Here is a 144179-nt window from a genome sequence, read left to right on the forward strand (position 1 = left end):
ATGTGATTATGGGCTGATTTAGTTTATGGGTATTGCAAATTGTTAGTTTAAATGTTGTTTAGAAGTGAGTTCAATTAGTAATTGTAGTTTAATTTAAGAATTGTAGCTGCAAATGCAGTTCTACCATTGTGTTTTTGGCTTTCGAGAGAGAGAGGTTTTAAAACTAAGCTTATTGATTGATGGTCAGTGGGTATTGGGTTGACATGGGTTCAGCTCGAGAGAGTGAATCCTAAACCCAATTCCTCACATTCAGTCCGAGAGAGTGAATGGACTAAGGTGTGTACTGGTCTTATTTTTCTTGTTTCTTGATGTTCGAGAGAAATCAACTTGATTCGAGATAAATTGTTTGAGAGAAAATTTATTCCCTCTATGGCTTAGCTTACTCACTAATATCTAGCTATTTCCTAATAGTTGCAATTACTCATTTGTCTATATTAACCTACAATCGGATCACATCCCAAGAACCTGTCTCATTATTGTTACTTCATATTAATTTATGTTGTCTGTAGTTGATAATTCCAAACCAAAACCCCCTTATTTGACATTCGTGTCACCCCCTGATTTCAGTGATGTTTTTATTCGATAATTTTTATTCCTATGACTGATTTGACCATGTTCGTACTTCCTAATTGATTCTCAAACACATATCTCTCCCTGTGGAAATTGACCCCAACTCATTTAGTTGGGTTTATACTGACTAACGATCGTTGACACTTAGAATTGGATGAAGTATCCTTGAAACGTTAAATCATTATGTTACTTATGTGATTTAGATTATCAGAAAGTTTGGTTCAAAATAGTTGTTACTATGTAAACATTACCCTTTTGTTTTACTAATTTAGTATCTCTTAATATTTCAATATTTTCGATGAATAAAAGTTCATATGACTTCTAATAACGCAAGTTGAAATTTGTATTAGTTTAATTTTTATTATTTATTTAATAGCTAAGTTTTATGAGATATATATTTTCATTAATGCAAACATATTTTTTTTTTTAAATAACTCACAACAAATGTGAAAATATGTGAATATATATGAATCATTTAAAATTTATCATTAATAAAATAAATATTATATTCAATAATATGGAATAAACATTTTCATTTTGTACTACACTAAATTAAAATCTAATAACTATAATAAAATAGTATCATTAATCAAAAGTCCCATTTATTACTGTAAGTATAAAATTTATTAGAAATTCATCTATTGCACATTAATCTTTTAGCTGTAACATTATAAAGTCTCTTAGTTATTACTAATAATTGCAAATATTATTCACACTCTTTTACACTCTTTAGTTATAATATTATAAATTCTCATAGTTATTACATTAAATATTGACCAAAAATTTTTCATTTTATTATACCCCCTTAAAAATGTGATAACACGGTGTTGCTATTTTTCCTTGGACGGATCATGCTTGGTTGAATAAATTGAAAATTATTTACAAGTATATGAACTATATCTTTGTTGGGTGTAAGTTAAACAAGTGATTTTATACATATATATATATATATATATATATATATATGATTTCACAGATAGATATATTCTTTAATTTAAATTTTTAGTTTTTTCGGTAAAAAGAAAAAAAAGGAAACTTTTCTCAATTAACTATGGATAGTGAGATAATTATGTTTGATTTATGTACACAGTCAATCAAAAAGTTAAATATGAGAGCCAACAAAAAGAATGTCATTTATTATGTTATAACTTATAAAATAAAAATTAATATACAAAAATAGTTCTAAAAAATAAAATGTAGTTATTCTCCACATGCTCATATGACATCTAAAGAGATTAAGTGGAATACACGTGCAAATCACATCTGGTTAGATGAAAACAAAAATACACAACAAATATCATCTATAAGGTAATATTAGTGAGATACGACTAATTACATGATTGAACCTCATCAAATTGAAATAAATATATACATTATTGTACTTAACTAATAAAAAAATTTATTGACCATCTTCATAGGTTCGTGTGAATAAGACATATATATATGATCCACATTGAACATTCACAAAAAAAATCTGCAATATTATTTTGTGCAAAGCTTATTACTCAATTCTTCGCTTAAATTTTCTGAATTGATAATCACGTGCAACACACGTGTCGAAAAACTAGTATATATATATATATATATATATATGATGATCCACATTGAACATTCACAAAAAAAATATGCAATATTATTTTGTGCAAAGCTTATTATTCAAATCTTCGTTTAAATTTTTTGAATTGATAATCACGTGCAATGCATGTGTCGAAAAACTAGTATATATATATATATATATATATTATCTTTATTTCAATGTAGTGTACATAAATTTTTTAGGATAAAAAGTATGTCAAACAGACAAAAAGATTAATCTATTCGCACAGGCATTCTCCTTTATTGTCTAAGTGATAAGTAGAGATGAGACATTTATAAACTAATTATTGTCAGAAGTGGTGATAATAGAGAGCTGAAAGTTTATAATCAGAATATCGTTTGTTAGTCTGTGTTGAATCATATGTGATAAAAGTAAGTTAGTCGGTTTCTAATGCCAGTTGTGAGTTCTAAAGAATAAAATGATGAGTAGATTTGTGAACTCAAAGTTAGACATGGGTTGTATAAATTGTCATTTGCACAATATTTAATTAACAAAAGACATACGCTACATGGGAAAGAAGTCAGTACTGTGGTACATGTTTCAAACCATGTATGTATATAGAGATCCATATGGCGATACAAATTTAGTCTCTACTTTCTATCATGTGAAGCCCTGAAAATTATAAGTTATTTTCACATTGTACCCTCATGGCAAAATCAGTTTCTTGAGATTAAATTTGGTGTCTGCTATCTTAGTATGTTGCTAAGAGATCATGTTTGATTCGATCTAGCTGAACATTTCTAGAAAAGCATATCACATTGAGATTAAAAGATTCATGAGATGAGGAAGATCATTGGATATTATCACATCAATTATGTTCAATGACGTCCTTTATGTTTGTCTATATAAGACAAGTACATAATTGTCACGACCCAAGCCTAGGGCCTAGACGTGACATGGCGAATGAGGAACCCGAAGGAACCCCAAACAAGCCTCTCAAACTTGTCATCACACTTCATCGGTCGCGGAAGTACATTCAACATTAATTAACGGGAAATAGGGACTAAGGCAAACCATTTCAAAATGACATCATAGAATAAGAGTCAAGCTCGTTTACAAAATACTTGTCCAACGCACACCTCTACATACATAGATAGGACAGGGGCCATGACATATTACCGGCTCCCCTCATAGTTAAAATACAATTGCAAGCTAAAGTCTCAAAACATAGGAGTAAGAAACATAACATAGCCCTCGAATTATTGAGGACTCACCAACAAACTCGGATAAGCGTCGTACTAGCCACGTGAATGGAGAGAAGGATCAAGAGTAGCTCCGGTCCCTACATGGTGACATCATGTAGGCAAAATATGCGTTAGTACTTGGAATGTACTAAGTATGCGGGGTGCAACACAACAATAAACAAGGACACAATCGAAATACAAGAAATAGTTTCATAGGCATTATGAATAACAATATGAGGATGCATGATCAAAGTGAAGTCAAAACATGTTTAAGTAAATCTATACTAATAGTAGATATCATATGTGTATGCATGATCCAACCAATCTATAACCCCAACTTAGGATGGGGGATGCCGTTCACACCCGGACACCCTGGTGGCAAGGTATAAACCCCTCACATGGTTGATGTTGGTCACACCCCAAGCATCCTAGGTGGTGAGATATAAACCTCTCACATGGTTGATGTTGGTCACACCCCAAGCATCCTAGGTGGTGAGATATAAACCTCTCACATGGTTGATGTTGGTCACACCCCAAGCATCCTAGGTGGTGAGATATAAACCTCTCACATGGTTGTCCGGTTCTTTTCCCCCGGACCGGGCATGGTCATGCAACACTTTATATAGGAAATTCTCATTAGGCTCTAATGCAATCTCACGTATGGAATGAACATATACACAAGCTTAGTTTGTCATCAACACATCTTTGGAGTTCCATACATCTCATAACTCAAGCTTTAAAGCATCAATTTATCAATTCTCCATAGTTGGACATTTTGTCAAACACCTTGAAGGCGTGTAATGGAATCAAAGAGCATGGGAAATAGGGTAGTAATTATGCAGCCAAACCAATGAACAACCTACAACAACACCTTTTTAACACCCACAATACCACATGAAAATCTCCACATCCATTCCAAATTTAGGTTCAAGTTCTAGGGTCACAACATGCTCAAAACAATCACTTTTCATGTTTAAAATTCAATGTGTAGGAAATTATTACAAAGAACAAGACTAATATATGAATCTTAACTTAAACCATGAATTAGTGAGTAGAATAGAGTCTAGGCACTATGGGTGGAAGGACCCATGAGTTCAACACCACATACCTTGAGTTCTTATGAAGGTCTTGAGAGTGTCTTCAATGGAAGCTTGCAACTTGGAACAAGAGTCTCTTCAATCTTGAGGAAGGTTTTGGATTAGGGTTCTTGAGAGAACTTGAGAGAAAATGTGTCTAAGTATGGGAGAGGTGTTTTGGAAATGTTTTAGAGACGAAATTTGAACTAATGCTATATAGGAAATAACATATGCCCTTTGGAAGAAAATCGTCCAACACTTAGAAAAAAAAATGGGGCGGGTGAACAGTAAAATTAGCTACTGGAAATTGTCTTTTTCTGCCGGACAGATTTTACGAAAATGGGCATAACTTCTTCGTCCGAACTCCGAATGAGGTGAAACGAAGTGCGTTAGATATCTAACTCAAAGGGCTTTCCATGTATATATTATTGGCCACCAAATAATTTGTGTGCTAGGAGATATGATCCTCCAAAGTATACCCTCGAAAAAGGCTTCACTTGGAAATTTTGGATTTTGATACGGTTGCTCTAAAATTTGGGTTAGACCCATTTCCCACTCAATTTGACCCCCTAAACAAGAATATGAAGTCGGATTTTCGAAAAACGAAATGGATTTTGAGATATATGGAAAATACAATTATAGGTGTTTCCGAAGCACATTTTCGGGCGTTTTTGGGGTCGTTTCAATAATGATGAACTAAAAATTACTATAAGTTGCATTGATCGAGATGTTGTATATTCCTACAAATGTATAGCAACGAAGCTCTTAAGGTATGCACTAGTTACACGGTCTAGTTATAATGTATGAAAGTTACTGAATAGGAATGTGAGTTGACCCACTATATATGAGTGGGAAATGGAGGAAATTGGATCGGGTCAGCCAGGTTGGTCAATCTGGATCCATGTGAAAAGTATATATATATATATATATATATATATATATATATATATATATATATATATATATATATATACACATTTAAATAGTTATGTCACTTTAGAATTAGAATTATAAAAGGGTACTCATAGGAGAAACCAACATATCTTTTCGTTCTCTAAAATTTCAAAAGAACAGACACTTCTTCTCATTTTTCCTTCTCCAATTCTAGTAAAATTCGTGTGAAGATTCTTTGAAGGTTTCTTCTCCAAAAAGTGTTGGAACGAACAACTGTAACATGTACGAGTTTAGACTGTGGCTTTATATAGTGTAGTTCATGTTTATATGTGTATATCTGTGTGTGATTGCACTTTGTGACTAGTGAAACAAATTCAATGATCCTCCAAACTATGTGTTTGATTAGATTGTTCAAAGTATTTTTCATAGTAATTTAGTAGTTTAAGTGTTATCAATTAGTATTCATGTTTTAGTTATTATCGATTTTGTGAGGAATATGAGTTTGTGATAATTTGCAGTGAAAAGAAATAAAGTAACACCTGAAGTTGTCCCAAATTTTCAAAATGACACATTAACTTTGCAGGTGTTCTATTGCCCCATGAAACATTTCAGAGTCGCAATAAATACACACTTTTTACACAATATGCATTCTCACTGCTTGAGCATGAATCTCACCCCAATTAATAATATAATTACATATTTTTTTTCAATCTATTTAGTAAAAAATGGATAAAATCTTGACTCATTCACATTTTAATCATGACCCGCTCCATTTAACCTTAAACCCCTTTTAGATTTTCACTCCATTCTCTCTTTGATGATCAAAACCCTAAAACATTTCAATAGTCACAATAAATTTGTTTTTCGGAGATAATTTCTTCAATTATGGAGTCAAAATGAAGAAGTGAAGACTAACATGTTAATTGTTTCTTGATTTGAATGCAAATTTTGGTTTAAAAAATGTTCTTTTTTATATAGTAGTGATTTTTTGTAAAATCATCTTTATAGTGATTTGTTGTTATTTTCTTCTTGTGTTATCTATAATTCATGTGTATGTAGTATTAGTTTAGGACTGATTTGAGTTTGAATGTTTCTTCCCTGATTTAGTTTTGAAACTTGTTTGCAATTGCACTTTCAAGAATTACTGTAACGACCCGAACCATCGTTATTTAGGAAAAGCAAAAATTCAAGAAATTTTTGGACCACTGTCCCACCATGGCGGGCTAATGCCACTAGGGCGGCGGCGCCACGGTGGGGTAAGTAGGCGCTAGAGCAGGATATGAGAGAGAGAATGTAAATAACGTAAAATCTTATTTCCTCCTTCTTCCTAATATACCTAAATTATTCATAAAACACCCTAGAAAACCCCAAAAAAGCTGCTCTAAGCCTAGGAAGGAAAGAGAAGGAGATTTCTAGCGTAAGGAGGTCAATGGATGGTGAATTTCCAGTCAAGATCACCGTCACGAAGTCCAGAAACAAGAATCAAAGTCAAAACTCCGTGCAGTTGCTTCGCGCCTAGGTAGGCTAGGTTTTATTAATTGAGTAGTTATAAATTTGTGTTCACTGCGTAATATAATGTAAATCAATGGTAAGATATATGCGTAGGCCTTCGTGCACCAAACAAAAGATGATTAAAATCATAGGAAAAAGCCTTAGATGATGAACTACAGCTAACTATGATCGAGTTATTATCTTAGTGATATATATTGATGAATACTTCGTAGGTGATCGTTGTGATTTCATGATTGTGTGATATATGTTTGTTCTTGCTTCATTATAATACGTGTATGTATGAGAATGTTGCATTATTGATCACACTAGTTGTAAATAAGATAGATGAATGATGAATTTCATGAATCATGACTTGATTATATGATTATGAGAATATACTTGTGATTGTGGCTTGTTGAATGGATCGGGTGTTGCATTTCGACATACTAACTTGGATCGGTTGCCACGTTCCGACATAACTATGGGATCGATTACCAAGTTCCGGCATAAATATTGGATCGGGTACCACGTTCCGGTATGCTAACAGTTTGGGTTTGGGTTCCATAAGAGTACCAATGATTTGATCTAGTTGTATATCTTGTAATAGTGAAGTTGCGTTTTATTCGTAAGTGATAGTTGATGTTGTTTCCCCAGAAATTGTAACTGATTATAAAGACCTACTTATGTTTACTCTGCTATGTTGATTTAATCTGATAAGTATCTCGTTGTTGAATAAAACTGGAATGGCCAAGGGTTCAAGAGTGATAATGATGAGGGACAAAGGTTGTATGTACTATGCAAGGGTGAGAAGTAGGGGTAGTGTATGTGATGTAAATAATTAGGTGGATTTCACCTTGGAAAAAGGGGCTCATGGTTAGTAGTTAGCAAGTTTGATACAATGTACCACGTGACGAAGGCGGGGTAATATAAAAGAGGAAGTAATTTATGCAGTGGGTGGTTAGTTGGAATGCTTGTAGTTATATTTGTGGTCTCTTCTATCTGTTAGAATGGCTAGGCTATGATCAAGAAATTAGTGAGTGGGTTGAATGAGGAGGTGGTTAGTAGTAAGAGGTATTAGTGTAATTTCTAAGGTATCCAAGTGAGGGTAAAGGTGGAGAAGCGAGTGGTCTATGGAATATTCTTATTAGTTGATTTCTTATGTTATGCGGTGGGTGTCGGGTTGACCGATGATGCCTACCAGTACGTGTGGTTTTGTCCTGATACTACTCTTGCTATGCCTTTTCGGCATAGTTTGGATGCAGGTTGGTGATGTTTCATTAAGTGAAGACGACGGAATTCTCCATCAGCTTCTATCTTTCCTTCCGCATGGTGGGAGCTGTGTCTTTTATTTATTATGTCCCATTTCTACTCTTAGTAGCTCTTGTACCTGTTTAGACTAGATCCTTAGGGGTGTTAATTACTTTGCAAGTCTTCACCCAAATTTGTTTTAAAAAGTCCTTATTTATAAAACCAGATTAGTATATTTAATTTCGTTTTCGTCAATTTTCCGCACGTTTCCACTATTGGGATATAAGGGTTCTCCTACTAAAGTGTTAGAGTCCCGCACGGCCTGATATGTTGGGTCATGACAAATTGATATCAGAGCCCAGGTTACCGGTCTCCCAGTACAAGAGCAAAATGTGGACTAGACTCCTGCAGATTGGGGTGTTGACGTCCACATCTAATCTACAGGGGTCTAGGAATCATTCTAGAAAGTTGTTCCACTTGTTCTCTCCTTTCGTGCGAAGTGTCACTTGTGGTATGCGTGGAGTACAATTAGTATCTCACGATTCCAATTGGTATCTCAACCAAATGAACCAGACGTCGTGGTCACGACGGAGGGGCCAAAATCAAGGCAAATTGGAACTAAGAAGGTTCCAATTGGTATCTGGCCCTAGGGGTGGTATGAACGCATGTAGAATCAGGAATGGTCCTCCATGGAGCGAACTAACTAATAATTGGACTTGTCTGTGAGTGTTGCTTGGAAATTGTGGATGCATACTCCTCGATATCTGAATTGACTGTGAATGCAAAGTTGTAATTGCTTGAATGTGATGACATGATTAATTGCAATTAATGTGTGCCTAAACTTGTATGTGTAATATGTTGGTTGGAGTGCTTAAATTAGGCAAGTTGTAAATGCTTGAGTATCGTGAACCCTGTTGTGAAAAGAAGGACCGAACCAAGTTCGATGCAGGAGTCTAGATAATTTACGAGGTGAATTGTAAGGAAAAATCTGGACGCGTCTTGCGTTGATGTAAAAATATTTGTGTCATGGCTGGAGGACTTTGGGGAAATTAGAAAGGAAAAGAACCCTAGAAAAAATTGTTGGCAGGGTCCTGTTTCCATTTTGGCCACTCGGGCGGGATTCCTCCTGCCAGAGCGGGACAAGGTGACACAGAATCTCAGCCCTGTCTCTCCTGTTTTTCCTAGTCACAAATTCAGACCCCAAATCGTACCCGAACTAACCCCTGCAGTCCAATCAGTGTTCAGCAATCAAGTATAGATTAAAAAACTTAGCAATTAATAAGTCGCTGCGAAAAGAAGCAAAAAACACAGCATATATATGCTACTAAAAACAAAAGAAAAGACGAAAAGATAAAAGCAAAGTCTTGTTCTAAAATATAAGCCCAAAAAAGGGCGAAGAAACAATCAAGGGACTGGGAAATGTCATCATCAGAGTTTAACTCCTCTAAGGGCACCAGGCTTCTCACGGACTCCTTCATTAAGGTGAAATACTGAAAGTCTCCCTTCTCGACTATGGGAATCTCCTACCCAGGGGCGACACAGGTGAACATGACCTTCACCGCCTTCTAGATCGGACAATCAGACGATCCCTCTCCAGACCCTTCCTTCTCTCATAACGCAGATCTCGACGGAGCATCTTGACCTCCAGGGTAGTGCTGGGTAGAACCGTAGTAGTGTCAGCAAAGGAACGCCCCAATGTCCTCCGAACGGCCGCCAATTCCTCCTCCACCCGCGCACCTGAGAGTGGGTGTTGTGACCTGGTGAGACGAATGTCGTCACCTCCCTCATCATCCAACTCCGCAGCCGCATGACTGCTACTGGCCCTATTGGTCCTCCTCATTTTGCTCCGTGAAGTAGAGCCCTGTCTAACCAAAAGAGGGTGATGATGGGGATCCATAGGAAGTACTTCATCAGTACCTAGAAGAGGCACCCCCTCCTATTTGAACAACACAGTGATAAGTCCCGGTAGGAAAAAAGCCTTCTTGTTACCCTGGTAGAACATCTTCCACTCCGAGATAATTTGCACCCCCACATTCAGCTCTATACCCTGCACCGCGCACGCCACTACCAAAGCTCGAGGAAATGTCACGTCCGTACGATTGCCCGACGGGCGAATCATCCTAGTGACCAAGTGAAGCCACCTCTTAGCATCTGGTGACCAATCAGCAATACTAATCCCCTCAGCAGTAGGTCAATAGACCTGACCCCGGCGCGAAGGCTCAATCAGGGTATCCCTCAGCCAACCCAGATCCATCTCTCTCAGCTTGGCCTCGTACTCTGCATTTGTGACCTCCGACACCTCAAGCGTCTCATTAATGGCAATGGCATTCAGGGGGATGTCGACCCCTTGGATGTGGATGATGGGGTGAGGGTCGTCCCAGTGAACGGTGGGTAGGATAGCATAAAACTCCTGCACCCAGTCAGCTCGTGCGACAGCGGAGCCTCGGTCAGTAGAGCCCACCCAAACTCCATCAAGCGAGCATAGAAAGCAGGCTCTATGTCCTCCAACTTGACTAAGACGAAACCCCCTCTCACGGCAAAACTTGTTGTTCTGGAAATTATGATGCCTCTCCCGACTGGCAGCATTGGGAAACCGGATGAAGGGTAGATTGTCTTCGTTAGCACCAACCATTTAGAGAAGCCTGCAAGAGATGGAAAATATACGTTAGAACACGATAGAAATACACAATTTAAGGTTGGAAAGAGGGTAGAAGGAAAATTCTGAGTTAGGGGGGCCAGGCCACTAGTCCCAGATATCCCGACACAGCGGCCCAAATCTCGCCACAGTAGAATGATGGAGGCCGCCATAATGGGATAAAGGTCGCCAGAGCGGGCTTCATCTGGGACGAACAGCATGCGCAATCATGGTGCCTCTTCATCCCAAAATTCCCGTTTTTGACAGAATTTTAGTAGATCAGAGTATATTAACTACCCTAGAACCTAAATATGAGATTGTAGAAGCAAATAAAACCCTAAACAGTGCCCAAATCCAAGTTTTCTACAAAAGACTCTTTAACTTCCCCCACCCATTTTGGTACCGATTCAAGCGTATTTCTACGAAATCCTTATGCCCAGAACATTGTAGAGACGCTGGGGACGTAAGGGAAGTGCCCATGCTATGTTTTTCTATCAAGCTAGCAACCTATGTTCATTTTCAAATAGCGACCCTCAAAAACCGTTTCTAATCGATTGTTCAACAGCATGCAATAGTTGTTAATCAAGTAATCAAGTAAAGAGAGTAAAGAGCACAAATTTTACCTTAGTTTTGACGTTTGGAGGAGAGAAATCGAGAGTGTTATGGGAATTTTTGGGAGAGAATTTGGAACAATGGGGGAAAATGAGGTTTTTTCCCCTATGTACTATTTCCTGATCTCCCGCTTCAGCGAGAGCTCCTCGCCACAGTGACCCCGCCTCAACGGAAGGGCTGCCCCACTGACTGGTCAGGCTGTGTAAATTAAACATGTTCGTTTCTTTGTGTGTTGCCTTAAATACCTAACCAATCCCCTTTGAGTAAAGCATTTTTTGTGTTCCGATTGAAAGAGTCACCATCTGTCATGGTTTTCGTAATGGACCAAATCGGTAGTTAGAAGTGTTCTGAATATAGAGTGTGTGACGTCCGTGAACTAGTCATTTGGGGACGAACGAGGGGTAAATTTGTATCTATTATAACAAACCGAACCGTCGTATTTAGGAAAAGCAAAAATTCAAAAAAATTCTAGACCACTGTCCCGCCAGGGCAGGCTATTGCCGCTAGGGCAGCGGCGCCACGACGGGGTAAGTTGGCGCTAGAGCGGGATATTCGAGACAAAATGTAAATAACGCAAAATCTTATTTTCTCTTTTTTTAAAAATACCTAAATTAGTCGTAAAACACCCTAGAAATCCCCAAAAAGCTTCTCTAAGCCTGGGAAGGAAGGAGAAGGAGATTTCTAGCGTAAGGAGGTTAATGGATGGCGGATTTCTGGTCAAGATCACCGTCACGAAGTCTAGAAACAAGAATCAAAGTCAAAACTCTGTGCAGTTGCTTAGCACCTAGGTAGGCTAGGTTTGATTAATTGAGTAGTTATAAATTTGTGTTCACTACGTAATATAATGTAAATCAATGGTAAGATATATGCATAGGCCTTCGTGCACCGAACAAAATATGAATAAAATCATAGGAAAAAGCCTTAGATGATGAATTACGGATAAGTATGATCGAGTTATTATCTTAGTGATATATGTTGATGAATTCTTCGTAGGTGATCGTTGTGATTTCATGATTGTGTGATATATGTTTGTTCTTACTTCATTATAATACGTGTATGTCTGTGAATGTTGTATTATTGATCACACTAGTTGTAAATGAGATAGATGAATGATGAATTTCATGAATCATGACTTGATTGTATGATTATGAGAATATACTTGTGATTGTGGCTTGTTGAATGGATCGGGTGTTCCGTTCCGACACACTAACTTGGATCGGTTGCCACGTTCTGACATAACTATGGGATCGATTGCCAAGTTTCGACATAATCATTGGATCGGGTACCACGTTCCGGTATGCTAACAGTTTGGGTTTGGGTTCCATAAGAGGATCAATGATTTGATCTAGCTGTATATCTTGTAATGGTGAAGTTGCGTTTTATTCGTAAGTGATAGTTGATGTTGTTTCCCCAGAAATTGTAACTGATTATAAAGACCTACTTATGTTTGCTCTACTATGTTGATTTAATCCGATAAGTATCTCATTGTTGAATAAAATTGGAATGGCCAAGGGTTCAAGAGTGATAATGATGAGGGACGAGGGTTGTCCGTACGATGCAAGGGTGAGAAGTGGGGGTAGTGTACGTGATGTAAATAATTAGGTGGATTTCACCTTGGAAAAAAGGGGCTCATGGTTAGTAGTTAGCAAGCTTGATATAATGTACTATGTGATGAAGACGGGGTAATATAAAAGCGAAAGTAATGGTATGCAGTGGGTGGTTAGTCGGAATGCTTGTAGTTATATTTATGGTCTCTTCTATGTGTTAGAATGGCTAGGCTATGATCAAGAAACTAGTGAGTGGGTTGAATGAGGAGTAGTTAGTAGTTAGAGGTACTAGTGTAATTTCTGAGGTATCCAAGTGAGGGTAAATGTGGAGAAGCGAGTGGTCTATGGCATATTCTTATTAGTTGATTTCTTATGTTATGCGGTGGGTGTCGGGTTGACCGATGATGCCTACCAGTACGTGTGGTTTTGTCCTGATACTACTCTTGCTATGCCTTTTCGGCATAGTTTGGATGCAGGTTGGTGATGTTTCATTAAGTGAAGACGACGGAATTCTCCATCAGCTTCTATCTTTCCTTCCGCATGGTGGGAGCTGTGTCTTTTATTTATTATGTCCCATTTCTACTCTTAGTAGCTCTTGTACCTGTTTAGACTAGATCCTTAGGGGTGTTAATTACTTTGCAAGTCTTCACCCAAATTTGTTTTAAAAAGTCCTTATTTATAAAACCAGATTAGTATATTTAATTTCGTTTTCGTCAATTTTCCGCACGTTTCCACTATTGGGATATAAGGGTTCTCCTACTAAAGTGTTAGAGTGGATGCCCGCACGGCTCGGTAGGTTGGCTCGTGACATTTATAAATTTGTTGATTTCATAACTTTTAAAGAAAATAAAAGGAAGAAATTGAAGCAAGAAAATAATTTCATTGAGGATGGGGAATTATTATTATTTTTTGTCGATAGAAAGATCTTCAACATCTATCAATGGAGGTTTTGGAGAAGGTGGGTGATGAGTCCACATTTTGGACTCATTTAGGGCTTTATTTTGATAGATTTAGTGTCCTCAAATGCATATTTTGTCTCAATAACTGCTGAAAAGTCTTGAGTTTCAGGTATTTGGAATTTGAGGCAGAGCATGGACACTACTTGGCAAAAAGGAACAAGACGGCTGGAAAGATGAAGAAAAGAAGGTCTGAGGATCGTCTGATGCATTAGGCGAGCCGCCGAATGGCCTTAGTCTCGCCTACTGTTCACATGTGCTGATCCCTGAAGGAAAAGATCAAGTCGGTGGTGAAAAAAAGCAGTCGGCGCGTCGCCGAGCAGTTCTGTGAAGCTGTACTTTATTGCACAATGATTCAAAACGTGAAGATGCTGAAGACAAAAGCTTTTAAAAGGCGATGAACCGAATCAAAGGGCGGATCGCCGAGTATATCGGCGATCCCGACTAACTGCGCCGAATGGTCCTTCGCAACATAAATTTTCGAAAACTAGAAATACCCATTTAAATCTTTAGCTTAGTATCTAGAAATCTAGAAAGCGAATTATTATTGTATTTTTTAGTGGAGACTTAGAATATTTCAGTTTTAGTTCTTAGAGTTTTTGGGAGACATTGTTCTTGAGCTTGAAGGTTTTGAAGGTTTTCGTCTCCAAGAAATTGTAAGTGGGTCTTGAAGAATCTTCATCCTTGACGTGTTTAAAGACATTAATTATCGTACCCACTTGATGGAAACACTTTTTGGTATCGATTTCTATCTCTTTTTCATGTCTAGCTAAAACCCCAATTCTTGGGGTGTGATTTTGTGAATATGGGTTAAATTTCCTTTTGGGTATTGCTCATTGATAGTTTATTTGTTGTTTAAATGTGATTTCGTTTAGTAGTTGTGTTTGAACTTAATGGAATTATAGTTGCAAATACGATTTCATCTTCGTGTTTTTGGCTTGCTCGAGAGAGAGGTTTTAAAACCAAGACTACTAAATCGATAGTCGATGGTTATTGGGTCGTCGTGGGTTCATCTCGAGAGAGTGAATCCTAGGCCTTCTCCCACACATTCAGCTCGAGAGAGTGAATGGGCTAAGGCGAAGGTTGTGCTTAAATGCTGCAACTCGGTGTTCGAGAGAAACCAAGTTGATTCGGGGTAAATTGTTTGAGAGAAAATTTACCCCCACTAAAGTCTAGCTTAGTTACAAATATTCAGCGATTTACTATCAATAGCATTTACCCAATTATTCATTTTATCCCATATTCCTATCACAACCCAAGAATCTCGTCTCCCTATTTCGCATCTTTATATTTTTGTTGTTTTTGTTTATTAGGTGAATACAAAAAACCCCTTTGATAATTGACATTCGTGTCACTTTTAGATTTAGTATGCTTTTATTAGTTAATATTTATAGATATGATTGATTAGAACATAATTTTACTTTTCTATTTGATTCTCGACTACTAACCGCTCCCTGTGGGAACGATCTCAACTCTTGGTTGGGTTATATTACTACTCGCGATCGTTGGCACTTGAACTGGAAGTAGTGTCCTGATACGTGAAGTCAGTGGGTCTTTTAATAAAGAAGAAAATTCAAATTGTCAATGCCACATGGCATTATTACACTGGTTTGGGGGTGTATTTTTACTCCTCCACGCGCCTATCAAATGTGAGAACACAGCTATTGTGAAAATGAGTCAAAAATGTTTATTTATTGTGATTTGAAATAGTTCCATGGGGTAATAGGACGCCTGCAAACTTTAGGTGCCTTTTCGAAAATTCAAGACAACTTCAAGTGTCATTTTATTGAGTGTTAAAAGATGAAGTTAGGATGAATAAGTAATTTGTGTATTCAAGCGGTGTGAATTAAAATGTATTTATTTAAGGGGTGTGAATTCACAGTAGAAAAAAGAGAAAAAAACATAAAATCACCATTGAAGTTGTTTCGAATTTTCAAAAAGACACCTTAATTTTGCGAGTGTCCTATTACCCCATTGAACAACTTCACAATAGTATGTATACCCCATTTTTCACCCAGTACCACTTATACAAAAATATTTGTAAGTCACGTACTAATAGTCACATGACACGTGTTAAAAGTAATTTTTAATTATTTTTATTAGATTTCTTTGCTTTTCTTTTTCTTTTTCCTTTTTTTTTTTCTGTTTCTCTTTCTTCTTCGCCTCAATCTCTGTTCTTAGCTTCTGCCATTCCTTTCATCACGAAGAACAATCACCAAACCCGCTGTGGCGGGACGAAATTTTCCGGCAGCATTATCAATTATTTGTCAAATTACCACCAATTAATTTATTTATGAAAATAAATATCGTCAAATAATCAAAATCTAAATAATTAAAATATCACCAAGTCAAAATCTGACATTTAAATCACCTCCTTCTCCAACTTCTTACTCCCAAATCGAGTTTTTCATAGCTTCACTATTCCCAAATCCCAAACCTGATTTGTAGGAGGAATAAAATCACTAAATAAATTTGTTTTTTTTAAAAAAAATAGAATATGAATGAACACAATGACATTAGTTTTTAAAAAAAAATGAAGCAAGACATAGATGCTCAAGAAATATGGATAAGCTAATGATGGTAGGGAAGATGAGAAAAAAGATTTGAAAATTAAAAACTATTTCTAATATAGCTTTAAAAAGTTTTAATACATGGATTTTATATTTTTTTCAAAATAAGTCAAATTGGGAGTGCCAAATGACAATTTTACGTAGGTCTAAAGTTGTATGAACAGTCCTTCCCGCGCCCGAATTTCGTGACAACATGAGTGGTGTTAAAATTAGTCAAAAGGGTATATTTATTGTGGATTTAGATTGTTTCGTGGGGTAATAGGACACCAACAAAGTTAAGGTGTCTTTTTGAAAATTCGAAACAACTTCAATGGTAACTTTATGTCTTTTCTCAATGTAGTATTTAGGTAGGTAACAATTTATATATATATATTATTTGGATAGCAGTAGTTAAAAAGAGTTGCACTTAAAAAGTCCCAAGAAACAGGAGTTGGAACCTAAATAAGCCACAAAAACATAAAAGTGACCAAAATAAGCCACTACTTTAGTAAGTAACTAAAATAGGCTTAGTGGAAGAAAAAATTCCACTTTATCTAATATTCTAAACGTTTTCCGTTAGTCTCAAAACGTGTATATTTTAATATATAACGGAACTATTTCCTACACTTTATAAAATGGAACTATTTCTTACACGTTATAAAGTGTAATTTTTTCTTACACTTTGTAAAGTGGAACTTTTTCTAACACTTTATAAAGTGGAAGAAAATCTTACACTTTACAAAGTGGAAGAAAAAATTCCACTTTACAAAGAGGATCACGTTTCTGCAGTATTTGTCATACAATTATATTGATTTGACATATAATAAAAAAGTAAAAAATTATTACACTATGTATTTTTATTTTTTTATTCTGGAAAATCCTCCAATCTCTATTTAAGGATCCGTTCAACTATTTGATAGCACCTACAACATCTTTTCTTCTATATTTGTTCATTTCAATCTCAAAAAAAAAAAGTCTTCTAAACCAAAAGTTAGAGTTTCGATTTATTGGGATGGCGAAATTATACATGACGGAAATACCGTTTATTATAATTGTCCTCCCAAACACAATGCTAAATATTCAATTAATGTTTGACGAATCGTTGACCGACTTTTTGAGGGTTCCAGGTGACTACATAGATCAAATCAAGTTAACAATACTTGAAATCTATGTTAGGAAGGAGCCTAAGACTAGTCAACAACGTTCTCCTTTATCGGTCGATGAACATCCCCAATTAGAAAATCGTAATAGCGTTGATGGATTTCCGGTAACTCAATCTATTGATTTTCCTAACATGACTCATTATCAAAATATTCTTATTGGTCGATATGATTTTGATTTGAACGAAACTATCAATGAAAGTGACTGGTAATGCTCAATAATTATATTTCGATTATTATTTGATGATTTTGTCAATTATTTATTAGTTTATATGATTTAATATTGTTGTTGTTATTATTATTATTATTATTATTATTATTTTATTTTATTTATTTTTTTTTATTATATATTTTGTAGCGGTTTACCTCAACAAGATAGGAATATTGCTCCAAGTTATGGACTAGATAATTATTTTGGTCAGTCCTCACACTTTGAAATGACGGAAAATGTTGGGACATCCTCAAATTTTCATGTCTAGCCTACTTTTGATGCAGATGATTATCGGTATGTCCAACACTTGATTTTTTATTTAAGTAAGTTAATTGCATGAGATAAATATTTATACTTTTTTACATATATAGGGAAAATATCACACAAGATGAGCCCATTGATCCCGTGAATATCGATGATCGTGACCTTCCAAATTACGGCACACCTTCAGCTAGTGATAGTGATGATTTGCCTAATGCCGAGGAATCAGGAGATAATGTTTCATTTGAGGCATCATCTAGTGATGATGATTTTTTAATGCCCAGTCAGTCGCCAGGACCAATGTCCATGAGTCCGTTTCGTAATCATGAAATTCCTTATCTTGATCATCTCCCAGATGGTCCAAATATTTTCGGCGATACACATGATGAATATTCATCACAACGTACGTGGTGTGAACCGGAAGATTTCATGAATGGTGCTATTTATATTGAAAAAGGCATGTTATTCAATTCAAAGAAGCAGTTGCAGAGAGCAGTTAAGGTTCTACATTTAAAGATAGCGAGGGAGTACTTTGTTATTAAATCGACAAAGAAATCATGGCGACTTGTTTGCAGGCGTGTAGAACAAGGATGTCGATTTAGGCTAACTTCTTTTAATGATAAACATACTAACATGTGGAAAGTTGGAAGATACATTAAAGAACATACATGTGATATGGGTACGTGCCGCGATGGACATTTCAACTTGGATGTTGAGATGATTGCTAACGTCCTCCGTGTTGATATAGAAAAAACGCCAAGGTACTATTTTATTCTTAGATGATTTTTCTTTAATAAGAAAATATTCATTTTTTATTTGATAATAAATATTATTTTTACTTTTCAGGTTTCCCATCAAAGACTGTCAAACAGCCGTTCTTAAAGCATATGGCATTTCGATAAGCAAAAGAAAAGCCTATCTTGGTCTCAAGCGTGCTTTTGAAAAGTCTATGGTACTTGGGAGGGTTCTTTTGCCGAGTTGCCGAGGTTCATGGAAGCTTTGAAACACTTCAATCCCGGAACAATAGTTGAATGGAAAACAGAGCGGTGTGTCGATGTCATTGAAGATGTATTCAACTATGTGTTCTGGACTTTTAAACCATGCATTGATGGGTTTGTGTTTTTTCATCCTGTTATATCGATCGACGGAACACATGTCTATGGAAAATATGATATCAAGTTGTTGATTGTGATTGCAACGGATGGTAACGGCTCAATATTACCTTTGGCATTTGCAATAGTTGCGAATGAGAGCATGGAGACATGGAGTTTATTTTTGGATCATTTGCATTTGCACGTTGTCAAGGGTCGTAGAGATGTAGCATTGATTTCAGATAGGCATCACGGAATACTCTCATCCGTGTATAATTCTCCCAATTGGCAGGCCCCATTTGGGTTCCATCATTTTTGTTTAAGACATTTGAAGGCCAATTTTCAAAAAAAATTCAAAAATGTTACTTTGAACAACCTTTTATGGGCAGCTGCAAATCACTGTCAGGAGAAAAAAAATTTGAAAAAATGGAGATGATCAAGGAGATTAACCCGAAAGCGTATGTGTGGTTAATGAAGAACGATCTTGACAAATGGACATTGCACAGGGATGGAGGTAGGAGATAGGGAATGCTGACAACAAATAGTTCTGAGTCATTCAATGGTCTTCTTAAGTCAGCCAGGGGTCTGGCAGTTACTGCAATGGTAAGACTCACTTACAATTAGATTGTGAACCGATTTGTTACAAGATCAAAATTTGTCAATCAGTTAGTACAACAAAAGCAACAATGGATACCTAAACCATTTAAGATTTTTGAGGATAATCGAAAAAAGTCACAGCGTCACACACTTATCAACTATCACCAACAAAAGGAAAACATATTTGAGGTGCAGACACATATGCATCATGGCCGTGGTGGTAATAAGCACATTGTAAATGCATCACAAGGAAAATGTCAATGTGGTAAATGGCAATCATACCACATTCCGTGTTCTCATGCAATAAAGGGATTTGACCAAATTGGGTATCAAGCATGGGAGCATATGGCACCAGAATTCAGCATGCGTAGCTACAAAAAAGTCTACTCTGGACAATTCAATCCACTCGGCGGTGAAAAGTATTGGCCTGATAGCCCTTTTCTTATGATAGCAAATAAAAAATATTTATGAAAAGTAGGTGTAAATAAAATCACCCGTATACATAATGAAATGGATGTTCCCGTAAGTACACTCACTCGCAAGTGCTCAACGTGCAAACAATTAGGCCATGATAGGCGCAACTGTCCTTCACGAGCTCGAAACGCCTCATATGGTGGTAGTAGCTAAAGAAAGATGTTTAACTTTGTTAATTTATTCTTCTATCAATTTCTATGCAACTTTTTAATCGTATTTTTTATCATTCTCTAGTCATGTTTATATTTTCAATTTTTTTCATTCACTCTTTTTTAAAAAAAATACATACACAAAATAATAACTATATATAATTAAAATAATAATACTATACACCCTCAAAAAAAGATACATACACAAAAATAATAACTATATATAATTAAAATAATAATACTATACACCCTCAAAAAAAAGATACATACACAAAAATAATAATATTATGCTCCACAACCCTTTCTTGAAATCCGTAGAACATCGCGCGGTCTAAGTCCCGTATGTCCATCCTCATCTTCATTGTCCCTCTTCCTCTTTTTGGCCGGAAGATCCTTTATGTTCACATTCTTTACAATTCTTTTAACAACTTTTTTTCTTCCGGGTGTTTGAGGCATATCATCCACTGGCATAATGAAAGTAACATCTGGAGACGAGAGTGGTGACAAAGTGGTCTGCAAATAGAAAGTTAGATAGTAGAAATTGAAAATTAATTGACAAAAATAAAGAGATCCATCTTTAAAGAGATCCAGCAGTACAACAATAAATCCAAGCACACCAACACTATATATTCGTATGCTCCATTCTTTATTTTGGATCATAGAATCAAAACCAAGACTTCATTATTAAGACAAAAAGCCAAACCAACCTAAGTTTATTTACATTTAGCATAACCTGTTTCCACTAAGGCATGCAGTTTGGAGTGATTGGTTAAAATTTTGAACAGATACAAACATCATGACAACCCAAAGAACTGAGAAATGCAAAATTAAACCCAACTGACAGAAATATTATCTCTAACTGCTCCAAGCATTGATACATTTATCCTAAAGCTGATAATGTCAAAGTATGTCTTTACTACTACGTTTTCTATATAAAATCAAAGCATTAATAACTAATGTAAATATTTTAAAAGAAATAAATAACATAAACCTGTATCACATCGGGATCCTCATTAACTGTCGGAACGATATCCTCTATGATCGTCGTGGGGCTAGAATCCACAGTAGATGAAGGCCCCGTATTATGAATCTAAAAAATAATTAAGAGTTAATTTAATATAAAATCAAAGCATTAATAACTAAAGTAAATATTTTAAAAGAAATAAATAACATAAACCTGTGTCACAATGGGATCCTCATTAACTGTCAGAACGATATCCTCTATGATCGTCGTGGGGCTAGAATCCACGGTAGATAAAGGCCCCGTAGTATGAATCTAAAAAATAATTAAGAGTTAATTTAATATAAAATCAAAGCATTAATAACTAATGTAAATATTTTAAAATAAATAAATAACATAAACCTGTGTCACAATGGGATCCTCATTAACTGTTGGAATGATATCCTCTATGATCGTCATGGGGCTAGAATCCACGGTAGATGAAGGCCCCGTAGTATGAATCTAAAAAATAATTAAGAGTTAATTTAATACAAAATCAAAGCATTAATAACTAATGTAAATATTTTAAAATAAATAAATAACATAAACCTGTGTCACAATGGGATCCTCATTAGCTGATCTATAATCGGGATAAGAACATGATGTGACTCAGTATCCCTATCAATTCCACGCGTCTATCGCCTAGCATATGGAAGTAATACGTCCCCATCATGCGGCGGAGGAGCTAATGGTTGTATAGGCAAGATCCTTTCCCAACACCAAACCTTAATGTGACAAACAAAATAATTAAACTATCATCATTAACAAAAAAAATTAACAATTACATATATCTATTTTTAATAATTTTAGAACTTATTTGTATGTAATTTAAATATTTTAAAAAATTGAATATAGAAAAAATATTCTTGTACAATGTAATGTTAAAAGATTCTTTGTATTTGAATGTATTTTAAAACTTTAGTAAAGTTACCTGAAGGAGAGGAATAAATTCGCAAATGTCAACTGCATTACCGATAGATGCCCGACAAAGTGCACGGTACAAGTAGGCCAACACTGCACTGCCCCAACTATACTTACCTACGTCGTGGATGGGATCTAGGAACGCCAAGTATTGTAAGCTAATAAGGTTTCCCGACGTGTTCGGAAATAAGATGCCCCCCAATATAACAAGCATGTAAAGTCTAGAAATTTTCTCAACTCGCTCCACTGGAGTAGCATCTTCTATCGGATCTACTTGCAACTGATCTCGCAAGTAGCCGGTAATGCTATGTATCCTCACCCGGCTCGCACCATCCATATCAGCAGGTGCTATGGCGCATCCTGTGAGTGTCTCTAATAAAGTACGCCATGTACGAATCCTCCGTGCAGCATCCTGCATGTACACAGCATCACCATCGATGCGCAAACCAAACAAGACCTGAACATCCTGTAATGCAATCGTGACCTCACCAAAAGGTAAGTGGAAGCAATGAGTCTCTGGCCTCCAACGCTCAACCATAGTTGTAACAAGGGCACGGTCATACTGCATCCTACCCACACAAACTACATCATACAGTCCTGACCTACGTAAGATCTCCTCAACACGTCCATGAGGTCGATGCAAACGAAATAAATTCCAAGCATCATTCATGCGCACCGTCCTCATAAGGCTACTAAATGATATCTCACCTTTCCATAACAATTCTGATTTATGCTCATGCTGAGAGAGAAGAAGTGTACGATCAGTCGGTCCAGGATTCACAACACGCTCCATTATATTCTGTAAGAAAAATTCTATTAATTCGTTTAATATAATTATATCTTGACAAATTAAATTGTGAACTATCTTCCGTGTATAGCTAGTTTTTCAGTCTTTTAATGATTAGTTTGCTCTAGGTAGTTCTATTTTTCAGATCACTACCAAAACTAAACAACTGAATCATTACAAATATCACACAATAACTCATCACTCAACAACTTTTATCTATTTCACCACCATGAAAATGACCTATATCTATTGATGAAAGTTCACTTACTAATCAAGGGAGTTTGAAAAAAAATTCAATAGAGTACCTTAACATATCGAATTGGAGACCTTAGTGTTACAGTATTCAACTCATACCGACCAAGTAATGCCCTTTAAGACATTCGAGCTTGGTTCCTGGGATAGGAAGGTGGAGTATTTGGTGGCGCAAATCCCTGTCAAAACAAATAGGAATAGGCAGCTAATTGATGCAAGTCTATTTGTCTATGTAGGGGCTTAGAAAAACCAAATAAATCGATGAAACCTTTCAACATGCCATGTAATCCAAGTGCTATAATAATACTTTGATGAACAACAAGCAATATAGCTCTTAAAGTCCAAACATATATCTGTAGGCTTCTATACAGTACAAAATAGTTCGGATCAAATATGTTAACGAAAAACAAAATAAGATCACTCCTTTACAGAAAATGGCTTCTAATGATTAATCTTAAAACACCATTACCTGCCTATAGGAAAGAACATATCCCTATCTGTCCCTTTTGGCAATGCAAAATCCCATAACACATCAATTACTGGCAAGGGAAAAAATGGATCTGTAGCTAATCTCATTTCTGATTTTGTCCTCATTTTTCCACCAAATAAAGGTTGGTTCAATATGGCCCTATTGATACACAATGGCTCTAATTTTTAATTGAGTAGTTTAAGTGCGGAATTAAAAGCAATGTTACCACCACAACTAACACCATAGAGGTAACACCTTGAGAAATCTCCATATTCCTTTAGCCATTTTTCGCCATTAACGCGATCCAACACTTGGTTGTTGATCCAAAGAATTGTGTCTATCGTGTCGTGGTATTGAGAGGGGAGCCTATTTTCTGGTGCTAGACCATAATCCAATGCGACAACAATGGAGGGGACTTCGCTACATATATGGTTACAACTTTCATGTATTATTGTACCTGCTATGCTGAAGTGAGCCTATCAGAGAAGCTACCGATTCTTACTGTTGAGATTCTTGAGAAGGGTACCCTGGCACTGAAAGAGAGTTTGTTAAGCTTAAACACTATATCTATAACTACTCGTCTCAAGCTTAAGATATTTATTTTCGTGATTGTTTTTACAAAGAATAATTAGAATTTGAATATATTTTGTTTGAATATGATTTAAACCCTCAATTTCTAAAAATTAGAAAAATTACTCAACTTCACTAGCTTAACCATGTGTACATATATTCATTCGACTTGACACATTTTTTGTTGTACCCCGGCACATTTTGCAGATTGCAGAGTACCCTGGCACTGAAAGAGATTGCACAGTACCCTGACACTGAAAGAGAGTACCCTGGCACTTGTCTCAAGCTTACGTTATTTATTTCCGTGATTGTTTTAATGTGTTATCTTAAAGTTGCTTTTGATACTATTGTAGTGAGCTGTGGAAATCTCTCTTCTTTAACACTATCACAGATATACTGAAAACCTCCCTTCTTTCTGCATCTATTATAGGCCATGTTTCTGGGAGGAAGAACATTGGGATTATGTCAGGTATGTCTTTCTCCAAATCTATTTCCTCGTTATACTGAATTTTGAAGTTATTGCCTTAGGTATGTTGCATTGTAGTCCTTCTAGGTAACACTAGGTGACTAGTCCAATAGTAGTAGAATAATTAGGAAGATGAAATTGCATACATTTATAGCATACCCATGTTGATACTCATGCTGATATTCTGCTTTTACAAAATACAAAATGTTGATATTCTGCTTATACATGGAGCTTTACATGTTTGAGTTACTATATTTGGACAAGATGGTAGGTCTTCCTTATTGTTCTTGCATAATTGATTTATTTGACATTGTTGTTCCAGCCAAATTGGACAAGTTGGCAAAAACTTCCTTCATATCTGGGAGTTCATTTGGATCCTCATTCTAGCATTTTACTGCGAAGTCTATGATGTTATTAGCAAGCTCGTTATTTATCTTGCTGAATTGATTTATCCACTATTGATCTTGTTTTCTCCTTGGAGCTGCTTCATAATCCAGTGGTGGATTGTCATTTTCTTCTTTATTTCTTCAAATTTTAGTCACCTAGTCTTAGTGAGTAAGATATGTAATTGTCATATCAATTTTTTTCCATCTAACCATATGCCGCTATATGTGTACAGTGGTATACTTATTAAAATGGTGAGATCTTTCAAGGAAGGAATGACACACTGATCCAAAAAGCTGCAACATTTTGCATCAGGGAAAAAAACAGTGGCTTAATTGCCTTATTTTCTCCATTGTTGAACATATTTTTTCTATTTTGATAATTCATAGTTTCTTTTACCTCTACGAGATAAGAAAGTGAATGGATTAAGATTGTTTTTTCTTATTTTAAGTGAATGACATTGTTTTGAGTTTGGTAATTCTTCTTTATTACGTTCGAACTTATTTTTCTTGTAAATTTTATTTTTGGTGTTATAAAAGAGGGTTAAATATGTGAATTTAGGTGAATTTATGATCAGTTTTAAGGCGTTACAATAATTGAGTGACAATTATTATTTTTGCCGGCAATAGAAAAAGCCACAAATATGCTTGTTTCTAAGGTGGCTTTAATGGCAATAGTAAAGGCCGCTAAATAAATGCCTCTAAAAGTAATTACTTTTAGCGGCAATAATAAGGGTCTTTACCGGCACTCGACATAAATGCCACTAAAGGCTTTAGCGACATTGGATCCAATGGCATTTAATCAAATATCGGTAAATTTATTTGTGGCATTAAATATTGCCGCTAAAAGGAAAATCAATTGCCGCTAAAGGTCTCTTTTGGTGTAGTGACATAGACAATTTTTATTTCCATCTCATATTTTTTTATATTTCTTTTTTGAATGTGATTTTGATTTTGAAGCTTCCTCCACTTTTGACGTTTCCTACTACTAATGTGGCATTTGGAGGTATGGTCTTAACTAAGTCTTTATGATGAATGCACAACTGACCAAGTTTTTACTTTATATTTTTGTATTGGTGTGAATGCTCTTGTATAAAATACTTATATTCCATCTTCCCTCTTTTTCATTCCACAACTCTTGATATCTAAAGTTTCTATTATAATTCAATTTTAAATATACTATAAAATCACATTCTAACTCCATGAGGTAAGTGTAATATCTACGTACATTCTACCCTCCCTAGACCTCAATTGTCATTCCATTACTCTTGTTGTTTTTGTATAAAATCACATTCTAAGAAATTCATTCATCAGTTGAATATATAAAACATATCCCTTTGTTCTCATTAGCTGAATATCTAAAGCTTATCCTTGTATAATGTGTTAAATTTTTCCTAATTCAAGGTTCTTGTCCAATCTTAATTCTCATATGTCTTTCTATGCAGGACTGCTTTGAACCTCATGTTGCCAAATTAGGACAAAATCTTAAACCTGTTATGGTTTATGGGTGAGTATTCCCTTGCTTAAGTCATTGTGTATTTGCTTTAAGTATTCTCAATTGTATACCAATCTCGAATTTATTAGTTCCGCTTAATCACCTTGTTTTTAGGTATTTACCATTCTAGTTTATGCTTAGCATAAGAAAATCTTATTACATGATTGCATAATGATCCAAAAGTTGGCAATATTGGTTTGTAATTACTTAACTATATTCTCCACTTAGCAAAATTACTCTTTTTATTGTCTATAAGCTTTTTCTCTCCCCGTCCCCCTAGTTCTTTTTCCATAACTTGATCTATTTTGGTCTGGTTAACATATATTTGTACCTGAAGTACATCAGCAAAAGTTCCTATAGCAGATTTTTATTTTAGGGGACTAGAAACGTAAATGTCTAATACTTTTGGTAGTATAATTTGTAGCAAATGGGTAATGAAGCTAAGTTCCAACTTATATCTAATCTATTATACTTTTGAAATTTTGAACAAATTACAACATCATTTTAAAGTAATGAAAGTATGAGATGAAAAAAAATACCTAATTTATATAATTTGTAGGGTCGGAATGTTATGTTGTACTCCAATCTTTCAAGATTTTGATTTTTTAGTGTAGGGCCGCTTCAGTTGTCGGATTGGACCATCAACTATTAATCTTCAAAGTGTAAGTTTGGAAGCCATGAAAGTGAAAGGGGAGAAGAAGAAAGTGAAAGGGGAGAAGAAGAAAGTGAAAAAGTAAAGTAACTTTTTATAAAGTGTAAGAAAAAGTTCCACTTTACAAAGTGTAAAAAAAAGTTTCACTTTACAAAGTGTAAGAAAAACTTACACTTTATAAAGTGTAAGAAATAGTTCCATTTTATAAAGTGTAGAAAATAGTTCCGTTTTATATTAAAAATATACACGTTATGAGACTAACGGAAAACGTTTAGAATATTAGATAAAGTGGAATTTTTTCTTCCACAAACTTATTTTAGTTACTTACTAAAGTAATGACTTATTTTGGTCACTTTTATATTTTTGTGGTTTATTTAGGTTCCCAACCCCAAGAAAGAAGAGTGGTGATGGTTTATTGTACATGAATAGTGGTTTTCATGTCATCCACACACATACACATACACAGCCCATCCTTAAAATAAATAAATAAATAAATAAAAGGTTGTCGGAAAACATTTTAGTATTTGGTGATTGACCAAATCTCATCTCATGCGGAACCCTCCTCCTCCCTCCTCCATCTCCACCTTCGTTTTCTATCTCTGCTTCTCTTCTGGGTAAGCCCTAATTTCCTTTTTTCTAATTTTAATTATCTACTTACTGCTTAATAATCTCATAATTATTGTTCTATTAATTCCTTTTCTCAGTCACACACATTTCACGATCCCGCTCTCTATCTAATCTAATCATTTCTTTCTTTCTGCTATTATTATTAATCAAAAAAATGAGGGCCTTAATCCTCAAGAATTAATTACTCTGGCTTGTATTTTAATAAATCAATCTCCCACAACTTGCAACTTTGCCAATTATTATCTCTAACAACTTGATTATGTTTCCATAACTACTATATTTTGCCCTTTTCTATTGCGCCTAGGATATCTTCTTTTTATAAACAAAAAAGTTCAAACAGAGTTGAAAAACATTTGTTGAAGAGTTCCAGCCTCAACCTTCAACTTCCCAAAACACTCACATTATGCATTACATCATGCGATGCACTCCGCCCTTTTCAATTCACATGCTTGTTGGTTGTTTTTCTTTAGTTTGTGTCTCAACTTAATCATACATATATCTCTTCTACATTTTGAGCTGTGATGGGATGGCAAGTCAATGTCATTTTAGCTTCGTAAAGAATAGGGGTGCCAATCATTGTTGTTGAACCATGTACATGCTGTTTTCATTTCTCAATCACCACAAATGTCTAACTCATTCCTCTTCCCACTTGCTTTTTCCTTTTGTGTATGTTTCAGTTGCTGAATATTCATCTGTTTCTTTAATTCCTATTTGTATGCAGATGGATGCAAACTCACATTCTGTTTCACCAGAATTGTCTCTGCTTGGCCACATGACTAACAATTTGGCTATTGCCCAAACTGGATTCTCTCCTTCATGTGCTTTATGTCATAGATTGTTCATATCAGATAATGATGCTGCTGACTTTGAAGCTATAAATATATGTGGTGATTGTAAATTCTTACTCCTGGAGGATCTTGGGACACCCATGCGAGATTATCAAAGGTTGTACACCAGTTCCCGGACCACTCCAAGTGAGTCTAGGAGGTGGAGGAGGGTTCATTCCGACGCCGAAGGTGATGGTGTTGATTCTCTCTTTGGGGAGACTGAATCAAATGTCACCATCAGTGGATATAGGAACTTTAATAGTGAAATTGACTCCATCTCTTATGGAGGGAACTCTGATGCTTCTGTTGATGGTAATAGTTACCTTGATAATGATCATTCTTCTCACTCAGATGAAGGGAGTGACTTTGAGACTGATACTGATACTGATATTGACCCCATGCATGCTGGTATCTATAATTGGAACTCTGATAATGAATGGGAGGAGGTTGATACTGATGCACTACACTCTGTGGGTGCTAGAGCTCAACTACCAAGGTCATTACACCTAAATCCTGGAAATTGGCAAGGACAATTTCTTTCTTCTGAATATCTGGGTACAGTTCATTTCAGAATTCCCGAGGGCAGTCAAAGACTTGTTACTGACCACTCACATGAGTTAGAACAATTCCAACAGACTGATGCTACTGACTATCTTGATGCTACAACTTTTGAGGAGCATCTCGCTGAAACAGATGGTTTAAGAAGAGGAGCACCACCTACAGCTGTCTCTGTTTTAAATGATCTGCCGTGTTTGGTTGTTAAAGAAGACCACGAACAGCTGGACAGTTTGTCTTGTGCAATCTGCAAGGATTCTCTTTTTGTTGGCACAGTTGTAAACCGACTTCCTTGTTCTCACTTGTATCACCCCTCCTGTATTTTTCCTTGGCTAGCGTCAAGAAACTCGTGCCCTCTCTGCCGCTATGAACTTCCAACTGATGACCTGGATTATGAGCACAGAAAGCAAAGGGCCAGTAATTTGGTGATACATCGAAACCCACAGCATGAAATAAATGAAGATGGATCTCCAGATAGCAGTGACAGTGAAAATGATGAATTTGGTTACAGTAGAACAGAATCAGGAGAAGTGATCCATAATGAGGCTGTCAATCAACAATCTAGTAGTGAGGGTGCACGAGGAAGATGGTTTCTTGCAGCTGCTGCTCCTGTTGTTGGAGTCCTTCTGATGTTCTGGTTAGGAAACCCGTTGATGGAGAGGAGCCTTAGTCTCCCTATATTCTGTTCACAAGGGAGACGTACTAATCAGCCTTTGCCCTCTCAGCAGGTTAATAACAATGGCAGGAGATGGTGGTCTCTGTTTTAACTTTTTAAATGTCTGTTTTATGATGTTTCAGATTGGTAAAGATTTAAAAAATCAGTAAAGAACCAATTTGAGGCATCATTTAGGTTGTATGTTGTGAACACACCTCTGTTTGTATTTAGATTTTGGCAAACTGTCTCATCTTTATTAATGGCGATGGTGAAGCTTACTCCGCTCTTGGATAAATCAGTTGACATGCTAATGTGTATGTACTAGTTTATTTACTTCTGAAAGTCCCCGCCCATAATTTCCACATCCAGTGGTAGTGGTTCTACTAACTGTGAGCTATTATACTGGTTAAAAATGCTACAGATCTTCCCAGTTGCAACTCAAATATAAACACATTAAACCATAGGCTTGCTCTATATGTAGATCGCCACTAATATAGATTGACAAGGCTCAGGTTTAAGTTAGGCTTTGGCAAAAGGTATGGTATAATTTGGTCACTTCCACCTTATTTCTCGCTTCTCAGGATGTTTACTCATTTCAAATACCCATTTTTCTTTTCACCAAAGGCATGTGCACACTTTGAGCTAATACCAACAATTTTGTTGTTTTCCTTCTTTAATTTCTTTCATCCATGAACTCATTTCAGAACATCTAATTTTGAAGCTTATGATGCTCTATGCGTTTAGCTCTCCTCTTTGTTTTATTGGTGCAGAAGCCCCCAAACTTAGGCTTTTGCCTACACACGACTCGTTCACTTTTTCTCCCCCAAACTTAGGTTTTTTAGCCTACATCACAAATCATTAACAACTAGGGAGACATGAGGGTGCCGAAAACATAGGATTGTAAACGGTCAAGGTATATATCATGGTGGCCAAAAAATTCGGTTCAGGCTCAATGGGGATGACTAAGATTACATCAATGGAGGGAAAAATTTGGGGTAGAGATGCTAATCAAAAAGGGTACGGATTCATCTTTCAAGCCAACTCATATCTAGAATTTCGCCTTGAAATACAGTTTGGAGCAAGTTCTAGACAACAAGCATATACAAGAATGAATCAAAGCTTTACCGCATAAGGCATCACAACCAAAACAAATTATCAAGCTAGTCTCAAAATCAATTAAACCAAATGACTTTTGACAAACTATAGCGCGAAGAGTTTTACTTCTGATTATAAATCATAAAGCCAAACTACAAATGTATAGACCATGACTAGAGCTTGCTTCCAATTCACCTTTTCCCATTTTCAAAATTTTTTTAACCTTCTTTTGTCAACTGACATAAATAGCGTCTTAGGCGCACAAAAAAATAGTAGCCTCTGAGCGCTATCACGCACCTGGCGCGTGGCTTGCACACAACAAGATAGTGTCTAATAAAATGAGCATAACTTCGTGTATAAATATTGGATTGACAAATGGTTCGATACATTGAAAGCTAGACTCAAATACCTTCAATTTGATAGGTTATGGATAACCTAAATTTTCATATCATGGGATATATGGTGTCACGACCTGATTTCTCGAGTCATGATGGCACCTACTATGCCCTACCAGTAGGAAAGCCAACCCGTAACCCAGAACATCAAGAAATGAGCAAAAGGGCAGAAACTAGCGAAACAATAATCTAAACAAGGACAACAAGGCGGAAGCAAATCAAAATAAATATTTACAAAAATACCTCCCAGAACCTGGAAGTCACTAGTACAGAGCTATCTAATAAAGAGTACAAGTCTCAAAAGTGGACCACAACAAAGCGTGTCTCACAGGCAAAAAGACTAGTTAAAACAAAAAAAGAAGACAAGACAAACCCAAAACGCCAAGTGCTCGCCCTTGTCTCTGAATCACAACTGCAAAAGAAGGCTGGAACTAATCACCGCTGGTAACTGGTATTGGACCTGCATCACGAAGTAGATGCAGAGTGTAGCATGAGTACCAAAACAATAGGTACTCAGTAGGCATCACAGGCCGACTGAACAAAAAGGGTAAAAACAATAAGAAAGGATAGAATCTAGACACAGAAAGGTCAAAACGGATATGAAAAGAAAGCATACGAGCATACCAGAAATAAACTAAGTACAACTAAACTAAACCGAACTGGACCCCCATAAGCCCAAAAGGTACACTCGTGCGCAAGTTTAAATAAACCTGAACAGACCCCCATAAGCCCAACAGGAACACAAAATAACTAAGTCTAATGAGAAAGAAGAAAACCGGGCTCCCAGCCCAAAGTAACCAAGATAATCCATCAGACTCCACCAAGCCAGCAGTGCACTCCCAGCCCAGCTAGAAAGAGTGACCCTAGGGGGCACCCAACCAAACAGTCCACTCTCAGCCCAGCTAGAAAGAGGGACCCGTGAGTGAGGTACATATCGCGAGTCGTCCTACTATGCAGTCAGCTTTCAACCCAACTAGAAAGAGCGACTCGGGGACACCCAGCCAACAGCACACTCCTAGCCCAGCTAGAAAGAGAGGTCCGGGGGCGATCGCCGATATCACCGAGTCAACCCAGCCAGCGATACACTCCCAGCCCAGCTAGAAAGAACGACCCCGGGGGTGATGGTATCTCTAATATGATCCAATCCAACAACAGCCACCATGGAACGTCGTCCACTCTAAGAAATCAGAGAAAAGGCTCCAAGTCTATACTATCTCAATCCCTCACCTTTAGTGATGCACCAAACCTTCGAGAACACGTTGGGACTAGAGGGAAAAGATACAAAAGTGCAGCAAGCAGCGATAACGCCTAATTTAAGGCTCAAACTATCAGACTCAAGTCTGCTACTCCAGTCTACAAGAAGCTAAGTCATTCGAACGACGTCGATAGAAAGTCAAGGCTATCCAACCCACACGGGTCATAAGTCTAAGACAATGCTAGCCTAACCTAGACTAAGGACATCATGCTTACGGTTAAGGATAAACAAGGCATACAACGCATAGCATACAAGCATACAATAACATTTAGCACATAAGCATGCAACTCTACTAAACCGGTTAACATGATACTACACCCGAAATATGGCCAATCGATCCTAACATAAGGTATCTAATCAAAGTAAAGTAGGAAACTGGTACCCACCCCAATTCACTCCAATCGACATGTTTTTACACAATTAAGCTCAATCTAAAAGAAAGGAAGTTGTAGCCTACCTTAAGGCCGACTGCGCACGCTACAAATCAATTTGCCAGAGTTTTTCCGTCCCGAACGACCCTTGAACACTGCCACTCTATCGAATATAGGGTCACAACGTTAGTACGGTCGTTTAGACACCAAAATCACAACAAACGGAGACGGTTCAAATTTGGAGTAAAAACGTGAATCGTGGGACCCGCACCGAACTATTCGGATTTGACTTTGTCAAGAGACCCAAAATAGTACCCCGAACTTGTGTTCCAAAATGGAACACAATTCCTGGCTCAAAACGCAGTAAAACCCAACATGAAATGAAAAATCAAATTTTAATCAACTTAAAAGAAAACATACAGCGGTCTAAACTTGAATGTTACGAGAATCGAAAGGTGCCCAGCACTTCTTGAACACTCTACGACAAAGCCACGACAATTCCCAACATGTGGGACTTCGAATCACCCAAAACCGAGTTAAAATCAGTGAGATATGACCAAAATAAGGATGCCAAAAATAAAAGCTCGAAAAAGGGCCTAACAGTCAGGTTTATAACCAAATTTACCTCGAACGACGCGCACCCAACAACTTCCAAACACTCTACAGTTAAGCAACCGAAAATACGAAGCTCCCGAATTTCGAATCGCCTAATTTGGTTGAGAGATGAGAGAGTTATGAGTGTTTTAAGTTTGGAAAGGGTTGCTTATATTTTTTGCATTTATAGCAGATTTTTCTGCAATTTCTTTCCAAAACTTAAAACTCCGACGGGGTGCTCCGAACTCGTTTGGAACCCCATGCACACAAACGAGATATACAATCGTACCAAATTTGATATTCCGGACTCAATGGCGCAATCAAAATTTCCATAAGAGGTCATCTTGACAAAAAGTGGATCTCACACTCAAATGTTATTTTAAGTAAAAAACCACACAAGGGCTCGAAAAAATATCAGAAACCTCGGGACACAAAAGAGGGGTCAATCTAGACCAAACTCGACATTCCTGAACTAACCATGCTGACGGAATTCTCATCCGAGTGTATTTACTCAGAATGTTGACTAAAGTCAAACTTAGGCTTAAACTTAAAGTTGAAACGCCTAATCGCACCGACTCATACTGAAAACCTCGGGAGTCATGCTGACCATGATACTAGCCTAAAATGACCCTTCCGGAGCTAATGGAATCGTCAAAATTGGATTCTGATGTCATCTTCTTGAACTTTTGATCGAAAACGATCGTTCAAGGTTCATAAGCTCCAAAAACACTAAAACTCGCACAAAAGTCACACAAACGACCAGGTGACCGAACTGTCAATCCCAGCAAGTCATAAATGACTTGGGGTCGCTATAGGAACACTCTAAATGACACACCAAAGGCAAAACATAGAAATGACCAGGAGGGTCATTACAATATCCACTACTAAAAAGGCCTTTTTTCCCCCGAAAGTAAGGGTCAAGAAGTACTGAAGGCTCAAACAAGCCGGGAAACTGCTCTCGCATCTCCTGCTTGGTCTCCCAGGTAGCCTCCTCGACTAGACGATGTCTCCAATGGACCTTAACAACAGGAATGGCTCTCGAGCACAACTTCTTCACATCACTAGCTAGAATGGCAATTAGCTCCTCTACAAATGTCAAACGGTCATCCAACTCGACTGCATCATACTGGAGCACATGGGACTCATCATGAACATACTGGCACAACATCGAGATATGGAAAATCAGGTGGATGGCTGAAAATGCTGGAGGTAGGGCCAACTCATAAGCAACCTCCACAACTGTCCGGAGTATCTCAAAAGGCCCAATGTACCTGGGGCTAAGCTTGCCCCGCCTCCCAAACCTCATCACGCCCTTTATGGGTGACACACAGAGGAATACCCAATCACCAACAGAGAGTCTCAAAGGTCGGCTCCTCCAATCTGCATAACTTTGGTGCCTACTCTGAGTTGAAATCACATAAAACAATCAAATGGATAACTTGGATGATATTGAATCAAATGACTATAGGAAATCAGAGTCAAAATGGGATTGTTTGCAACTGACAACATGTATTGTGTTTACAATGAAGTAATGATTGCTTATTTGCTTATACTGGTCCACTTGAGTATGCGAATGGTGCATCAATTCCAATGGAGGAATCAACGTTCACTTAACGACTTAGAACTGATGAGGTCCTCACAACTTGGAGGGAGATCAAGGAATTGACAATAGCATGAATAACCCCGGGGTGCATAAATCCCATTTCACTCTTAATTTCTACATTTGATATACGATTTCTTCACATTTTGACACGTTACTATTTCTTGAGTAGACTGATATGAGTAATATGAAAGATTTGATCGTAGGAGCTATCCCAACCACATCATCTCATCAAACACAATATGTCCATATCCGATCAAATTACTGCTATATGAAATGTAACCTAGGGGGAGTACTCCATAAGTCAAAATCCTTTCACAATTTTATCTATTTGATTGTTTTAAGTGATTTCAATTCTTCACAATGAGGAATTAAAGAGAAAGAGGTGGAATAATGAAGATGGCAAATTATGTTTTAGATTTATATTTTAAAAAAAATAAAAATTGAATTTCCAAGTTAGCAAAAATAAATTTGTTTTATGTGATTTTTAAAGTGACATGGTAGCTGTTTGTTTTGAGGGGTAAAGATGAGCCAATACACCAAAGGTCACTTTTGACCCCAAAACCAAACGGAGGGTATATCTGATCCATTTCCAATAATTGAATTAAAATATCCCTGGTGTCCACCTTTTGGCTCAAGTACCCTCGATGTTAATCATTTGGCTCATATTTGTCTTATTTTTAATAGCTCCCTTAAAGTAAAATTATTAAATGTTTATTTATTAACTTACTTAATGTGCTTGGTCAAAATTTAAACCTTCTCAAATAAATAATAAAAATCATATTTTTTTTTTTATATAAAACCACACATGATTCATATTTTGACTCAATACACTTGAAAATAATATTGATTTTTTTAATTTCATGATATCTTCCTATTGACCTATTTTAAATCAACCCCAATTTATTATAACGTAACCCAAGTCATAAATGGGGATCCAACTAAAACCCATACTCACACCAATTGATTGTCCATCTAAAAAATATTATTATTTTTATTAATATAATATTTTTAAATCAATTATCCAAATGTCTTGGTCATTCTCTCTTTTATTCTTTTTTTTAATCTCTTATTGTTAATTAGGATATTCGAGACTCAAATTTAAAATGAACTTACATGTTTATATTCTTTTAATTTATATTATTGTTATGGCGGGATGAGGGCAAAGATAAGAGAAACAAATATTTTTATTCTTTTATTTTGAATTTTGGATACACAAAAAAAAATGCAATATTGGTACATATTTAATTAATTAAGTAATCTTTTATTGAACTAATTATTTCTATATGAATGCATCGTTATTTTCTCTCTCTTGTGTTCATAAATTGAAAAAATAATAATTTAAAATGGTGGACAAGATCCAAATAGAAAAAAAATAGAAGAGATAGGAAGTGATGGGGGAGGGGAGGAGTATAGAGAGTAGATGCCTAACTTTTTTTTTTATTTTTAATTTACTATGAAATTCAAAATTAAGTCAATCATGTGAATATATATATTAAATAATTTCAAATTATTTTAATGAAAAAGAGCCTAAAATGCTTTTAAATTAGGGAAAAAGGACAAATATACCCCCGAACTATCGTAAATGGTATGCAAATACCTTTTGTCATACTTTTAGAACATTGATGTCCTTGCCGTCAAAAAACTAGAGCATATATGTCCTTCGCTCTAATAATATTGGAGGCCCAATATTGCCCTCCATTCAGCTAATGAGTATACAATGCGAGGGTATTTTTGAGCCAAAAAAATAATATTGGAGGCCCAAAAGTGGATGAAGGATAGTTTTGTGTCGATACAAATAGTTGAGTGACATTTTTGGTATATAATATCCTTTTATTTAAGGAAGAAAAAAAATATAAAAATAAGGATGGATTAGGTTTTCTGGTGTAGCCGACACTGAAATTGGTTAAAATAGGACGATAAAACCATCCATCAGAATTGAGAATTGAGAAGTGAGAATTGAATTTGTGGAATGGCGTCAAAGTTGGGTTTAGCGGGTGGAATACCGGAGCGTAGAGTTCGACCCATCTGGGATGCCATTGATTCTCGGCAGTTCAAGAATGCTCTGAAGCACTGCACCACTCTTCTTTCCAAATACCCCAATTCTCCATATGCTCTGGCACTTAAAGCTTTGGTTTTGGAAAGGATGGGTAAATCTGAAGAAGCATTTTCGGTTTCCTTAAATGCCAAAGACCTTTTGTACACTAATGACTCTCTCTTGATTGATGATCTTACTCTCAGCACTCTACAGATTGTCTTCCAACGACTTGATCACTGTCAGTACTCTATTTTTTCTCCCTTTCCACTCAAATCCTCACTCATTAATATTTTTAAAATTTTCTTTTCTATCTTCACAGTGGATATGGCCACAAGTTGCTACGAGTATGCTTACGCCAAATTTCCAAATAACTTGGATCTAATGATGGGTCTCTTCAACTGCTATGTGCGTCAATATTCCTTTGTCAAGCAACAACAGGTTGGCACCACAATTATCAACTACAATTTTTTACATTTTGTAACTCAACCTCACATTTCATTTCCTTAATCCTTTGTAGATAGCTATTAAAATGTACAAGATTGCTGCTGAAGAAAGGTTCCTACTTTGGGCAGTGTGCAGCATTCAATTGCAGGTTCTCTCTTCACTTCTTTTTCATTACTTTTGCTCCACCACCACAAACATAATTCAGGTCTTGCTTCTATTTGTTTTCTAGTCTTCCTTTTTAAGTTTACTTTAGGTCAAAAACTAATTCTAATCCTATGCTGAAGCAAGTCTATCAAGAAATCAACTAATACCTAATTAGGTATGGTCTTCATAGTCATTCTGCTCTATGCAGGTGTTTTTTTTTTACGTTGGTGGTCAGTCTACCGCATAGTTCTTCCTTTTATTGAGTATTGTGATCAGCTATGCTTTGCAAAGCTCACAAACGCAAAGTTGAATGATTTGTGAAAATGTGGAAAAATCATCATTTTCACTCATTCAAGTTGGATTGCCTCGCAATGTTACGTATCGGGATCAAGTTTTCTAGCAGATGAATTTCACTGCTGATTTTAAGAAGAATGAAATAAGTATTTAAGATGCTTAACAAGTTTGACTTTATCAATTTTTGAGAATATTGATTCTTCTATCCCAATAATGTTATTCCAAAATTGACGCTTGTCGTCAACACTCCTCATCCCTGAATCTTTATCCTAAAGGTAGAACCAAATGTTTGGTCGGAAGCTCAACATCCATCATCTCGTGCTAGACAACATATATTTTGTACTTCTCAGTTTAGCATTAGTTCCCAAATATTTTTCCTCGAACCAAATCAAGATACTAAACAACACTCTTTACCTATTGTTATTGAGATTCACGAAGAGTCACATTATCATTCACAAATAAGAGGTGCGGAGTTGAAATTTCTTCATCAGTCTAACTCGTTATGTCAAACCCCCTCAATAATCAACCTTGGATAGAAATCTCCAACAATTATCTTAGAGCTTTCGTAATGAGCATAAAAAGCATTTAGATGATGAATTTCATTGCAACATTGAGACGATGGATGTAATTGCCTAAGTTTGTTACTACTACCCAAAATCTAAAACCTAAGTCGCACTTTACGGACAATTGTTTTTCAATTTACGACCTCATTAGCAATAAAGTGGTCGCATGTGGAGTATAATTAATTGTCAAGAATGGGATATAGAAGAACTATTGACGCTAATACATACGTTGGAGAAAATTTATTTGAATGCACAAATAGAGGACATGGTGAATGGGGATGCAATGTAAAAGGTATTCATTCGCAAGGTTTGAGATATAGACGAAGTAATGATGGATAGTACGACGTAAAGCTTGCCTCACACAAGATAGTCTTATTAAACGGGGCTAACTAAATTTCCTCCAAAAGTGATGTGTTGCCTCCTTTGAGCCAAGTGTCTATTGGAGACAACCTTGCTACTTCTGAGGTAAGAATAGGTCTGCATACGCTCTTGCCTCCGCAAACCCCACTTTACAGGATTATACAATGCACGTTGTTGCAGTGATATGTTTCCTCATGCAGTATAATCTCATGAAATGAGCCTTGCATGGAGAAATCGATGCTTTATAGTCTAGTTTGGAGGATGTAATCATCTTTCCTTGCATTGTCCTATGGAAGAGATGTCTAGAACATGTCTCATAGTCTTTATGGAATTCACCCTATCATGCCATTCATTGCGAAGACTGCCTGATCAACTAGTGTTGTTGGAACGTGGAGAAGCATAACAAGAAAATATGACATACCATACTTGATGCAACCACCTAATTTTGTTTCTCAGGGGAGTTTAGTAGCCTTGTATGTGGATTACGTAAGGTCACGCTATGGTTTGAAACAATCTTCTCAAGTTTGGTTTGAAAGTTCAACACTATAATTCAGGAATTTATCACTCTGTGTTTTAACGACATTATGCATCAAATTCAGTATTTTATGAGAAGACTAAGCACATTGAGATTGATTGTCAATTTTGTGAAGTCAAGTGATCAACTTGCAAATATCTCACCAAACCCCTCATCGGTCCTTGCAGTAATTACATTTGTAACAAGCCAGGTATATATGAATTCTATGCACCAGCTTGAGAAGGAGTGTTAAGAATAGAAATAGGAACAAGAATAATATATACAACCCTACTTAGAATAGGAATAGAAATTGAAAATAGTATATAGAATCTTACTTAGAAAAAGATTGTATTGTAGTGTCCTAGTTGGAAAAGGAGTCTAATTTAGTTTCTATAAATAGGGTCTTAATGTAATATTGTAGATACCTAAGTCAATAATATTTTTCTCCTATATTTCTCACCATGTCTATAAAAGAAAGGTATGTTGCAGGAAAAATAACATGTACAACAGATGTCCTTAAATCTCATACGTGAGGGGGAGAACATCGTGAGTATTCATGGCAAACATTCTATGATAACAATCAGTTTTATACCCCTTTTTGAATATTGGTAGTATAAATATCTCGCAATGTAAACTATGGTGATTGAGAGAGTTGAGAAATGGCTAGAGGGATGGCAAAAGAGCTATATGTCGGAAGGGGGTAAGAAAGTTTTGATCAAAAGCACTCTTTCTAACATTCATACCATATTTTATGTCACTTCTGCAGGCCCCCAACAAAGTGACTGAAAGATTGTAAAGACTTCAACGTAACTTCCTATGAGACTCAACGAGAGGCATTAGGAAGTTCCACTTTGTGAATTGGAGAGTTGTCACATCTCCAAATGAATGGGGTTCTCATTAAAGATCTCAAGGTGTTCAATAAAGCCCTGTTGGGGAAGTGGATCTATAGATTTGGGATGAAGGATAATGCTTTTTGGAGGGGCCTGGTAGCGGAAAAATATGGAACAGTAGATGCTGGACGAAGGACTAGAAACATTGTAACTCTTTTTGGGTGTGGTTTGTGGGGGAGTATCATGAATGGGTTGGAAATTTTTGTAGACATATCTCTTTTAAGGTTGGGGACATAAGCATATGATTAGTTGTTGGGCACATAAGTGGTGCAGAGAGATCGAGTTGAAGGACGCCTTCCCTAACTTATATCGCTGTTCATGCTAGAGGGATGAAAGTCAAACAAATTTGTAGGTCTCATGGGGTGCTATTCACTAGGAACCTTCAAGATTGGAAGATTGGAGAATTTCATAACTTGATAGATCTTTTGTACGGACTAGAGACACCAAACAACTTATCAGATATATAGAGGTAGTGGGAGAGTAGTGATTATTCGCTATTAATATTTTTTAAGTGTTTGCTAGGGAGAAAGGAAGGTACTTTTCCCACGACCCCATTTGGATCCATAGAGCATCGAGGAAGGTTTGTTTCTTTGCATGGTTGGCGGTAAGGGGTGTGATCTAAATAATAGAGAACCTGGGAAAGAGAAAGAATCACCTATGTCAATTGGCATTTCATAAGTAAAAGTGTAGGCGGATGTGTAGATCATCTTCTTTTGCATTGTAAGGTGGCTAGTCGGTTATAAAGGATGGCCCTCAATTTGTTTAGGAGGCATTGGGTCATGCCAGGTACAGTGAAGAGGCTTTGCAAGGTTGGATTCATTAAAGAGGGAAGAGATGCCCGAGGGCTTGGTGCGTTGCACCCTTCATAATCACGTGGGCCTTTTGGAAAGAGAGAAATAGGAGGGCCTTTGAAGGAATGGAATGTAAAATTGCAGTGTAGTATTTTGTCCTTAGTTGCTTTGTGGTGTACTTACAAGGTCCCAATTTAAATAGAGGATTGAATTTCTTTTGGTGAGAACCATATTTTGGTGTAGGTTCTCTTCTTTTTTGTATTTGACTTGTATACGGGGTTTCCCCAAATGTTAATAGAATTATTTACTGCATAAAAAAACAGATCATCAGAACTATATGGACATATTTGGAGTATTCACATAAATCATGTAAATACTATAGAGCATCTATGTATAACTATGCCTAATAAAGTACATAAAGAATAGGCCTATAATGTATATACAAGGTAATTAAGAGAACATAAAAGGTAAAAGTTTACCTAACATATGCTTGTGTTTGGATTACAAGCAAAAAATATTGGCTCAATGAGAAAACAACAATCAATTGGCAAGACTCGCAGGTGAACAAAAGAGAATTTGATTAGTTGAGAAACAGTTCATAAATAGGTCAAGAAATAAAATTTCATTTCCCAAAAGTAGAAAATTAGAATCGCATTCAGAAAAATATGGCACCGTTCAATTCCGTCAATTTAAAAAGGCATCTAAGGTTGACACACAAGTGGATCGTGAGGCCAAAGACCCTTCACTGAAAGTGTGAATCATCTTGGCAATATGATTTTTAAACTCAGAAAAATTGCTTTCAAGGGACACCTTCCATGAAAAACCCAAATAATGTCCTACACAAAATAGTTCTTCAAATTCAAATCTATTTTTAGGTAGTTTAAGTAAGGAAATCAAAGGACTGTAAATTTTTTGTTGATCTCAAAGTCCTAATATTAGTAAAATAATGAAATGACTATATTTTTCTTTTGGTAAAGTAATTAAATGATATTAGAAAGTGTTGAGAATATAAATAAATAATAAAAGTGTGCTCTCTCTAACAACTTAAGCTTTTTTATGAGATGGTCACACACTTCAACATGATATCAGAGCTGGCAGAGGTATTGAGATCGAATCTCCCCGCCACCCAAAATTAAAAAGAATTTCCACGTGTTTGGCCCATGAAAAAAAATCAGGTCCGCATGTGAGGGGCGTGTTGAGAATATAAATAAATAATAAAAGTGTGCTCTCTAACAGCTTAAGCTTTTAGATGAGATTGTCACATACTTCAACAGAAAGCATCAAGAAGATTCAAAGTTTTTTTTTTTTTTTTTGACGACGGAGAAATCTGTTTGTGACCCGCCCTTTGGACCAATTACAGCCTTCTAAACTCGGTGGATAATGGGCCCGCCCCTCTTCTCTTCTCCACTTAAATACTGGGCTTCGCTTTGTGTGGTGTGGGGCATGAACCCGTGACCTAAGATGCAAAGTTACAAAAACACAGTGTGCAAGAAATCTGCCCCAAACAGAAATATATGGAGCTAGCTTGGCAAAAACCTGTGAAACAGTCAAAAGGGAACCCTACTACTCTACTGTACTAGAGATAGGGAACTAACAAAATCCAAAAAGATATCCACACTGTTTACACTGTGGCAAAAAAGGGCCAGCCAAATAAACTAACTAGACATGGGGCTTTAAGAGTGCAGAAAGAGGTTGATATTCCATTAAAACATCTGCTGTTTCTCTCCTTCCATAGGCTCCAAAATATGGCTGCTGGGATCATTCTCCAGATCTTTCTGATGGATTTGTCAACTCTCCACAATATCCAGCTGGCATAAGCCTATATTTCCACCGTAAAATACTATTTTTAAATGGGTAAATAAAGTGAACACATTTTGCTAAAGGGTTTTGTGCTTTAAATACAATATAGATATAGATTAACTTGGCTTAATTCCTTGAACCAAATGACCTGATGGTGCTCTCAAGTAATATTATTCGAGGGGGAGCAGAGATGGTGCTTTTATTAAGAAAAAAACAGCTCCGATTGGGAAGATATCTGTCTTGTATGCATGCATGGGTACTTCATCATATGTGCTGCATTCCTATTTAATCAAAATATCATAGATGCGGTATTCCATGTCAGAGCTATTGTTGTCTGAGTTTGAGGCCCCTTCTGAAGTTATGCAGGAGAAAAAAATAAGCAACTTTTTGTTAACTCTAGCAGTGTTTGTGAAATATTTTTCATGATTGGAGGATGACTATGTCAAAGTCAGGTCACACACCTTTAGAGTAAAAATCACTCATTCCAATCATGTGCTTTCACAGGTCTTTCTCCCTTTTCGATCCCTACACCCTTGCTCATATCTTGCTCTCATCCTTCCTCTATTGCTTTTTGGCTATGGACTTGTCATGTTGATTGCCACACATGGCTCTCTGTCATGGTAGGTACTCTTGGTAGTGCCTTTTTCTGATTTTGCTGGTTGGTCTTCAGTAAAAGTAGTAGAACTGTAGTGCATCCATGCTCACCATAAATACTTTTGAAGTATATGTGGCAGTTCCTGATCCCCTAAATCTTCCTATTCTAGTGTATAAATCCTGAAACATGTAATGATTTATCTTATTGCAACTTTCTGATGTTCAACTAAACCTTATGAATGATAATTTCTCATATTCCTTCCATCTTGTTATAGGTTCTCTGCAGCAATGGAGGAGAGAAGCTATTACTCTTAGCAGAAGGCCTGCTGAAGAAGCACATTGCTTCTCATAGTTTACATGAACCAGAAGGTGCTTTTTGTTTGTTCTCCCATAACTCATGAGTAATCAGGCTTGGTGCTCTCTTATGCTTGAACCTTGTTCTATCTACTGAAACATTTCATGCTTTTATACAGCTCTTATTGTGTATGTTTCCTTATTAGAGCAACAATCTAAATATGGAGATGCCTTGGAACTTCTTACCGGAAAATTTGGGTCTCTTATAATGACCGAAGTTGATAGACTACGTTTACAGGTACTGCCTGCCTTTTTCTGCTCTTTCATTTGTTGGTCATTGATTAAGTTAACTAGTCGTAACAATGACTAGTAAATTTGAAAGAGGAAGGACGAGTTCCTTTACATTTGAGGATATTCCTTTGCCCTCGGGGTTAGATAGAGTTGTAAGAGCGCAACAACTGCTGTGTAGGTTAGGGTTAGGGCATGTCATGGGTTCGAATTCTGCCACAGACAAAAGCCTGGTGAGGCCAATTGTCTACCGAGTTTCGAACCATGCGCCACTGACTCTTGAGGATTTCTTGGGTTATAAAAAAGTTGGAACTAGGTTCTCGTGTTGAATGGGTGCAACCTTGGGTTCAGGAGTGTGCAGTTCTCTCGCTAATTGTGCCTTTCTACAAATGTCAAAGCATCTATTATCAGGGATTATTTCAGATAACAATCCCATCATTTTATAATAAAGTCAATATATTAAAGAAGTATGAAAAAAGTCCAAAATAAACCTAGAGTCGCAATTTTTTTTTAACATGGTAACTTTGAACCTAGATTGTAAATATCAAACATACTTTGGAAGAAGTTTGGGGAAGTTGTAGTCATAAAACTTGGTTGACCCTCTATTGTATAAAATGAGATAGAGAGTTCTGGTTGAAACAGAAGTCCCAACTGCATATTTAGGATTCATGATTGCTACTTGGATCATTGATGGTTGAATGCTGAACAACGAGGACAAATTTGTGTAAGGTTTTTGTGAATAGCATCCTTACTTATGGAAATAAAATAAAGTATGAATAGCATTTTTCATCGATATGTTAATCCTCAATGTAGATAACTTTTGCTTTTGGTGTCAGACTCTAGGTGAGAGGTGTCTTGAAAGCATAGCAATTTGTTTTTCTGTAAATGGATATTCATTTCATTTCAGTGGCATATTAGTCCTAGGGTACTCTCCTTTATTTTCTGGGGAACATTGTTTTCGTTCCTTAAATGTGCATTCTTTGACTTCAAGTTGACAGGGGAGGCTTCTTGCTAGAGGAGGTGATTATGCTGCTGCAGCCAGCATATTCCAGAAAGTTTTAGAACTAAGGTATGTGATTTGAAAATGCTGATTGATTCATGTTCATTGTTTGTTCGTGTGTTTACTTGTAGTCATTTGAATTTTGTATATGCTGCTCTCGTAGGTGTTCCACATTGAAGTTTCTTGAATGATTTGTGGCATTGATTTCTGATATTCTGAGAGATATTAAAGAAGATAATTTGACTTGGTAAATTTTCTTAAAGACATTATTTGAACATAGATGCCTTTTACCGAAACTAGGATGAACCTAGTTGCTGTGGCTTGGGAGGGATTACGTGCCTTAAAGTCAGTGTGGACCCAGTTTTCTCCAGTCTTTGTGGACATGATTACCTTACATTTGGGTTTGTTCAACCATAGTAAACTGTTTGGTGGATTCTACAAGGGTTAGCTGGCCCAGAGTTTACTGTCATAAAAAGGAAAAAAGAAGTGTGTATAACACTGTTTGCAATGCCATGTTCAAATCAGCAACCAAACTACAAAGCTTAAGACGATTTTAACGCACACACATATGTAAATCTGACAATTAGATTTAATTAATTAGACTGCTTGATCTTCTAAACCTCTTTTCCCCATATTAAATCCTTTTCCTCCGATGACCACTACAACCCAAGAAACGTCAAAGTCCCCAAATTTCAATCTTGAAAAAGCATACATTAAGTGTAAAAAAATAAATTCCACTCTAATAATACATATAAAAAAATTGATTCTTTTAATCACTTTCCCCAAAATTCTCATTACTACCATCATAAACAGAGTGGTTTCCAAGAATAAGGAATGAGGGAGATTTTGTATTTCACAGAATAAGAAAAAGGGAATGATCGAAGAGGGCAGGGGAAGAATAATTTTCACAAGGGAATGGCACTGTTCACCGAGACCTGAACCACCAATCCTCCACTAGATTCCATCCTCTTCAGCCGTCAAAACCATGCGAAACCACCATATCATTCCAAATCGAAAAAACAGAGCTCTAGATCTTCTCTGTTTTCTCCCTTTAAAACCACCATACTTTACTGCTAAATCGTTGTGCCATAGTCGGAAAACACCACCTCCATCTCTTCCATCCAAATACCACCGACGAACCATGCCGATCCAGCCAAACAACAAACAAATCAATGCATTTCTGTTGTTACACCGTCAGTCTCTAAATAGAAGCAAAACAATTGAATCGAGAAGAGTTGCTCGAGGCTTTTGATTGCCATCTCCGGTCTAGGATCCTGCTCTTTTGAAGCCCCTAATCTCTCCAATGGAAGAGACTCCTCTTGGCGGAGGAAATTTGCTGTTGAAATGAATAAAAGATTTAGAAATTAGGAAAGAGAAAAAAGATTCAAAAATTAAGAAAGAGAAAGTGGGCTTTAATGAAAAAACAAGAAGAAAAAAAATTAATGCTAAAAAGTATATGAAGCGCGTGTAATACACAAGAGGGATACTCATTTGGTTGTCTATGCCACATCAACACGGGGGGGGGGGGGGGGGTATTATTCCATTTTAAAATAGCTTAGGAGGTAATAGGACCTGCAAAGAAAAAAAAATAAAAAATAGGACCTGCAAAGAAAAAGTGTGTCCGTGGATTTCCGATCATGGTTTGGGGGGCGGGGAGCACTTATGCCTTTTCCCTAATTATAAAGCAAGCGCTATTATGAAAGATATACTCTCTCCGTCCCATTTTATATGTCACTTTTTTACTTTGCACTTGCATTAAGAAATGATGTAACTTTACCCTTCTATTCTTTTTTAATGTTTTCTTAAGTCAATTTTATTAATAAATGACAAGATTAATTAACTATTCTATCAAGGGTATAATAGGCAAAATACGGTAATTTGTGCATAAATTTTATAAAATGACAAGTATTATGGTCCAGCTATTTATAGAAAGGGATGACATATAAAATGAGACGGAGGGAGTAGTTGTTATCCCCTTAACATTTATTTTGTGATGAGGAACTTATAAAACTATTAAATATGCAAGGGTACTTATAAAACTTTGAGAGGCAGCACATCTCAGCCTTATACATAAGATTGCTTTGCCTATTGCAAGAACTGGAGTAACTCAAGTACAGAAAGGCCAATAGTTCCTCCACCACCAAATTTCTGCTTCATTGATATGATTTTGATTCATTTAAGCTGGAGGAGGATGTGTTGTCTTTCGTTAAGTCTTGTTGTGTAAAAGATGGTATTCTGCAGTTGCGATTCCAGTCTACCAGCACCACACCCCCAAAAGTATTGTTAACATTTTGAACCTCACAGAAAAAATGAGGACTGCTATATGCAATATGAACTCATCCATGTTGTATTGGTAGTAACTTGGGATAGCATTTCTTTCTTCAATTACCCATTAAAAGTATTTTTTATACCTGAACATCTTAGTTTAGTACCAAATGATGCTTTGCTATTGTTTTCCCCTTCGCCAGACACCAAAACCTGGTTTAGTGCAGGTTATTTCCCTTAGATATAAACCAGACTGACTTCTTCAGTGTTGGTGCAACATATTAGATTCTCACTAGCATTCGTTGGTGTGTTCTTTTGTAACACATGGTACATGCTTAGTCTCTTAAGAACCGAGGTCAGTTTGAAAGCTTTAGCATTGCATGCGAACTTACTTTCAAAATGAATGGAGGTGCTAACCAAATGATATTACTTCTTTTCTGTTCAAGTATCAAGTAATTTTGTCCTTGTTTACCACTGTTTTATCACAAAAGTATGTGTAACACTAAACTCTTTGGCAGCCCCGATGATTGGGAGTGTTTCCTCCACTATCTTGGCTGTTTACTGGAGGATGACAGTAGCTTGTGTAAGGGGGAAAACAATGACTCTACTTATCCTCTAAAGCTGATGGACTCCCAAGTTTCTCACTTGACAGATGAAGCAGTAATTGCTAATATCTCTAAGTAATTTATTATCTCCAAGTTTTATGATAGTTTCTGACTCATGTAAGTTGTTGAATGCAGTTCGGTTCTCGCCTATCAAATGCGTCATCTCTTGTACGGAAATTGTTAACAGAAGCTAGTAATGATACTGTAAGATGTCCTTACTTGGCGAATATTGAAATCGAAAGAAGAAAGCTTCTACATGGAAAAGGTGATGCGGATAAGTTGGTGGAGGCTTTGGTACAATATTTTTTCAGGTAGCTTCTATCATTCTTCTAGTATTCCTTCTTTTCCTTTCCTAATTTGAACTTTAAACTCAAGATAGGGTAATATAATTTTTTTTGAAGACTGTTATGCACAGCTGCTTCATTACCTTAGGATATTTTGGTGAGTAGTATTAGAATTCATTATACCATGGATGTCGGCTTAGACTAATCTGAGTTGTGAATTGTAGAGTTGAAGTTGGATTGCTGCTCTGTCATTGAAGTTCTTCTTGAAATTATTTAACTGTTGAGATGAATGATAACTTTGTGCAGAGTCTCTTTTGGTCATACTTATTCCATATTGCTGATTTGTTTGAAATCAGGGATGTATTCTGCTTTATTGTAGGATGGTGTGTAGTTAGCGTCTATTAACTTAATATTATCCTTGAGTTTTTCCTCCTTGATCACAGGTATGGGCATTTGGCTTGTTTTGCTTCTGATGTTGAAATATTTGTACACATTCTGGATCTTGATAAGAAGATACAGCTTCTGGATAAGCTGAAGGAATGCTGTGAGTCTATTCCAACTAATCCCAGAAAGACTCTTGGACAGCATATTACTGTCTTCAAAATTCAAAATATTGTTGGCAGCATGGTCACTCTTTCCATTAATGGTATATCTTCTTCTTAATGATGCATTACATGCATATCGGTGTAAGATGCAGACAAGTTTACATATAAGGATGCTCAAATACACATAATTTGAAGCATACATTGATATCCGTGCATATAGGGAAACAGTTTGACCCTGACACCCTAGTGCATTTCTCTGTTGAATCAACTGAAGGAACACACTTAATAGTTTGTTCTAGTTTTGTGTGTAGATATGTTTTGAAGTAGATTCATTTTGAAATAATTGTTTCATGCAAGACTTGAATTTAAACTTTAGGGGCCTTAGTGAATAAGAATTGAAACATGAAATATAGTCTGTTGATGTCGATACGGATTGGATTGCATGCAGACTGTGAGTATCTGTTTATTCTGGGCAGTGTGCAACAAATAAAAATGGGAAAGTAGATATGACGGAGGAATTTAATAGTCGAGGGATCAATGATAGGGTCGTTTCTTTTTGCAGTCGCAAGGGCTATGCTTTTGGTGATTATAGTAGTTTAAGGTGAAATGGATATTAAGTAAAGGGGAATAGAAGGATAGTGAAGGTTATTGGTGGAGGTCTTACTAGATTGCATGCTTGCTCTGGCTTACTCCACCTCATTATTAATGGTCTCACAGGCAGGATAGTGTGTGGAGTGGTGGTTGGGGTTCACATGTACTACCTTGTATGGAAAGGTAGGGAGTCCTTGGACCTCATCTTTTGTATATGTTTATTAGAAGAGGTTGCAGGTTCACTTCAAAGTGATCTTTTCTTACGCTGTCATATTAGGCATGTGCCTTCTCTCCACTTATGTTACTTACACAGTCCTTCAACGACTTACCATGATGTTTAAAAGGACAGTTGATTTTTTTTTTGTGTCAAGTGATAAAAGGACGTGAGAGCTTTTTGATCTTTACCAAATTAATATAATAGAAATTGTCTATACAGAGAAGAATTACAATGTTCGATAAATGCTATAATAGAAATTCTCTATACAGAGAAGAAATACAATGTTCGATAAATTAAGTTTTGAGAAAAGTGGACTCAGTTTGGTGTTTCCATAATAGTGAACAGATCTTCCTTTATAGTTTCCCAGAATGCCTGAAAGAAGGCCATGGTGTAACCATCAGGCCCAGGTCTTTATCACAAGCACACAGTCTTATCCCTTCTAGCACCTCATCCTCACTGAATTCTCTAGATAACCAGCTCTGCTCCTCCATTGTTATTCTCTGTACATTAAGAATATTTAGTGAGGGTCTCCAGTTTTCTACCTCCTTATACAAATGGTGGTAAAAATCCACAATAGAGTTCTTGATTTCCACTGGCTCAGAAGATAACTCTCCATTAATCATTAATGACTCAATGGTGTTGATTCTCTTGTGAGCTGTTGCCATTCTGTGGAAATACTTCGTATTTTTATCGCTATTCTTGTTCCACTGAATTCTGGACCTCTGTCTCCAAAAATTTCTTCATTTTTTGCCACCTCCTCGTATTCCATGGCCAAGTGTACCTTTAGTATCTGTTCATCATCAGTAAGAGATCTAGACTCTTGAGTAACTTCCATGTCCCCTATCTGACGCAAAGTTTGCTCCTTCCTTGCCTTCCAGTTCCCCCTATTCTCTCTGCTCCATTCCTTCAGTTTTGTTTTAAGCAGCCTCAACTTAGTAGCTAGTTTGTAGTCCGGTCTTCCTGACACTTCAAAGGAGCTCCACCATTCATGAACTTTACTTTTGAAACCCTCTACATTAAGCTACCACTTTTCAAACTTGAAATAAGATCTCTTGAAGGCCTTATTCCCACATGTTAAGACAATGTGATTATGGTCAGACCCCAAGCTAGGCAGAGTACATTGCCTAATTTGAAGGAACATTTCATCCCATGGGAACGAGTATAGAAATCTGTCAATCCTGGAGGCATTCCTATGGTTTGCCCCTCCTCTCCAAGTGTTTGATCCCCCAAATAAAGGGGGGTCAATCAGCTCCAATTCGTTGATACAGCTGGACAGATCTGTCATGGCTTTAGAAAGCCTGACACAATTGGTTTTCTCGGAGGGAAACCTAGTAGTATTGAAATCCCTACTTACTACTGAGGGCCCTTCACACTGACTCCTTATAGCTCCTAATTCTTCCCACAACTCCATCCTTTCATTTCTATCACAAGATGCATAGACTGCTGTGAGAACCAAGTTAATTCTTGATTAACTCCACATAATTTACAAGTAATTGATTGGTTCCCATATTCCACCATCTCCCCTTTCCATGATCTTTTGTCCCACATAACTAAAATTCCATCCTTGCTGCCAATCGCTTCCAGCCATATTCCCCCCATCCACCTATTCCCCCTAATTGTTGTACATGATCCCCCACTGCCCCATTTAGCTTTGTCTCCATCAAAACTATAATATCTACCCCCTCTTGTTGTATTCTGCTTTTCACCAAATTTCTTTTACTCTCCATGTTTAAACTCCTAACATTCCATGATAGAATTTTTAAATTCATTGTAACTGGGTGGCATAAATTCTCCCACCGCTTCTAGATTCACTCCTAGGTTCTCCATCCTTGAACTTCACATCAAAGATCAAATTTTTGAGCTCTTTAGGGATTATCTGTTTGTCCTTATGTTCTGTAGCACTCGAGGCTAAGGAGCCTTCCTTTTCCCTTCTTTGGTCAATTTTTAACAGAAGGGTCAAAGCTTCCCCAGATAAACCATCAAAAGACATTCCAAACATTTGGCTGAGTCGGAGGATATTGTCTTGTACCCATTGGTTTGTTTTCCCCTCTGCCTCTTTGCTGCATTCAGAGGCATCACAATTGAGAGGTGTCGGATCACTAAGAGGAATTAATTGTTGAGAATTCCCCTGTACCTCCCCTTCCTTAGTTTTATCACTTGTCTCCCTTATTTTCGACAGAATCGACTTTGAATGACGCTTCTCTATATCGTCCAGCTGCAGAGACTCCGTCTGGATAGCTCTTCTTGACACTTCACTCCACATACTCTGTTCTATGCATGTTGACAGAGTATTTTGGGCTTCTGTATTAACTGGCCAAATGTTAATATCTTTAAAAAAAGGCTCAACAACCTTTGTTGGGCTTTTATTTAAATGGGTCGGCTGGCCCAAATAATTTGATTGGGGTTTCACTTGACCTGTAGCAGTGGGGCCCCCGTATGCATGTCCCATCACATCCACAAGATCATTTCCCTCTCTCCTTGGCCCAATTCTCTGTGAAGTCAACATCTGCTTTATGGCATCAACAACTTTATCCACATGGCTACTGGACCCCACAACATTCCTTAAATGCATATCATTATCCACAGGATCCTTTCTGTCTCTCCTTTTCCTTAATCCCTGGGAAGTCAACATTTGCTTTATGGAGTTAGTAGCTTTATCCCTTTCCTTTTCTAGCCTAGGACTGACTTCTTGGCTGTCAAGCTCAACCACCTCAGATCTGCGAAATCTTGCCGGAGCTTCAACCCAAACTGGAAGGGAGAAAATCAAACCACCATCTTGAATTTCAACTTCCCTGGGAATATTTTCAATGGGGCCTTTCACTTTGATTCGAGCCCATCACAGATGGTTTTTTTATCGTGGTTTCTTCTTCAGTTGCAAGCCATCCCCCACATTTATCTCCTATCTCTTTCATAATATTCTCAGACCATAGTTGAAGAGGTAGACCAAGTACTCGAATCCAAAACCATTGAAAAGTGGTGTGGGCTGGATAAGCCCCAGACGTCGGAGACCACCAGTCAAGCACAAGTTGTTTGCCCTGTCTCTTCCAGTTACCAAGAAGAATGTGTTGTGCATCTTTCCTCGACTGGAATTCGAATAGGAATTGAATGCCATTCATGTCGAAAACCTGGATATTGTAAACTCCTTTCCAAGTTTGTTGGATCCTCCTTCTCACATCATTTCTTGTTGGCATCTCGTTGCAATCTGGAAAGCTTCCTATTAGACATCTCTGTAAAAGATCCTTTCCATCATGGTGTAAAGAAGCTGTCACAGTGCCTTGTACCTTGGAGATAGTTGGTTCCTGCACCATCCATCTGTTCTTATAGAGAGCATCCTTGTAGCTACCTTCTCTCCTCTTTGAAGGATGATTTATCTCCCCTATTGCTGGAGTACCAGCTTACATTAAAGACCTCCTATTAATGAAGCTTTCAATCCGGCTGACAAGTCCCAACCACCCCTCATTGTCCTTGTTTTCTGGAATAATAATAACAGACCTCATTTGGCCATTAACCGTAATGATCGACAAAAAACGACCAAACTTGTTGAACTTCAAGGAGCAAAAGATATTAGTTGAAACATCTCTGCCTCTCCATGTCTTAAACATTTTACCCCTGACTTCTGATGCTTCTCGCAACCTTCTGCTAGCCAACCCAGAGCCCCTTTGCTAAAAGTCATCCTCCTGATGTAGTACCTAGAGCTTTCCACCCATTCAAACCATGTATCAGAAAACATTATAGTCTCTGTAATGTCAAAAGATTTCCCACCTAGTCTAAAGTAAATACAATTTTCCATGATGAAAAAAAGGCTTTCAAAGAAAAAAGAAAGATAGGGAAGATTCCGGTGGTTGAAGACTGCCGGAAAAGGGATCAAAGACCCTGAAGGGGTCTTTAAAAGGAAGTCTCGATAAAATTGCCTGGGAGCATATTTTTCACCTTTTTGTCCAATGAGTTCTTATAATGTTAGATTGTATACATGAGCGAACATGGAAATGTGGGCTCACAGAGGAAGAAACTGTCAGAAAAATGGGAGAACTTGATGCAATTCTCTAAGACAGAATTTTAACAGAAGAGTTGACAGTTAGGAGGGCAACATTTACCATGGAATATGAGGAATTGATTAAAAAAATGAAGAAATATATATCTTTTTTAAACAGGTAACTTTGTATATCTAAATCTATATCTGTATCTATACTACCTTAAAAGCATGAACTTCCTAACTTGAATGTTAAAGTACTATAATACCCACCCTTCGGGGTGGCTCAGTGGTTTGGGCTTGGGACTTCCATGTTGGAGGTCTCAAGTTTGAAACCCCTTGCCAGCGAAAGCAAGGGGTTTGCCTTCTGGGTCGAGCTCGTCGCACCGGGCTTGCCTAGTGCGGGTTACCTCTCCTATGTGGTTTGCGAGCTATTGCATAGGAGTGGAGGTTTTACCCTGTGCGCACCCAAAGGGTAGCGGCTGCGGGTTTCCCTGGTCATAAAAAAATTTAAAAATTACTATAATACCCCACCTTAAAACACTCAATTTAGTATATATTCTATATTTAATATTATATTTATTTACGCTATATTATATTAAAAGCAGGTACCTTTTCACATTGATGTGTAGTGACTTTTTCGAAGAGTTGTGACTTTTTCGATGAGTTATGACATTTTTGGAAAGCTGTAATTTTTCTGGAAGGGTTGTGACTTATCTGAAAAAGACACAATAGACACCTTTTCATACTATCCTTTGTTGTCTTTAAATAGATGGGGTTTCTCACACTTTTAAACTACAAATTTTTCAAGTTTTCTATTCTTATTCTTAAATAAGGAAGATTGTGAGAGGTTTTCAATTATGCAATTACAATATTTTTTGTGGTTAAATTAGATAGATCAACAAAAATTGATGCAATAAGGAGAATGAAATAACTCAACTTTAAACGAGAAGAGTATCTTGATAATTAATATGTACTCATTTTCATAGCCATAAACTATACTTTTGCAACAACTTTTACTTAACAAGAAGTTCAATAATTTTCTGTTGCACAAACTACAACTTGGTGTTCAGAATCTGAAAAGTCTCAAACTGTTGGAGAAAAAATATTTGATCAAAAATTTGTTTGAAGAGTCCAAACTACATTAAATGAGTACTTTTTCGTTTCCCATTTATTTATTGTACTTTTGTTTTTATTCAATTTAACATAGAATGTTCTTTTTTCTTGGGGGTGGGGCGCATCTTTAAGACCATAAAGTTAAAAGACATTTTTATATATTCTACATATGATCCTTAAATTGAAAGTTCTCTTTATTTTTTAAACATATCAAATTAAAATTAGACCAATCTATATCTATCTGTTATTTAATCTATATATACTACCTTAAAAGAATGAACCACTTAACTTAAATGTTGAATTACTATAATACCCCAAACTTAAAACACCAAAAATGTAGTATATCTTCTATATTTTATATTGTATTATATTTATTTACGTGTATAATATTATATTATAATTAAAGGCGGACACCTTTTCACATTGAAGGGTTGTGACATTTTCGAATAGTTATTACTTTTCCGATGAGTTGCGACCTTTTTGATGGGTTGTGACTTTTCTATAGGGTTGCGATCAGAAGAGTTGTGACTTTTTCGAAGGGTTGCGACTTTTCCGAAAAGTTGTATGACTTTTCCGATGAGTTGTGACCTTTCTGAAGGCTTGTGACTTTTCTATAGGGTTGTGACTTCTTTTTTATAAGGCACAATGAAGAATTTTTCATACACTACCCTTTGTTGACTATAAAAAGAGGGGCTTCCTCAAATTTTTAAACTACATTTAAAAAAAAATATTCATTATTCTTCTTCTTCTTCTTAAAACGTCCTATTTAGTATATTTCTATATTTTTATGATAAGAAACAATATGCACATACTAATACTATACATTTTTAACTATAAATGGAGGGGTTTCCTCACATTTTTAAACTACACCTTTTTTGTGTTTTCTATTTTTCTCTTCTTAAAACCTCAAGTTTGATTTACAGACTTTGACAATCTCAAAGTTCAGTGAAATTAGAACACTCCCTAATATGAATGTAAAATTAATCTAATACCCCAACTAAAAACATCCAATTTAGTATATCTTCTATATTTTTTATCAAATTTATATTATATTATATTATATTATATTATATTATATTATATTAAAAGTAAGAACACCAACAATACAATAATAACAAAGTAACGCACAATGGGAAAGGGAGGAGAAAGTATATTTAAGAGGTTTAACTAAGAGATTTTAAGAGTGACTAATATTTTATTTAATAATATTCACATTATTTTTAAAAATAGAGTGATACATGATTTGATATTCACGTGCAACGCATGTGTGTCAAAACTAGCAACTACAAATGTACATAGGAAGTACTGAACCATATTTACAATAAGATCATCAAATCCAGCTATCTGATCCTAAATTGAGTCTAGTACATCAATTCGGGAGATAGTGTCATTGAAGTATAATTGATTACACCAAAAACACAGTAGCAACAAGCAATTAAGGTTGACTTTTTGCATACTGGTTTCTATACTATTAAAACATCTGAAATTCCTCTCCTTCCATATTGCCCACCAAATGCTAGCAGGGGCAATTCTCCATTTCTCTCTGCTCTTAGACTGCATTACAGCTTCTTCCCAACTCTGAATGGCTTCAGCGATCTTTCTGGGCATGACCCATGACAGGCCCTTGAGATTTTTCAACAAAATGGCAAATGCACATAAGAGATACAACATTATTGACCAGCTGCTAATATAGGGTGAACTAAGGAACCTACCAGAATTGAAGGAGACAGTTGATTATTACCCAAAGTAATACTCAAGAAGTGTACTATGGAGACTTGCCATTTTACAGATTTTGAAAGAAGTCTCAATGCTACTTTCATAGTCCTTATCACCAGGAAGAAGGGTGACAAGGAACTAAGGGAGTTCAGTCCCATTAATTTGACAGGTAGCATGTACAATTTTTTTTCCCAAGTGCTGACAGAGAGGTTGAAAGGAGTAATGGCAAAGCTGGTAGATTCTCAGCAGATGACCTTTATTAAAGGAAGGAAAATCATGGATTCTGTCCTCGTTGCAAATGAAGCAGCGGACTCAAGACTGAAGCAGAAGAAACCTGGTATACTTTGCAAGCTACACACCAAGAAAGCATGACCTTGTAAACTGAGATATCTATTGTGTCTATTGGAGAAGATGGGATTTGGCCAGAAATGGATTCATTGGATCAAATGGTGTATCTCATCAGTTTCAGTCCTCAATTAATGATTCGCCTGCAGGATTTTTCAGAGTACAAAGGGTGTAGACTTTGAGAAGAGAGATTTCATTTAATTCTCAAGTGTATCTATGCGGCCAATTACAGAGGTATTCTTACACAAAACAGAAGCCTAACTATGAAATATTCAATTAAGGAAACAAATAAAATTTCTATACTTCGGGATACTAAATCAGATAAGAATCTGCCTAATTAGGATTAGAGATCTGATCATATCAGAATCATATAAAAAAGAGATCAGAATCAGGTCTGAATTTGATTAAATCTGAACACAATCAGATTTATCAACCAAGGGGCATCAAGGAGGCCCTTTGTCACCCTTTCTGTTTTTGTTAGCTATGGAGGTACTTAACAACATGATTAAAATTACAAACTTGAATGAATGGTTAAAAGGTTTTGATGTTGCTAGAACTGATAGGGAAAGTTTGGAGGTGACTCATCTACAATATGTAAATGATACTGAAGAAGTTTGTGATGCTGAAGAAGAACAAATTAGATTGCAGGGGATGATTCTGGTATTGCTTGAAGGGATATTTGTTTTACACATAAACGGGAGAAAGTTTTTTGTACCTCATCAATGATGTCACAAATATGGAGCTTTTGGTTGCAATCTTAGGTGGTGCAGTTGTTTCCCTACCAACTATCTACCTAGGAATGCCTTTTGGAGCTAAGTCCAAATCTGCAGATATTTGGAATAATATGATTGAGAAGTTTGAGAAGAATCTTCCAAAACGGAAGACTGAATATCTATCATTGGGTGGTACTTGGTAGATTGACTCTCACAAATTTAGTTCTTGATGCTCTTCCAACATACATGATTTCTTTGTTTCCTATTCTAATTAGGATCATCAATAGGTTGGATATCATAAGTAGTGTTAGAATTAGAATAGGAATAGAAATAGCATATAGAATCCTACTTTTTTTTGATAATAGTAACTAGCATATAGAATCCTACTTGGATAAGGATTGTAATGTAGTGTCTATAAATAAGGTTTAGTGTGATAATGTAGATCCACAATTCAATAATATTTTTCTCTCATATTTCTCACATTGAATCAGAGCATTGGTGAGAAATATTTGATTAAGAAAATTAGGTCAAAACGCTCATTGTGCGTCAAATCTCGGTGACTTTCTAGGGCTGTTATGCGTCAACCCCGTATTCGTTAGTGTTGTGTGAAAACCAACACCACCACATGTCGCTGCCCTCTCGCGACCATAACCCACTGAATTCCAACCGCAGAAAACCTTCCACGTTCCCCTCGCACCGTTGGAAGTTGCCTTCTCCGGTGAGATCTACACCACGTGCCGGGTGTGCTAGCCTTTTTTAGGCCACTTGTTTGAAGTATCGCGGTACATCATTCCAGTGAACTCTACAATCATTGTGCACATTTCGATGACTACTCACACCTATCTCTGTTTTCGTTGGTGTTGTGCAAAATCCAACACCACTACAAGGTCCAACCATCTCTGAAGACCAAAGCGTAACTAGCATTGCCATTCGTAGATCCCTCACGATCCCTCATGCACGGCTAGATCTAGGGTTCCAACGATTGCTTCAGCTCCATGGGCTAGTGCATGCAACTTTCTCTTTCAATATCAACTAGTCTCTTGATTTTGAGATGTTTCATATATTTTATACTAGATTTCGAGAACTTTCAGTTGATTTGAGTTTTTTTCAGTAGTGTTTTCTTTTTGTTCCAAATGCACTTTTGCCAAAGGGTATTCTCATTTTGGCTGGATTATAGTGATACTTTCTCTTCCATGGTTAAAGTAACATTTGTTCGTCTTTTTCTATCTATGGCTTGCCATACGCCATTGGCCTCCTCATCAGTTTGACATTAAGAATGCTTCACCATGGTAATCTTAAGGAAAAAGTCTATGTGAAACAACCACCTAGTTTTGTTGCTCATGGGAGTCTATTAGCCTTGTATGTCATTGCGCAGGTCATTCTATAGTTTGAAACAGTCTTGTCGAGCTTGGTTTGAAAAGTTCAATATAGTAATTTAGGAGTTTAGGACTCGTATTAGAGTTGATCACTCTGAGTTTTGTCGACATTCTACAACAATTCTGTGTATTTATTTGGTGGTTTATGTTGACGATATCGTTATCACCGACAATGATCAGGATAGTATTACTAATCTGAAGCAACATCTCTTTCAGCTTTTTCAGATTAAAGAACATGGCAAATTGAAGTATTTCTAGTATTGAGGTTGCTAGTCCAGATCAAGTATGTTATTTCACAATGCAAGTATGCCTTCGACATTCTTGAGGAGACAAAAATGGTGGGATGTAGGCCCATTGACACTCCTATGGATTTGAATGCTAAACTCTTTCCAGGATAGGGGGAGCCATTCATTGATCCTAGAAGGTATTAGTTGAAAATTTCAATTATCTTACGGTGACTAGACCTACCATTTCTTTTCCTCTGAGTGTTGTAAGTCACTTTATGACTACCTCCAATGATAGTCATTGGGATGCAGGTAATGGACTACTCTTCGAGAATCGAGGCCATGAACTTATCATTGGATATGCAGACGTTGAGTAGGCAAGATCACCCTCCAATAGATGTTCTACATTCAGATATTGTGTCTTAGTATGAGGCAATTTGGTATCCTAGAAGAGTAAGAAACATAGTGGAGTTGCTCGATCTAGTGTAGAAGTTGAAAATCGAGCAATGGCTGTAGCAACTTGTGAGCGAGTTTGGATTAAATTGTTGTTGAGAGAACTAAAATTTGGAGAAATCGATTAGATGGAACTTGTCCGTGATAACCAAGCAACCCTTCATATCACATCAAATTTAATATTTCATGAGAGGACTAAGCACATTGTAATTGATTGTCACTTTGTCAGAGAAAAGATACCCTCGGGAGATATTGTTACAAAATTTGTGAAGTCGAGTGATCAACTTGCAGATATCTTCACCAAGTTCCTCGTTGGTCCTCGTATTAGTTACATCTATAACAAACTTGTAGACTTATATGCACCAGCTTAAGCGGGAGTGTTAGAATTAGAACAAGAACATGAATAGTATATAGAATCCTACTCTGATAAAGATTATAATATACTCCCTCTGTCCCAATTTATTTGACACTTTTCGTTTTTCGAGAGAAACAATTTAAGTTTGATCGGGAATTTGCGCATGAAATCTTCAATTTTTTTGAAATGAAATTTATATATTTGTAAACTACGTAAAAAGTACTATAAATCACAATAATTGATAATTCAAAATGTTTAAAAGATCTATGAACAATTTATGGTCAATGATAGACTTGTTTGAATCTCGAAATCCAAAAAGTGCCACATAAAATGGACGGAGGGAGTAGTGTCTATAAATAGGGCTCATTGTAATGAAGTAGATACACATTTCAATATTATTTTTCTCTTATATTTATCACAAGTAGGAACTTTTTGTGGCAACTGGCAAGGGGATAGAGAATGGAAAGGATACCATTTGGTTAAATGGAAGGCACTGACAGTTGAAAAGAGATATGGGGGATTATGAATTAAAATCTTGAAGTTGAGTAGGGCACACAAAATGAAATGGTTATGGAAGCTCACTAATGACAACCAGTTATTGTGGGGGGAAATCTGATAAGAATCGGGTTACCAGAATAAACAAGAAAATAATGCGGAAGTGAAATTATAAAGATTAAAGACATAAATTGAAAGATATGTGAAATTCAAGAATAAAATTCCCAATTTCAAGATAAAGTGCTAAGAACCCTAATTGATCTTAGTATTCAAAATTAGCGGATTAAGACTAATTATGATACTAATAGAGTCAATTCAAGAATTTAGATAAAAAAGTGATCTAGACCCCTATTAGGAAGAAATTAGAGACAACAATTAGTATAAGACTAATCACCTTCTTTAATTTACGAATAGAAACCAAAGATATCAAATTAAGAATTAATCTTATCTCTTAAAGAATCGTTCTTATAAAATAGTCACCACACACAAAGGTGTAAAGAAGAGAAACCTCTCAAATAATATTAATCATGTCTCTCTAAAATAATAAAAATCAACCCCTATATATAGGGAAAACCTATCCCAAATAGAATATGATTTAAATCCTACTTTTATGGAAACTTTAAACTAGGAAACTTTTAAACTAGGAAACTTTAAACTAGGAAAACAAAAAAACTTTAAACTAGGAAACTTTTTAAACTAGGAAAACTCTAAACTAGGAAACTTTTAAACTAGGAAATTTTGACTTTAAGCATTCAACTTTTTGGGCTCTTTTATTGGGCTTCGTGTGGCCCAATCTTCTTTCTTTTGGACTTGAATTTGGACGCTTCTTTCATGATAAACATATTCTTGATTTTTCATTGAAGCCCGTCAACTTCAATACAAGTAGGCTGACATGGATGCTATCAAAATCAGTAAGCAAAATATGAGGAGGAAGACATTTCTAAAGAGGTTACTACACTCTATGGGGTGAGCTTGTGGATATCCATCAGAAACTTGTGGAGTGAATTCAAAACCAATACCAAGATCGAAGTATTAAATGGGGAAAAACTCTTTTCTGGAAGGATGATTGGCAAGCTTGCAAACTAGAAATGCTCTTTCCAAATATATACAACCTTGCTATACATCAACCAAAGGCTATTGTAGACTTGTGGACAACTCAAGGTTGGAGCCTTATGTTTGGAAATTGGAAGGCAGTTAAATGACTGTGAAATACTACGAGTGGCTCAACTTTTTTTAGCACAATTGAACAATTCTGTGGGCTTTAGATAGGAGAAGATCCTTGATGGCGGCTGAGCAGTAACAACTGTTCCTTCAAGGTTAGTGGAACTTACATAATGATGAACCATTCCAATCAACAACTCAACTATTGGCCTTGGAAGCTCAATTGGAAAAGTAAAATACCACACAAAGTAGCTTGTTTTGTGTGGCTTTTGGCTGAGGAAGCAGTCCTTACACAGGGATCACTTTATGCTCCACTTGTTTCTTTTGTGGGGAAAAGATTGAGACAATTAATCATCTATTTCTACATTGCTTTTTGAGATAACATGGCAATTTTGGAGCATATTTGTAAACCTTGAAGGAAGATATGCCATTAAGGTTACCACAACCAACAACCAAACAGTTGGCCATGGAAGAACATTTGGAAAACCAAAATATCATATAAAGTGGCATGCTTTGTGTGGCTTTTGGCAAAGGAGGCAGTGCTTACCCAAGAGAACCTAATGAAAAGAGGGATAATTTTAAGCCCCATGTGCTTCTTGTGTGGGGAGCAGGCAGAAACTGTGAATCATCTAATCCTACATTGTAGAATCACAGGACAACTATGGAGATTGTTTTTGAACCTCAGAGGAATAGCATGGAGCATGCCTGGGAAAATTACAGAGGTAACAAGCTGGGTTGTTGGCCAAGAATAGAGGCAGGTGGAGGATAGTCCCAGCAAGCATTTGGTGGACAATATGGAAGGAGAGGAATTCTAGGTGTTTTGAGAGCATAGAGAACAATATGCAACAGATTAAGCTTAGTTGCATCTTGCTACTGTGTTTTTGGTGTAATCAGTTACTTTTAAATGATCCTGTCTCTATCATTGATGTTTTAGACTCATTATAGACATAGGATCATAGAATCATAGAATCATAGAATCATAGATGTAGGTAGTACTTTGTAAATATGGGGCTGCTACAACTCTTGTAAGATTTGGATTCTAACATATATAGAAAAAGTTACCACTTTTAAAAAAAAAGATATGCCATTAAGGTTTCAGAGGCACTCAAAAGCTGGGAAGGAAGCAGGTCTGCAAGCAAAAGACAGAAGCAGACGAGAATTGTTCCTACTTGCATCTGGGGGACAATCTGTAGGGAGAGAAACTCTAAATGTTTTGAAAATGTGGAGAATAGTATGGAGAAGATCAAGCTGAATTGTCTCTTGATCCTATGCTTTGTGTAATCAGATGTACTCAAATGAAACTGTTTCTATTATTGATGTTTTAGATTCAATTTAGTCATAGACACTAGAATTTGGGAGCTCTTTTGTATATATGGTTTCAATACAAGTACAACCCAGGTATTGCTTTGATATATATATATAATACTGTTTCCAATTTCAAAAAAAAAGAAGTTCAAAATTGTGCTAGCCTATAGTGTAGATTGTATACATGTACTTCACGAGTTACTTTAATGACATTTTAGTAGGGAATCTGGTTACATTTTTCCTTAATGAAATTAATGACCACGTTATAGAAAACTCTATAGAGTTGCAAACATTATTTTTTGTAACTTGTTGTTGAGTGAGACCTATTTATCTTGAATATCTATTGTTTTGTGGCCAATCATTATGTGTCGCTTATAATGCAAGAAGCTTTAACATCTCAGGTCATTTAATCATTTCATGAACTTTTGTCCTTTTTAAGGAGGATGACATCTATTGCAAAGCCTATGTTTGGTGCATAAGTTGCATATTGCTTTGTTCAAGCATGATTGTTCTCCTAAAGTATTGCCATTTTCTTTTCCAGAGCTGGAGACAAGAGCTGTTAAAATGACACAAATGTACTGTGAAAATCTCCCTCTATCAAAAGAATTGGATGCTCAAGAGAGTATGTATGGTGAAGATCTTTTGTCTATGGCATGTAACTTGTTGGTACAGGTTTGTATTTTTCCATATGGTATTACAGTGCTCTATTCATTATGTATTATTACAATCACAAATATGTGCGACTCGAAAGCCATCAGGGACCCTTTTTGACTTCTGCAAGTGTTTGACAAATATAAAAATAACTTAAAAAAATTCAAAAATGACTTAAAATAAGTTAGGAAGTGTTTGACAAGGTTAAAAAAACTAAAAATAAGTTTAAAATGACTTAAAATAAGTTAAAAATCAAAAGTAGGCCTCCCCTACTTATTTTTTGATCTAAAAGCCATTTAAGTTTGACTTTTTATTTTTGACTTAAAAGCTACTTTTCTTAAGCCAATCCAAACGGGCTCTAAGTGTCTTAATTTGTTGAATGGCTGGTGTTATTTGTCCCCTATAAACTCCCCTGACAACTTTTTTGATTTTGTTAGCTCCTTATCTTTAGTATAGGACTCACTGTAATGGAGCCAACACACCCACTTTTGATCGCACTCTTTTGTGTACTATTTGCATCTTCTTGATGCCTTTAATGTAATCTATTACTTCATCAAAAAAAATATGTGACTTGAAAGCTGCAGCTTCAAACTGCACCATATTATGTCTAATAGTTTCTATTTTACAAGATGTTCCTTTAAATGGATTTCTAGTAATTAAAGACCAAATCTTGTTATCTGACATGTTTTCTTGGTTGGTAGCTCTGAACATGTTGAAGTGTGTGACTATTTCATCTAAAAGATTAAGCTGTTAGCGAGAGAAAACTTTTTATTTTACTCGATTATGTCTTAAACATGTTTCTAGTGTGCAGGCTTTGATTCTTTTTGATGAGCTAAGCACATGGAAATTCTATTCAATAATGATCTCAATATCATATAAAAGTTTAAACAGTATCTTTTCTTCTAATTTCTTTCTTGTCATTACATCCACACTCCTTACTAGTGTAATTGGCACACTTTTGTCATATATCTAAATCTATGCCACACAAGCATGTCTAATGGTTGATTTTCTATGTGTCTATGCATGCTTTTTTTGCCAAATAGAGGTGTTAAGTCGAGGAAAGTTCTTACAAGGGCTGGTTTTGCAAAACCGCACAAGTTACTTTGATTTAAGTATAGTTTGTATTGATTTTTTTTTTATTTTTTTATGTTTTTGCAATTTTGTTTTTACATTTTAATTAAGTAAAATCAAAAGCTTACTTAAGTTTTTATAATAAATATTTAATATAAGTTATCTATTTAAATTATACGAACTGTAAAGTGAATATGTAGATGTTTTTTTTTCTTTATTTGACACTCAATCACTTTTGAAAAGATGGGCTAAACAAAACCGTATCTCTAGTACTGACCAAAGCACTTTTCAATTGGATTGTCCCAAAACAAACTACAGTTCTCCACATGAGTTTCTCTGTTAGTCCTTTTTGGCAGAAGTGCTTTCAAAATAAGCATATTTGGGAGATTGCCTTTACTGTCTTTGAGTATGTTTAGTGGTTGCTTTTAGCTTTGTTTATCTTTTTACTATAAGGTGATATGTTTTTTCATAATTTCCAATTGTCGAGTCAATATCTTACTTTCTATTGACATAACAAGGAGAAGTCTTGTTATTTTTTCTTTGTGTAACTGTCTAACTGATTAATCTTCTTACCCTGGCTGTAGCTCTTTTGGCGTACTAGGCACATCGGGTATCTGGTGGAATCAGTTATGATCTTGGAATTTGGCTTGACAGTAAGAAGGTTAGAAGGTTTAAATTCTTATATGGCTTCTAATTAGCACATTCCTAATTCACTAACCCATTGATCAGATTTATACCTTTCATGAATGTGCAAAAGAGCAAAACCATGTTAACTGATGGATGGCTTACACAAAATGTCCATAATATGGTAGACTTGACTGATGGATCCCGTTCTTGTTTTTCATTCTAATTTTGAGGGTCATGTCTTGCACAACATGCACTTGTTGCCTCTCCAAGACAGTTGTGAGAAATATTGGGGAAGAATATTATTGAATTGTGTATCTACATTATTACATAGAGATCCTATTTATCTAAAATACAATCTTTGACCAATTAGGAAACTATATATTATTCCTATTCCTATTACTATTCCTTTTCTAAAACTCCCCCTCAAGCTGGTGCATACAAGCCATATGTACCTAGCTTGTTACAAATGTAATTAATATGAGGAAAGATGAGGTGCTTGGTGAGATATCTGCAAGTTGATCACTTGACTTCACAAAAGTGATAGTCAATCTCAATGTGCTTAGTCTTCTCACACAATACTGATTTGATGCAAAATGTCAATAAAGTACAAAGTGATTAATTCCTAAATTACAGTGTGAACTTCCCAAACCAAGCTTCAAAAGACTGTTTCGGACCATAGAGTGACTTGCACAATCAACATACAAGGCTACTAAACTTCCCTTGAGCAACAAAATTTGGTGGTTGCTCCATATAGACTTATTCACCATGCACAGTCGCCAATAAGTGCTCAAAATCAGGTATGAATATATGGATCATCTTGGAAATCAATGGATTAACCGATATTAAACAAGAAAGTCACTTTAGTTACTTGTTCCTAAAAAAACAAAAAAGTCACTAAAAAATGAACCGAAACATGCTCATACGTCAGAGTATTAGATTTGATGACCGAAAGTGTTCACACTCCGAGAAATAAAAGTATATCGGTTGGGTCGGAAACTCGAAATGATGGCATGACCATATTGAGAAAGAGAAATTATATGGGTAGGGTCAAAATGATGGCACGACTGTACTGCAAAATAAAAATTATCTGGGTAGAGCCGGATTGACGACACAACCCTATTGAAAAAGAGAAATTATATGGGCAGAGTCGGATTGATGACAGGCCCCTACAGAAGATGAGAAATTATATGGGTAGGGTCGGAATGATGACACGACCCTACACAAATAATAAAGTAGTCATCGACAAAAATGATGTTACACAAATCAGATATAAAAAAGTAGTCACCGGAAAGATGTCATGGTGCTATACAAATCAGATATGAGAAAGTAGTCACCAGAATGAGGGCACGGTGCTACACAAATTGTATATGAGAAAGTAGTCACCGGAATGATGGCACGGTGCTACACAAAGTAAATATGAAAAAGTTGCACCGGAAAGATGACATGGTTCTACACAACTTAAATATGAAAAAATAGTCACCGAAATGATGACACTTTGCTACAATATTAGATATGAGAAAATAGTTACTTGAAAGATATACGGTGACCCAACTTTTGCGAACATAATTGTTGGCCAGACGGGTGGTATATATGGGTAGTAACCACCTGCCGGCAACAAAAGCTCTTTGATTCTCTACCAAGATCGTAGATGGTAAGAGTGCTAAGAAATTGATTTTAGTATTCAAAACTAGTGGATTAAAACTAAGATTAAAACTATGACTTCAGTTATAGTAGAAAATAATACTAAAGCAATGGTTGAGAAGCTAGTGTTAGGGAGAAAACTTTAGTTGCTCGAACTCTTCACTTTTGGTGCCGCACCCGTGTCGACACGACATGGGTGTGGGATCTGTGTCCGATTTGGTTGATTTTGGGTCCTTTGACCAAAATCAATGGAGAAAGTCTAGACAACTATAATGATTTCTATAATCAATACAAAAGCTAAGGTGAAATTGAAGAAAATGAAATACCTTTTATATAGAAATTTCTATGTCACTCATTTTCCTTTAATGTCCTTCCAAGATTCTCAAGATCTCCACATAATATCTCATAATTTAGGTTTTATACCTCTAATTTTAGATATGTTATTAATTATATATAAGCGAATTCCCACACCTGTTTCCATACATGGATCCATATCCCCAAATCTTTAAAATTAGATCTTGATGGAACCAACCTCTAGATCCACATCCGTATCGGGCACCCACACCCCAGTCTGAGCAACTTAGGAGAAAGCCATAGTGTCAAAATTAGCACATAAAATCATGACCCCCTCGACCTGATTATGTTTGGGTGGGTTAATAAACCACTTATTTTATTAATTGGGCTCATTTTTGACCTGTTTAGTTCAACCCATGGTTGATATGCAACCCAAATTAATTCATGAGCTATGTAGCTCAGACTCTTCAAAAAGGTCAAGGGGTGCGTGTCGGATTTGCCAAAAGTAGTTTATTTTTGCAGAATCCGATACGGGTGCGGCATCAAAAGTGAAGAGTTCACACAACTTAGCCGAAATGTTTAGCTCTTTTCTATTTTTGGTGTAAACATGAATATCCTCATGAAGATGAGGATATCCCTAGTATCTTACAGTCCTTAATGTTAGTTTTCTGAACGTTAAATTCGAACCCTGAGCATCTCTCATTTCTTTGACGGTGGCCACTTTCTGTAGACTCAAGCTGAATAGGTCAGGGAAACTAGCTTTAAGTGAAGCTTGTCCCACCCAAACTTCCTCACAAAATAGAGTTTTTCCACCATTTCCTATCTTAATTGTGCACTTGTTTATAAGTTTTGGCCATAGATTCCTGATTGTCCTCCACACTCCAGTGCCATATGGTTGTGTTGCTATGTTGCTGATCCACCTTGTCTCCATTCCATAGCTAGCCTTGATGGTATCTTTCCACAGCGACTGCTCTTGTGATGCAAATCTCCACAGCCATTTCATTAGCAGGCTGTGGTTTTGTATTTTCAGATTCCTTGTTCCTAGTCCCCCTTCTTTCTTGCTGACTAAAACTTCATTCCACTTAACCAAGTGAAACTTGTGCTTATTTGGATCGCAGTTTCCTTGCCAAAGAAAATTTCTTCTAATGGCATCTAATTTGTCTCTTACACTTGCTGGCATAGGGTACACCGACATCATGTAGGTAGGCAAAGCATCAAGAACACTGTTGATGAGAGTAGCTCTGCCACCCAGTATGACTTTTCCAATTGGCAAGCTTCTTCTCGCATTTCTCCAGTACATTGTTCCATATGCCTTTTGATTTGCTCTTATCTCCTAGAGGCATTCTCAAATATATTGTGGGCAGCTCCCCTATCTTTCCTCCCAGAATATTTGCCAGACTGTCAATTCTAGGTACCTCATTGACTGGATAGATGTAACTTTTGCCCAATTAATGTGTAGACCTGAAGTTGCTTCAAACAATATCAATATTATTCTTAAAAACTTCAGTTGACTGATGTTTGCATCACAAAATATTAGCGTGTCATCTGCATATTGGAGATGTGAGATGGCTAGACTCTGTCTATCCTCCATGTTTGCATTGAATCCCCTTATCCAGCTGTTTGTCTGGGCTGTTCTTAGCATATCATTGAGACACTCCATTGCCAAGATAAAGAGAAAAGGAGATAATGGATCCCCTTGTCTCAAGCCTCTCTTAGATGAGAAAAAACTTGTGGGAGAGCCATTAATCAAAACTGAAAATTTCACTGTAGTGGTGCAAAATTTGATCCATCCATCTTTCCCCAAAACCCATGTTTTCCAAAGTCTTCCATAGGAAACCCCAATTTAAGTGGTCATAGGCTTTCTCTATATCCAGCTTACAAAGAATGCTTGGGGCGTTGCTAATTTGCCTCACATCTACACATTCGTTGGCAATAACAATAGCATCCATGATCTGCCTTGCCCTTAATAAATGCCATCTGATGTGTATCTACCAGTTTTGAAACAACTTTTTTCAGCCTCTCAGTCAACACTTTTGAGATGATCTTATATATGCTACCTATTAAGCTAATAGGTCTAAAGTCTTTTAGTTCTTTGGCCCCCAATTTTTTTGGGGATCAAGGCTATGAAGGTGGCATTGAAGCTTCTTTCAAAAATGTTCTGATTATGAAAGTTTTGAACTGCTGCCACTACTTCTTTGCTTACTATTTCCCAGCAATTGGTGAAGAATGCCATGGTGAATCCATCCGGCCCAGGTGCCTTGTCCCTCGCACATGCCATCACACATTCTTTGATCTCAGCCTCACTAAATTGACATTCTAGCATTAAGTTATCTTCTTCACTGATAACAACACCTGATCTATGGTTGAATTGACGTCTCCATATCTCTGATTCTGTATACAACTTCTGATAAAATTTGACAATCTCCTCCCTGATCACTGATGAGTCCCCTGTACACTCACCATCCACCAGAAGTTTGTCTATATTATTCTATCTTTTGTGACAGTTTGCAGTTCTGTGAAAAAACTGTGTTTTTGTCACCTTCTTTCAACCATATAGCTCTGGACCTTTGTCTCCATGCGACCTCCTCCTTTTTTGCATTTTCCTCAAACTCCACAATGAGAGTTGTTCTTAGATAGATCTTGTGAGAAATATTGGAGAAGAATATTGTTGAATTGTTGTTTTAATTATTACATAGAAAACCCTATTTATAGACACTATAATACAATTCCTTACCAAATAGGAGACTTAAACTATTCCTATTCTATGTAGGATTGTGTATACCTATTCTATTCTAACACTCCTCCTCAAGCTGGTGCATACAAATTATATGTACCTAGCTTGTTACAAATGTAATTAATACGAGGACCGGTGAGGGACTTGGTGAAGATATCTGCAAGTTGATCATTTGACTTCACAAATTTGGTAACAATATCTCCTGAGAGTATCTTTTCTTTGACAAAGTGACAATCAATCTCAATGTGCTTAGTCCTCTCATGAAACACTAGATTTGATGCGATATGAAGGGCTGCTTGATTATCACACACAAGTTCCATATGACCGGTTTCTCCAAACTTCAGTTCTCCAAGCAACTGTTTGATCCAAACTAGCTCACTAGTTGCTACAACCATTGCTCGATATTCTGCTTCTGCACTAGATTGAGCAGCCACACTTTGTTTCTTACTCTTCCATGAAACCAAATTACCTCCTACTAAAACACAATATCCGGATGTAGAACGTCTATCAAAGGGTGATCCTGCCCAATCAGCGTCCGTATATCCGGTGATATGCTCATGGCCTTGATCCTTGAAGAGTAGTCCTTTACCAGGAGCTGACTTTATATATCACAAAATACGAACAACTGCATCCCAATGACTATCACAAGGAGAAGTCATAAACTGACTTACGACACTCACAGGAAAAGAGATGTCCGGTCTAGTCACCGTGAGATAATTCAACTTTCCAACCAACCGTCTATACCTCTTAGGATTACTGAGTTGCTCCCCCTGTCCTGGAAGGAGTTTAACATTTGGATCCATAAGAGTGTCGATAGGTTTACATCCCATCATTCTTGTCTCCTCAAGAATGTCTATAGCATACTTGCGTTGAGAAATAACAATACCTGATCTAGACTGAGCAATCTCAATACCTAGAAAATACTTCAGTCTGCCGAGGTCTTTAGTTTGGAAATGCTGAAAGAGATATTGCTTTAAATTGGTGATACCAACTTGATCATTGCCGGTGATAACGATATCATCAACATAAACAACCAAATAAATACACAGATTTGGTGCTGAATGTCGATAGAACACATAGTGATCAGCTCCACTACGAGTCATGCCAAACTCCTGAATTACTGTACTGGACTTTCCAAACCAAGCTTGAGGAGACTGTTTCAGACCATAGAGTGACCGATGCAATCGACATACGAGGCTTCTAGTCTAGACTCCCCCTGAGCAACTAAATCAGGTGGTTACTCCATATACACTTCTTCCTCAAGATCACCATACATAAAAACATTTTTAATGTCCAACTGATGAAGGGGCCAATGACGAACGACAACCATAGATAGAAAAAGACGGACTGATGCTATTTTGGCCACATGAGCGAAAGTATACCCTTTGGCAACAAGGCAAGCCTTAAGCCGATCGACTTGACCATCTGGACCAATTTTGACCGCATAAAGCCAACGACAACCAACAATAGACTTACCTGTAGGAAGGGAGACAAGCTCCCAAGTACCACTCGAATGTAAAGCAGTCATCTCATCAATCATAGCCTGCCTCCATCCAGAATGAGAAAGTGCTTCTCCTGTAGTCTTAGGGATGGAAATAGAGGACAAAGATGATACAAAGGCATAATGGGGTGAAGATAAACGATGATAACTCAAGAAAGTATAATGGGGATTAGTATTTCGAGTAGATCGTATACCTTTTTGAAGTGGAATCAATTGGCTAGCAGAAGGCAAGGCCGCAGTGGGAGCAGGGTCCGGCGCATGACATGAATCATTTGAGACTATTGTTGGACGTGGACGCCGATGATAAGTTAGGAGTGGTGGCACTCCAACTGGAGATGGAGAAGTAACCGTAGGTCCCTCAAAAGTCGGTACAGGCAAGACTTGAGGTATGGGTAAGACCTCAGAGACATCAAGATGATCAGAAGATGTGTAGTAAGGTTGAGATTCAAAGAATGTTACATCGGCAGACATAAGATATCGGCGGAGATCATGTGAATAGCAACGATACCCTTTTTGAACTCGAGAGTAACCAAGAAAGGCACATTTAAGAGCACGAGGGGCTAATTTATCTTTTCTTGGGGCTAAGTTATGAACAAAGCATGTGCTCCCAAATACACAAGGAGGGATAGAATAGCGATGTGACTGAGGATACAGTATGGAATGTGGAACCTGCTTCTGAATAGAAGATGAGGGCATTTTATTAATTAAATAACAAGATGAAAGGACTGCATCACCCCAAAAATGCAGCGGAACATGAGATTCAACGAGGAGAGTGCGAACAGTCTCAATGAGATGCCTATTCTTTCTTTCTGCTACACCATTTTGTTGAGGAGTGTATAGACAAAATGTTTGGTGAATAATTCCTTGGTGAGACATAAACTCTTGAAACTGTGATGATAAGTATTCTAAGGTATTCTAAGGCATTATCACTACGAAAAGTACGAATAGAAACACCAAACTGATTTTGTATTTCAGCAAAGAAACTTTTGAATATTAAAAATAACTCAGAACGATCTTTCATTAAGAAAACCCAAGTATATCTCGAATAATCATCAATGAAGCTAACAAAATAATGAAATCCTAAGGTGGAACTGACTCTACTAGGACCCCAAATATCAGAATGAACTAATGAAAAAATAGACTCTGGACGACCCTCAGTACCACGTGAAAATGTGGCACGAGTGTGTTTCCCAAGTTGACACGACTCACAATCTAATTTGGATAAACTAAGCACTATCTGTTGCAGTTTGGATAGACTCGGATGTCCCAAACGTTTGTGAATGAGGTCCGAAGGATCTGTAACGGAGCATGTTGTGAAGGAATTTGAAGAGGTAAGATAGTAAAGGCCTTGTGATTCATGTCCTATGCCAATCGTCTGTCTCGTACTGCGGTCCTGCATGAGAAAAAAATCATCAAAAAGGTTATGCTACAATGTAGGGCACGTGTCAAACGACTAACAGATACCAGTTTAAAAGGAGAACCAGGGACATAAAGAACAGAGTGACAGAAGACAAAAGTGTGGCTTTTCCAACCCCTTTTGGTTTTGTTTGTATCCCATTGGCCAAAGTAATAGCAGGAAGAGATTGTGAATAAACAATATCTGACAGAAGTGATTAGTTACCAGAAATATGATCAGAAGCGCCCGAGTCCATAACCCATGATCCATGAGTATTAGACTGTGAAACACAAGCAAAAGAATTACCCGCAACATCATGTTGAACAACCGAAGCTACTTGTGGAGACGTTTGCTTACTTGCTCGATATTGAAAAAACTCATCATATTCTGATTGAGCAATATGAGCATTATGGGATGGTCGATCAGGCAAAGCAACAAATGCTTCTTGTGGAGATGTCTGCTTACTTGCACGATTACGAAGGAACTCATTATATTCCTTTATAACAACAAGATCATAACTGGATAGTGGACCGTGCAAATTATGACATATGTCACGAGTGTGTCCAGACTTATGACAATAACTACACTTGGATCGAGGTTTTCCAAAACGACCCCCTCCTCGTCGATTCTCCATAGATGGATATGCTCGTTTTTCTATGGTTTGAGATGCGAGAGCAGATGAGTCAATGGTCGGTGATGAAACTACTTTGTGGCTGGGAGGCGCGGCAAGACGAAGTAGACGAGAGAATAATTCATCAACTGTAGGAATTGTAGGACTAGCTAAAATCTGATCACGCACTGAATCATGGTCAGTAGGAAGTCCAACAAGTGTAAGAACTAGAAACAATGTCTGTCTGTGCTCTTGTTGTTTTTGCATGTCCGTGGTAACTGGCATCAATGTTTCAAATTCCTCCATGACTGCCTGTACTTGTCCCAAGTAGGTGGACATATCTGAATCTTGTTTCTTTAAGTTGGTCATACGAGATATCACATCATAGAATCGGGATATGTCATTAGTGTATAAAGCATGAGCGTTTTGCCAAACTGAATAACATGTTTGGAATGGATGGAACAAGGGCATCAACTTGGAATCAATAAATCGCCATAGGAGACTACATAATTGTGCATCAACCTTCACCCATTGTGCTTTGGCTTTTGCATCTTCCACCCAAGCAATGTTCGTGAAGTGATCTTGGACACCTTGACCCTTGCACCACAACTCAACTGAGGAATCCCAAGCTAAATAGTTTGAGCTTCCTATTAACGGTTCTGAAGTGATCATAGGGCTTGAACTTCCAATTCCGATATTCTTGGAGCCAAAAGTATCAATCCCGAAAGACATGTTGTGATATTAGAATATGTAGCCAAAAAATAATAATAAGAATAATAAAAAAAACTGTAATGAGTAGCCAAAAATTTGGAATTTTTTCTTCTTCGGAATCTGGAAAAGAAATAGGATGTTGCCGGAAAAGTAGATCTGATCGCCAAATATTGGTCGGAATCAGGAAAAAATTATATGGGCAGCCTCGGAATGAAGAGGCGACCCAGATAGAAAATTTTTTTTGTCGAAAAACTGGCTGGAACAGGGCTCACGCGCTGGCGCGTGGATCTGAAAACTCGCTGGAGAAATTTTTTCGACGGCACGTGACGGCGCGTGTGGCACTTGTTTCCGGCGGGTATGACTGGGGTTTTCTCGCCGGGAAGTTCCGCACCTAGTGGTGGTGTTAGTTTTTGAAAAACAGTGATGGAAAAAATTAATTACCGGACATTACCAAGTTTCAAAAAAAGAAAAATTAATTACCGGACAGCCACTAGGTTACCGGAAAAATTGCACATTGTGATTTTTTTTTTCCACAATTGCTCTGATACCATGTGAGAAATATTGGAGAAGAATATTATTGAATTGTTGTTTTAATTATTACATAGAGAACCCTATTTATAGACACTATAATACAATTCCTTACCAAATAGGAGACTATAAACTATTCCTATTCTATGTAGGATTGTGTATACTGTTGAAGTTTGCTTTTAGTTACTGCAGTAACTTTTAGCAAAATAAGTTATTTGGTTTGAATAAATTTGAATTTTGAATTTTAGTTAGTTTGTTTATGTTGTTGAGATATTTTAGGTTGTTTAAATTTTAAATTATGCAGATTATATGTTTTATGTTAGCTATTTAAAGCCCCTCAATGCTTAATAAAATTATTGAAAGCTATTGAAAGTCATTTCAACCATTGAGAGACATTTTTAATCTTTTTGTGCTGCCCCACTTTTAAAAAAACACCAACATATACCTATTCTAGTCTAACAATCTCATCATCAGATAACTGTCTCTGGTCTTGTATTACCTCAAGCTCTGTCAACTGACTTAGGATACTCTGTTTTTGTAGTCCCAGGTTGCCTTGGCTAGTCCTACTCCACTCTTTTAGCTTACCTTTCAAATATTTTAGTTTGTCAGCTAAAATATAATCTGGTCTGCCTCTGCAATGGTGAGATTCCCACCATAACTTTACTTTCTCCTTGAAATTTTCTGTCTGCAGCCACCAGTTCTCAAATTTGAAGAAAGAATTTGATCTCTCCCAAATTCCACATTCAAGAATTAGGGGACTGATCTGATGTTACTCTATGTAGGACTGATTGCTTGATGTTCCTAAAAGAGTTTTCCCATGCCTCAGAAATCAAAAATCTGTCTAGTCTGGCTGCAACATCATGGCCTTCCCCTTTCTTCCAAGTATACTTGTTCCCTGCTAATTGTAAGTCCACTAGCTCCATATCCTCGATGAACTCTGAAAAATCCATCATGGCTTTATTATATCTTGAACAGTTCTTCTTTTCTGAAGGAAATCTAACGGTGTTAAAATCTCCCACCACCACCCAAGGACCTGTGAAAAGTCCTCTTACAGCCCCTAGTTCCCACCAGACCTCCTCTCTTTCTAATGTACTGTTTGGAGCGTAAACTCCTATCATATGCCAACTGAAGTCCCGAGTTTTGCCCACAAATTTACAAGTTATACAGTATGTACCTGTCTCGCATATTTCCCCATCCCACAGTCTGCTATTCCACATTAGAATTATGCCCCCTCTTGTGCCATTAGCTTCTAGTTGCACATACTTCACCCATCTGTTCGACCATAAATCTTTAATGATCTCCCTTATATCCCCTTGAAATTTCGTCTCCTGAAAGAAGAAACATCAGCTTTCCAATTGTGTAACAAACTTTTAATCAGGAGTCTCTTCCTGGCATCATTGAGACCTCTCACGTTCTAAGATATGATGTTAACCTTCATTAAATTGGACAATGGTATGTCCCCCCCTGCTTCTCGTGCCGTGGCTGAAAAAATTGTTTCCAGATTCCAACCTCTTAAGTTTTTTTGATCCATTACTTTTGGGAGTCAACGAAATCAGAGCCTTCACTACTTCGATGGGGTTTTGCCTCTTCCCATCTATCTTCATGAACAATTCCTCAGCTAACTCCTCAGAGCCGTTAAAATGTACCCCAAATTCTTCAGCCAATTTGAGAACATTCTGTCGAACCCAAAAGGAGACATTTGAGTGATTATCTGGATCCATGCTGTCAGTTAAATCTGTTGAATTCAGTGGGATAGCTTCTTCTATATTTAGTGCCCCAATTTCTTTCCTTCCTCTATCTACCTGTTTGATTAAATCTCCTCTGTCGTCAATATGTATTATTGACATGGCATCTTTGTCAATTGGGCCCTCAAATTGAAGTTCCTCCTCACCACCTTCTTCGCTTGTGTCGAGGTTGATTGAGGAAAGGACCTGCTTTTCTCCACTGTTTTGTTGAGGAAAAGTATTGATGATAATCTGATTTGCTTCAGAAGGGTCTCCTAGGCTTTTAATTACAAAAGCCTTTCCAAACCTATTTACCCATTGGGCCATCGGGTCCTAACTCAAAATTTTCAAAACCTTTCTTTTGACCTTGCCTTCATTTAAGTTGAGATCATGTGAAGTCCCATGTGCTCCTGTCCCCACTACTTCTTCACGTGTGGATTCTCAAGTTTTGGACAGCTGTGTAATTCAAATTTCCTTGGGACTCAGAGGATCCCACATGCCCTGTCACCTCTGTGTAGACCAAACCTCCCCCTCTTCTTTTGTTGTAGGGTTTCTCTATAAACCGTTGTACAAATATTAGGTTTTCTCTTGGACCTTCAGTTAAAACTCTCGCCGGAGCTTCGATCCAAACTTGGATCCTGAAAATCTTTCCGTCATGTTTCAGCTCCACCACCTTCGGTACTGATATCTCATCTCCTTTTACCTTCAGTCTTGCCCATTTAAGATGATTTCGAAGCTCAGTTTCCTCCTCTGTCTTTCCTCCTCTATCTGAATCCATCCACCGCAAAGATCGCCTATTTCTTGGAGAATCTTTTGGGACCAGAACTGTAATGGTAATCCTACCAACCTGATCCACACTTGCTTCAGATTCTCTGTTATCGCATTTGACGTCGACGACCACCAGTTGAGTTGGAATTTGTGATTCTTCCAAAACCAGGTTCCTTTCACGATATGGTCGGCATCCTTCTTTGTGGGTAGTTCAAAAAGAAACTGATTCCGACCCATCTCATAGATGGTGACACCATGAAGATGCTTCCAAATACAAATTCTGCTTTCACCAAAAGAAGAAGAATAAACTAAGACAATTTATCCTAAACTTCGGGATGGCATTGCTAGTATTTTCAAAACGTTTTGATTTCCTCTTTTTCCAGACTATCCATTAAATGCTAGTAGGAATTATCTGCCACCCGTCCTCTTCAGTGTTTCTCCTCTCCACATTGTTCCAAATGCTCAAAAGCTCTAGTGTAAAGCTAGGCTTGACCCATTTGAACTCCAATATACTAAAGAAAATGTTCCACATATTTGTAGTTGTCTTGCAGTGTAGGGAAAAATGCTCATTATTTTACCTTCTTGACTACATAATAAACATCTTGAACAAATTTGAAGTCCTCTGCTTTGTAACTTATCTTGAGTTAGACATGCTTTCCTTACTATTAGAGTGGGTAAAAGTCCCACGTTGGTTGGAAAATGGACGGATGGTCTGCTTATATGGATTTGGACAATCCTCCTCTCATGAGCTAGCTTTATGGGGTTGAGTTAGGCCCATGTGCCATACCTTTTCATGGTTTTAGAGCCAGGTTCATCCCCGTTTGGGATCCCGGTCCACGTCCCAATTAGGCATGGGCGTGAAGGGGCATGTAAGAGTGGGTATCAGTCCCACATTAGTTGGGGAATGGACTGGTGGTTTGCTTATATGGACTTTGACAATTCTCTTCTCATGAGCTAAATTTTGGGGTTAGTTAGGCCCATGTGCCATACCTTTACACTTACCACCAACCAACAAAACATGATATCTTTACCGGAACTTTAGCTTTGCAAATGATCTTCCAAGGCCAATACAGGTATCTTTCAGGATTCAAATTAAAGCATGTAGGCAATTCAAATACCACTAGAAGTATGCAAAAATTGAAGCATTAAGGCAAGACTCTCAATTTTCTAGTCCTTGAGAGCTCTTCTGAAATTCAAATCCCAACTTTGTTGACTCCATAACTTTTTCTATCTTAGCATGCTTTTGAAGGCTTAATATATATAGAATAGGGAAGGTAGACTTCAAGTTGTTAACACCATTCCATTGATCCTCCTAGATCCCACTACATTCTCTACTTTTCCCCAAAAATCCTTCCACTGATTTCTTATTGAACTCCGGACGCTAGTGCCATATGCACTTGTAACTTCATTTGTGATCCATTATCACGACCCTAAGTCGGGCCATGACGGCGTCCACTACAACCCACCGAGTGGACAAGCCTCAACCCAAGTAACAAGATGCGGAAGACAAAATTTATATAATACATAAATAATAAAAAGCGGAAGAAAAGGATAATGTATATAGAAAGAAGGGCCATGTCATATATCTGTAGTACGATTCAAAATCTACAAAATAGGCCCAAAAGTGACCAAAAGACAAACTAACACAAGATACCAATCCCCGGGACCTGGTGTCACCTATACAAGAGCTACTACAAACAGAAAGTCATATATATGTATGTATATCTATCTATCTATATATATATATATATATATATATATATATATAGAGAGAGAGAGAGAGAGAGAGAGAACTGCCTAACCTAAAATACAACATGAAAGTTAGTACAAAAGGACAACAACTAGTCTGTGAACCTAGGAGCTCACCATAATCCAAATTTGTGACAGCCACATGAGATCCAAATGCTCACTGAAGGTGGCTAGAACTGGGAGCTGCATCAGGAAAAAAAAGAGGCAAAAGTGCAGTATGAGTACCAAAACACGGGGTACCCAGTAGGTGTCATAGGCCGAACGAGCTCAGAAAGATCAAATAAAAGAAGCACGATGCTACTAGCAAGAAAAGGGAAAACTAAAGCATAGCAAGAATATACTAGAGAGAGGGCAAATGATATCAATAATCAGCTACAAGCTACACACAAACCAGACAATCAACACACTCAAAGGCAAACTCATGCAATGATACAATGAAAACTCCAAGTAAGGGAAATATCTTCAGCCTGGAAGAAACATTGAGCTGCCAGGAATGGTAGCTCAAACTTAACCGTAAGACAATAACCCGGATAAATGTATCCACGATCCGCCAGAAACCCGGATATCTGTATCAACGTGTCGCCCGGGATGGTACTTTGAGCTTATCAACAATGTGAATCTAAGTAGTAGACTTTAGGTCGAGCCTAAGCCAATGGGCCGCTCAGAATGATACATCGAGCTCATCAGTGTAAAAAGCAGTCGAAAGGTGCGAAAAATCAAGTAAAAGGGGCCTTTTTACCACTTTTTATTCAAAACAAGTCTCAAGGACTTCCAACTCATTACGGTTAACTTCCTTTTTACAAACCAAGTCATTTTTGCCATCAATCAACCATGTAGAAACTCCTCAGAAGCATTATCACAACCAAATCATGTCATACACATAGAATTGGAAGAATAGCCGTCACACCACAATAATACTAACCTGGAACTCCTGCCAATCCAAGCTCAGGGCCTCAGGTCCAACAGTTTAATAAACAACCAAAGTCACAACTCAAGGATCCATACCATCAATCAAACCAGCCAAACCAATCAAACACCACACAATCATAAGTTTCACGCCACCTAGAAGCAGAGTCTAAGTATACTACTCATACAAGGACATAGTTGCGCGGACTCTTCACTTTTGATGCTGCACCTGTGTCGGATTCTCCAAAAATACACTACCTTTTGGGAATTTGATACGCACCCGTTGACATTTTTGAAGAGTCCGAGCAACATAGTACAAGGATCACCTAAACTATGGCCTCTCCGACTAAAGCTTAAGCTAACCAATCCAACCTACGGCCATAACTATCCAAGGATCAATAAAGCTCAACACAACATAAGGGTTCAACCTAAATCATGCAAGTACTACCCAAATATAATCAATCTAACTAAGCCATGTCTAAGAAAAGGAAGCCATAACCTACCTCGAGGTTGAAAATCGCACAAGAACTACAACTCTTGTGCTTTTCCCTTATGAAGAGCCTTGGATTGCTGCCAAGCTATCAAGAACACAAAGAGTAAGTTATTACGGGTCCAATGGTACGCATATCTCTAACCCAAAATTCTGATTGGTGGGTAAAAATTTGACCCTCGAATTGAAGAAACAAAATTACTACAATGAAACTGTCCCACTATCCTCCTTGTAATAAGGATTACATGCCCGAAAGATGGGTGAAAACGAGACTCAATTCGGACCTCAAATGGCCAAATAACCTCATTTTAAAGTTTAGAAAGTAGGGAATTTGAGGTCGGAAACGAGTTCGAATTACAAATTAAAGATGTAAAAGCATAGAGGAGAGGAAGATGAATAAAACTACTTTTGAATGGTTGATAATGGTCAAGAAATGCTCCAAAACCTCCAAGGCTGAGCTCCTACTCAAGAGGGTTCTTTTTGGGAATAAGGGAGGAAGAATGGGATTTTAGTCCCAGCGATCTTCGCAAAAGCGGCCAAATGTTCGCAAAAGCAGACATCGCTTAAGCGGCCAAATGTTCGCAAAAGTGGAGCCCGCCTAAGAGGCGCCCTTCGCTTAAGCGGCCACTTGTGGCTTAAGCGGCCAATTGGTCACTTAAGCAGCCTTCACAAAATCCAAGGGCTGGTTGCTTAAGCGACCCTCTCCCCTCAAGTGGTCATCGCTTAAACGATCAAGAGTTTGCTCAAGCTGTCACACCAGACACCAAATCTTTCAAAACAATAGGCCAAGTGTCCAAAACTTTGAATAAGCCCTCGAAATTCATTCGGAGTCCAAACGACGCAAACCAAAAGTGCAAACCACTTGGAAACAACATTTCAGACTCAACGGAATCGACGAAATAGCCATCCGAGGCCGTTTCATCAAAATGTTGACCGAAGTCAACACTTTTACAAAGAAACACAACAAAATGCCAAGAAGTTAAAACTCACTCTGACACCCTCGGGATCCAAACCACAGGTCATTCTAGACCAAATTTAGCATTTCGGAGCTAACCATGTTGATGAAATTCGATTTCGAGCACGTTTACCAAGAAAGCTGTCCCAAGACCAACTTTTGGCTAAACTCAAAAGCTAAAATGCCTAATTGCACTAACTCTAAACGGAAGCCCGAACCAATCATCACTCTAGACCAAAATGAGACTTCCGGAGCTGATGGAACTGACTTAATTCCAATCCGACGTTATAATCTCTGGATGTTGACTGGAGTCAATTCTTTCAAGCATTAAGCTTCCAAAACTCAAAACTTGCATCAAACTCAACCGAACACCTCGGGGAGCACCCAACCCCACATCACACAAAAGCTAAAAGAAAGCTACGAGAAGGGGCAAAACAGGAAAAGCACATATAAAACACAGAAAGGACCCCGAGGGTCATCACATCCACTGATTTACCTATCAATACTTCTGAATGATGAAATTTCTGCACAGTGCCACATCTTTCATATTGAACCTCCATAACCATTTTTGCAAAGGACGTTTGTTGTGTAGCCTCAGATTCTTAATGTCCATACCACCTTGCCTCTTATTAAGAGTGATACATCCCATCTCACCAGGTTGCTGGTTCTGTTCTCTTTGTTGCCTTGCCAAGAAACTCCCTCCTCAACTTGTCGAGCTTTTTTTCTACCCCTCTAGTGATTGGGAAAACAGACATCATATAAGTGGGGGGAGCATCCAACACTGAATTAATAGGTAGGTATCAATCTTCCACCTATGGATAAATATTAGATTTTCCACCTTGCCAATTTATTATCATCTCTCTCGATAACCTCATTTCATCTCTACTGACTTATTTTTTTTCCCCAAAGCCATCCCCAGATATTTTGTTGGAAATATCCCCACCTGACATCCTAGGTTGCTTGCAAGAAGTTGCAAATTTGATACTTGGTTGACTGGAAATAAGAAGCTTTAACTCCAGTTCACATGTAAGCCAGAAATAGCTTAAAAAATAACAAGGATTGCTCTAAGATGGCTTATCTGATCCACTTCAGCTTCACTAATAACAAGGGAGTCATCTGCATATAATTAATGATTTCAGAACCATCACCAGTATTTAACTGAGTTCCAAAGCCTCGGACCGATCCATTATCCTTAGCTGTCCAAATCATCTGATTGAGACCCTCCATTGCTAACAAAAATAGGAAGGGGGCATTTGAAGATAACCAATTGAAAAAATGAAAGTTTGTGCAGATTAAGAGAGGATGGCAGCCGAGAATGAGGCCATACTATTCTTTGTTGTTGTTGCACAAGTTTAAACTACTGCAGGAAGCCTGAAGCTTTAATTTACCATTCTTTTACTGTAAAATTTGTAATGAGTTTTTACTATTACTTCTCTACATATATAGAGTTACAGCTATTGAATTCATATGCTATAAAAACTTCAGTTCCTTATCATATAATTATAGAACTATGCTGATTTGAATTTTGATAACCCTTCATGATACTTGTATCTTTTAAGTGCTTGTCTTCTCTTTAATTTTTTTTTTCATGATGTATGATATCTATGGTGCATGGTTGACAGACATGTTTCGCAGTACAAGATTTTGCTGTTGCATTTGTACTCTCACTGGAATTCTCTTCCGTTGGCGTATGAATGGTAAGAATTAGTTTCCTTTTTGTCCCCAGAAATCAGCTCATTACATGTTTGTGTTTCATTTTGTTTCTGTCTTTTTAGAAATCAGTTCTCTGGGATTTCATTGTTTACACTTCTCTCTGTCTTATATGGTAATAGTTCTCTTCCTATGTAGGTATAAATCACTGGACGTGAAGAACATATTGTTGGAAACTGTATCACACCACATTTTGCCACAGATGTTAGCATCACCATTGTGGCCTGATTCAACAGATATTTTGAGGGATTATTTAAGATTCATGGATGATCACTTTAGGGAATCTGCTGATCTTACATTTCTTGCATATCGTCATCGAAGTTATTCTAAAGTAAGAGACCTACGAATATCATTCCTTTGGCGTTTACAGTTCTAAATTTACCATCCCAGTTCAAGCTGTGTTAGGGTGGGTTCTTTTTGTTCAAATAGAATAGATCTCAGCTTTAAGAGTACGCATTTTTTTCTAATGTGGAAACTAAATACTTAAAAAATTATCCAACATTAGTTGTAAACAATAAATTATCAAACATTCTGAAGGCAAATTGATGTTGTAATCCAAGTTCCAAAAATGCACTGAAGTTTCTAGCATGCAATCTAAGCCATACCTGTTCTTAAACCTTCATCTTGGCAGATTCTTGTTTGTACACTGTGCTGTTGAATGATAACTTTATATCAATTGTCTCTTAATAGGTAGAGGAACAGATGCCAGGCTTCTGCTGCATGATGCAGGAATACCCGTCATGATAAAATCTAATTATTTCCTAGAGACTTAGAAATTTGTCCCTTTTTTCTTGTCACCTTTTGGCTTTAGATTGCTCTCTCTTTTTTCCATCCCAAATCTTCCCTCCGTGTCTCTCTCTCTTTATACAAAGTTCTGATGAGATTGATGAGAGCACAACTTGGCTAGTTGTATGCTATTGGTGAGAGTACGACTTGGCCTGTTATGAATGCATGTCAAAATACCAGATATAAATATATTTTGGCATTCATGCTGTTGCTGAAAGTCAATAAGCGACTATGCTGTTGGCGAGAGTGCAACATGGCCAGGTTAAGTTATACCACACGATAGATATCAGATATTTTCCGTCTTGCATTCTACTAATTGCTGACCTGTTCGTAGTTTAGTTCTTAATAATTGTGGAACTGTTTTTCATGAGGTTTAAATGAATAGATTTATACTTGTAATCTAGTTGCTATCATTTTGGAGGGTATAACATGTGTGCTGTGTTGCATCACTTTTAGAGCCTGTTTGACATTGCTGCTAAAAACTGCTTATTTTTAGAAGCACTTTTTTTAAAATAGCTTTTCAGAAAAGTGCTTTTGAAAAAAGCAATTTGTGGTTGGCTAATTCATTTGAAAAGTATTTTTGATAAGCAAATTGTTTGACTAATCTTTTTAAAAAAGTGTTTTTGAGAGTCAAATTATGAAAAAGGGCAAGTATCAATGTACTTTTAATATTAAGATTATTTTATAGAGAGAAATATTTTAAATTTCTATTACAAAAATTTTAATTTCATTTTTTATTTGAATTAAATAAAATGTAGATATTCAAATTTCTAATTAATATTATACATAGATAGATATATAAATAAATTAAATATTAATATAATATTCACGTGGTGATTTAAATATAATTAAAAATATCAAGCAAAATAATTTTAAAAACCATTCCACAAATTAAATCACTAATACGAAAAATGATATCACAAATTAAATCACTACATGCTAAAAATGATATCACAAATTAAATCACTACATACTAAAAATGATATTGTTTTTTTTAAAAATATTTCTACTTAATTTTTTTTCTATTCCTGCAAAAATATTGTTATTACCTTTATTTCTAATTCTGTAAAATAATACGTAAAATAATAAATAAAGTAAAAATAAAATAAAATTATTATATAAAAATAAAAAATAAAAAATAAAATTCTTGAATGAAACTTAACCTAACTTATGAGATATGCTAATTAATTAATAAGAGATGTATTGGTAAATATGTATATATGAAAGACATATTTTAGTCTGAAAAAACTCTTCTGCTTTTTTTAAGAAGCAAAAATTTTTAACTTCTTCCTAACAGCAGAAAAACTGCTTCTGCTTCCATTTAAAAGTAGTTTTAAGGATTTGCCAAAAGCTTGATTTTTCAAAAAATGTGCTTTTTTTCTTTAAAAAAAAGCACTTTTGGCCTCCCAACAACAATGCCAAACAGGCTCTTAGTCTCACTAAGACTCCTCTTGTTCTTTGCTTTCTGTTGCTCTCAACTTTAGAAGAAGGAAACCAGCATCTTATATTAGTGTAGGAATCCTGCGTTAATATAGGAAGTAGCCTTTTAGCCGAAGGTCAGCCTGCTGAAGGTAGATAGCTAGTCAGTAAACTTTTGAAGTACCTATTTCCTAAAATGGTACATGAATTCTCTTACTTTATTTGTATAGTCTGTAATCTTCTTTCAAAGTAAGTAAAGTAAAATAAGGTTAAGTTGTTTTTAAGAGTTTTGAGCGAATTTTGCGCATTGCTTTTTTTCCACTGTTGTAAACCTTTCCTCTTGTTATAGTGAGTGAGGAAAGAGGCTAACAGGAAGAAATTTTAACTGTTTCTGGACAACTTAGTTCTTGCGATGTGAGTCTTGAGTGGGTATTTATTGGAGCAATTATTTATTTTCTGGTGTAGAAACCTACACTGCTTATCATAATGATTCTCTCTTAGTATCATTTCAAATTCTAATGGTTCCCTTTGTGAACGAAACGATAAATTAGTAATCATACAATGAGCTAGCCCAATGGTAACAAAATCTTCATCTGCGAACTTTTCTAGGTTATTGAGTTTGTTCAGTTCAAGGAGCGATTGCAACAATCTAACCAGTATTTGATGGCAAAGATTGAAATACCCATTCTGCAGTTAAAACAGAAAGCAAATAATATTGAAGAAGGGGAGGTAACCGTTGTCCTTGTCACTTTAAATTTTTCTTCTAAACGATTCTTTGTTTGCATGTTTGTGTCTGCAATTGCTTTGAAATACATTTTAGCCCTAGGGTTGTTGGATTGGACACCTATTTCGCCTAACTTTCACATGCCCTGTTGATTGAATAAAGTGAAACTATAGATAGATCTGTCAAACTTGAAACAATTGGTTAAAAGGAGGAATGTGCATACACTCTTCTCTTTCCCCTTGACTCTTTTCTTTGTTATCTTTTAAATTTAGCTTCAGTTGATTATAGATAACACAATTTAGTAATTAATGCTTATGGTTCTTTACTTTTTATTTTCTGTAAAAAGAGATTATGGTCAAGTTCAATGCTATTGGTTTTAAGATACTTGCTATCAGATGTGGTATTATGAAATATTCAAATAATTGAAAGGTAGGAAGGTATACACAACTGTGCTTCCGTAACTGAAAACTTGCGAGGGTGGGGGTATTTAAATTGTATTCTACTGTAATTTGTCAGTGACAAATTTTCATTTTGGGATTGCTTAGGGCATTCTTGAAAGCTTGAAACAAGGAGTTCAGTTTCTTGAACTCACAGATGAAATTGGAACCAAATCATTGACCTTCAATGAAGAATTGCAGCTGCGGCCCTGGTGGACGCCAACTTATGACAAAAATTATCTCTTAGGTTAGTATATGATGCACCTGTTTATATAATTTGGGACAATTCTATGTTTCTAGTGTGGATAAATTTTTATCAGCCTTGCTGTAGTACATTTTCTTTCCAATGTTTTACTACATATGTAATGTCTTTAAAATAACTGCTTGTCTTTGTGTGCAGAGCCATTTGAAGGAGTAGCTTATTGCACCGGACAAACCTTGGTATGAATTTTTGTCTTTGATATTGTATACACTAGTTTGATGTTTATTCAAGGGGATGTACAAGAGTTCATGGTAGAGTTCATTTCAAGATTAAATTTTTTAAAAGTTGCGTCAAGATTTTTTCTTTGTTAACTGTGGTGTCAGGGCCAACTTGCACACACCTCACTAATTACAGGGGAAACTTGCCACCCCAACTAGCAATAGGTACCAGGTAACTCCAACTACCAGGGTTAGGAAAGATGGGAAGAAACCATCATTAGTATTTCTGTCTCAGCTGCTGCGATTTGAACCTGAAACCCTAATAGTTCTCAACCAACTTGATTAACCACTAGGCCACACCTTCGGGTACAATTTTGTGTCAAGATTAATTATAGGGATAATTTTAGAGACCTCCCTCGAGGTTCAACTTTCTAACACTAATTTCTCTTGCGATTTATGATATTACGCTTGCGTTCCCTCTTTTTATGGCAACAATTTTGTGAACTTATTTATCATTAATATATAAAAAGTATGACTATTTGCTTTTCTAGTATATTCTTTTGTTAAATTGATTTTGTAAATATGTGCCCAATTGCACGCAGGCAAGGGGAACCACTTACTAGAATCGAAGTGCATTCTACCGTCAGGAAAGTCAAAGTTGATTTGTTAATACACAAAGTAACTAATCCATATTTCTTCTTTATATAAAAAAGAACTGACACAATTTTCTGGAAGTTCTCGAATGTTGAGTATATTCAATTATTTTAAATGTTTTGTCCACCCTCTTCCATCTATCCCCCTTTGCAAAAATTTCATTTGCAATTTGTATGCATACTCAATATCACAATCCCTTGAAATAGTGCAAAGACTGTGTGAATTGAATAGTCATTCTAATCATTGATCAGATCTACTCAAGGAATAGACGGACAGCAAAAAGCGACAAGGGTTTGCCTCGCCTCGCGGTTAGGCGCTCGCCTTTTTGAATTGAGGCGCTAATTAATACCAAAAACATAAAATATTTAATTGCATTTATAAATATCCAAAATGTCAACAGTAATGACAAATTAACAAATATTTCAATTCAAAGTCTAGAACTTGAATGACTCAATAATTCATAAGACAATTGACAAACAATATTAGAACTCTAAAAGTCTATTCTTCTTCAAAATTATCAAAATCTTGATGTTCAACATCCATTTCATTATGATTATATTGCTCCTCATCTTCCTCCTCAAATTCTTCATCAGTTAGTGTTCGAGTCCTACTTGAACTTGTAGATGTAGTTTATACTCCTTTGACCTTGTCAAGTGCCGTTGAACTTGAAGAAATTCCCCTTAGACCATAGATATTCTTGTTAGCTACAATTGCCGTAGCAACAATACCCCAAGTAAGATCACCTTCCTCATATACTAGTTTATCTTCTTGATCTTCGAGGCATCCAACTAACCATTCATTTGACTCATCAATATTCTCCAAGGCAATTGCATCAATGGTATCATGAGCATCATAGCGACGTTTCAATATTCTATTGTACTTATTGACTAACGTACACTAAATCATTGAGACGCGATAGTGCCACCCTATTTCTCTTTTTGGAATTAATCTGCTGTTGTAGATATTAACCAATAGATACTAATAATAATATAATATGGAAATTAGAATATAAAATATTCTTCTTACGTGTTCAAACACTCTAATTTCGCTCACATCCGAATGAGCTACAAATTAGACTTAATACTTTCATGGCAAACTTTTGCAAGGTTGGAGTTTGGCTACTAAATAGCGAAACCATTCAACCATAAAAAAATATATTTAAAGGTTAATAAGTATAAATAAGTCAAATCACTTGAGTAATGCTATAGTATAACGAACTAAATTAACTCACTTACTCGGTGACCTTAAGTCTTTGGCTCTTTGAGCCTGATCACAACCAAACATTCCATCTGCATTTTTGTACCTAGGAAGCTCAACGACTAGTAAATTTTGTGTTGTTATTTTGGGGTTCATCTTCTCAACACATGCACAACAACCCGTCCACACATCAAAATGTTTAGTGCCATCTTCTTGAGCTTTATAAAACAATCCCGGGATCAAAATATGGCCTGCAACATGCATAGGCCGATGAAGTTGGTCAGTCCACCTTGCATCAATAATTTCAAACACTTTCTTATATTATTTCTTAACTCCACAAAAAGCCCGCTCAATAGTTTCCTTGGCTCTATCCATTGCTTCATAGATATAGGCCATTGGTGGTTTATTTCCCCATCTACCAAACAAAACAATACTATCAAAGGACCACAAACTTAAGTGCCCGAACAACATCATTCCAAAAGTGGGAAGAAATAAGAAGGTTGGCAACTTCTTTCCCCAAAGTTTCCTTTACAAATCTACTTGAAGTCCATTCGTTTGAGAGGACTAGAATTCTCAAGTTTTTCTTTTGTTTGTACATAGCTTTCAAAGTCAAGTAGCTTGTTGCAAATCTTGTCTTGGCTGGTTTCACCAAATTTCTTTCATTGGTTAATTTTCTCATCAAGTTCAACCACAATGACCTTTGACTATTGTAAAAATGGATCTTGATGGCCTTCTTAAAAAGTGTTAAAGTAATATTATAGTAATTAGTAGCTAATAAGTATTGTTAGAATATGAATAGGTTTATACGATCCTATTAGAATAGGAATAGGTTTATACAATCCTATAAGAATAGGAATAGGTTTATACAATCCTATTAGAATAGGAGTAGGAATAGAAATAGAAATAGGAATACTAAATAGTATCCTACTTGGTAAAGGATTGTATTCTAGGGTCTATAAATAGGGTCTCAATGTAATAATGTAGACACAACAACAATTCAATATATTCTTTTCCTATATTTCTCACAAGTATTTTTAACTATAAAGAAAGTTAGAGGATAGGAGAGTGATATTACCTGAAGCATATGGGTTAATCTTGAATATGTCACCAAACGTCAAATTGATGCAATGAGCAACACATGGAGTCCAATAAATGTGTCGATACGCTCCTATCATCTTGCTTCCTGCTTTAATATTCTCACTAGCGTTATTAGTGACAACTTGTACAACATTTTCCAATCATATTCTTTCAATAGTGTTCTCGAACAAGTTTGTACATTTTGGTAGAATCTGTATATTTATTGTTAGCATCAACAAAACCAAGAAATACACTAACGATTGAAGAATTCACCAAAATATTGATGATCATTTAACCTTTTTGTGCCATCCATTTGTCTATCATAATGGAACAACCAAACTTTCTCCATTGCACTTTATGCTCATCAATAGTTTTGTCCACTTTCTTCACATCTTTTTTTAGGTGAGTAACTCTAATTTCATGGAAGGAAGGAGGCTTCATTCCGGGGCCATGTTGCCTACTGTCTCAATGAATTTATCAAATGATTTGTAATTAACACAATTAAAAAGGAGCCCCGCATCGTACATCCGTTATGCAAAAGCACTTACCACGCGCTCCCATAGAATTTTGTAGGTTTCATCAAATCCTACTCCCTTTTGTTGTGATTTTCCTGAAAAATAGAGATTGGGAGGACATTTCGTCACGTTCCGCTCCGTGGATGATGCACTTACACTAGAAGACATCTTTTGAGTTTTTGAGGGAGGCATCATTTCACCATATTTATCCATACTATCATCATCATCAATATTAACCACATGTTCTTCTTGCTACCTCATCTGATATTTCGGATAACTCGCAATTTTAGTTTCCACATATGCCCTTATTTCTTCTATAACTTCTGTCCGACAACCATTGTTTTACATTTCTGTTTCCACCCATCAAAAGTTGTTTGTGTTGAGTAACACCACCATTATAAGTAACTTTACAGAACATACATATAAGTGATTTTTTTGTTGGTCCTTGCATACCATAATTCCATCCAATGTCCTTTTATTTGCTAGCATCATACGTCATTGAAATCACTATTTATGGACAAAGAAATACTATATTGTTTAGTATAAAACTAAATTGAGTAGGGAAGACACAAATATAGAAGGATTAGATTTTTTTAAAAAAATATAGGCAGATTGCAATAGTCAATAGCTCCAGAAATTAAAAACCAGAGCATAAAAAACAGAGACTCTGCACACTGCACACAGCTGTGCTGACTGCATATTAAAGATGAAGAAGAGAAGAGGAGAAGAAGAAGAAGAGAAGAAGAAAAAGAAAAAAAGGGTGCTGAAAACGTACTTGCTGAGGTCACACAAAGCAGAGGAGAAAGAAGAACTGAAGAAGAAAGAAGAAGAGAGAAGAAGAAGTACCTGCTGGAGAAGAGAGTCGGGAAGCTGAAGAAGAGGGTTCCGAAGCTTGCAGACTGCGAACGAAAGAAAAAAGGGAGTAGAGTTGTGGGTTTGTCAAAACTCCAAATAAACTCTAGTATTGCTTCTTAATTATCAGGCCTTTTTTTTTATTTATAAAAAAGGTGAGGCCTTTAGTGCCTCGCCTCGCCTCGCCTCTTGGAAGTCGCCAATGCCTCGCCTTTTCAGTGTCGCCTCACCTTGCCAGTAATAGGCGCATGGGTTGCGCTTCGCGTCGCCTCACTATTCGCCAAAGGCGATCGCCTTTGAGGACACTGAGTGCTATATGGACTAATCTGCAAGGGTAAATATTTCAAAATGGTTAAGGCGAAAGTAGGGCAACTCTTCCATAGACGAGTCTGACGAAGCAGTCTATCATTCTTCTTGTGTTTGTTGAAGTCGTAGAATTATATGTGATTAGGGTTTCTGAAGTTGCATCTTTAAAACAGTGTTTACAAAATAAATAAAATAAAATGGTATATTGAAAGGGAAAATTAGTTAGATCATATTTTTTCATTAAGGGAAAAAGGACAAATATACCCCCGAACTATTACAAATGGTATGTTAATACCCTCCGTTCTACTTTAAGGTTGTATATATCCTTACCGTTATACTTTTGGATTGTGTATACCCTTAAAACTAACGGCGGACACGTGGCTTCATCTCAACCATTTACTCAATTTTAATTATTTATTTACCTAAAATTAAAAGATCCACCCGACCCACAACCAAATAACCAAATTTTCATCTATAATAAACCCAATGCATCCTCTGTAAAGTTTCAAACAACAACAATGAATCAACCCCTTTCAATAACACAAATAGATTGTAAGAATATTTTTAACCTTGTGCAAAATTAAAATCAAAAGCTTTCCAACAACAATCACAAAAATATGGTGCACTTGGTTCAATTCATCAAAATATATTTCAAGAATATTTTTGAACCCTTTTAACCATAACAAATCAATTTGAGCTCAAATTTTTTGATTCAATTGCAAACCCAATTTAAAGCTTGAAGTTTTATCCATCAATGGTGATAGTATATTTAACCCGTTTCAACAACAACTAATCAATTTAAGTTCAAATTTTCTTATTTGATTGCAAACCCACTTTTCTTGAAGTTTTGTCCATCAATGATGATAGTATTTCCAATCCCTTTCAACAACAACAAATCAATTTAAATTCAAATTTTTTGATTCTATTGAAGACCCACTTTTAAACTTGAAGTTTTGTCTATCAATGGTGATAGTATTTCCAACCCCATTCAACAACAAATCGATTTGAACAACAAATTAAAATTGATCTCTTGTTTTTCAACGAAAGCACATGCTACTGTGTCTTTGTTTTAATGAGATTTGAAAAAGAGTTGCAAATGAAGATGTATTGAAGAACAATTTTGTCTTTTGTTTGATTTAAAAGGTTTTGGGTTATGTTTTAATGGAGGAGGGTTCTTTGCTTTTTATTTTAATTTTAAATGCCATGGTGTTGTAATTTGGATCATGGGTGGGTAAATTAAGAAAGATGGGTGGGTTTTTGGGTAAATAAATAAATAAAATCGGGTAAATTGTTGAGATGAAGCCATGTGTCCGTCAGTTAGTTTTAAGGGTATACACAACCTAAAAGATTGACGGTAAGGATATAGACAATCTCAAAGTATAACGAAGGGTATATACGTACCATTTATGATAGTTCGGGGGTATATTTGTCCTTTTTCCCTTTCATTAATGATAAGTTAAAATAATTGTTACAAAAAGGATCAGGGGGAGCTGGGAGGTAAGCATAATATTGTAAACCACATAGGAGGTTAATGTTAGAAGTTAAATCTTAGGTGAGGTTTCTGAAAATTTCCCTTAATGATGTTGTAACTTAATAATGAACTTGTATGCAAAGTCTTCCTTATGCATCCCTTGTTCTATTCTCATTGATTCTATTGTCACTGTTCTTGCCACCAGGGTTCTTCTGCTCTTGGAAATCAACATTTCCTTGATCTATTTCTTTTTCTAATGGTTTGGTTCTCTTCCCCAACGAATATTGGAGAATATCATCTTGATACAAGGCTTTACAAAAAACCCATCTTTCTCACCTTTCAATTACTAATGTAAAAATGCCTCTATATATTTTGTACTAGAAATATAACATTACATTTATATCTTACTTCTCTTGGATCTTCATATAGAGAAATGATAAGTCAGTATGTTATTGTCCCTCACAAACATCACATTTGTCTTGGGTAAGAAAATGAACCTTGGGCCTAACTCAACCCCATAAGCCAGTTCATGTGGTGAGGATTACCCAAAATTATATAAGGAGAAAAGAAACTATCCCCTTGACTAATTTGGGATATTCTTAACACCATAGCTGGACAGTTGGAGTGCAGACAACATAAATTAGAGGCCTAACATTTGGGAAACCAAGAATATGAATGAGCCTAGTTCTAACGCCATGTTAAGAATAAGTCTTGGACCTTACTCAACCCCAAAAGTTAGCATAAGGTGTGGATTGCTCAAGAATACAAGGGAAGACTAACTCAATTCTTTCAACCAATGTAGGGTACTCCAACGTTTGGTGGTACTGGTGTCAGTGTGAGAGGAACAATTTGAACTTATTGGGTACCTGGTGCCTCCAATCAATACTTGTATCGAATCGCTCCACCTACCAAGCTTAAGGAGTTGAAGAAATTTCTTAAATGCTTTTTTGTCTTTGTTGAGATTTGAGCCCTGGTCTCCATGATTTTCATCCCATGTTTCAATTTGATGAATGCCATGTGATTTTAAGTGCTGAAAAGGTAAATGGAAATGAATGGGGAGATAATGTAGAACAATAATAACTTCAGTTTCTTATATATAAGTTCCTCCAAGGTAATGCATGTGTTTGTGTTATATTTTTTAATGAAAACTCTTTTCCTTAAGTTAATACTGCACATTATTTTAATATATGATAAGCAGGGGTTGTACTAGAGTTAACATATCCAACATTACATGTCAGTAGGAGTTGGTTTCTATAATGAGGAATAATGCTTAAAGGAAGAGCTTTGAGAAAGCAAAATGAAAATCTTGATTCTGATGCTTCACATTTTCCTTCCAACAATGTTTGTTGTGTCTACAAAAAAAGTAGTCGGTTCAAACATGTGAAGAGTAGGTGTGTGGTGCGCAGATGCCCCAGTAAGGAGGTGTGAGAAATTGGCTATAGCAGGTTTTAGTAGAGGTAGAGGTAGGCCGGAGAAAAATTGGGGAGATGTGATTAGACATGACATCTTCAGCTTGCTGTGGACATGACAGTAGATAGGAATGTATGGAGGTCAAGGATTAGGGATGGTTGCAGGTAATAGAGTGTGGTCATATTTTTATGTGGAGGGGGTCAGTCTCCTTTTATCCTTATTTAGTATTATATTTGTTAGTAGTCAGATCGTATCATATTCTTCTTTTTCACTACGTACTGCTTCATTTGCTTTGTATCTTGCTATTTTATTGTCGATATTTTTCTTTCAATGTAGTTTTGATTACACTTCTTTTAAGCCAAGGGTCTAGAGGAAACACCCTCTCTACCTACAAAGGTAGGGGTAAGGTCTGCATATATCCCACCCCACCCAGACCCCACTTGTGGGATTATATTGCATACGTTTTTGTATACATAAAAGTAGTTCATGATGTTTCAAATCCTAAGAAAGAAAAACACTCGGTAATTTCGTGCCATTTACAAGTTTTGGTGGACAATTACTTGGTACCCTTACTGGTAGGAGGTAGCAGGTACCCAATGGAATAATTGAGATGCCTTGAAGTTTGGCATGGACACCACCATTCCTAAAAAAGGAAAAAGAGAGTTTCATGAACTTGCTATACTTTTCCATGTGAGCATAAGCTACTTAAGATGGCCAAATTAGATAGCTAAATAGTATGGCACTGAAACAACATTGGACTGTTACCTGATACAACTTGAAATTCTAGATATTTTTACTGCTTAAATCGAGATTTTATGACGCCAGTGAATTAAACCAACACAGTCAGCTTTCTTACTTCCCATGGTGTCTGGAGTTGAGTTGGCTGGTTGAAGGTTATACATTACATCATACATGTTATTTTATGTGTATAACTGAACTTTTCTTTGTCAGCTACGGTTCGGAATGGCATAACAATAGTTCAATCACTGAAGTAGTCTTGTTATTTGAGCCAGATTCCTGTTGACATCAGGACCTGAGACTATGCCCCTGTTCAATTTTCTTATTTTTTATAGTTTTGATGATTCTTTCTTTTATGTATGAAATTCATGCAGAACCTCTTCCTAATGTTAAGCTTGTGGGAAAAAAATTCATCACTTTGTAATTGCTTTTACGCTTAATTGCAGGATGATCAAATCAAACAGTCTCAAGCTAAAGTGGTTAAAACAATTGAGAAGAGATCCCTTTTACCAAGACTTGTCTTTCTCTCAATTCAATGTGCATCATCATCTGTCAAGGGAAATGTTGAAGCAAACGGTTCTGTCTTTGATCCTAAGCTATCATCGGAGCTGAGATTGTTACTCGAGCGGTATGCCAATATCTTGGGATTTTCCTTCCAGGATGCTGTAGGGATGGCTTTTGATATTTCGAGTGGCCTTAAGGATGCAGAGGTAAATTCTTTTGTGTTCATACTCTGTGTGAGGAACTGAGGATGTTTCCAAAGCTATTATATTTTTGTTTGTTAAAGTACTTTTTGTTCTCTGTTTCTTGCTTCAATTATGATAATACAAGCATACTTATGGAGCCCTTATTATCATGACTTTTGTTGTTATTTGTTATCTCTTCACATCATTGTAATGGTTGGGATAGTCTTCAAAGAGAATTGGAATTCCTAACTGTACAGGTTCAACATAGAAATGGGCCTTTCACTGAAGAAATAGACGAGGTGCATTACTGCATTCCTCAAATTGAAATTTCAGAACTTACATCTACTGAGATTTCAAAGAGGCTTGGGCTTCGAATAAACTTTGTATTTGTTTGGTGTTCAACATTAACTTTTAGTAATAATATGGTCGTTTCCGAACGCATAAAAGCTAGAGGTTTAGTTCCATACAACGTTTTGAACATTTTTGTTTTTTCAGTTTTTTTCCTACATTCTGAGGTAGATAATAGAAAGATTATTTGCATTATGCTTGATGGGGGATGGAGTAACCCAGAAATTTCCAACTGTTTTGAAGTATCTCTAGGGTGCATGTTCTTGGGAGCATGAGAGTAGAAACTGAGGAGACTATAATACTTCTTAAAGCTGGCACATACATCAGTCATCACTATAAATGGACTTAAAGGCTATAATAATCAAGTATGAAAACACAGCCTAGATATATAGCATATTGAAACTGATTTCAATGGAGGCAAATATGCAATGGGGCCTGACCATATCACAGGTGATCACACTTATGAGAGGGGAGAAACTTTCTGTTGAAGTAAAGTTGGTTGATTTAGGTTTGTATGTCGTTTATAATTCAAAGCTCCATAAAATGCATGAAAAGTTGCATATTGTTCCAGTTGGACAGTTGAATTACAAGAGAAGAGAAAAGAATTGCTTATATCAGTTGTAAAAGAATCATCATGTTTCGTTTGAAGGATTAGCATTGATTCTTTGATGCAGCTCAAAACTATCTTAGGCATGAAGAATGATATTTCTAGGTCATTTCGTTCCAAACTTTCATTATTTGCTGTCTGGTGTCAACTGTTAAACTGTAAGTTTTTGTGATAGACTAAATTTTTGTATGTTTGATCACCTTCCGTACAGGCATGGAGCTGCAATCTGATTGATTGGATGAACTTTGTTGTATTTTTAAATGCTTGGAATCTTTATTCTCATGAAGTAGATAGAGATTCAAATAAGCATGGTAGTACATGGCTTCTTGTGAATTTGATTCTGAAGAAGTATATCCTGGATAAAGTGAGATCAATGGGAGCACTAGAGTCATCACCCGGATGTGATCTTCCTCATCTGGTGCTATTGGTAACTGAACCTTTAGCTTGGCATATTATGGTGATTCAGTGTTGTGCCAGGTCATTATTGCCTTCAGGAAAGAGAAAAAAGAAAGGTGGACCTTCGGAGCAGTGTAACATTGAGTTGTGTCAAGAAGTACAGGATTCAATCCGTTGTGTATGTGAGACTATAGAGCTGGTTAGAGACTGGCTAAATCAACAAATGAGCAAGTCAGACAATGACAAATCGGAAAGTATACTTTCATCACTCAAAATAGATGGAGAGTTAGGACCCGGGAAGGTCTACCGAGTTATTGAAACTTTAACCTCGTCTTCAACAATTGATAGAGGTCTTGGTGATGTGATCACTCGAGCATTGCAGTCTTGGAGTCCTGCTGATATTTCTAGAAAAATCATTACTAGTCAGCGAACTGCTTTATCTAATTTCCTTAGAATTTGTGATTCAAAAATCAAATCAGTGAAGGAACTGAAAGCTCAATTATAGCTGGCTGGGGAAATATTGGATTTTTCTGTGGAGGGGAGTTCCAAGTGATTTTCTTGTTTTTAATTTCTAGGTATTGTTTTTTCCTAGTAGACTCATCCAACGTTGCTCCAAATTTTCGTTTCAGCTTTCAATTATGTACAATAAACATGAAATTCATTTTCCGAGTATCTTATTTGTTTTGCAGATATGTAATGTTTGTTTTTTGTAAAAAAGATTTGATTGGCTGCCTGTTGATTTTGGTGCAAAAATATAAAAGAGGATGGACGGATGGATGGATGATTGATTCAAGTCACTGTACAAAGAGAGAGTACTCATATAATTTCCTCCCATTGTTGTTAGTCGTTAAACTACCCAATGACCTCGGTGGGAGGTATCAAACATTTCAAATCTTTTTTTCAAGATTTAAATATTTTTCAAATTAACTTATTTTTCTTAAATTTAAGAAAAATCACTTCCCTCAATGGAAAATTCTTCTTCAACATCACATCTCAGCTTTCCACTCCAACTCAAGAAAATCACCCCTATTTTGACTTGCTTGACCATACAGGTACAAAATTAGGAAAATTGTTCATTAATAGGGATTCGGTGCTACCAATAACCATCTAATAAGTTGAGATTGAGAGGAGATAGTTAACTTCAAACTTTGATAGATAAACGAATTAATTTGGCTCTCAAGTGCTTCAAAAGGACTTGGGGTGATATTCTCTTAGTTGGGTTGAATGGCTTTAGGAGACTAACAGATTCATTTGTTTTGTGCACTGAACACACTTGAATGAGTGGTTAGTATAACATTTATTGGTGTTTTATAATCTGACATTTGTAACCCTAGTTGGTCTTCTCTATTGTTATAAACCATGTAGTTAGTTAATCTTAATTACAAACTCCCAATTCTCTCACAATAGTTACTTTCTTGAATCTCAATAGAAAATTATAAGAAGATTCTTGTACTCTCTCAATGAGATTAGGCCTCAATGGGTTACTGTATTTTGCATTGACTTCTTTAACCTCGTGAAACAGGAGTAGTTTGGGCGATGATGTACCGCAGATTTACAATACTTTTGATGCTTTAAACTTGGATTTTTGCGTGCGTCTTTATCATTTATTAGTAGATGTAATGGTCTTTTGCTTGGATTTTGTTGGAAAATATAGTTTGGAGAAGTTGGGACTGAAAAGTTGCAGCAACAGTTATTTTTGGTGTTTTGAAGACTCGACCTACAAGCCGTAGGAATGAGTCGTGGTTTGAAGTGTTGATATCTGGAGCTAAGTGTAAAACGACGGAAGCTAATGATGAGCCATAGTAACTTCTACGAGCCATACAATTAAGTAGTGGAAAAGTTTAGAGAAGTTGAGCTCCAATACCTTAATGACGGTTAGCCAGGACAGGTCGTAAAAAGATCTACGGGTAGTAGATCATACCCATAGAAATTGCTCTTAGGTGAAGGACTAGCTGGTGATTGATAGAAGGTACCAACGAACGCAGGAATTCCTACGAGTCGCAAGTACAAACCGTAGAAACAACTGGCAAACCTAAATTTTCCTAGATTTTCTTTTGTTACTTTATTTAGGATTTGATGTTTATAAATATTAGTTGTAATTTTCATTTTTCAGGTTATTAGACAATTTGATACTTTTACTTTTGGCTTTGAGAATTAACTTGCAAACATTTTGAGCATTTAATTCTTGAAGTGTTGGTTTATTATATTGCTTTTTAATCATCAATTCAAGATTTCAGATTTCATCTACCCTAATTGTAAGTTCATGATTTATTCTATTAGTCATATTACAAATTGTTATCACCCAAGAAGGAGTAACTAAATCCACAACTAGGGTTGTGGGAACTATGAGTAATTAACAAAGTTGACCTAATAATTAAGTAATCCTTGAATAGTGTTTATGCATGTATTGTTGATCTCTTCGTTTTGAATGCTTTTTAACGGTGCGCAACGTTAGAACTCGCCTTATTCCTACTTGTCCGACCAAGGAAGTAATGAATGGGAGAAGAAATTGAACAACGAATATCCAGCGTTGATTATCCTCTATCTAATAGCTTAACATAAAGATGCCAGGGCTAATTTGGGGACAAGGGAAAGGGTTAGTAGAACATATACTCGTAAACCGACCAAGTTGTATGGTGAAATTCCCTACTTGGACTCACTTAGGAGATACCTAACTTACCGACTTTGCATGTCAAACACTAAGAAATGGTTACTATTATAAGATTTATAGCGTTAAGAACTTGTAGGGAACACATGTACCCTAGTTTCTTCTTATATTGATCTTACAAATCTGCAAATCTTGTTTACTTGGTTACTTTTTGCTAAAATTAATCAATAATTATTTTGTGTTACAAAATCCCCTTTTTATGGAAATAATCTGACTAAAAGTACAATCAATAGTAAATTGGCCTAAGTCTAGAACGTATTCCTCATGGGATCGACCCTAACCTCTATTAGGTTCTTTATTTGACAACAACCGCTTATACTTCTTTAAGGAGGTGTAATTTGGGCGTATCAAATTTTGGCACCGCTGCCAGAGAATAAGGCTTTTATATTAGACTAATTTTGTGATTGCACTTCAGTCAATTATTTCATGATTTACATTTTATTTTTGTTTTGTTTTCTATAGGTCTTATTCTCAGTGTATGCCAAGTACACGGTGTCAAGGTCCCATGACCCCTTACGATCTTGAATTAAGAAGAACTCTTAGAAGAATGACTAGACCATGTCATAATATGAGACTAGATGATGATCCAAATGGAGAGGGTCATGATAAGGTGCTTGGAGTTCAATGTCTGGGAGTAGTGGAAGTGCCTAGAAACATTCCAAATAGCCCTTCCTTTGATAATCCTGAGAGAGTGCAAAATCGACAAGCACCCGATATGCGTCATAACTACTTGGTTAACCATAATATTACAGGATCAATGGGTAGCATTGTTGTACCCCCATTTCCACTCGGTCTTACGTTCATTGTCACCAACAGTTTGATGCAAATGCTTACGTCTAGAGGGTTGTTTGCTAGGCTACTATTTGAGGACCCATATGCTCATCTAAGTAAAGTCAGCAATGTTTGTATGAGTAGTGTGGGAAGATCAGATCTAGAAATGGATGCAATTGGGTTAAGGGTGTTTCCACTATCATTGACAAGTGATGCTTCCATATGGTTGTCTGAGCTACCGTATAACTCAATCACCACTTAGAACGAGCTACACCAAGTGTTCTTGGATAAATATTTTCCGGTGTCAAAGAAGATGAAGCTTAAAGAAAGAATCCATAACTTGTGGCTTCACTTGGAGAATCAATTAGTGATGCATGAGACACATTCAAAGGCTATATGAACCAAATCATCGAACTAATGATGAATTGCTCAAGGAGTTCTTTTATAGAGGATTAAATGACAATGGTATAGCTGTGTTGTAAACTATTTATGGAGGATCGTACGAAGCTAACACATTTATGCAAATAACAAAGAAGCTGGAGAAGATTGCCAGAAACAATCGGCTACCACAAAGAGCACTTTTTCTATACATGCCACACAAAATCAATCCAATGATGATATTCGTGAAGAGATGTCGTAGTTGAGAACAAAGGTTATCTTAGTACTGAAACATGTGAGTGGGAATGCGGAGAAAGTTATTGTAGTACATTATCAAAAAGGAGTTCCACCGCCTGATAAGTATATATACGAAGAAGATGCAAATTTTGTGAATGATCAGACGGGGGTTTCCGGACCAATGCCCAAGCATACAATCAGGATATTTGGTGCCAAAGTCGAGGAAATAAAGGCCGAAACTACAATAATTAAAATCGTGAAAGGAACTACAATTGTGATGGGAACTATAATCGTGATAAAAACTACAACAAGAATGGGTATAATAACAAAAATGATAAGAGTGGCCCTTATTTTCAACCAGGGATTCGAGATGGAGGGTCAAGTTTTAATCGTATTGAGGATATGATGGCTAAGATGACTAAAAGGTTTGACTTAACTGATGACAATGTGAAAGCGATGTGTACTGACTTATCGAGCATTGAGAGAAAGGTAGATTCACATGCAGTATCAATTAGATAGATTGAGCAACAACTGAGCCAATTATCTAATCATGTGCAATCCGCGTCAACAAGGAACACTTCCCAGTAGTACCATCCATCATCCAAAGAATGATGGACATTGCATGGTAGTTACTACTAGGGGTGGAAAACAGACTATTGACCCTCATATACCGACTAGTGTGGAAAGGGAAAATGAACTCGAGGAGGATGAAGTTGAAGTAGTGAAACAACCAAAGGATCAAAATGAGAAGAAAGCTGAAGTTACTCAAAAGATCATTCAAATGCCAAGACCTCTGCCTCCCTTCTAACAAAGATTAGTCAAGAAAACTGAAGAATGAAAGTATCCCAAGTTTATATCCATATTGAACCAATTATCGATAAATGTTCCTTTAATTGAAGCACTAGAACAGATGCCCGAATATGCTATGTTCATGAAAGATCTTGTGACCAAAAAGAGGGCTGTCAGTTTTGAAGGTGATGATAAGTTGCAGCATTGTAGTGCCATTGTTACTAGATTGTTAGTGCAAAAGAAGGAGGCTCCCAGAGCTTTTACTATCCCATGCACTATTGGCATGACACACTTTGTTAAGGCCCTCCTCCAATATCGGTAGAGGGAGTAAGAAGTTTTTTTGGGCATGTCGGGTTTATAGGTGCTTCATCAAAGATTTCTCCAAAGTTGCTATTCCATTATCTAGGTTGCTTGAAAAGGAAAGTAATTTCAAATTTGATGTTGCGTGTTTAAAGGATTTTGTGAGCTTGAAAGAGAAACTTGTTTCATCCCTTATTACACAACCCTTTAAAACAATCTCCCATTTGAAATGATGTGCGATTCTAGAGGATTGGCACTTGGCGCTGTTCTTCGTCAGCGGAAGAACAAGTTCTTTCACCCCATATATTATGCTAGCAAAACCTTGTATAACGTTCAAAAGAATTACACTGTCACAAAACAAGAGTTGCTGGCCGTCGTATATGGGTTCGAAAAACTTAGAGCATATTTATTGGGTACCAAAGCAGTTGTGCATACAAATCATGATGCTCTATGATACTTGAGGGAAAACAAATAAGATAAACCTATACTTATCTGGTGGGTGCTTCTTCTTCAAGAGTTTAATTTTGAAGTAAGGGGTAGAAAGGGTTGTGAAAACCAAGTAGCTAACCACCTATTAAGGCTTGAAACAGGTGCTATAGCGGCTGAGGGAAGAGACATCGATGATTGTTTCCCTGATGAATTGGTAGTGATGATTTCTCAAACCTCAATACCCTGGTATGCTAATTATGCAAACTTCATTCCATGTGGTTTGTTACATGAAGGCTTGAGTAGTCATCAAAAGAGGAAATTCTTATTTGATGTGAAGAGGTATATATTGGATGAACCTTTCCATTTGGTAGAATGTGCTGATTATGTAATTTGGCGTTGTGTGCTTAAAGTGGAGGTGCAAGAGATACTTGAAGCTTTCCATGCTTCGCCAGTAAGAGGACATCATGAGGCATACACACAACTTCTAAAGTTTTGCTATGTGGTTACTTTTGGGCCAAAATGTTCAAAGACGTCCATGCCTTTTGTAAGTGTTGTGTACAATGTCAAATGAATGGGCGCCTTTCAAGGCAATATGAGTTACCTTTGTCACATATTCTCGAGATTGAGGTGTTTGATATTTGGGGAATTTATTTCATGGTGCATTTCCCTGTTATTTTGGGAACAAGTACATTCTCGTGGCAGTAGATTATGTATCCAAATTGGTGGAAGCAATATCATTGCCAAAAAATGAAGGGACAAATATCACAAGGTTCCTCAAGAGGAATATTTTCACAAGGTTTGGAACCCCAAGGGCCAGTATAAGTGATGATGGCTCTCATATTTGCAATCGCCAATCTGAAACACTTCTAAGTATGTGGTAAAACTCAAAGTCACAACACAGTACCATCCATAATCAATTCGGAAAGTTGAGGTGTTCAATCGGGAAAGATCATCTTAGCCAAAAAAAGTGAATGTCCATCACTCTGATTGGTCTAGTAAGCTTGAAGACACACTTTGGGGTTATCAAATTGCCTTCAAATCCCCCATTGGAATGTCTCCATACAAATTGGTATTTGGGAAGGCTTGTCAACTTCTGGTTGAATTAGAGCACGAAGTTTTATGGGCATTGAAGAGGAATTGGGAAGTGGCAGCCAAAATCATGTGAGTCAACTACTTGAATTGGATGATTTTGGATTACAATCATATGAGAGCTCTGCACTCTATAAAGAGAAAAAGTAAAACGGTGGAATGATGCAAAGATCCTACATCGGGAGTTTAGAGTGGGTGAACTAGTCCTACTTCTTAATTCACAATTGAAACTCTTCCCAGGTAAGCTGAAGTCCAAGTGGACAAGTCCGTACACAGTCATTAAGGTGTATGGGATCGGAGCAATCAAAATTGAAGATGTGAAGGGTGTTAAATTCAAAATTAATGGCCAAAGGTTGAAGGTATACTTTGGGGAAGGTCGTGATGTTAGAGTTGATGAAGTGTTGTACTTGTATGATGCTTAGAACTATATTCACGTTGTGCCATGACGTTAAATCATGTAATTCTTGGGAGGCAACCCAAGTATTAGTAGCTTTCAATAATGTGGGTGTCACTTGTGCAGGATGGATGAAAGGTAGGCAATTGAGTGGCCCATCGGGCGTTCTGCCAAAGTCACTAAGTGGAGCTCCAGCGAGTTGTCCCTTTGGGAAGGTCAACATCATGAGTGTACTATCAAATTCAGTGACCTAAACCCTTAAATTGGCGACCCTCTGATGATGTTAGGCGAACCTGATTCAGTTTGCCCAATGAACTGCACAAATTAGAGGATGTACGGTCAACTTCAGCGATAAACATGGAAATTCAGTGATGTTCCTTTCTACTTTAGGTGATCAATTTGTAGCTTACCAATTTGAAAACAAATTTATAATATGCTGCATTCATGGTCGGGGATCTGTCGAAGGGTGGCGATCCACCGACCTGGTCGGCGACCTCAAACTTCATGCGTTCAGGAAGTCCATCAATAGAAACTCATTCATTTTGTTATTTTTTCATTGAGAACAATACACTTTTCTTTTGGTGGGGGTGAGAGGCACTTTGGGTGCCCAACCTATGCTAAATAGTGTTAGTTGCACTTTTCTCTTGCTATCCTTTACTTTGTGAGGTTTTCATTGATAATAAATCTAGAATTGATTATGTTCAATATCGATGTATTGAATAGTATATATGATGAGCATTGTGTTTAGTGTTCAAATTTCAAGAAGATATCGGTGTGGCTGCACTTTTGAATGATCTTTCTGAATCTTGTGTTGACTTGATCTGTTTTTGTTGTGAGCCTTGCAATGAACATCACACATAAGATTTTGATCTTGTCAGGTTGTGCTAAATAATTGTATTTGAAGTTCTATGTGTGTGAGGTTTAACCTGGAAGCATGCTTGTGGAATCCTAAATTTTGCCTTGTTAGTCCAATTGTCTAACTTTGGTAAGTATAAAGAATGATCTTAGGCACAAAATTTTGAGAGGGAACCAAAATTTTCATATCATTTTTGTAACTACCTTGTGGGAGTGTGTAACCATTTGAGCGTATTTTTTTTTGATAACCATATTGAAACCTCTTAAACGAAGTCATCCCCACCTTCTCACCCAAAATCCTTTACGAAGCATTGATTTTTCTGAATAGCCAACTTAGGCCAAAATCCTAAGTTGAGGGTGTGGAAAGGAAGGAGAAAGAAAAGCCAAGTGGAAGAATAAGGAACCCCTCAACTTTGAAGTGTGCAAAAATAAGGAACCCCTCGTTATATATATAAATATGTATATATATAAATAAAGACTGTGATGATGCAACTTTTGAAAAATTTTAATAAAAAAGAGAGTTTGGGAAATAAAAAGGGGTTTCCAATAAAATGATTAACAAGTCAAAGTTTTGAGTTTTCAAATGAAAAAGAATGAAAAGAGCTTGAGATGAGGTAAAGATTATGTCATCGATGCTTTGAAAAGGTGAAGCCACTGAGCCAAATTTACCATACCTTAACCCTCCCCATTATAAACCTAAAATACCCTTGAGATCTTGCATGGACTAGGATATGTGATGATTGGAAAATTTGGGCAAATCTATGGGATTAAACTTGCATGTATTTCTCTTTTGGTAGAGTGAGAATTGCGTTGATTCCATACTTATTTAATGATTTGATTTGTGAGAGCTTGGAATTGTTCTTTATTTGAACGAACAAATGCATTTGTTGAAACATGGTTTTGCATTAGAAAATATGATATAGTGAGCTTGATTTGGTTTGATACTGGCTAGTCATCATTTGAAGTTTTTTGATCATGATTGAGTATTGCAGGTTATTGAGAGTATTCTTGTAATAGTACTTGCATGTTAGCTCTCATTGAGACTGTTGTAGAAACCATTGTTGAACTAGTTGTATTCTTGATTTACTTGAGGACAAACTAAATTTTAAGTTGGGGTATTGATGAATGGTAGATTTACACTCACTTAAGGCCAATCAAGTTCAACAATTAGTGTCCATAATGCCTAATTATGCCCTATTATAATGATATGTTGATGATTTGCAGCTATGAAGGATAAGGGACAAGGCAAGGATGAGTGTTTAAAAGAATGACCAAAAAAATGAAAAAACTGTAAACTCTACATTGTTGATCGCCTAATCGAAAGGGCGAATCATCCAAACAGGTTCATTTTGCCAAAATGGGCAAGTGTTTATGGTCCAACTGTTAAGATTAATGGGCAAAGAATAGGTGCATCAACGATCCACTAAACTCAAAGGCAAACATGTTGTCCATCACCGAATGTGACAGTACTTGGAAGAAAAAATGAAGGCTTAAAAGGCAAACAAAAAGGATATTCGGCGATCCGCCCAATGTGAAAGGCGTTTTCCATCGAGTCCATTGACTGAGGTTCAAACACTTGAAGCCGAGATAGAGTAAAGGGCGAGCTGAATGACAAGAAAGGAAATCCGCCTAGTCAGTGCGATGAGCCCGACTAACGTTGCCGAACGGGACGCAGAAGAGTCTTCTTAGAAAGTTCAAATTGTTGGGAAGAGAGAGGAAGTAGATCTATCTATCTTTTAAAGTTTTACATTTTAGAACTTTTGAGAGAGAAACTCTTGGGTAATTCTCTTCAATTTGGGTTTTGAACATTACTCTTGTAATTGACAATTAGACAGTGAAATCAAAGTGGGTGTTGATATAATTACTTAATTTCAGCACACCCATGGCTGCTATCATAAGAGGTATAATTTCTGCACTTTTTTTAATGGGTGGATAAAGTAATGGGTTGGTATGTAAATCACATAAATGAGATCGAAATGAGATTTTATGAACTAAAGCTATGAGATCGGAAGAAGATTAGCATTATTGAAGATGACCCAACTTATCCTTTGTTGTTAAGCTTTACCGAGCAATGCAATTTTACCCCTAATTAGCATTAATACATACCCCTACACCCCTAGATTTGATTAATATTATTTAAAGTCTGTTTTATTAAGTTTGTAGCTCATACTTGATATTGAAATTATATGATAAATGTTGGTGGAATGATCAACCCAATTTGCTCATTGCTACATTATAACAACTTAATTCATTTCTTAGATTCTTAGCCTCACACTAATCCTTGTGGAATTTGACCCCAACTCTTAGTTGGGTATTTTATATTGACGACAATCACTTACTCTTTTGATTTGTTCTAAAGAGTAGTTTAAGCGTTATCAATACCTTTTTTATTTCATCCCACTTTCTTTTTTCATTTAAATTTTCGAATTTTGGCTCATCACATTTTTTTTTATAAGGAGAGGTTCCTTCTTTGTGTAACACACTTCAAAGTGGAGTCTCACTTTCCTGTCTTTACCTTCCACTTGGTTTTCTTTTCTTCTTCCTTTCTACACCCACAACTTAGGCTTTTGGCCTAACTTGTCTATTCAAACAAATCAATGCTTCTAAAAGGATTTATGGGTGAGAAGTTAGGGACAATATGACTTAAGAAATTTCAACAAGGTTGTCAACCAATAGTTTGGGCTGAAATGGTGACAAAATGGTTACACACCCTCACAAGGTAGTCACAAAAGGTATGAACCTTTGGGTTTTATCGTTTGGCGATCAACAATGTATTGTTTGAAGTTCTTTTTGTATTTTTGGTCATTCATTCAAACATCAATCCTTTCCTTTTCCATTTGCATTCATAGCTCCAAATCATCAACATATCATGAGAGTAGATAAAAATTAGGCATTGAGGACACTAACAATCGAGCTAAATAGACCTCAAATGAGTACAAATCGACCACTCATCAACACTCCCAACTTAAACTTTTGATTGTGCTCAAGTAAATCAAGAATCCATCCTTTAAAGCCGAACGACGACTGACCAGGACATACCGTAGGTCACTCGACGGTCCATCGGTCAGGCCCGTCGATTAGCCCTAATAGTTTTAAGGCACGGGCTGTTTGGTCTTTTCCCCTGTGCGTTGGACACCTAAACTACGTCGTTTGACCCTTAAACTATGTCGTTTTGGTCAGTTTTAGCTTAGTAACTTAATCAGAACTTACGCTAACCAATCCATTCTCCATGAATCGATCAAACCAACCAAAAGAAGAGAGAAAGCATCAGGCAAACCCTCTCTAAGAATACAACAAGTTTCCTTCAGTTCTAGCCCTGAAATCAAAAGATTTCTCCATGAAATTTTTCACCAGGTATGTGGGATTTCACTAGTGGGTTCCTTTCACCCATTAGGTCACTAGAATTTAGTTAGATTCTTGATTCCTTTCATATTGTTAGACCTAGGGTTTCTTGAACTTTAGAGAATTGTTGTGATTTTGTTAGAATATTCTTAATTAGATTTTCATGTTGTTGTAACACTGTTGGTTAGTTCCTTGCATGAAATTCAGAACCCTAGTGGTGTAGATTCGTTTAGTTCATGAATTACACTTGCTAGGTCATTTTATACAGATATACATGCATCAGTTTCAAAATGTTTCATTAGTAGTATTTAATGTTGCATTTTCAGTAAGCATGTCAGAATCTTGAGCTATCCAGTTTATTTCAGTTGTGTTTTATTTTACACATTCTAGTTGGGAGTAGGCTTAATACCAAGTTGGACTATGTTCAAATACCCTTATATTTAGTGATCATGCTAGTCATGCCTTTATACCCCTGGCAAGGTATATTGGGTCCTCTCGATGGGGTGTATACTTTAGACTCCACGTGTACCTCACGTGGTTTTATGTCAGTTATTAGTAACTCCCACAGTCAGATTGTAGTGCATTGACCAGGTTACTAGTTACATTTCAGTATTCACTTTCACCATGTTATGTACTTGGTCATTACATTCAGTATAGTTCATTTTCAGTATCTCTTAGCATTTTTATCATGTTCATCTTATATCATTTCTCAATATTTTTTGTTCAGTTATGTATATTGTTTAGTTTTATCCTATCCTACATGCTCAGTACCTTTCAAGTACTGATGTATACTCTATGCTACATGTTCTCGTGATGTAGGTTCAGGTCCTCAGCATTTAGATCGTGTGTAGATCGGTTCCCGATCTGTATTCAACAGTATCAGTGGTGAGTCCTCATTCTTCCAGGATAATAGACTTGTTTTCTTTTATTTTCAGTTTTAGTTTCGCTAGAGTAAGCTGGGGGCATATCCCGGCATCTCTAGTCAGTTAGAGGCTTATTTGAGACATAGTTAGATTCACTTTTAGATTCAAGTTTGATCTTTCAGTTGTTAATTGAACTTTTAATACAATTTATATATTCAGACTTAGATTGGGTATTCCCCATCATTTTAGATTATCTCATGTTTTAAGCTTCTGCACAATATTTCTCATTTCAGTTTATCTTAGTATGCTATGATATGCGAGCTTAGGGTTAGCTTGGTTCACTCGTGATCCTAGGTCCCGTGTTTACGCCAAGTGGTAGCCTAAGGGTGTGACAAACTTGGTATCAGAGCACTAGGTTTAAGAATCCTAGGTTATCTGAAAAGCCGTACTAAGTAGAGTCATTTTCATGAGTGTGAAGCACGCCACACTTATGAGGGGGAGGCTTCGAAGTGTTTTAGGAAAAACATCACTTTCTTGTTATTTTTATCGTGCGTGGGTATGATCTCATTTCTCTCTAGATGTTATGGTTTTTCAGATCATGCGTCTGCGTAGAGCTTACACAAGGAATTCTAGTGCCTACAATGCTGACGCAGTTCCTCCAGTCCCACCCCATGAGGTTTTGAATGTAGAATTTTGGAATGTTATTCAACTTTTGGCCCAGAGTGTAGCTAACCAAAGTAATCAGCAGGTTTGAGTTCCTGCAAATGATAGTGGTGGATCAGTGGCAGCTAGGGTCTGTAATTTTGTTAGGATGAATTCACCTGAGTTTCTAGGGTCGCAAGTTGGTGAAGACCCCTAGAACTTCATAGATGAGGTCAATAAGATCTTTGGAGTGATGTAAGTGACTGGAAATGATAGGGTAGAGTTAGTGTCCTACCAGCTTAAGGATGTGGCTCACATATGGTTCACATAGTGGAAGGAAAACATCGGTGAGAATGTAGCTCCTCTAACTTAGGAGTGTTTCATTGGAGCTTTTTTGGACATGTTCATTCCAAGAGAGTTGAGAGAGTCTAAGGCTTAGGAGTTCATGAATTTGAGACAAGGTTCTATGACAGTCCAATAGTACGGACTTAAGTTCACCCATCTATCCAGGTTTGCTCCACATATGGTTGCGGATCCCAGGACGCAGATGAGTAAGTTCCTATTTGGAGTATCTGACTTGGTGAAGAAAATGTGATGTTGTTAGAGGATATGAATATCTCTAGGCTCATGACTCATGCTCAGCAGGTCGAGGGAGATAAGCTTAGGGAACAGGCTAAGGACAACAAAAAGGCTAGGATAGGGAACTATGAGTACTTTGAGTAGAAATCGAGTGGTGTAAATCGCTCACAGTTTCAGCAGAAATCTTCAGCCCGAGCACCTTCATTAGCTAGTGCTTTATCCCCTAGGTTTCAACAGGATCAGAAAGGTAGAGCATCAAGCTCTAAGTCTCGGAGGAGTGTTTCAGGTACCAGAACCTACCCAACTTATCCAAAGTATGGTAAGAACCATCGGGGCGAGTGACTTGAAGCAAGGACGAATGTTTTGGGTGTGGTCAATTTGGTCACACGTTGAGAGATTGCCCTTCTTCTAAACAGGGACAAGGAGGTAACAATAGTAGGGCTTAGTCTATAGCTTCAAAAGCACCAGCTGTTCTCCAGACTCTGTACGGTTTTTTGTCAGGTAAAAGTGGCGGTCAGCGCCAGAACATGTGGTATCTCTCCATGCTCGCCAGGACCAGAAAGATTTTTTTGATGTGGTCACTTATACGTTACGAGTCTTTTACTTAGATGTTTATGCTTTGTTAGATCCAGGGGCTACTATTTCGTTTGTAACTCTTTATACAACAGTAAACTTCGGAGTCAGCCAGAAACTCTTTCAGAACCCTTCACAGTCTCTACCTCAGTTTGTGACCCAGTTATAGCTAGATGGGTATAAGGAAACTGCCCTGTCACATTTTCTTTGAAAGTCACCTCAGTAGATTTTGTAGAGTTAGAAATTGTAGACTTTGATATCATTCTAGGCATGGATTGGTTACATTCCTCTTATGTCTCAGTCGATTGTAGAACTAGAATCGTTCGTTTTTTATTTCCAGATGAGCCAATCATAGAATGGAAGGGTAGTAGCTCAGTGCATATGGGTCGATTCATTTCCTACCTTAAGGCCAAAAAGATGATCTCTAAGGGGTATCTCTATCATCTAGTTCGGGTTAAGGATACAAGCTTTGAAACAATAACTCTTGAGCCAATCCCAGTAGTAAATGATTTTCCTAAAGTGTTACAAGAAGATCTTCCCAGAGTTCCTCGTGAAAGGGAAATCGACTTAGGAATTGATCTCCTCCTAGATACCTAGACTATTTTTATTCCTCCTTATAGAATGGCTCCAGTTGAGCTTAAGGAATTGGAAGAGCAATTGAAAGACCTTAAAGATAAGGGCTTCATCAGACCTAGTATTTCCCCATAAGGTGAACCAGTGTTTTTCGTGAAAAAGAAAGATGGTTCCCTCAGAATGTGCATTGACTATCAGCAGTTTAAAAAAGTCACCATCAAGAATAAGTACCTTATCCCCAGGATTGATGACTTGTTCTACCAACTTCAGGGTGCTAGTCATTTTTCGAAGATAGACATCAGATCCAGTTATCATCAGCTCAGAGTCAGAGATAGTGACATCCCAAAAATAGCCTTCAGAACTCGGTATGGTCATTATGAATTGGTAGTTATGTCATTTGGACTAACCAATGCTCCTGCAACTTTCATGGATTTGATGAATAGGGTGTTCAAATAGTATTTGGACTTTTTCGTTATCGTCTTTATTGATGATATCCTTATTTACTCTAGGAATAAGGAATAACATGCGACTCATTTGAGGGTTGTCTTGGAAACTCTCAAAGATCGGCAGTTATTTGCTAAGTTTAGCAAATGTGAATTTTTGTTGCAATATGTTGCTTTCCTTGGTCATATATTGTCTAGCGAAGGGATCTGAGTGGATACTCAAAAAATAGAGGCAGTGAAGAAATGGACCATACCTACCTCTCCTATAATATCAGAAGTTTCTTGGGTTTGGCTGGTTATTACAGAAGGTTCGTGGAGGGATTTTCATCCATAGCTTCTCCATTGACTATGTTTACTCAGAAAAAGGTTAAGTTTCAGTGGTCAGAAAAAGGTTTAAAGTTTCTCAGAACTTAAAACTAGGTTGACTACAACTCTTGTTTTGACTTCACCAGAGGGTTCACACATTTATGTGATCTATTCTGATAAATCCAGAGTCTGCCTAGGTTGTGTGTTGATGCAGTCAGGTAAGGTTATAGCTTATGCTTCTAGACAGCTTAACGTGTATGAGAAGAACTATCTGACTCATAACCTCGAGCTTGCAGCTGTGGTATTTTCCCTAAAGATTTGGAGATTACTTGTATGGTGTTCACGTAGATGTGTTCACAGACCATAAGAGCCTTTAGTATGTGTTCACCTAGAAAAAGTTGAATCTTCCACAGAGGAGATGGCTTGAGTTCCTCAAGGACTATGATATAAATGTGTTTTACCATCCTTGTTAGGCCAATATAGTAGTTGATGCTCTTAGCAAACTATTTATGGGTAGTATAGTGCATGTTGAGGAAGAAAGGAAGGAATTAGCAAAAGATGTTCACCGACTTGCTCGCCTAGGAGTTTGCCTTATGAACTTATCAGATGATGGTGTCACAATTCAGAATGGGTTAGAATCTCCATTGGTAGCAGAGGTTAAGGAGAAACAAGATTGTCATCCTACACTTCTTCAATTGAAGGATGCAGTTGATCAGCAGAAAGTTGAGGTTTTCTCCCAAGGGGGAGATGGTGTGCTTCGCTACCAGGGTCGTTTATGTGTTCCTAAGGTGGGTGAGTTGAGACAGTAGATCCTTACAGAAAAACATAACTCCAGGTATTCTATTCATCAAGGTGCCACTTAGATGTATCGTGATTTTCAGGAAGTCTTTTAGTGGAATGGCATGAAAAGAGATATAGCAAATTTTGTGGCTAAGTGCCCTAATTGCAAACAGGTTAAGGTAGAACATTAGAAACCAGGAGGTATGAATCAAGAGATCAACATTCCTACATGGAAGGGGGAAGTGATAAACATGGACTTCTTTACAAGTTTACCTCGTACTCGTACACAGCATGACTCCATTTGGGTAATAGTAGACAAAATTACTATGTCCGCTCACTTTTTGGCAGTTAAGACTAAAGATTCAGCGGAGGACTACACCAAGCTTTACATTAATGATACAGTTAGGTTGCATGGGGTTCCTTTGTCTATCATCTCAGATAGGGGCCCTCGATTTACCTCTCATTTCTGGAAGTCATTTCAGAAAGGTATTGGTAGTCAGGTAAATCTTAGCACAACATTTCATCCACAGACGGATGATCAGGCAGAGCGTACCATTCAGACCCTAGATGACATGTTGAGAGCTTGCATGGTCAACTTCAAGGGTAGTTGGGATCATCACCAACCTCTCATAGAGTTTGCCTACAATAATAGCTACCATTCCAGTATTCAGATGGCCCCTTATGGGGAATTATATGGGCGTAGGTACAGATCTCCAGTTTGTTGGTTTGAAGTAGGTGAAGCAGCCTTGATAGGGACACATTCGGTTCATAATGCTAAGGATAAAGTTCATCTCATCATAGATAGACTTAAGACAACCCAGAGTCGCCAAAAGTCCTATGCAGAAGTAAAGAGAAGGGACTTCAAATTCAAGATCGATGATTGGGTTTTGTTGAAAGTCACCTATGACGAGGGTGATGAGATTTTGCAAGAAAGGGAAGATCAGCCCTAGATATGCAGGACCTTACATAATCTTGAAAAGGGTTGGTAATGTGTCTTATAAGTTAGAGTTGCCAGCCGAACTAGCAGCAGCCCATCCAGTTTTTCATATTTCCTTGTAGAAGAAGTGTGTGGGTGATCCAGAATCTATAGTACCATTTGAAAGTGTGGTTGTAAAGGATAGGCTCACTTATGAAGAGGTGCCAGTTGAAATTATTGATCGTTAGGTTCGAAGGTTGAGAAACAAAGAAGTCGCTTCAGTTAAGGTTTTTATAGAGGAGTTAGTCTGTAGAGGGAGCTACTTGGGAAGCAGAACCAGCCATGAAGGCCAAGTATCCTCATCTCTTTCCTTCTGATTTCATTTAAGCTTGAGGTAATAGTTATTCTCCGGTCTTCAGCTACTCTTGCGGAAATTCAATCTCGGTATCATGTTCCTTCAGTTATACTTGCATTTTCAGCGTATTGCATTTTCTTGAAACTTAGTTCAGTCATATTTCAGTTTCCAGTACTTAGGGGAGGATTTTCAACTCTTTCCCTCCGTATTAATCTAGTTTAGTCTTCATTCGAGAACGAATGTTCCTAAGGAGCAGATAATGTAATGCCCCGTATGCTAGAAAGACCAAAAATGCAGAATTTCAGAAGTTGCAGGTGCCACCAACGGGGCCACCTACGAACCTTAGGTTGACCCACGGACCGTAGGTGGGGTCCGTGGTTGGCCACCTGCAGCTCCCTCTCAAGAAACCCAAAATATTCAGCTAAGGGTCGACCCACGGCTGGACCTATAGATCGTAGGTCAGACCACAGGCCGTGGTTCAGGTCCGTGGATCGACACCCCTAGAACCCATCCTCTGAAGCCGAACAACGGCTGACTAGGATGGACCATAGGTCAGTCGACGGTTCGTTGGTCAAGCCCGTCGATTGGCCCCAACAGTTTTAAGATAAGGGTTGTTTGGTCTTTTCCCCTATGCGTTGGACACCTAAACTATGTCGTTTAACCCCTAAATTACGTTGTTTTGGTCAGTTTTAGATTAGTAACTTGGTCAAAACTTACCCTAATGAATCCATTCTCCAAGAATCGATCAAATAATGCAAAAGAAGAGAGAAAGCATTGACCAAACCCTCTCCAAGAACGCAACAACTTTCCTTTAGTTCCAGCCCCGAAATCGAAAGATTTCTCTATGGAATTTGTCACTAGGTATGTGAGATTTCACTAGTTGGTTCATTTCACCCATTAGGTCCCTAGAATTAAGTCAGGTTCTTGATTCCCTTCATCTTGTTAGACCTAGGGTTTCTTTAACATTAGAGAATTGTTGTGATTTAGTTGTTAGAATATTCCTAATCAGATTTTCATGTTGGTGTAACATTGTTGCTTATTTCCTTGAAATTCAGAACCCTAGTGGTGTAGATTCATTAGGTTCACGAATTACACTTTCTAAGTCAGTTTATAAAGATATACATGCATCAGTTTTAAAATGTTTCATTAATAGTACTTATTGTTGCATTTTCGGTTAGCATGTTAGAATCTTGGGTTACCCAGTTTATTTCACTTGTGTTTTATTGTACACTTTCTAGTTTGGAGTAGGCTTAATACCGAGTTGGACTAGGGTCAATCACCCTCATAGTCCCTGAACTACGTGCCCTAGTAGGTTAAGTCCCCTCAGTGGGTATCATATTTAGTGATCAGCCCAGTCATGCATGTGTACCTCGGGCAAGGTATATTGGGTCCTCTCGATGGGGTGTATACATCAGAATCCACATTTAGCTCACGTGGTTTTATGTCGGTTATTAGTAGCTCCCACAGTCAGATTCTAGTGCATTGACCAGGTTATCAGTTACATTTCAGTATTCAGTTTCAACATGCTATGTACTTGGTCATTGCATTCAGTTTAGTTCATTTTCAGTATAACTCAACATGTTTATCATGTTCATCTTATATCATTGCTCAGTATGTGTTGTTCAGTTATGTATATTGTTCAGCTTTATCCTATCATGCATGCTCAATACCTTTTAAGTATTGATGCATACTCTGCGCTATATCTTCTCGTGATGTAGGTTCAGGTCCTCAGCATTCAGATCGCGTGTAGATCAATTTTCAGTCCGTATTCAGCAATATCAGTGGTCAGTCCTCATTCTTCGAGGACGATAGACATGTTTACTTTTATTTTTAGTCTTTCAGTTTCAATTTTGTTAGAGTTAGCTGGGGGAATGTCCCAATATCTCTAGTCAGTTAAAGGCTTATTTCAGACATAGTTAGATTCAGTTTTAGATTTGAGTTAGATCTTTCAGTTGTTAATTGAACTCTTAGTATAGTTTATATATTCAAACTTAGACTGAGTATTCCCCATCATTTCAGTTTATTTCATGTTTTAACCTTCCACACATTATTTCTCATTTCAGTTTATCTTAGTATGCTATGATATTCCAGCTTAGGGTTAGCTTGGGGTCACTCGTGATCCTAAGTCATGTGTTTACGCCAAGAAGGTAGCCTCAGGGCGTGACATGCCCAAACCGAAAACATTTTGTTGAGGAGAAAACTGAAATTTTAAAGTTAAAAGTTATCTCCAATTATAGAAATGTGACCTTCTTTTGGGGATAGACTAAAAATATATATATTACTCCCCTTGTTTTATTTTATATGACTCGCTTTTTTTTGTAGTCCGTTCAAAAATGAATGACATGTTTCTCTATTTAGTAATAATTTAACTTTATCATGTTGAATTCATCCTTAATGAAATTATTTATAGTCATACTAATATCTATGACTTTGTTTTAAACTACAATTTTCAAAAGTCTTTCTTTCATAAACTCTATACCAAGTCAAAGCACTCCACATAATCAAAACATCAATTTTGAAATAAAAAATATTATTATACAATTCTAGTATTTAACTTTATTTGTTAAATCCCAGGGTGAAGCAAAGAGTACTTGTCTTGTCTAAATCAACCTATTATCCCCAAAAAAGCATAAAAATAGAATATCGTAGACCATAGTAATGATAGTTGACACAAATACTTCGGAAAAAAACTACCTAAAAGTTATGATAATTAAAACATTAAAATATTTAAAATATATCTGATAAAATTACAAAAAATATCATATAACTCGAAACATTGAAAGTAAAAACTTCTCTGAATCAAAGAAGTAAACTTTTTTATATATATAAAAAAATTCCACCGAAAATTTGATATTTGCATTTAAAATTTAATTGAATATGAATTTGAGTCGAGATATAAAGGTAGAGAAATAAATCCTCCTTTTACTGAAAAACAAAGTAAAGATTGTGTTTCGTTAATATTGACAATTGTCTTTAATTTTTTCTATTTATTTTAGCGAAAGTGTAAATCATGTGACAAAGCTAATTTTTTGTATTGATATCTCGTTCGTTTTAATTTATGTGTTTTAATTTAATTCAAGATAAAAATTTACAAAGTACTTTCTTTTTATTTTATGATTTAAAATTAATGTTATAATTATAATGTATCATAATATATTTTTTAACATTATGATTTTAAATATGCCACATAAAATGTTGGAATTCAAAAAGTATAACCAAATTAAGAAAAAAGTCTTATTTTTTGGGGAAAAAAAGACAAATAAATAATGTCTCTGTTCGAAATTATCTCAATTTATTTATCATTTTAGAAGTTCAAGACAATTTTTTTCTCTCATTATACCTTAGTACTTCTAAATATTCTTGAGCACTACAAAAACCTCAATTATGTATAGATGACGTATTTTTAGGTAAGAAATTTTTTGTAAATTTTATTTTTTTATTTTTATTTTTATTTTTTTTTATTTTGTGGGTAATGATACTCTAATATTGAATTTTGAACTAATACTAATAGTTTATTATTAAGGTGTAAAGTTTTCTCCATGTAGAATGTTATGTGACAAGATTTTTTTTAAGTAAAAGAGAGAGTGAATACACACTACTGAAGTGTGTCTTTTTAAATTAATGAAATTCACGCTCTTAATAGTTTAGGTATAAAAACACGATACAATTTAGGTTATTTTTAATATTTTACTCTAAAAAGAACATGACAGATAATTTGAAGCTCGAAAAGTATATTGAAAAGAGGAGAGTACATAGCATTCACACAAAGATGTTGATGACATTTTCAGTTGCTTACTTTACTAATTATAGTGCACTTTTACCAGTATAACAGAAAGACAACCAACTACTTAATCCCATACCAAAATCTTCATATAAACACATTCATTATCAAACACTACCATTTAATTAATTTTTCCCCCCAATTTTTATATTTGTGTTTTAAATTTTCACCATGTTTACTAAAACAATTACCAAAATCTATGTATTTCTTGTATTTCTGCATTTATTAATAGTACAATTGAGGAGCTGTAATATTTTTTAAGGAAGTTGGATTTTTGATGAATCCTATCCAATTTATAATTCTTTACAGTGTCCATTTATAGACCAAAGGCCTTAATTGCATAAAAAATGGAAGAAAGATATTTTTTATCTCAAATTGTGACCTCCCCAGGTAACATAAATGAGTTATTTTTTTTCATATAAAATTTCATGTTTATAGAGTCGAAGCTAGAATTTTGAGTTGACGGGTCTTATTTCTAAGTCAAAGTAACTCACTGGATTCTTGGTAAATTATACTTATCTTAATTTAAGTAGGTGTTGTTCATGTTTAATTGTGAAAATAGAATGGAAAAAAGTAGTTTTTTTTTGTTTCAAAGTGAAAGATAATAGTTGAATATTTGAGTTATGTTTGACCAAAAACATAAAGGGAGCTAGAGTTGTTTTTTAATTTTCGTGAGTAATTTGGAGTGAAAACATCTTTTTTTTTTGTAATATTTGAAAATTCATAATAAAAATAATAGTAAAACCAAGAATTTTTAGATTATGACACATAAATAGAATTTTAGTAGTAATTACCTTGCAAATTATGAAGATCTTAATTATGAAACATAAATAGAATAAATATTTAATAAAGAAAAAATATATATTAAGACATAAATAAGAATAAAATAATCAAAATTCCTTTTTAATTAATATTATCATAAGAAACATGTAAATAAAAAACACGATAAGTATTTTGAGACGGAAAGAGCCAGGAAAAGGGAAGTATTACCCAACTGTTAATCTACATATTTCCACCTAATATTTTATTCATGATTTTAGAATGGATTACTGTTGAGTTTGCTTTTTGTTATTGCAGTCATTTAAAAAAAAAAATAAGTTACCTAGTTTTAGGATGAATTTGAGTTTTAAATATTTGTTAGGTTGTTTAATTGTTGAGATATTTTAGATTGTTTTAAATTTCAAATTATGCAGATTATATTTTTATGTTGCTATTTAAGGCTCCGCAGTGCTTAATAAAATTATTGAAAGCCATTCAATCTATTGAGAGACATTTTCAATCATTTTGTGTTGCCCCATCCTTTTTAAAAACCACCAACAGTGGTATCAAGAGCTTCATTGATCTTAAGGGATCTGTGAAATCTTCCAAAGACCTACCATACATTTGTAACCCGTAAGGGCTACCCATTTTAACCCATCAGGGCTACCTTTTCAACATGTGCTTTTTTCAATGCATAAGCTTTTCTAAACTATTTTTAATCAAAATAATGGCAAGCAACAGTCTCTCTTTCAATGCCCCAGAAAATTTCATTGGTGAAAATTATCAGATTTGGTCAGTGAAAATGATGTCATATCTTGAAACCTATGATCAGTGGAAAGTTGTAATGAAAGATATACCCTTACAACCTCTCCCTGCAAATCCTACCCTTGCTCAAATTAAGTCTCATTCGGATGAAAAAATCAAAAATTCAAAGCCAAAACTATAATTCAAAATTTAGTTGCGAATTTTATTTTTTCTAAAATCATTGCTTGGGAGACGACAAAAGAAGCTTGGGGGAAAAAAGAATATTAAGGAAGTGACCGAGTAAGGCAAATGCAAATTTTGAATTTGAAAAGAAATTTTGAATCGCTTAGGATGCAATAGGACGAAACTATTGTTAAGTATTCTGACAAGATTTTTTTTATTGTTAATAAAATCAAGTTGTTGGCCAGGATTTCAAAGATGACACAATAGTAGAAAAAATATTTGTGACAATTCCAGAGAGATTTGAATCTAAAATTTCATCATTAAAGCTACTAAAATATTCAAGATAGTAAAAGAAAATGGTTCAATAAAAAATAATACTATTTCTTACATGTTTCCCAGTTGACCTCTAAAAAATAGAATTTTAAGTCACTATCCTGTTAAATTAATACTACTTGATCAAAAAATAAATTTATTTTTATGAATTTAATATTTAGAATAAAATTTAACTAGAAAAAAAAAGATATTAGGAAATTATCAGAAGGGGTCTATGCGGGACTGGTTGAAAATGGAAAAAAGTTGTTATGCGGGATGGGGTTGGGCGGGTTGAAAATGAAAAAAGTTATTATGCGGGGCGGATTAAAAAAATTGTGGGTTAAGCTCAACTCACCCCGCCCCCGCCCCACTCATTGCTATCAGAAATCCTCTTTATTCTTTTACTTCCGCATCGTCTTTCATTCTTCTTCTTCTTCTTCCTCTTCCTCTTCCTCTTCGTCTTTATTTTCCTCTTCCTATTCCTCTTTGTCTTCCTCTTCCTCTTCGTCTTCCTCTTCCTCTTTTTCCTCTTCTTCGTCTTTTTCCTCTTCTTCCTCTTCCTCTTCCTCTTCCTCTTCCTATTCTTCTTCTTTGAAAAACAGTTGTTAAGCTAGATGGGTGGGGCGAGTTAAAAATTAAAAAAGTTGTTATGCGGGGCGGATTAAAAAATTTGCGGGTTCATCTCAACCCACCCCGCCCCGCCCATTGCTATCCCTACTCCTCCTCATTCTTTTTCTTCCGCATCGTCTTTAATTCTTCATTGTTCTTCTTCTTCTTCCACATCTTCTTTTTCCGCTTCTTCTTCTTCCACTTCTTCTTCCTCCTCCTCTTCTTCTTATTCTTCCCTCTTCTTCTTCTTCCTCTTCCTCTTCCTCTTCCTCTTCCTCTTCCTCTTCCTCTTCCTCTTCCTCTTCTTCTTCTTCTTCTTCTTCTTCTTCTTCTTCTTCTTCTTCTTCTTTTATTTAAAATTTGATGTATCGCAAAGGTGAATCATTTCAAGTAAATTATATATCGAAAGACTCAAAATATCGAGAGAATTTCATATCTAAATTTTGATACTATTTAAAGGTTATTTCGAGCTGATCGATATTGAATAATCAATGTATATTTCATGTATATTCAATGCATACTTCATGTATAGTTAAGCTATATTTAGTTTTTTGAGTATATCGTCATCTATAGATACGCTATATTAAATAGCCAATACTCATTATATACTTTATATGACTTTTAACAAACTATATTACATATATAGTCAAGGCATACTTTCAATTATTTTTTAATTATATGACTATATTTATTGTATACTAATTACTAATTTATTATATATAATTGAAATTATTCCTAAAATATATTTAAAAGACCAAAATAAAACATTACTAGTAAATTAAGTACCATTTTAGTCATTTTCTCAAAAAGACCCACATAAACACAACGAAATTAACTCATATCCTACTCATACTCTTCAGTTACTTAGTGCCAAAAATATTTTAAGAAGCAAAAGCCGCCATTAGAGTATTAAGCTCACAATCGTTTCCTTCTTTGTTAAGCTACTTTGCTTTATCAATATCATTGTAGATTCCTACTTGTTGCTGAATTTGATGGATTCTTGTAAAATAATTTACTCACCGACATTACTTGTTTATCTGTTGAACGTTGCTGTGTTTTTGAAAAAATTTATAAAACTAAACACATTTGAGATGTGGATGAAGTTTTGATGTTTTTTTCTGGTGAATTGGTCAACGGGAGGACCTTTTTTTAGTTTTCATTCTGTTTGGAGTTAACAAATGGGGATGTAAGACAATATTTTTATTTTTTTATGTTTGTTTTTGTATCCTCAATTCTATTTTGATGAAACTAGGGTTAGGGAGTTTGGCCATGAAAATTGAGAGAAATTGAAAAAAAAGAGTACTTTTTTCACTCCAAATCACTCGCAAAATCTCAAAATAAAACTCCAATTTTTTTGGTTGTTATTTCTTCCCTTTCCTTTTTCTTGAGGAGATGCGTATTAGAATGCCAAAATTTGATACATATGATATGTTGCCTGTGACTAGTTGTCATAATGGATAAGGGTGATGTAGAGATGATGGAAGCTAAATAGAATGTCCTTGCTAGTTATGTCCTTGTATCAATGAGCTTCTCTTAGAAAAATCTTGAGGAAGTCATGAGACTCTAGAGGGGCTTGATAGAAGCCCATGAGTGAGTTAAGTGTTGTGTTTAAAAGGAATGCGCTCATGTACATATGAATCGTGTGTTCAAGCTAAAAATGAGTTGTACTCTTTTCCTGAAGACTTGTTTCAACTAAGATCTTTATGAGGAAGTATGATTCGAGCTTGGGTAGTATTTTCACCCTAAAAGATAGTATAAATTACGAGATCATGAACAATAGTAGTGAAAGTGCCCAGAGTTAGAGGAAAGTATGCAGACGTATAAAGATCTATGTATGGGAGATAGTGATGAGGCATATTATGTTATTATAGTCAGGCACCCAGTAAGTTATTGATGAGGAGTTTCCCTTATGGGTAGACTAAGAAATGATGAGTTGTGAAGATCTCACGATAGGAGGTAGAGGAAAAGTTGCTAGTCATGATGAGATAGAGTATATTTTAACAAAAATAGAGTTGATGTCGATGTGTTATCGTGTTAGAGGAGACAAAATGCATGTGTTGAATAAGAGAACAGAGTATTCAAGAAGTGGTAGATCTAATCTTGGATTATGATTTGTTTGAGAGGGCCATGATTTTCAGGAGGTTATAGACATGATTGAGTAATGAGGTATAATAGGTGGGCAAATAGTACTTAAGATGTAAAAAGGGGATGTAGACTAGTTAGAGATGGTTGAATAGGTCCATAGATTTGCTTTCAAGTGTCAGCTTTAGACCTAAGAGGGAGTGATGGTGTGATAATTCCATCTAAGGTTATAAATGGGGATGAAAAGGAGGATGAGGTTTTACATCAAGTATTTGAGAGTAATATAGTAACGAGTTCCAAAGAGTATGGGAGATATCTTTTTAGAGGTCCTTTTAGTAATGGAGTGAGGTTAGAAAGAGGATGTTGATGTTATTATCGTGATAGTGATGGTGTGATAATTCCATCTAAGGTTATAAATGGGGAGGAAAATGAGGATGAGGTTTTACTATGAGAAATAGTTAAATGAGAGCCCTTAGTTGGTTCCGAAGGAGTTGGTTAGTAGGAGTACATGGAGTTGTCAGAGTACTAAGCTTGAATGTGGTGTTATTAAACATTAGGTAGTTCTTGATATGAGCCCAATGCGGTGGTAAAGAGTAATAGTCTTTGGATGAGATTCCCTATGGAGAGGTATAGAACCCGAACTTAAGGATTTGGGTTAAGCTTGAATATAGTAAGATCATACCATTATACTGAGACCTTAGTAAGAGTAACCCCATTGCATACCTAGTCCAACCGTCATTCGAGGATGAATGATCCCAAGGGGGAGATAATGAAACACCCCACAAATTTTTTGAGCTAAGACTCGAACCATCCTTCATTATGAGTAGGATTTTACTGAGGAATTTAAAATTTCTTAAGTGTTAAAGGTAACTAGATGAAGGACCTTGACATCCAACAAGAACTAAAGAGAGTTCATTCAAGGCATTCCTAAGTTCTTCTAAGATTTGTGTTAACTTCAAACGACCATAACTCTCAGTAGAGGATGAGTTATGTGGCCCATAAGACATCAAATGAAAGGTCTTTGAATTATCTTTCCAACACCACCGAGTTTGCTAAGTTTCTACTTCGGATGAGTGAGATATGCCCTTTTGAAGTCAGGCTGTCCAAATAAGGAAAGTTACTAGAAAATATGAGGGCTATTTTGCTCTTTTCCTTACCCAATAATATTTAATGCATTTTTAGTAAACTTCTAGGGGTCTAATCTGATTAGGTTCAGTTTTATAATCCTAATATACGCCTAGGGTTTTAGTTGAGTTCAAGAAAAGAAATTAGAGAAAAGAGGAGAAAAGAGAAAGGATCATGATGTTCGTCGAGATTCTTGAGAGTTGTTGTGGATTTTCGCAATGGGTATGATCCCTAAGAGGTATGTAAGGGTCCATAGTGTTGGTTTGTTCACCCACACACCAAACATGATTTTCATACTCAAATTTGTCCATAAAGATTGAAAGATTTACGTTCTAGTTAACTGTTTTTTAAGTTCATTTTATATCTTGTTTTGTTGGGGTTTGAAATTAGTGATTTGAGTGTTGTTTTGAGTAGATTAGAGTGTATTGTTGTTAAGTAATGAAATCCAAGTGATTGGGGAAGAAACCATTCGATTCTAGGCGAGTTAGGGTGAGAAAATGAGCAAAAAAGAGTCATCGAGTTTTTCTGGGTTGGGCCTGGTGCCCCACGCCAGACAGAGCGCCCCAACTACTCTTCTGTAGGTAAGCGTAGCAACGGGATTAGAACCGGGACTACTGGATTGGGAAGGACCGGAACTGGAACAGAACCGGGCACCACGGGCCGGAACCGTATCAGAATTGGGACGGACTGAAACCGGTAATTCCGGAAAAAAATATGTTTAACCGTCCCAGACCGATAACGGACCGGACCGGAAATCGGGTCCCAACGGCTATATTTAAAAAAATAAAAATTATTAAAATTAAAAAACTAGGAACATTAATCAAATAATATGAAAACTTATATAATTTTAAAGTTAAAAATTTATACTTTTAAACTTTTAAATACAAACTTTCATACTTTAAAAGTATAAAAGTTTAAATTTCACACTTTAAAAGTTTGAAAATTTAAATTCAAACTTTAAAACTATAAAAGTTTAAATTTCACCCTTTAAAAGTTTGAAAATTTAAATTCAAACTTTAAAACTATAAAACTATAAAAGTTTAAATTTCACCCTTTAAAAGTTTGAAAATTTAAATTCAAACTTTAAAACTGTAAAACTATAAAAGTTTAAATTTCACACTTTAAAAGTTTGAAAAATTAAATTCAAACTTTAAAACTATAAAAGTTTAAATTTCACCCTTTAAAAGTTTGAAAATTTAAATTTAAACTTTAAAACTATAAAAGTTTAAATTTCACACTTTAAAAGTTTGAAAATTTAAATTCAAACTTTAAAACTATAAAAGTTTAAACTTCACACTTTAAAAGTTTGAAAATTTAAATTCAAACTTTAAAACTATACCCGCAGGTTATAAGAAGGCCCTGGATGCGTGAGGCAAAACGTTGCATCATCACATAACTCATAAGTGATGATTGTCGGTTAGAGAAACTCCCACAGAGATATTTTGTTTTCTTATATACACAAAGGTTATTTTGTATTTTCATATAAAAATAGTGGTTATATTGTATCCTTGCACACAAGCTGAGTTACTATTGTATTTTTCAATGCATTGAGTTGCCTTCTACTGTTTTAAAAGCTTTCCATATATTGCCTATGTATTGTTGCTTTTTATTGAGTTGAGTATCAAGAGTTGGGTATACAGAGTTGAGTAACCAGAGTTGAGTTTACAGAGTTGAGTACCTAGAGTCGACTATCTGATAATTGACTTGAGCCTTATTTCATTGAGTTGAATATCTTATTGTTGAGTTGAGCCTTATTTCACTAAGTGGAATATCTTATGTTTGAGTTGAGTATCTTATTATTGAGTTGAGTTTAGTTGAGTGAGTTGAGAAGAGGTAAGTATATTCCTTTTGATCAAGTTCAAGCTTATGTTATGCTTTAGAGTTCCCCTTACATGCTCATACATTCAATGTACTAAGCCATTAGGACTGCATTGTTTCATGATCCAGATACATGTATTCAGGATCATCAACATGTGCTTCATTGATAGAACATGCAGTTCGAGTTAGCTTTGGTGAGCCTCTTGTCTTCAAGAGGGTTCCACTTGTACTTGTCCTGACTTCCATCTTTCTCAGTTATAGGCTTCATAGATAGACAATAGAGTTTCAGAAGTCTGTTCATTTATTTTTTAAAATATTTTTTTTAAAGGCATAAGTTGCCTATTTTATGGCGAGTTGAATATATTATTTTTATTCAGAGTTATTCATTTGAGTTAAAAATTTGTAATTGAGTTCGATGAATTTTATCTAGTTTTTTAGCTTTGTATTCTTGAGTTAGTCTTCCGCTTGTAGTCAGCCATGATGAGGGTTTACTTTGGAACCAACAATGGTTCTCGAGTACCGGCCACGTCCAGGGTGTAGGATCGAGTCGTGACATTAATTGTTGGATTGCCTTCGTGGACACATCATGGGAGGTTGATACTGGTACGTCTGCCTCCTAACCCCTATTAGCCAGCTGATGCTCTTCAAGATGGGGCTTTTAGCCTATTCTGCTAATGTGTATTCCTCTCGGTTAGAGGCCGCAATTCCTGGGATGATCAAGAGGGCCATTGCTGCTTCTTTGATGCCCCTCAGAGATGATATTTATAGCCACAAGTTGGCCCTAGATGCCCTAACAGTAAGAGTGGTGGAGTGTGAGAAGGGATAGTGAGCCAGTGATGAGGTGACAGCCTTGAATGCCAACATTACCGCTTTGAGAAAGGATGTGGACAAGCTGAAGTCCACTAATATGTCGTTGATCTTTGGCATAGTGGAGATCCCAGATGGTACGAGCACTGAAGTTCCAACTTATTCTTATGTGGCTCCAGCTACCACCGGAGATGAGGTTAGAGCTGATGAGGCTGCTGCAGAGTCCAAGGATGAGACTGATGAGGAGTAGCTTGGTGTTCGTGAGGAGGCTGTCTATGAGGACCTGACTGACCTGGAGGGTGCCATGTACGAGACAGCTAGACAGGCCTCTCTAAGAGATTTTTTTATGGTGAGCTCCAGTGGAGCAAATGATGATGTGATATCGGGAACTGATTCCCAGATAGATGGAGCGACAAATATGCAGACTTCACCCCAGACCTAGCCTGGAAGGATGACCTTTCGTCTCCCTCTCTGTTACTTTTTAAACCCTTTTTGTTGTAGTTGCATTTGAGGACAACTGCATTTTTTTGTTGGGTGGGGTGAGGTATTTCCATACCGACCTCTTGTCACTGTTTTTTGAATATTGGTTATGTTTTGATGGTGTTTTTGTGAAAATTGAGCTTATTGTTTTTTTGTTTATATCTTGGTTGTTGAATTGTGTTGTGGTCCATTGTTTTAATATAAAATGGTTTTTGAGCAAAAGTTTAAAATTTTGCCACCTCTTGTGTGATTGTGGTTGTTCTTGTGCAAATTTGAGTGTCGATTACGGTCAATACCGATGACTTGAATAGTGTTCTTAATTGAACGAAAGAAATGTGAGGCTACGATGAGGCAAACTAAATTACATAGGCAATATATGAACTTTTAGCATCTCACTATGACTAGCCGGTTGTCGAATGAGTCTCTTGTGATGAACATTACATACTAGCTAGAAAGTGTGGAGTCTTGTTTGATAATTTTACCAATGCCTTGTGTGGTGAGGTTGGTTTGAACATTGTGCTTGATGACACCTAGAATTTGCCCCGTTTGTCCGATTGATTGAGTGAAGCGAGTAATTGAAATGATCTTAGACAAGAATTTTGAAGAGTGAGCCAATTTGACAATATACCTCTTCATTGCCAACCTTGTGAGATGTGTGAACGTTGCTTGACACCTTTTGAGCCTATCCGTTTCTTCGAAGAAACTTTAACAACTTTGACCTCTTTATCCCATCACCCATAACCTTAATGAAGTATTGGTATTTTTGAATAGTCAACTGAAGCCAAAAGCCTAAGTTGGGGGTGTGCTGAAAAAGAGGGAAAGTCAAGAAGTGTAAAGATTCCTCCTTTGATGGATTGTTTTGAAAAGGATGGAACCCCTCCATAAAAAAGATAAAGAAAGAAGAATTAGAAGAAAAAAAGAAAAAAACTAAAAAAGAGAAAAAGTTATGAAATAAAGTGAGGGAAAAGAATGAAGAATAATGGGGTATCCGGTGATTCAGATTGAATGAATAATGGGGTGGAGTTTGAACATGCTTGAATGTGAAGGAGAAGGAGAAAGTGATTTTCGGGCCATACTTCATGAAGGTAGAAGCCACTATGCCTAAATGACCATACCTTTACGGTCAGCCCCGTTACAAGCCTCAAAAAGACCTTGGTGATCTTTAATGAGCTGAAACAAATGTTGATTGGAAAATAAGGGCAAACCTATGGGTGGAGTCATGCAAGTGTTAATCTTTGTGAATGTGAGAGTTGTTTGTGATTCCGGGACTTCAAGTTTTTGGAAAATTTTGTGAGAATATGGAATCATCTTTGTTGTGAGGGCATTTGAGTACCTTTGTTGAGCTTGAACTTGCATTTGAAGCAATCATTGTGAGCTTGAGTACACTTGATAATGGTGAGTCACAATTTGAATATTTGAGTGCACAATTGATCATTGTATGTGTAGTTTGAGCCTTGTGTGTGAATTCATGTTGAGTTTTGACCAGCACTGTTTATAGATATCCTTGTTGAACCGATTGATCTTAAGTTTTATTTGAGGACAAGCAAAAGTTTAAGTTGGGTGTATTGATGAGTCCGAGATTTGGACTCATTTAGGGCTTTGTTTTGATAGTTTTAAGTGTCCTCAAATGCCAATTTATGCTATAAACTGATGTTAAAATATTAATTTTCAGGTATGTGAGCTAATGAGCAAGGCAAGGACACTATCTGGCAAAAAGGAGAAAACAAGTTGAAGAAGTGAAGAAAAGTGATCCTGCTGATCGCCAAGATCACTCGGCGAACCGCCGAGTGGCTCTTCTAGCACGCCTAGAGTTCCAGCGTGCCAACTCTAGAAAAAAAACCAAGTTGGCGACAGACATGACCAGTCGGCGAATCGTCGATCCACTCCGCAATAACAAGTTGGATCACCCAAAGTTATAGAACCTGAGAGGCTGATGACCAATGCAAAATTGCGATGGAAGGGAGTAAAGGGCGGATAGCCGAATTACTCGGCGAGCCCCGATTTATTCGGCCAACTAGATTTTTAGGCTAAATTTTAGGCAACTATAAATTGGAATTTTCAATGAAATTTGAGAAGTTCTCTCCAAGTTAATGCAGTTCCCATTCTAGAGTTAGAGTCTTCTCTTAGTTTTTTAGTTCTTATTGTAGACTTTGAGTATTTCTAAGCCTAATTTTGAGGATTTGCAAGTGGGTTTCTTAATTTCTTGAATTTGGACCATTGTAAAGGCTTGGGAACCTTTACCTAGATCATGACAAATGTATTTGGTAATCGTTTCTCTATTTTTATGATGTGTACCTAAAACGCCAATTCTTGGGGTGTGATCATATGATTATGGGCTGAACTAGCTTATGGGTAAAGTTAATTTCTTATTTAAATGCTTAATGAAAGTGGGTTTAATTGATAGTTGTGTTTTAAACTAAGAATTGTAGTTTCAAATGCAATTGGAACTTAGAATTCTGGGCTTGCTTGAAAAGATGTTTTAGAATTAAAGTTGAATTGTTGATTGTAGTTATTGGGTTGATATGGGTTTAGCTCGAGAGAGTAAATCCTAACCTAAATTCTACCTATCTAGCTCGAGAGAGTAGACGAATTAAGGTGTGGGCTGTTCTTATTTGCTAAGCTTGTTGATGTCCGAAAGAAATCACTTGAAATCACATGATCCCGAAAACTATCTCACTTATAGTCTAGCCTACCCACTGATATTTAGCTATTTTTTAGAAGTTTTAATTACCCATATAGTGAAATTTTCCTATAATCGATAACATCCCAATAATTCCTCTCTATATTGTTATTTCCTCCGTGTTTGTGTGTGTGGTAGCTGAGAATTGACAACCCAAACCCCCCATCCGACATTTGTTGTCATCCCCTTAGAGACTTGTTTACATGTCTTCTCGATAAATTCTGTTCCTATAACCGAATAGACCACTTTATAATTTTATAACTGAAATTTAGACACGTGCCACTCCTTATGGATTCGACCCCAACTCTTCGTTGGGTTTTATACTAGTTAACAATTATTTATAGGACTAAGTCATCTACGGCCCCTTAAAGTTGTCCGCATAATTCACTTAGACACTTAAACTGAGCCTTGTACCTATTGAACACCTCTACCCCTTTAAATTTGAACCATTTGAACATTTTTTTGACAATAAACTATAAGTATAATGTGTGTGTAATACACTTGCGATGACATGGCAAGTTGACGAATTAAATAATGACATCTGGTATTATTAGTCCAAAAAATTATTTTAAAATGTATTATAAAGTAAATGAAAAAGGAAATTATTTTTAAGTTAAAAATAAACATTTTAAAAAGAAATACTCTAACTTACCCACCCCTTATACCAACAGAGCCCAAAAGTCCTCTCCCTCTACGATGCCCCACCCCCAACACGGCAACCCACTCGTAAATATGTTAGTATTATAGAACTTTCTTGGTTCATCTGCAAGAGAAAATTCAAAGTAAAATAAGTTGGGGAGGAGTTGATGATAAAGTTCTCCAATTCATTAGTTCTTGTTGATCTCTTTACGCTAAATAGGAAATATTTTTATAACTTTCTTTTTCGTTCAATTTTTTGTACGAAAAGATTAATTTCATCGGAAAATTAACCAACTCCTATGACATTGTCGGAAAAATTGAGTTATGTCGGATTTTTGATTTCTATAGTTGATTAGTCAAACAAAATCACACAAATCTACATTAATTTAACCCCAAAACATTATATTAACAACAACAAAATATATTCAAACTTCAAGCCCTCTACATATTAACATGATAAAAATGACGATTATGATGGCTGCCATGGCTGTGGCAATGACGATGCTGCCAATCCTACTATGAATGTCAATGGAGAAAAGCAAAACAGATGGAAGTAGAAGAACTAAAATATCAGAGGAAAAAATAGGAAGAAGAAGGATGTATGATGGCGGCGTGAACTGGTGCGGTGGAGGAAGTGATGGCAAAGAGGTGAGGAAGAAGGAAGAACATTTATTTAAAAAAAAAACGCAAAACTAAATACATTTCACGTGCCTATTTGAGGTGAATCACAAACAATGTGCCATGTAGGCAAAAAATGTTCAAATGGTTTAAATTCAGGAGGGTAGAGGTGTTCATTAGGTACGAGTCTTAATTGAGGTGTCTAAATGAATTATGCGGACAACTTTAAGGGGCCGTGGATGACTTAGGCCTTGTTTATACCTAGAATTGGATGAGGTGTACTTGAGACGTTAATCATCTACTAGAATATCTAGACCACCATGATAGTGAGTACATGAAATGTGAGGGGGCTGAATCAGCCCTATAAATAGAAAGAGGTGTTAATCTTTCTGAGGAAAAATAAAAGTAGTTTTTTTTAATGTTTAAAAACAAGAAAGGGAAAGGTATGACAATCTTGTTGAAATTTGATAAGGAATGTAATCATTTTTGCAACTATCCACATGGTGCAAATGGAAGAATTTGGTTGTTATGGAAGAAACATGTTACTGTAAAGGTGCTACATGTGCATGAACAATTTGTCCATTGTAAGGTGGAAGACTTAGCTATTAGTTTCTCAGCTCAAATCACTGTGGTTTATGCAAAAAATGATCTATGTCAGAGAACAAAACTATGGAATGAAATGCAACATATTGGTGCAAGTGTGCAGGGAATCTGGTTTATTAGTGGTGATTTTAACAATGTCCTTAATGCAGAAGGAAGAATTGGACAACTAGTCACAGGAGCAAAAGTTCAGGGGTTTAAGGATATGATTGATAATCTACATCTCACTCCACTTAGATCAAAAGGGTGCTTCTACACATGGTGTAATAAGCAACAGGGGAATGATAGTGTATATAGAAAATTGATTGGGTTTTTGGTAACCTTAAATGGCTGCAACAGTATGGACATGTTGAAGATGAATATATGCAACCAGGAGTATCAGATCACTCTCTTGATGTGGTTCATTGCAGGCAACAGACTAATATGCATCCTAAGCCATTTAGATTGTATGGAACTGTCATGGAACACCCCAAATTCATGGGGATAGTACAACAAGTATGGCAAAGGCAAAGAGGAGGAAAGGCAATGGAGAATCTATGGAGAAGCTAAACAGTTAAAGGGGTAATTTTAGGGCATAAATGCATACATGGCTTTTTACGCAAAACAACTAAACCAGGCAAGACAACTACTAGAGAGAGTGCAAGGACAAATCTCTTTGCAATTGTTTGATCAATCTGTATTTGTCAAGGAGAAGGCATTGCTAGTAGAAATCCAGAGATGGAGTCTAATAGAGGAGAAATTATTGAGACAAAAGAGCTTGTTGGATATATAGTGAGATGCTAACACAAAGTACTTTCATGCACAAATGAAAATAAAAAATGCCCATAATACTATTTCCTCTATTTACACTAAAAATGGGATTAAGTTAACTGAGCCAAAGAAGGTGGAAAGAGAATTTGTAGCGTTTTTCACTTCTCTAATGGGTGACAGTACTATAGAGATGCCTTGCCCAAACTCTATGGTGATCAAGAAAGGGCGTTGCCTTAATAGGGACCAGCAAATATTATTGATACAAATGGATACTAAATAGGAGATAGATCAAGCAATAAAAAGTGTGCCACATGAAAAAAGTCCTGGTGTTAATGGATACTGTATTGAATTCTTTACTAATAACTGGGATATGGTTGAAGACGGAGTGTATGCTGCTGTGCAACAATTCTTTTCGGAAGGGAAGATGATGTATGCCGGGAACTGTACTGCGTTTACACTGATCCATAAGGTACCATCACCTACTATGGTGAAGTATTTTAGACCTATAGCTTGTTGTACATCTATATATAAGTTAGTTTCCAAAATACTAACCAATAGGAAGAAGAGGGTATTGAATGGGTTGATTGGAAGCTCATAGTCTGCATTTATTGAAGGAAGGAACATATCAGATAACATATTACTGAGTCATTAGCTTTTCAAGGGATACACTAGGAAATGGATCTCTCTAAGGTGTGTGTTGAAGGTGGATATCGGGAAATCTTATGACACACTTGAATGGCAATTTTTGAGAATTATGCTAACTGAGTTGGGGTTCCCTTCCAAATTCATTAACTGGTTAATGGAATGTGTGACTAGTGTGACCTACTCAATGTTGCTGTTTGGAGGACTAACAAAACCTTTTCAAGCTAGAAGGGGGTTAAGGCAAGGGGATCCCATGTCCCCTTACCTATTTGTTATTTCCATGGAATACCTTCACAGGGAAATGATGCCATTAGCTATGAACAAGCAGTTCCACTTCCACCCAAGATTCAAAAGATTTGGTCTGATCAATATGTATTTTGCTGACAATATGTTAATGTTCTACATGTCTGACATGAGTTCAATTTCATTATTGCATGAAGCTTTTGAAATTTTTTCTTGTTCTTCTGGATTGAAGGCTAATCTTGAGAAGAGCTCTATATACAGGAAGGTACTAAACAAAAGCATCAGATTAGATATAATACAAAAGCTAGGGTATGTGGAACGAAGGCTTCCTTTCAAATACCTGAGGGTCCCTTTGTCCACAAAGAAGCTGACTATACCACAATGTATACCATTAGTATAGAAGTTTATTGCTAAAATTCAATGTTGGTCTGCAAAATTGTTATCATATTTTGGGAGGTTACAACTTATAAAATCAGTCCATTTTGGAATGCAAAGATATTGGGAACAAATTTTTGTTTTGCCAAATAAAGTGGTTAAAATGTTAAAGTCAATATGTAGAACATATCTCTCGACAGGTCAAGGTGCAATATCAAAGAAGTCACTAGTAGCTTGGGACATAATTTGTCAACTAGAATCAACAGGAGGCTTAAATGTCATTGATTTCAAGCTATAGAACAAAGCTGCCATTCTGAAACACTTGTGGGCCAATTCTATGAAGAAAGACATTATATGGATTAGATGGGTGCACTATAAATCTATCAAGAAGAACAACTTAGAGCTGATGATTAGTCCCAATAATGAAGCATGGGTTGTTAAGAAGAGCATTGACAACCGACAAAGTCTTAAGACACAACATTTCTTCCAAGGTTCTATCCACCAAACCTTGGCAAGAATGGTGCAGGGTGACAAGTTCAAGATACAGAAAGCTTATGTAGCTATGTAGCCCGAGATTCCTAAAGTTTCATGGTAGAGCATCACTCTTCATAAAGCCATACATCCAAGATTCAAATTCACTATATGGCTTGCAGTACAACAGAGATTGGCAACAGTGAAGAGACTCCAAAAGATTGGAATTCAAGTACCAATGATATTCATTTATTGTGATCAAGAGGTGGAGTCTTTTGAACATTTGTTCTTCTGGTGTGTTTACAGTAATCAAATCTTGACAAGAATTCTGAACTGGATGGGAATCTACAGAAGCATTGTTCCATGGAAATAAGAAATAAAAGGGTTGAGTCGGATTGCAAAGAAGAAAACTTCTCAAGCTGAAGTAATATGATGCACCTTTGCAATGGTTATTTACAACCTATGGAAAGATAGGAATACTCTGAGGTTCAAGAGGGGACAAGTAGAAGTTTCACATACCTATAAATACATTGCACCTGCACATTCAAGGAAGGAACAAGGCATCTTGGCAGACAATGTTGAGCTTATTGAATCACTTCCCTTAGGAGTTATCCTAATGTTTTTCTTTCTTTGTTAGTAGTCAACTAGTTAGATTAGTATACTGATAAGTCTATGAAGTGGTAGATGGTCAGCTTCTACCCGACAGTGTAATGTGACACTTTTTGGTTAATGAAAGCAATATGTTAATAAAAAAAAATGATTATAGACACTAATTTTTACTACCATGTTAAAATTCACCATGTTATTTGTTGTAAACACATTCTAACTAAGGATTCTTGAATTCTCCACGAGCAATGAGCAAACTTTTTACCTTTCAACTCGACTCTTTAGTCTTAAAAACACTAATTTTAAAATGAGTCAACTGTCGATGCATGTTCATTGGTATAACCCTGGATGATAAAATCATCCTTGGATTAATGTCATAGTTCCTACATAGTGGAGATCATAAGATTAGCCCATGGTTTTTCCTATTGTTTTGCTACAATTATTTCAAAGACCGAATTTATCTCTCTTTTTTACAGGATGTGTCTGTAACACCTCGGTCATAGCAATTTGAGATTTGTGCAAGTTAGTCTTCAATTGTGAGTTTTAGGCTAACTTCAAACGACCATAACTTTCAGCACAAAATGATTTATGTGGCCCATGAGATATCAAAGGAAAGGTGTTTGAGTCCTCTTTCAAACGTCTCCAAGTTTGCTAAATTCTAAGTTTGGATGAGGGAGATATGCATGTTCGAGTTTATCCTTTCCAGTTAAGGAAATTCATCCGAATTAAGGATGGTTACTTTGGTCTTTTCCTTACCCCACTAAGTCAACACATTTTTCACCAAAATTATGGGTGAAAGATGATTAAAATCTGTTTACACTAAAGTCTAAAAATGTTTGGAAGGTTAGGGCAAAGTTCAAGAGGAGGAAAGGGAGAGAAGTTTCAAGCATTCAACATTTCTTACGATCTTTGAAGATTTTCACCAAGAATTTGATTCTTTCGTTGTATGTCAGTTTTCATAGTGATGGTTAGTTCACCCTCACGCCAATCATGAGTTTCTCTATCAAATTCATCCATGAAATCCGTGTACTGAGGTTCTTGATGAGTTTTCTTGAAGTTTTGTCTTCATTCGTTATTAATGAGGTTTGATGAGTTCTTCAAACCAAGGTTTTGAGTTTGAGGGTTGTTCTTGAGGATATTCAGGTATATTTTTGGTTACTTATGTTGGGTTTACGATTCTAAGAGAGTTTAGAGCCGAATTAGGGCAAAAAATTTAGAAGAAAAATTTGTTGAAACTATCTGGAAAAGGGCTGGGGCACCGCGCCCCCAATGTGCCAGCACTGCGCCAGAAATGACCCCCAGTAATGGGAGGTCTCGCGTGACGCGCGACCCCTGTGCCAAAAGCGTAAGGCCACTTTTCTTCTTCGTTCTCATTTCGTACTTGTTCCTTTGAGTCGAGCTTTCATTCTCTTCTTAATCCTAACTATTTAAACCTTAATTAATGATCGAGATATCCTATATATAATGAATCATAACTATTAAATTCACATTCCAAATTTAAGATAGAGTTAAGAGTAAAGTTCGAGGGAGTCATTTGAGTCGTTTTGAGAAGTCTTTTACAAATTTTTAAAACTTGTTATAGACTTGAGTACTTGAGCATGAGGATGAGGAGAGTTAAGTTCATGTTTTTCAAATGAATATAAGAGAACTAAGTATTCCTAAGAGTAAATGTTTTACATTTAAAATGAGTGGAAACTTTGATTTCCAAATGAGTTCACGAGGAGTTTTTGAGCACTATCTCTTTTAAGAGAACCTTTTGAGTAATAATCTCAAAATTTGAGGATGAGAAAATATTTTTAAACATATGATCATGAGTTATGTTATGGGTAGTAGTATTGAGCACCAATATGGGATGAGTTCAGACAACTCAAATTCCTCATAAACCATGTAAGGCAACATGGATAAAGGGTCATACTTTTTAGACGATTCCTTATTGTTTTTAAGCATAGCTTAGTAGATCCAGTTAGTTGAGGATGTATTATACTACGACAAGGTATATGACAGTTCTAGCAGCGTGGGCGAGACACTGTACCATCACATAGCTCATAGTGATGGTTGTCGGTTAGAGAATCTCCCAAATAAGTGTAAAAGAGTTATTATTATATTTTCAAATACATTGAATTATTATCTGGAGTTTTAAAAGCTTTCTTTATACTATATCTTTATTTCTACTTTTATATTGAACTGAGTTGAGTATTTCCGAGTTTGAGTATCTTTGAGTATCCTTGAGTTGAGTTGAGATGAGGTAAGTATGTTCTTTCTTTTTATCAGTTCAAGCTTATGTATGTGCTTTAGAGTTCCCCTTGCATGCTCGTACATTCCATGTACTGACGCCATTTGGCTTTCATCTTTAATGATGTAGATACAGGTACTTAGTGTCATCAACAGGTGCTCCGTTGATACCACTTGAGTTCCAGAATTTCTTTGGTGAGCCTCCTTGCTTCGGAGAGTTCCACATCTACTTTCAGTTTTGTTAGGAGGTCGTGGGTCTTGTCCTGACTTCCCTCATAGTAATTAGAGGTTTCATAGACAATAGTGTTTTGAGAAGTGTTCTCCATTTTCAATTGTTAATGTTCAAGACTTGAGTTGCCTCTTTTTGCCAATTTACTGTTTTTCCTAAATATTCTGAGTTATGTATTTTGAGACTTTTGAGTTAAATCTTTACTTCTGAGTTCCTATGTTATTGAGTAATTCTTCCACTAAGTAATGGGCCAAACCAAGGGTTCACTTCGGAATCAACAATGGTTCTTGAGTCCCAGCCACGTCCAGGGTGTAGGCTCGGGGCGTGACAATCTTGGTATCAGAACATAGAGCTTAAGAGTCCTAGGGTGTCTATGAAGCCATATTAATAGAGTCTTGGTTATCGGTGTGAAGCGTGCCATATCTATAATTAGTAGGCTACGATATTTAGGAACTATCTCATTTCTTTCATACTCTTCTTGTGCGATAGAGTTCAAATCTATAAAAGTTTCCTTCTAATTCGTGCTTGCACGTTGATGCTACGACACTAACCTACGGTACGAGTGTCTACGATCATTGATAATATAGTAACCCAACCAAGGGTTGGGGTCGTGTCCCAAGGGAGTGGTTTTGAGAATTAATAGAAAAATAAAATTTAGTTGTAATTAGTCGTAGCTAAAGACATTAACGAATAAAAACATAGTAAATTAAAGGGGTGACGCAAATGTGTCAAATATAAAATGGGGTTTGTTACAAGTGTAATAAAAACAACAAAATTAAAAAGGGAGAGCAAGTATGGGGAGAAGTTCTTGGGGTGTGACCGCAATATAAATTGATATAAATCGTTGAGTACATGCTTTCGATAGAAAATTTGCAAGCTAATAGTGACTAGGCTAAGCTTTAGATGGAAATAATGTCCCTCTCGGGCAACTTACCCCGTTTCAAATGGGTTCCTCTCGGACACCCATCTGACGCATGAAGGCCAGCCTACGCCTTACCCCCCTCACTCTCTCGAGCTGAGTGTTAGGATATGGGACTAGGGCTCACCCTTCCGGGCAGAACGTCATGTCGACCCACTCCTTAGGCCATCAGTCTAGTGGTCTTGGTTTCGCGACCTGTCTCTCAATCAAGCCGAAAATACGTGGGTGGTTTTGAATTTGCAACTACAAACCCATTAAATTAAACCAAAACCACTAGGTGAAATCACCATTAAAATAGATCTAACGTATCAGCCAACAAGACCCAACAATAATATCAATAAATATTTGCTAAATCACACCCCAAGAATGGGGGTTTTAGCTAGACATGAACAAGAGATAGAAATTTATACCTAAATGAGTTTACATTCAAATGGGTATGAAGATTTAAGTCTTGTTATAGGCCAAGAATGACGAATCCAAGAGACCCAACTCCAAATCTTGAAGATGAAAACCCTCTTCTCCTTCAAGTCTCCAAAACCCTCTCAAGCTTAGAGCAAAAATATCAAAAAAGTACTATTCTATTGTGAAAATTATAATAGTGGTCCGACTCTCTCAAAATTAATAAAAAGTTTAGTATATATAGACTTCAGAAAATACTGTTGGCGGATCGCTCGGCGAGGTTAGTCAGAATCGCCGAATAACTCGGCTATTCGCCCTTTGGTGTAGTTCGTCGCCGTCTTGCACTAGCCTTCAACATCATCGTGCTCTGTGTCATTGGGCGACATAGTACTGCTTCGCGGAACTATTCGGCGAAACGCCGATTGCTCCTTTCATCACCTTTTTTATCCTGTTCCTTCGGTGCTTCGCGTACTGGAACAAAAGGCGGAGTGCGTCCCTTCGGCGAATTGCCAAGCATGCTTGGCGACGCTCAGGCTTTAGCTTCTTCATTCTTTTCAGCCTTTTTGTTCCTTTTTCTACCTAAGTATCCATGCTTCCACTAAAACATCAAATACCTGAAACTTATGTGTTTTCATCAGATATTTAGAATAAATAAGCATTTGAGGACATTATTTCTATTAAAATAAAGCCCTAAATGAGTCCAATTTGATAACTCATCAACACCCCTAACTTAAACTTTTGCTTGTACTCAAGTAAAACTCAAGTTCAACAGTTCTAATAGTATGTCTCAAGTAGTGCTACAAAAGACTAAATCATGAACATACACAACGAAACTCAAATTACTCATGCAAAGATCAACTGTGTACTCAAAGATTCAAGTTGTGACACACCATTACCAAAAATTCTCATGCTCGCAGTACTTGCTACTTGTGCAAGTTCAAGATCAACAACAAGTATCTAAATGCCCTCACATAAAGAATGATTCCTTATTCACACAAAAAGGTTAATCAATTAAAGATCAGGAATCAGATGCAATGCTCACACTTTAAAAGAGGAACACAATGCATGTTTTCACCCATAGGCGTGCCCTTATTTTCCAATTGATCTTCGGTTCGGCTCACTCAAGATCAAAAAGGTTTTTCTAAGGCTTGTAATGGGGCTGAGTGTAAAGGTATGGTCATTTAGGCTCAGTGACTTTTCATCCTCGTGAGACATGGTGTTCTCAAGGCATTCCCTTCTTTTTCTTTATCAATTCATTTGCTAGTGCTTCTAAGTCATGTTTTTATTCACCTCCATGGATTTCTTGGAAGCCCGATTTCTTTTGTACTTCATTCCAATTTTTTTTAAAGGGGGTTCCATTATTATGCAACACCATGGGTAAAGGGAGAATTTTCTTGCACTTCTTTACTTCTCCTTTTCCTTTTCACCACACCCTTAACTTAGGCTTTTGGCCTAAGTTGGCAATTCGCTAAACTACAAATCAAGAGGATTATAGGTAGTGGATCAAGTAAGGTCTAGGGTGCATAAAGGTTCTTCCAAAGAAAGTTAAGGCTCAAAGGGTGTTCAAGAGAGTTTCACACGCTCACGGGTAGGTCACAAAAGAGGTATATGTCAAATTTGGTTCACACTCTTCAAAAGTTGCCTAAGATCATTTCAAGAGCACACCTTACTAAATCAATCAGACTAAAATGGCAGATTATAGGTTTATTCATGCAAGGTTCAAAGTAAGCTCATCACACAAGACATCGACACTTAAGTCAAACAAGACCACACACTTTCGCTAGTGTGCAACAATCATTATAAGAGAATCAATTCGATAAATGGCTAATCATAACGAGATACAAAGAGTTCACATATTGTCTATGCAACTTCATTTGGTCTCATCGTAGTCATACATTCATGTTCATTTGATTGTAGGCACTATTTAAGTCATCGGTATTGATAAAAATCGAGACTCAAATTTTTGCAAAAGAACAACCACATTCATCAACACACGAGAGGTCGCAAAAATGTGCGAAAAATTTTAAAATTTTCGAAAGGGTCAAAATTATTTTGAACTTTAAAATAAAGGAAGCCATAAGCTCAAACAATCGCACAAAAAGCATTATTAACACAATTTAAAAATGGAACAACCCAAATATAATCACAAAACACGAACATCAAATAGCACACAAAAGGTGGGCCTCACCCCACCACAAATAAAAGCAATTTGTCCTCAAATGCAAATGAAATTAACTAAGATTTTAAAGATAACAAAAGACCAAGAGGGAGGTAAAGAGGGGATCCTCGCTAATAGGTCGCTTCATCTGTCTGGGCATCAGTACCCAGAGTGACCACCAGAAGGACCAGCTATACTGGATCCAACAGTAGGATACTTTGCCAAGGAAGCTTGCACAACAGCATCCATCATGATTTCTTTTGTCTCGGCTATGTCTTCCTATGTAACTTCTTCAAACATCTCTTCGTCAGTTTCTGCCTCTGATTCAGGATCGACTATATGCTCCATTCCATCTCCATGTCCTGCAGTAGTCTGAGGCATTTCGGGCACATTTGGAATTTCCACAGTTCCAAAAATCATGGATATATCGGTGGACTTTAGGTAGTCCACATATTTCTTTAGCTTTGCAATGGCGGCCTTTAAGGTTGTTACTTCCTTTGTGGCTCCTTGATCGTGCTCACACACTACTATCTTGGCCTCTAGAGCATCAATAGTAGTGTGCTCAGTGGTCTCACAACATTGTCGAGGGCAACCTGAATCATGCCTGGAATGGAGCTTTCTATGTTGGCAGTTCGACAATAAGCAGATTTGGCAAGTTGTCCCATTCGGATCAAGGATGCCTGAGTGATTGGCTCACAGGAGGAAACAACAATCGTAAGTCTGGGTGGTAATGAAGCAGCAGAGGGACCTGTAGGGTCAGAAGGAGGGGTAATGACATCAGATATACCTGAAGGCCTAGAGGCCATAGTAGGCAAAGATGCCTCTACATGTATAGATCTAGTGGCCACAACTTCCTTCTGTTTCTTTTCTGCTTGGTCCTTAAGATATTCGGCTTCGATCTTTCGGATACTGGGGGAGGCGGTGGCAGCCAATTCCACATCCTTAGTAACTTTGCTGTTGATGAATATGAGCCAGTATCGTGCAGCTATGTTCATATTTTTCTTCTCAATCGGAACTCCTTCTGCTAACCATGTCGGGGAATCATCATCCGAGACTAAAGGAGCTAACCACTTTTTCATAGAATCCAGCTTTTGTGTCCTGATCAAGTGCTGGCAGTGATCAATAATCTTATCGGACATACCCAAAACTGTGTGGATAGCCTCACTGTCACAGGCTACCTTCCTTCCTCTGACAATCACATAGTCAACTGCTTTAAAAGATGAGACTAGACTTTTGCATTGAGGTACCAATGCACTGTACGCGTCGTAGAACTCTCTAACCCAAATTGGAATGTAAGAGCTGCGATGCCTTATGAAGATTTGGAATTTGTGGTATTTCAGGCACTCCATCACCTCTGGATACTTATCAATAACCCCATCGATGGAAAGTCATTTTTCCTCAATGATCGTTCTCAGACCTTCAGCCTTTGATCTATTCGTTGATCCATGTTGGGGACCTTGTACAGGAGGTGCCAGCACTAATGCTTGCTCTGGAGCTGCAGGAGTTGGAGTGGTGGATTGACTATCTCTGATCCGATATGGATCATGTATCATTTTGGATCGTAACTCAGCCCTCCTTGCCTCTGTCTGCTACTCTTCGTCAGACCCCGCACTCTCACATCATATGTGGGTGGCTCAGTGGTGTAGAAGCCTGTGATGTTAGAGCTTGCGTCGGATAATTCGAGGGCTTTGCCCTTCCCCTTGCTTTTTGAAGTTGTGGTGGCCTTGCCCCTTAGTTGAGGTGCATTTTCACTGATCATAATTTCTTTCTCCCTACCTCTGGTCGATTGTTTGGCCATATCTACAAAACGTTAGAGAGAATAGTTAGTAATTACATTGTAGCGCAAAATTGCAGACAGACTCGCCGATCAAATCAGTGAATCGCCAAACCTCTTTGGCGATCATGAATATGTCTGCCGAAAGTTACAAATCCCACAACACTTAAGATATGAAATTAAGGGCGATTAAGGGTTAGTAGGCGAACCGCCAAGTGATTCGGCGAGCTCAACTCAGCTCGCCGACTGACCTAACATGCCTGAGATTCAACTCACTTTTCAAAATTGATCGTACAAACCCCAAAAACAAAATTAAACTATGCATTAATGACATTCAGCCTAGACCCATAGCACCCATTCATGGTCAACATCCATTATGCATAGTTCACTATATTTAGTTTCAAGGTAAGTAGTGTGAAAAAGGAATTCGGACAGTAAAAACAATTAGTCCCCAATTTATCAATCAAAAGCAGGCATTCGAAAATTTCTACTCATATCAGAGAGATCTAACATGCATTAATGGACACCTAGATTGCAGATGAGGTTGAATTCTTCAAAAGCGAACGGGGTTTTTTAGAAACTAACCTTTTTGCTGAGTCAACAAAATTATAATGCTAGGCGGCAACGAAAATCCAAGTCCCAAGCACTAATTTGTAACTAAAGTACTAATTTAAAGTGAGAAAATGTAGATTACTAACTTGGTGTGAAGTTATGGGGTTTGAAAGTGAGAAAGAATGAAGAAGTGTGACTGTTGGCCATATACGCTGTTCAATTTGTGTCCGTTTGGCGACGTTAGTCTCACTCGCCAACCTACTCGGTGATTCAATGAGTGGTCATTTATCCCTCCATTTCTGTAAAGCATCAATTTCTTGGGGATCACGTAGGCGGTATGGTTCGATATCACCGAATAGGTTGGCAATACGCCGACTATTTTTTGAGTTTGCCGAGTTTTACAGGCTCCGCATAGCACTTGCATTGAGCCAAATGACAAATCCAGTCAGGCTCGCTGACCTACTTTGCGGTTCGCGGAATGGACTTCTGCTCGCCAATCTTCACTTTTCTACAATTCCTTCACTTTAACCTACAACATCAACGCACCATTATTCATCAAAGTAAAAACCTAGTCATTTACGACCTTGGGTTGCCTCCTAAGAAGCGCCTTATTTACCGTCGTGGCACAATGCAAGTCATTGCTCAATTTTCATTGTTGGGGTTGGCCATATCCTTATTAGGCCACCCCCTGTTTCTCTGCGGATGGAGTTGAGGCAATGAATGACTCATCAGGTCCTCGAGCAGTTGGACAACTTTGGAATGAGACCAAATAATTCATTTCATTCCTTCGATGTCTTCTTTCAATCCCTCCAGATCTTTGTCTTGCTCGGTCACCTTGCAGAGAATTGTTGAGAGCATTCCCTCGAAGCGTTCGATCTCCTTATTCTCATTATTTCTTCTATTATGAGGGGGAATGTATTTATCCTTCCTTTTGCACTGAGCTTCGACCTTTAACATATTTTTTTTCAACTCATCCATTTGAATCATTAGTGCGGTCATCAAGAAATCCTTTTCAACCTCTCGGTTCATTTTAGCCATATTGTCAAGCAGTTGGACTGCTATTGTATATGGCTGCTTTAACATCCAGCCAGGATGCTAAAAGTTCACATATTAGCACAAGAACAGCCACAAACACACACAAAAGAGGTGGCAAAAATTTTAAATTTGGTTCAAAACCATC

The 144179-nt window shown here is 36.6% G+C and overlaps 2 protein-coding genes across 2 annotated transcripts; both read left to right on the plus strand.

Annotated features, from left to right (window-relative positions):
- The first annotated feature begins 27874 nt into the window (after positions 1 to 27874).
- Positions 27875 to 30218, plus strand: LOC125831902 (uncharacterized). Its single transcript, XM_049511028.1, has 2 exons — positions 27875 to 27911; positions 28646 to 30218. Exon 2 carries the CDS (start codon positions 28646 to 28648, stop codon positions 30071 to 30073), a length of 1428 nt encoding a protein of 475 aa, XP_049366985.1. The 5' UTR covers positions 27875 to 27911; the 3' UTR covers positions 30074 to 30218.
- Positions 30219 to 37117: 6899 nt separating this feature from the next.
- Positions 37118 to 97719, plus strand: LOC125831899 (N-terminal acetyltransferase B complex auxiliary subunit NAA25). The gene is made up of 18 exons (XM_049511026.1): positions 37118 to 37547; positions 37629 to 37747; positions 37827 to 37901; positions 43979 to 44072; positions 44177 to 44295; positions 45284 to 45354; positions 48069 to 48210; positions 48291 to 48466; positions 48883 to 49085; positions 63563 to 63693; positions 65328 to 65404; positions 83000 to 83074; positions 83226 to 83418; positions 85902 to 86021; positions 86562 to 86700; positions 86854 to 86894; positions 95540 to 95803; positions 96946 to 97719. The coding sequence occupies exons 1-18, from the start codon at positions 37244 to 37246 to the stop codon at positions 97633 to 97635; spliced, it is 3033 nt and encodes a 1010-aa protein (XP_049366983.1). The 5' UTR covers positions 37118 to 37243; the 3' UTR covers positions 97636 to 97719.
- The last annotated feature ends 46460 nt before the right edge of the window (positions 97720 to 144179 follow it).

This window comes from Solanum verrucosum, unplaced genomic scaffold (assembly GCF_900185275.1).
Source record: "Solanum verrucosum unplaced genomic scaffold, falcon-dt-bn FXZP01000185.1, whole genome shotgun sequence".
Lineage (NCBI taxonomy): Eukaryota > Viridiplantae > Streptophyta > Magnoliopsida > Solanales > Solanaceae > Solanum > Solanum verrucosum.

Excerpts from the sequence above, each read along its gene's own strand:
- LOC125831902 (XM_049511028.1), top strand. The coding sequence starts at position 28,646 with ATGGATGCAAACTCACATTCTGTTTCACCAGAATTGTCTCTGCTTGGC.
- LOC125831899 (XM_049511026.1), top strand. The coding sequence starts at position 37,244 with ATGGCGTCAAAGTTGGGTTTAGCGGGTGGAATACCGGAGCGTAGAGTT. Across the intron at positions 44,296-45,283 it reads TTGATAGACTACGTTTACAG|GGGAGGCTTCTTGCTAGAGG; the intron begins GTACTGCCTGCC and ends TCAAGTTGACAG. Across the intron at positions 49,086-63,562 it reads GGTCACTCTTTCCATTAATG|AGCTGGAGACAAGAGCTGTT; the intron begins GTATATCTTCTT and ends TTTCTTTTCCAG.